Source organism: Delphinapterus leucas, chromosome X, assembly GCF_059928025.1.
Source record: "Delphinapterus leucas isolate spDelLeu-1000000601 "Yukka" chromosome X, BTC_Dleu_Yukka2, whole genome shotgun sequence".
In the NCBI taxonomy this organism is placed as follows: domain Eukaryota; kingdom Metazoa; phylum Chordata; class Mammalia; order Artiodactyla; family Monodontidae; genus Delphinapterus; species Delphinapterus leucas.
The window spans coordinates 84,957,464-85,075,639 of NC_143150.1; the positions used below are offsets into that span (position 1 = coordinate 84,957,464).

The following is a 118,176-nucleotide window of genomic DNA, read 5'->3' on the forward strand; positions in this document are numbered from 1 at the left end:
TAAATGAAGTGGAGATAGGCAACCTTCCAGAAAAAGAATTCAGAATAATGATACTGAAGATGATCCACAACCTCAGAAAACGAAAAGAGGCAAAGATCGAGAAGATGCAAGAAATATTTAACAAAGACCTAGAAGAATTAAAGAACAAACAAACAGATGAACAATACAATAACTGAAATGAAAACTACACTAGAAGGAATCAATAGCAGAATAACTGAGGCAGAAGATCGGATAAGTGACCTGGAAGACAGAATGGTGGAATTCACTGCTGTGGAACACAATAAAGAAAAAAGAATGAAAAGAAATGAAGACAGACTAAGAGACCTCTGGGACAACATTAAATGCAACAACATTCGCATTATAGGGCTCCCAGAAGGAAAAGAGAGAGAGAAAGGACCTGGGAAAATATTTGAAGAGATTATAGTCGAAAACTTCCCTAACATGGGAAAGGAAATAGCCACCCAAGTCCAGTAAGAGTAGCGAGTCCCATACAGGATAAACCCAAGGAGAAACATGCTGAGATACATAGTAATCAAATTGGCAGAAATTAAAGACAAAGAAAAATTATTGAAAGCAGCAAGGGAAAAATGACAAATAATATACAAGGGAACTTCCATAAGGTTAACAGCTGATTTCTCAGCAGAAACTCTACAAGCCAGAAAGGAGTGGCATGATATACTTAAAGTGATGAAAGAGAAGAACCTACAACCAAGATTACTCTACCTGGCAAGGATCTCATTCAGATTGGATGGAGAAATCAAAAGCTTTACAGACAAGCAAAATCTAAGAGAATTCAGCACCACCAAACCAGCTCTAAAACAAATGCTAAAGGAACTTCTCTAAGTGAGAAACACAAAAGAAGAAAAGGACTTACAAAAACAAACCCAAAACAATTAAGAAAATGGTCATAGGAATATACATATCGATAATTACCTTAAACGTGAATGGTATAAATGCTCCAACCAAAAGACACAGGTTTGCTGAATTGATACAAAAACAAGACCCACATATATACTGTCTACAAGAGATCCACTTCAGACCTAGGGACACATACAGACTGAAAGTGAGGGGATGGAAAAAGATATTCCATGCAAATGGAAATCAAAAGAAAGCTGAAGTAGCTCTGCTCATATCAGAAAAAATAGACTTTAAAATAAAGGATGTTACAAGAGACAAGGAAGGACAGTACATAATGATCAGGGGATCAGTTCAAGAAGAAGATATAACAATTATAAATATATATGCACCCAACATAGGAACACCTCAATACATAAGGCAACTGCTAACACCTCTGAAAGAGGAAATCAACAGTAACACAATTATAGGGGGGAACTTTAACACCTCACTTACACCAATGGACAGATCATCCAAAATGTAAATAAATAAGGAAACAGAAGGTTTAAATGACACAATAGACCAGGTAGATTTAATTGATATTTATAGGACATCCCATCCAAAAACAGCAGATTACACTTTCTTCTCAAGTGTGCACGGAACATTCTCCAGGGTACATAACATCTTGGGTCACAAATCAAGCCTCAGTAAAATTAAGAAAATTGAAATCGTATCAAGCATATTTTCTGACCACAACGTTGTGGGATTAGAAATGAATTACAGGGAAGAAAACGTAAAACACACAAACACATGGGGGCTAAGCAAAACGTTACTAAATAAAAAAGAGATCACTGAAGAAATCAAAGAGGAAATCAAAAAATACCTAGAGACAAACGACAATGAAAATACGACAATCCAAAACCTATGGGATGCAGGAAAAGCTGTTCTAAGAGGGCAGTTTATAGCTATACAAGCCTACCTCAAGAAACAAGAAAAATCTCAAATAAACAATCTAAACTTACACCTAAAGAGACTAGAGAAAGAAGAACAAACAAAACCCAAAGTTAGCAGAAGGAAAGAAACCATAAAGATCAGAGCAGAAATAAATAAAATAGAAACAAAGAAAACAATAGGAAATATCAATAAGACTAAAAGCTGGTTCTTTGACAAGGTCAACAAAACTGATAAACCATTAGCCAGACTCATCAAGACAAAGAGGGAGAGGACTCAAATCAATAAAATAAGAAATGTAAAAGGAGAAGTTACAACAGACACCACAGAAATACAAAGCATCCTTGGAGACTATTAAAAGCAACTCTATGCCAATAAAATGGACAGCATGGAAGAGACGGACAAATTCTTAGAAAGGTATAACCTTCCAAGACTGAACCAGAAAGAAACAGAAAATATGAACAGACCAATCACAAGTAATGAAATTGAAACTGTGATTAAAAATCTTCCAGCAAACAAAATTCCAGGACCAGAAGGCTTCACAGGTGAATTCTATCAAACATTTAGAGAAGAGCTAACACCCATCCTTCTCAAACTCTTCCAAAAAATTGCAGAGGAAGGAACACTCCCAAACTCATTCTATGAGGCCACCATCACCCTGATACCAAAACCAGACAAAGATACTACAAAAAAAAAAAAAATTACAGACCAATATCACTGATGAATATAGATGCAAAATCCTCAACAAATTGCTAGCAACCACAATCCAACAGCACATTATAAGGTTCATACACCATGATCAAGTGGGATTTATCCCAGAGATACAAGGATTTTTCAATATATGCAAATCAATCAATGTGATATACCATATTAACAAATTAAAGAATAAAAACCATATGATCATCTCTATAGATGCAGAAAAAGCTTTTGACAAAATTCAACACCGATATATGATAAAAACTCTCCAGAAAGCGGGTATAGAGGGAACCTACCTCAACATAATAAAGGCCATATATGACAAACCCACAGCAAACACCATTCTCAATGGTGAACAACTGAAAGCATTTCCTCTACTATCAGGAACGAGACAAGGATGTCCACTCTCATCACTTTTATTCCACATAGTTTTGGAAGTCCTAGCCATGGCAATCAGAGAACAAAAAGAAATAAAAGGAATAGAAATTGGAAAAGAAGTAAAAGTGCCATTTTTTGCAGATGACAGGGTACTATACTTATGGAATCCTAAAAATGCCACCAGAAAACTACTAGAGCTAATCAATGAATTTGGTAAAGTAGCAGCATACAACATTAATGCACAGAAATCTCTTGCATTCCTCAACACTAATGATGAAAAATCTGAAAGAGAAATTATGGAAACACTCCAATTTACCATTGTAACAAAAATAATAAAATACCTAGGAATAAATCTACCTAGGGAGACAAAAGACCTGTATGCAGAAAACTATAAGACACTGATGAAAGAAATTAAAGATGATACCAACAGATGGAGAGATATACCATGTTCTTGGATTGGAAGAATCAATATTGTGAAAATGACTATGCTACCCAAAGCAATCTACAGATTCAATGCAATCCCTATCAATTTACCAATGACATTGTTTACAGAATTAGAACAAATAATATTAAAATTTGTATGGAAACACAAAAGACCCCGAATAGCAAAAGCAGTCTTGAGGGAAAAAAACGGAACTGGAGGAATCAGACTCCCTGACTTTGGAGTATACTACAAAGCTACAGTAATCAAGACAACATGGTACTGATAGAAAAACAGAAACATAGATCAACGGAACAAGATAGAAAGCCCAGAGATAAGTCCACGCACCTATGGTCATCTAATCTATGACAACGGAGGCAAAGATATACAATGGAGAAAAGACAGTCTCTTCAATAAGTGGTGCTGGGAAAACTGGACCACTACATGTAAAAAATGGAATTAGAACACTCCCTAACACTGTACACAAAAAGAAAGTCAAAATGTATTTGAGACCTAAATGTAAGACCGTACACTCTAAAACTCTTAGAGGAAAACATAGGAAGAACACTCCTTGACATAAAGCACAGCAAGATCTTTTTTGATCCACTTCCTAGAGTAATGGAAATAAAAAAACAAAAATGAACAAATGGGACCTAATGAAACTTCAAAACTTTTGCACATCAAAGGATACTATAAACAAGACAAAAAGACAACACTCAGAATGGGAGGAAATATTTGCAAATGAATCAAAGGACAAAGGATTAATCTCCAAAATACATATACAGCTCATGCAGCTCAATATTAAAGAAACAAACAACCCAATCCAAAAATGGGCAGAAGACCTAAATAGATATTTCTCCAGAGAAGACATACAGATGGCCAAGAAGCACATGAAAAGCTGCTCAACATCACTAATTATTAGAGAAATGCAAATCAAAACTACAATGAGATATCACTTCACACCAGTTAGAATGGGCTTCATCAAAAAATGTACAAACAACAAATGCTGGAGAGGGTGCAGAGAAAAGGGAACCCACTTGTACTGTTGATGGGAATGTAATTTGATACAGCCACTGTTGAGAAAAGTATGGAGGATCCTTAAAAAACTAAAAATAGAATTACCATATGATCCAGCAATCCAACTACTGGGCATATACCCAGAGTAAACCATAATTCAAAAAGACACATGCACCCCAATGTTCATTGCAGCACTATTTACAATAGCCAGGTCGTGGAAGCAACCTAAATGCCCATCGACAGACGAATGGATAAAGAAGATGTGGTACGTATATACAATCGAATATTACTCAGCCATAAAAGGAAGGAAATTGAGTCATTTTTTGGGACATGGATGGATCTACAGACTCTCATACAGAGTGAAGTAAGTCTGAAAGAGAAAAAAAATATCGTGTATTAACACATATATGTGGAACCTAGAAGAATAGTACAGATTAGCCGGTTTGCAGGGCGGACTTTGAGACACAGATGTAGAGAACAGATGTATGGACACCAAGCGGGGAAAACCGCAGTGAGGTAGGGATGGTGGTGTGCTGAATTGGGCGATTGGGTTTGACACGTATACACTGATGTGTATAAATTTGATGACTAATAAGAACCTGCAATATAAAACAAACAAACAAACAAACAAAACAACTAATACTAAACTTTCTTTGAGTTATTTGTATGGAAATATGTTAATATAAATGTTTCAGACATTGCATGAAATTTCTAAAGATCTTATATGTTCTGGTATAATGTTATAAATCATAATTCCAGTTATTACTTTAAAATGTATATCTCAGAAATAACTAAATTTCCTTGTCAATTGCATTATTATGAACTTTCATCAAATATTTAACCGTGGTCATTTTTAAGTCTTTTGTCATTTACAGACAGTTCTGGGTGTACTCTGATGCTTTTGCAAATATGTTCCTATAAAAGGGTTTCATCTTCAAGGAATTCATGGAAAAGACTCTGACAAGTACAGTTTCTGGTAACCCACTATACTGCTGAACTGAATGAAGAAGCATTTTCAGAACTCTAATGGAAAACTGATGAACTCTTAAAAGTGCTAACAAAAGATCAAGAGGAAAATAAAATGATTAATTTTTAACAGGACTGAGTGAACTGATGTGGACGATTATAATTTTTGCGACTTTATGTTTGAATAAAAGAAAAAGAAATCCCACAAGGACTCAGAGGCAAAAAATATACAAATCAATTTTCACTGCAAAGTAAAGGAGCTGTTATAGTGGAGGATTACTGGACTGAATGTCAATATTATGACATATTATGAGTGTGTTTCGTGTTTGGTAATTGCAATCATTGTTGCTTTTTTTGTGGTCATCCATTTACAATGCTTGGTGTCAGTCTATTTATCTCTTGTAAAAATAAAATACAGTGTGTGTGTGTGAAAAAAAAGTGAGTGGCATTATATGGGGAAAGAATCTTATAAAGAGTGAATATATGTATATGTATAACTGATTCACTTTTGCTGTACACCTGAAACTAACACAAGATTGTAAATCAACTATATTCCAATAAACTTTTTTAAAAGTGAAAAAAAAAGAACAAGAGAAGTCTCCTGAAAGAACAAATAATGAAACAAAGCTCACCAGTCTACTAGATCTTGAGTTTAAAAAAGAGGTGATAAAAATGTAAACTGAATTTAGAAATATTATTGATAGAAATGTAGATCACTATAACAAGGAACTAGAAACTGTAAAGATGAGATAATCAAAAATAGTCAATTCAAGTGCCAAGATAAAAACCAGTCTAGAAGCAATGAATAGCAGACTAAATGGCACAGAAGAATGAACAAGTGAGCTGGAAGATAAAATAATGGAAATCACCCAATCATAACAGCATAAAGAAAAGAAAATTTAATGAGAACTGTTTAAGGGATCTTTGGGATAACATCAAGCATACCAACATTTTCCTTATAAGGGTCCCAAAAGGAGAATAGAGAGAGAAGGGAGTCAAAAATGTCTTTGATGAAATCATGGCTGAAAACTTCCCAAACCTGAAGAAGGAAACAGATATCCAGGTACAGGAAGCAAAGAGGGTCCCAAGGAAGATTAACCCAAACAGACTCACACCAAGACATATCATATTAAAAATGTGAAAAGTAAAAGATAAAGAGAATTCTAAAGACAGCAAGAGAAAAACAAAAAGCCAGGTACCACTACAAGGGAACCCCCATAAGGCTATCAGCTGATTTCTCTCCAGAAACTTTGCAGGCCAGAAGGGAGTGACATGATATATTCAAAGTCCTGAATGGGAAAAACCTGCAACCAAGGATACTCTACCCAGCAAGATTATCATTTAGAATAGAAAGATAAAGAATTTCTCAGACTAGCAAACACTAAACCTACCCTAAAAGAAACATTGAATGGTCTTCTTTAAATAGAAAAGAAGCAGGAATCTATAGAAAAGGGAAATCACAATAGGAAAGGTAAATATACAAAAGGATCGAAGATCATTTAAATAAGCCAGTACATATATTAATAAAAAATTATAAAAGTGATTATAGCTACAATTAACAGCAAAAGGATAAGCATGAAGATGTAAAATAGAATATCAAAATCACAAAATGGGGGTAGGGGGGTATAAGAATGTAGCTCTTTTAGAATGTGTTTGAACTTCAATGACTATCAGCTTAAAGGAAGAGTTTTAGTTATGGATCAATGTGCTTGAACTCCATGGTAACCACAAATCAAAAACATACAATAGATTCACAAATACCAAAGAGAAAGGAATTCAAGCACACTACAAAAGAAAATCATCAAACCACAAAGGGAAAAACAAAAAGAAAAAATGAAGAAAGAAGAACTGCAACAACAACCTGAAAACAAGAATTAAAATGGCAATAAATACATAGCTATCAATAATTACTTTAAATGTCAATGGACTAAATGCTCCAATCAAAAGACATAGAGTGCTAGGTTGGATAAAAACTTAAGAACCTACAGTATGATGCCTACAGGAAACTCACTTCAGGGCGAAAGACACACACAGACTGAAAGTGAGGGGGATGGAAAAAGATATTTCATGCAAATGGACACAACAAGAAAGCAGGGATGATGATACTCATATCAGGCAAAATTGACTTTAAAACAAAGGCCATAAAGAAAGACAAAGACTGGCATTATATAATAATAAAGGGATCGATAAAAAAAGAAGATATTAGAAATATTAACATATACATGCCCAATATAGGAATATCTAAATACATAAAACAAATACTAACAGACCTAAAGGGAGAAATTGACAATAATACAATAACAGTAGGAGACTTTAACACTCAATTGACATCAATGGATAAATCATCCAGACAGAAAATCAATAAGGCAGAAAAGATCCTAAATGACACAATAGAGCAGTTGGACTTGACTGATACCTACAGGACACTACATCCAAAAATAGCAGAATAAGCATTCTTTTCAAGCATGCATGGAATGTTCTCTAGGATAGACCACATACTAGGTCACAAAACAAGTCTCAACAAATTTAAGAGGATAGAAATTATTTCAAGCATCTTTTCTGACCACAATAGTATGAAACCAGAAATCAACTATAGAAAGAAAATGGGAAAAGAATGAACGCATGGAGAGTAAACAGCATGCTACTAAAAAACCAGAGTCACTGATGAAATCAAAGAATTCAGAAAATACTTGAAGGCAAATGAAAATGAAAACATAACCTTACAAAATCTATGGGATGTAGCAAAAGCATTTCTAAGAGGGAACTTCATAGCAATACAGGCCTTCCACAAGAAACAAGAAAAATCTCAACTAAACAGCTTAATCTACCTCCTAAAAGAATTAGAAAGAGAAAAACAAACAAAACCCATAGTTAGCAGAAGGAAGGAAATAATAAAGGTCAGAAAGGTAATTAATAAAATAGAGATTAAAAATAGGAAAGATCAAAAAAAATAGGAAAGATCAATATACCAAAAGCTTTTTTGTTTTTTAAAGGTACACAAAATTCAAAAACCTCTAGCCAGGCTCACCAAGAAGAAAAGAGATAGAACCCAAATAAACAAAATAAGAAATAAAAGAGGAGCAATACCAAGTGATACCACAGAAATACAAAATCTCATAAGAGAATACTATGAACAATTCTATGTCAAGAAACTGGACAACCTAGAAGAAAATGTCAAGTTTCTAGAAACATATAGCCTCCCAAAACTAAGTCAAGGAGAGACAGATAATTTGAACAGACTAATCACTCAAAGTGAAACAGAATCTGTAATTTTAAAAACTTGCTGCAAAATAAGTCTTCAGCTTCATTGGGGAATTCTACCAAATATACAAAAAAGAACTTATACATATCCTTCTCCAACTCTTCCAAAAAATTGAAGAGAAGTGATGACTCCCAAATTCACTCTATGAAGTTGCCATCACCCTGATACCAAAACAAGACAAAGACATTACAAAAAAAAAAAGACCAACATCTTTGATGAATATAGATGTAAAAATCCTCTGCAAAATATTAGCAAACTAAATTCAACAGTGCATAAAAAGGATCATACACCATGATCAAATTAGATTCATTCCAGGGTCACAAGGATGGTTCAACATATGAAACCAATCAACGTGATACACACCATCAACGAAAGGAAAGACAAAAACCACATGATCATCAATAGATGCAGTAAAAGCATTCAACAAAATTCAACATCCATTCATGATAAAAATTCTCACCAAAGTGGGTATAGAGGGAACATATCTCTACATAATAAAATCCATTTACAACAAACCCAGAGACAATTAATATTCAATTGTGAAAAGCTGAAAGCCTTCCCCCCAAATCAGGAACTAGACAAGGATGCTCACTCTCACCACTTTTATTCAACATAATATTGGAAATCCTAGCCACAAGAATCAGACAAGAAAAAGAAATAGAAGTTATTCAAACTTTAAAGATAGGGTAAAACTCTCTCTATTTGCAGATGACATGATACTGTATATAGAGAGCCCTAAAGACTCCACACAGAAACTATATCAGAAGTAATAAATTAATTCAGCATGGTAGCAGGATAAAAGATTAACATACAGAAATCTGTTGCATTTTTCACTAATAATGAAATAGAAAGAGAAAATTAAAAAACAACCAGTTTAAAATCATGTCAAAAAAATACCTAGGAACTTAGCCAAGGAGGTGAAAGACCTATACACTGAAAATTATATAACATTGATAAAGAAATTGAAGATGATTCAAAGAAATGGAAAGATATCCCATGCTTTTAGATTAGTAAAATTAATATTGTTAAAATGACCATACCACCCAAAGCAATCTACAGATTTAATGCAATTCTTATCAAAAGACCCATGACATTTTTCACAGAACTAAAATAATTAGTCCTAAAATTTATATGGAACCACAAAAGATCCTGAATTGCCAAAGTAATCCTGAGGAAGAAGAACAAAGCTGGAGGCATATGCCTTCCATACTTCAGAGTATACTATAAAGTTACATTAATTAAAACAGAGTGGTATTGGCACAAAAACAATAGGATGTAATGGAGAAAAGATAGTCTTTTCAGCATGTCGTGTTGGGAAAGATGGACAGCAACATGTAACTCAGTGAAATTAGAATACTCATTACACCATATACAAAAATAAATTCAAAATGGTTTAAAGACTTAAATATAAAATACGAAACCATAAAATTCCTAGAAGGGAACATAGGTAAATCATTCTCTGACATAATTCATAGCAATATTTTCTTGTTAAAAAAATTTTTTGTAGCAATATTTTCTTAGATCAGTCTCCCAAGGCAAAAGAAACAAAAGCAAAAATAAACAAATTGGACCTAGTTGAACTTAAAAACTTTTTGACAGTAAAGGAAACCATCAAAAAATGAAGACAACCTACTGAAGGGGAGAAAGTATTTGCAAATGATGTGACTGACAAGGGGTTAATAGCCAAAATATACAAACAGCTTATACAACTCAATATTTAAAAAACCCAATCAAAAAATGGGCAGAAGTCCTGAATAAACATTTCTCCAAAGAAGACATACAGATGGCCAAAAGGCACATGAAAATATGTTCAACTTTGCTAATTATTAGAGAAATGCAAATCAAAACTGCAATGAGGTATCACTCCACACCAATCAGAATGGCCATCATCAAAAATCTACAAATAATAAATGCTGGAGAGGGTGTGGAGAGAAGGGAACCATCCTACACTGTTGGTGGGAATGTAAACTGGTGCAGTCACTATGGAAAACAGTATGGAGATTCCTCAAAAAACTAAACATACAGTTACCTTATGAACCAGCAATCTCACTCCTGGTTATATATTAGGAAAAAATGAAAACTCTAATTCAGAAAGACACATTCATCCCCCAATGTTCATAGCAACACTATTTACAATAGCTAAGACATGGAAACAACACAAGTGCCCAACAGATTATTCACTTAAGAAGATGTGGTAGATATATACATCAGAATATTACTCAGCCATAAAAAAATGAAATATTGCCATGTGCAGGAACATATATGGACCTAGAGAATATTATCCTTAGTGAAGTAAGTCAGACAGAGAAAGACAAATACTATATGATATTACTTATATAAGGAATCTAAAAATAATACAAATGAATCTATATACAAAAGAGAAGCAGACCCACAGGCATAGAAAACAATCTTATGGTTACCAAAGGCGAGGGGGAGAGAGGGACAAATTAGGAGTATGGGATTAACAGACACAAGCTGTGAATGAATACTATACATAAAATAGATAAGTAACAAGGATTTACTGTATAGCACAGGAATTTATATTCATTATCTTGTAATAACCTATAATGGAATATAATATGAAAAAACACTGGATCATTTTGCTTTACACGTGAAATTAGCAAAACATTGTAAATCGACTATACTTCAGTTTTTTAAAAAGTCCATGTTCACTGAAGCCTTTCCTTGTGTAAAATAATGTCATTTTCCTCTGGCTGTTTTATAGGTTTTTAACATACCTTTGGTTTTAAGACTTGGTTTTCTTGGAAGTTATGCTGTTCACTGAGCTTCTCATACATACAGAAATTTTTTACTCACAGAATTTAGGAAGCTTTTGTTTATGACTTCTTCAAATATATTTTCTACCCCAGTCTGTTTCTCCTCCATTTTTTGGAACTCAAATTACACATATATCAGTATCTTTGGTAATGCTCAATAGCTCTCTCAGTCTCTGTTTATTTTTCCCCTAACTTTTTTCCTTTATATATTTCTGATTGGTTAGTTTCTATCAATCTAACTTCAATTTCACCAATTTTTTCCTTTGAAATTGCCATTCTGTTATTAAACTCATCCAATTCTTTTTTATTTTAGATAGTGCACTTTCAATTCTAAAATTTACATTTGCTTCTTTCTTACAGTTTCTACTTCTCTTCTGAGATTTGTTTTTCATTCATTTATTTCAAGTGTGTTTTTCTGTACCTCATGGAATATAGTTATAATAGCTACTTTAATGTTATGCCTCATAATTCCAATATCTGGGTCTCTTCTTGTTTGACATCTGATGATTTTGTTTTTCATTTTGAATGGGGCATATTTTCTTGTTCTTTAATACTAAGTAATTTTTTTGTTTATCCTGGACATTGAAAATGTTTTGTGTAGACTCTGTTCTTTTATAATCCTCTGGAAAATGTTGATCCTTTTCTTTTAGTAGGCAATCAATTTGGTTAGATTCTGCCCATCAGTTCTGTCTTACCTTTTCTGGGCTGTAGTTAAAATCTCAGTTTAGTTCTCAAAGCCTTAATTTGCTGATTTGGATATGTGTGTGCATGTGTGGTTCAGGGTTTAGGCTGATAATTTTGTGATTCAAATCTCAGCTCATTTCTCAAAGCCTTTGATTTGCTTGTGAGGTTAACTCCTGCATGTGTGGTTAACTCCTGCATGTGCATTTTCCAGTAAGTGTTGTGTGGTTTTATTCACAGATATGGAATACTTTCTCTGTCTCTTTTCCTCCTGAGATTCCTCACTTGCACTGCATCTTACCCATGCTCCCTTGTGAGGTCCTTTGGCCAGAAAGATGGCAGGGTTTCCATCAGAGTTTCAGCTACCTGTGCTTCTCCAATCCACAAGTGGGACAGAATCACCTTGCAAGGCTGAGAAAGAAAAAAAAACCTGGATAACTTACCCTCTTTCTCATGTTATCACTCTTTTCCACCATTTGCCTCCTTTTTGGCTACTTCTCAGAGTCCTCAAGTAGGATTTTTCTTTTTAAAATTTTTTCCAGTGTTTATAGGTGTCATTAATGGGGGGTATGGTTTGTAAGGGAGCTTACATTCCCATTGCAGAATTGAGTCTCCCAAGAGCACTGTATTTTAAATCTCATTCTATGTCTTAATTTATGTTCAACATTATGTTGATAATTATCCAGGTGCATCTTTTCATAGAATTTTAGGTTTTATTGTGAAAGACATAAAAAGTAACCTGAACACGTGGACAGATATACCATATTTATGAATAGGATTATTTAGCACTATAAAAATTTCAGTGTCTCCCAAATTTATCTATAAATTGATTGACAGTTCAGATAAAATTACAGCAAGAATTTTGTACATTAATGTACAGATTATAACATAACAAACACTTGCTAAGCCATTATCCATACCTATCATATCCTAACATTTTATAAAGTTGTTTCCAGAGGTGATATTCAAAATATAACAATCTGTATGGCATAGACACCAACTAATGAGAAAAATCCCTGACTACCAGTTTCTATGAGCTCAATCTAGCTACCAAGCCCTGCTAGATTTTTATATTTTTAATAATAAAATATTTTAGATAGAGGTAAATATGCTTTTGTACCTGTTTCCAAGTCCCATAACTTCTTCCCTCCCTGTGCAGATTTTTATACTATTACTGTATATGTATGTATCCATAAAATGTATAGCATAGTTTCACATGTACATAAATGGTATGATACTGAAGATATTAGTAGGTAAATATCCATTTTGATACATATTTTAACTGTTGTGTAGTATCTCATTGAACGACTGTGCTACAATTTGCTTATCAAAATCGCCTATTACTTTGTTTTAAATTTGGGGGAGCCTTCTGATTCTGTTCTATTACAAATAATGTTGCAATAAACATTCATTTCATGTATCATTAGGAACATGTTTCTCTTGGATACTACCTAATAGTGGAATTTTGGGTTATAGGTTATATTTATATTTAATTTTACAAGATAATATAGTTGGACAAATGTATACCACCACAAATACTGAATGGGATTGCCTATATTCTGATACTCTCCCCAACACCATGTATTATCAATCTTCATTTTTAAAAGATATATTTTTTAGCTTTTACTAATTTAATAGACAAAGTGGTATTTTATTTTATGGTAATTTTCATTTCCCTAATTAATGCTTATTGATTTTCATTCAGGCCAGTCTCAAACTCAGTTTATTTCTTTTTAGTAGAAATTATTTTGAGGTTCCTTATTGTAGCCAACATACCCTCATACTCTATACTTTTCTAACTTCTGCCCTCTGTTGCAGTTTCTACCCATAACAACTTGGTACCAATTTCTGTATAGGCATGCTTTTGCCTGTAAATAATAGAAAATTCAACTCCAAACTGACTTTAAAAGGGGGGCGTTGTATTATATATTAGGAAAGTTCAGGGATAGCACTGGATTTAGGCATGGCTTAATGTAAAAACAAAAATTGGCAATGAAAGAAAAAATGAAATAAGGGGAGGAGAGAGGGAAACAGTGGAAGAAGACATGAAGAAGAAGAAGAAGAGGTGACTTCCTCACATGGCCCACTGAACTGAGATGCCAGGCAGCACCGTTTGTCACTAGGAAGTCTGGTCTGAAGTGCCAGGTGCGAGGCTTTTACGGTGCACACTATGAACAAGTGAAACTAAGCGAAGCATGAAGGAAAAGGGGGAAAACGTCTATATTTGCACAGCTACCATAAACACAGCTTGATCAGCTCAATATTCTGCATAAATCTAATAGAAACCACAGGTTTTCTGGCTGTATCTGTTTCATAAAGACAAGAGTTCATACCAAGTTTCCGTGGCAAAGATTTTCAAGGAACAATGAGATAAAACTGCTGGTTTTCAGGGATATTTCCAGCTTTGGACCTCAGTGATAAAAATGAGAAGATAGAAGTGGATAATCTACCAGAAGATGCTACTAAGAAAATTGGTGAACCCCTGAGAAGAAGGCTAAATTAATTTTGATTTATTCTCTTGATTCATGCTGAACTTTGCTAATACTACCTAACACATGAGGAAGCTGTGAGCTTAATCTTTGCCATAGTCAGAAAGTGTAAGACCCTGTAGCAGCCAGCATTCAGGTCTGAAAGACTAACAGAAGTCAGCAGAATCTGCAAGGGGCCATGGGGAGGACTGTGTAGAAGCAGTGAAAAGTGGATGTCTGGTTACAGATAAAGCAAGTCCTCATTCCACAATTTTCTCTTCTTCCACTGAGGTAAAGCTGTCATAATTTGTTTCATAAGAACACTTGGAGGAGTAGTATGAAATTTCTGGTAATGTGCTCTATTAAGAGATAGTCTTTTAGACAGAGTGAAGAGTCAAGATGGTGGAATAGGAGGCCAAGGAATTTGTCGCTCCTCACAGGTACATCAAGAATACATCTACAAATAGAACAATTCTCTCAGAGCACCGGCTGAACATTAGTGGAAGACTTCGGACACCTAAAAGAACAAGAAACATCCTCTCGCAACCAGGTAGGATGAAAGAAAGAAAAAAGAAAAGAGGAATCAAAAAAGAGACCAGCAACCCTGGCAGGAAGCTGAAGGTGAGAGGAGGTCCCAGCACTCAGAAAATCTCCCTCACGGTGGAGAAATCAGCTGGGACAGAAAAGAATCTTCAGGGATCAAAGGAGAATATAACGGACGGTCTGTGGAAGGCAGGACAAAGTAAGAACTGTGTGCATGGTCTGAACTGCAGCTCTGCACATCCCAGCCTCAGTTGCGAGTTTCCTGTTGTGGAGGGGGGTTGGGTGCTGGAAAGTGGGATTTGGAACATGGACCCAGGAAGGAGACAGCTGTTGGCTGTGAAACGACAGCCTGATGGGATAGGAGTAAGGAGCTCCACAACCTGGAAAATTTGCAGAAAAACCTCAGGACCCCGTAGAAGAAAGGCATCACTGTTGAGTGGCAAACAAGGGGTGGGGTCACTATTACAACCCCTTTCCCCACTTGCTGGCTACTTTGGCCTCTGCAGGCATTGGGAGGGGCAACCACCTGAGCAGGCTTACCTGCCCCTCAAGCCAAGGTCTCCTCCACATCCTCCGCCCATGTAGGCCACAGGGTCCTGAGTGCCGCCCAACCTAAAGCCTCCTTGGGAAACAGCCCTTGGCACCCTGCCTGAGACAGGAATCCGCCGATGCTGGCTGGTGCTGAGTGCTAAATTGTGGGGTTAAAAGAGCAGATCCAGGGAGAGGACCACTGTTGGCTGCATGGATACAACAGAGGGGATGGGAGTGAGAAGCTCCAGGACCAGGAATGTCCCTATAAGAAGCATTGTCTGCCTAGAAAATGAGGTGCCATTGTTGAGTGGCACACAAGGGGAGGGACTGCCAAAAGCCCCACACACCAGCCCCTCCAACCAGAGCAAGCTTGCCCCAGTCAGTTGCAAATTCCTGCCTGTCCCTGCTGCCACAGGCAATTTTAGAACACCCCAGTTGTGGTTGCCTTACCACTCCCCAGACTGAGGGGGTAAGTGGACCCCAATTAGCTGCTGCTTTCTGTCTCTCTTGCCTGGGTGGGGAACAGATGTCTGAGGGCAGTGCTGACAAAGAGTTGGGGCCAAAATCAAAGCTGAGCCCCACGGGCACTGCGACTGAGGAGGAGGAATCTTTCCATGCAGCTGCATAGGTCTCAAACTATTTTATTTTATTTTATCTTCTTCTTTCTTTCTTTCTTCTTTCCACTTTTTATTCTGAGCCGTGTGGATGACAGGCTCATGGTGCTCCAGCCAGGAGTCAGGGCTGTGCCTCTGAGGTGGGAGAGTCAAGTTCAGGACATAGGTCCACAAGAGACCTCCAAGCTCCATGTAATATCAAATGGCAAAAATTTCCCAGAAATCTCCATCTCAACGCCAAGACACAGCTTCACTCAATGACCAGAAAGCTCCAGTGCTGGACACCCTATGCCAAACAACTAGCAAGACAGGAAAACAGCCCCATCCATTAGCAGAGATGCTGCCTAAAGTCATAATAAAGTCAAAGACACCCCAAAACACACCACCAGATGTGGAACTATTGACCAGAAAGACAAGATCTAGCCTCATCGACAAGAGCACAGGCACTAGTCCCCTACACCACGAAGCCTACACAACACACTGAACCAACCTTAGCCCCTGGGGGCAGACACGAAAAACAATGGGAACTACAAACCTGCAGCCTGAGAAATGGAGACCACAAACACAGTAAGTTAAGCAAAATGAGAAGACAAACAAACACACAGCAGATGAAGGAGCAAGGTAAACACCCACCAGACCTAACAAATGAAGAGGAAATAGGCAGTCAAACTGAAAAAGAATTCAGAAAAATGATAGTAAAGATGATCCAAAATCTTGGAAATAGAATGGAAAAAATACAAGAAACGTTTAACAAGGACCTAGAAGAACTAAAGAGCAAAGAAACAGTGAGGAACAACACAAAAAATGAAATTAAAAATTCTCTAGAAGGGATCAATGGGAGAATAACTGAGAAGAATGGATAAGTGACCTGGAAGATAAAACAGTGAAAATAACTAACAAAGAGCAGAAAAAAGAAAAAAAATGAAAAGAATTGAGGACAGTCTCAGAGACTTCTGGGACAACATTAAACGCACCAACATTTGAATTATAGGGGTCCCAGAAGAAGAAGTGAAAAAGAAAGGGACGGAGAAAATATGTGAAGAGATTATAGTTGAAAACTTCCCTAATATGGGAAAGGAAATAGTTAATCAAGTCCAGGAAGCACAGAGAGTCCCATACAGGATAAATCCAAGGAGAAATATGCCAAGACATATATTAATCAAACTGTCAAAAATTAAATACAAAGAAAACATATTAAAAGCAGCAAGGGAAAAACAACAAATAACACACAAGGGAATCTCCATAAGGTTAACAGCTGATCTTTCAGCAGAAACTCTGCAAGTCAGAAGGGACTGGCAGGGCATATTGAAAGTGATGAAGGAGAAAAACCTGCAACCAAGATTACTCTACCCAGCAAGGATCTCATTCAGATTTGAGGGAGAAATTAAAACCTTTACAGACAAGCAAAACATGAGAGAGTTCAGCACCACTAAACCAGCTTTACAACAAATGCTAAAGGTACTTCTCTAGGCAAGAAACACAAGAGAAGGAAAAGACCTACAATAAAGGAACTCTAAACAATTAAGAAAATGGGAATAAGAATATACCTATCATTAATTACCTTAAATGTAAATGGACTAAATGCTCCCACCAAAGGACACAGATTGGCTGAATGGATACAAAAACAGGACCCATATATATGCTGTCTACAAGAGACCCACTGAAGACCTAGAGACACATACAGACTGAAAGTAAGGGAATGGAAAAAGATATTTCATGCAAGTGGAAACCAAAAGAAAGCTGGAGTAGCAATTCTCATATCAGACAAAATAGACTTTAAAATAAAGACTATTAGAAGAGACAAAGAAGGACACTACATAATGATCAAGGGATCAATCCAAGAGGAAGATATAACAATTGTAAATATTTATGGACCCAACATAGGAGCACCTCAATACATAAGGAAAATGCTAACAGCCATAAAAGGGGAAATCAACAGTAACACAATGATAGCAGGGGAGTTTAACACCCTCCTTTCACCAAATGACAGATCATCCAAAATGAAAATAAATAAGGAAACACAAGCTTTAAATGATACATTAAACAAGATGGACTTAATTGATATTTATAGGACATTCCATCCAAAAACAACAGAATACATGTTCTTCTCAAGTGCTCATGGAACATTCTCCAGGATAGATCATATCTTGGGTCACAAATCAAGCCATGGTAAATTTAAGAAAATTTAAATTTTATCAAGTATCTTTTCTCAACACAATGCTATAAGACTAGATATCAATTTCGGGGAAAAATCTGAAAAAATACAAACACATGGAGGCTAAACAATACACTACTTAATAACCAAGATATCACTGAAGAAACCAAAGAGGAAATCAAAGAAAACTAGAAACAAATGGCATTGAAAACACAACAACCCAAAACCTATGGGAAGCAGTAAAAGCAATTCTAAGAAGGAAATTTATAGCAATACAATCCTACCTCAAGAAACAAGAAAAGTCTCAGATAAACAGCTTAAACTTACACCTAGAGCAACTAGAGAAAGGAGAAAAAACAAAACCCAAAGTTAGCAGAAGGAAAGAAATCATAAGGATCAGAGCAGAAATAAATGAAATAGAAACGAAGGAACAATAGCAAAGACTAATAAAACTAAAAGCTGGTTCTTTGAGAAGATAAAAAAAAATTCAAAAACCTTTAGCCAGATTCATCAAGAAAAAAGGGAGAGGACTCAAATCAATAAAATTAGAAATGAAAAAGGAGAAGTTACAACTGACACCACAGAAATACAGAGGATCGTAAGAGACTACTACAAGCAACTATATGCCCAAAAGTGGACAACCTGGAAGAAATGGACAAATTCTTAGAAAGGTACAACCTTCCAAGTCTGAATCAGGAAGAAATAGAAAATATGAACAGCCCAATCACAAGTACTGAAATGGAAACTGTGATTAAAAATATTCCAACAAACAAAAGTCCAGGACCAGATGGCTTCACAGTTGAAGTCTATCAGACATTTATAGAAGAGTTAACACCTATTCTTCTGAAACTCTTCCCAAAAAATTGCAGTGGAAGGAACACTCCCAAGCTCATTCTACAAGGCTACCATCACCCAGATACCAAAACCAGACAAAGATACCACACACAAAAGATTACAGGCCAATATCACTGATGAACATAGATGTAAAAATCCTCAACAAAATACTAGCAGTGTGAATCCAACAATATATTAAAAGCATCAGACAACTTGATCAAGTGGGATTTATCCCAGGATGCAAGGATTTTTCAATATCCAAAAATCAATCTGTGTGATACACCACATCAACAAATTGACTAAAAACCATATGATCATCTCAATAGATACAGAACATATTTTTGACAAAATTCACCACCATTTATGATAAAAACTCTCCAGAAAGTGGACATAGAGGGAAAATCCTCACCAAAATAAAGGCAATATGTGACAAACCTACAGGTAACATCACACTCAAGGTTGAAAAGCTGAAAGCATTCCCTCTAAGATCAGGAACAAGACAAAGATGCCCACTCTAACCAATTTTATTAAACATAGCTTTGGAAGTCCTAGCCATGATAATCAGAGAAGAAAAAGAAATAAGAGGAATACAAATAGGAAAAGAAGAAATTAAACTGTCACTGTTTTCAGATGACATGATGCTACACAGAAAATCCTAAAGACCTTACCAGAAAACTACTAGAGCTCATCAATGAATTCAGTAAAGTTGCAGGTTACAAAATTAATATACAGAAAACTTTGCATTTCTACAGACTAACAACGAAAGATCAGAAAGAGAAATTAAAGAAACAATCACATTTACTATTGCGTCAAAAAGAATAAAATACCTAGGAATAAACTTAACTAAGGAGACAAAAGACCTGTACTCCTAAAACTATAAGATGCTCATGAAAGAAATCAAACATGATACAAACAGATGGAAAGATATACCTTGCTCTTAGATTGGAAGAATCAATATTGTGAAAATGACTCTACTACACAAGGCAATCTACAGATTCAATGCAATTGTTAGCAAATTACCAATGGCATCTTGCACAGAATTAGAACAAAAGAATCATAAAATTTGTATGGAGACACAAAAGACCCCGAATAACCAAAGCAATCTTGACAAAGAAAAACAGAGCTGGAGGAATCTGGCTCCCTGACTTCAGACATTACTACAGAGCTACAGTCATCAAAACAGTATGGGACTGGAACAAAATAATAAATATAGATGAATGGAACAGGATAGAAAGCCCAGAAGTAAACCCATGCAGGTACAGTCAATTTATCTATGACAAAGGAGGCAAGACTGTGCGATGGAGAAAAGGAAGTCTCTTCAGTAAATTGTGCTGGGAAAACTGGACAGCTACATGTAAAAAAATGAAATTAAAACATTCTTTGACACCATACAGAAAATAAACTCAAAATGGATGAAAGATCTAAATGTAAGACTGGATACTATAAAACTCTTGGAGGAAAACATAGGCAGAACACACTTTCACATAAATTGCAGCAAGACCTTTTTTTCATCCACCTCCTAGATTAAAAACAAAAATAAACAAGTGGGACCTAATTAAACTTGAAAGCTTCTGCACAGCAAAGGATACCATAAACAAGACAAAAGAACAACCCTCATAATGGGAGAAAATATTTGCAAATGAAGCAACTGACAAAGGATTAATCTACAAAATATACAAACAGCTCATGAAGCTCAATATCAAAAATCAAACAACCCAATCAAAAAAATGGGGAGAAGACCGAAATAGACATTTCTCCAAAGAGGACATACAAATGGGAAACAAACACGTGAAAAGATGCTCAGCGTCAGTAATTATTAGAGAAATGCAAATCAAAACTACAATGGAGTATCACCTCACACCAGTCAGAATGACCATCATCAAAAATTCTACAAACAATAAATGCTGGAGAGGTTGTGGAGAAGAGGGAACCCTCTTGCACTGTTGGTGGTAATGGATTGGGATAGAGGTTCCTTAAAAAACTAAAAATAGAGTTACCATATGATCCAGCAATCCCACTCTTGTGCATATATTTGGGGAAACCTCTAATTCAAAAAGATACATGCACCCCAATGTTCATAGCAGCACTATTTACAGTAGCGAGGATATGGAATCAACTTAAATGTCCATCAACAGAGGAATGGGTAAAGAAGATGTGGTACATATATATATATATATATATACGATGGAATATTACTCAGCCATAAAAAGGAATGAAATTGGGTTATTTGTAGAGATGTGCATGGAACTAGAGACTGTCATACAGAGTGAAGTAAGTCAGAAAGAGAAAAACAAATATTGTATATTAATGCATATATGCAGAATCTAGAAAAATGGTACAGATGATCTTATTTGTAAAGCAGAAATAGAGACACAGACGTAGAGAACAAACATATGGATACCAAGGGGAACGGGAGGTGGGATGAATTGGGAGATTGGGATTGACATATATACACTTTTGATACTATGTATAAAATAGATAACTAATGAGAACCTACTGTATAGCACAGGGAACTCTACTCAATGCACAGTAGTGACCTAAGTGGGAAGGAAATCCAGAAAACAGGGGATATATGTATATGTATAGCTTATTCACTTTGCTATATAGTAGAAACTAACACAACATTGTAAAGCAAGTATACTCCAATAATTTTTTTTTAAAAAGAAGAGATAATGGGGCTTCCCTTGTGGTGCAGTGGTTGAGAGTCCGCCTGCCGATGCAGGGGACACGGGTTCGTGCCCCGGTCCAGGAAGATCCCACATGCCGAAGAGTAGCTAGGCCCGTGAGCCATGGCCGCTGAGCCTGCATGTCCGGAGCCTGTGCTCCACAACAGGAGAGGCCACTACAGTGAGAGGCCCGTGTACAGCAAAAAAAAAAAAAAAAAAGACGTAATGTAATATTTCATTCAGATGTCTATTCTGTGAAACAGGACATGAGTTCTGGGGTGTCAGAGATGAAACAGATCTGCATGATGGGGCCCCAAGGAGCTCACAATCTAGCATGTAGGAAAGAGAGTAAACAGTAAACCAGTAAACAGAGAGCTCTTACCCAGTTTATTAAGTGCTCTGACAGAGCCATGCAAAAGAGCAAGGAGGAAGGAAAGACTAACTAAGCTTGGGGTGATTTCAGATGGTTTCTTGGAAAAAGCAGCATTTGTACCAGTATTTATAGGAAGGCAGGCCTTTTATTGGCAGGCATGGGGTGTGGGAGAGGGGAACAAAGACATTCCAGGTAGAGGAAGAGTTTGAGCAAAGGTATGGCATTGGCAGGAGGCAGAACATGAGTCATCCACTGTGACTGAGGCCTGTGAGGCTGTCAGAGACTGACTGTGGAGGGCCTTGAATGATAGGCTAAGGAGCTTGGATTTAAACCTGCAGGCCAAGGGAACCCTTGGTGGCTATAGATATGGTCATCTTGGCATTTGAAACATGACTCTGAGGGCCTCTGTGCAAGTAGAACAGATGGGAAGCAGGTGCATGACACCGTCCCATGTGCCCCTATGCTCAGCAGAGGCTTCTCAGAGCCTGAAGTCCTACAAGAACTACTCCTTCTTCCCTTCTCTTCTTCCAATGTTCTACTCCTCCCACAGGACACACCCAGCTCAAATACACCCTATCTGGAAGCTTTCACTGCCTTCCAGTAGGTGATTTCCTCTGTGAGGCCCATCAGTATCCTGCTCTGGGATTCTTCAGTGACATGTTGTATTCTTATGCATCCCAGCCAGATGGAGAAATCTTCAAGGACAGGTTGTGAATCTCATCCAGTTTTGCATCTCCAGTGCATAGTATGGGTTTTGGCACATGGAAAACCACTGGGGAACTCTTCACCAGTGAATTAGAGAAAGAGAAAGTACATGAAGAGAAAGAAGAAATGGGAGAAGGGGAGGAGAATACTTGGAGAGAGGGAGGGAAGGGGGCAGAGAGATAGGGTGTTGGTATGGTCAAGGGAAATAAGAGGAAGAGTGTAGAGGAGAGCACAGGGCCAATGTGGGTTCTTTCTTCTTCCCATCAGTAGCACCAAGTATCAGACCTGCCACAGTGAGTGTCAGGCTTTGGAATCAACCAGATGTGGGTTCATATTCTGGTTCTATCACTTAGTGACCATGTGCCTTTAGACAAGACACGTCACCTCTTGGGCATTAATTTCATCAACTGTGGAATGATGATAATACTAGTTCTTCCTACATGGGTGTTTTAGAACTTAAGAATAGAGTCTGTCATACAGAGTGAAGCAAGTCAGAAAGAGAAAAACAAATACCATATGCTAACACATATATATGGAATCTAAAAAACAAACAGAAAAAAGTTTCTGAAGAACCTGGGGCAGGACAGGAATAAAGACGCAGACGTAGAGAATGGACTTGAGGACATGGGGGGGGGGAAGGGGAAGCTGAGACCAAGTGAGAGACTGGCATGTACATATATACACTACCAAATATAAAATAGGTAGCTAGTGGGAAGCAGCTGCATAGCACAGGGAGATCAGCTCTGTGCTTTGTGACCACCTAGAGGGGTGAGATAGGGAGGGTGGGAAGGAGATGAAAGAGGGAGGGGATATATGTATACTTATAGCTGATTCACTTTGTTATACAGCAGAAACTAACACAAAAGTGTAAAGCAATTATACTCCAATAAAGTTTAAAAAAATAGATGTGAGTTCTTTGAGGGCAGGGATCCAACATCTAACAAGGGCTGTGGCACAACTGTGTGCTCAACAAATAATTACTGACTGAAGGAGTAAGTGATTGCCCTAGAAGAACTGTTTTCCACACTGGGGAGAAGTGCTCCATTCCACAAGAGACAGAGGCTAAGCACTTGTGTACCAGTGTACCAGTAAAGGAGAAACACAGTCCCAGTAAAAATTTTCAGCTAAGTTGATATACATTAAAAGCATCAATATAGTGATCAGGGGATAAATAAAAACTTTTGGTAGACTTTCTTATATTTACTGATTTTATTCTGAATTACATATGATGCAGGGGATACCCTAACTTTTAGCGTTTAGAGACTCTAAATGTCTTAATTTGGTCCTACTTAAGCAATAGAAATTAACATGATCTAGTCCCCTACCCCAGAGCAGCTCCTGGGGAGAGAGACCCAGACACACAACACACTACAACAACACACTATGTAACTAAGGTTGGCATAGAGGGGTCTGTAGGAAGCATTGGTGTGGGAGCCCAGAGAAACACAGTCCTCCTAGGGGCAACAGAGGAATCAAATAGGAATGGGGATACAGTGTGGGGGATAGAGAAATCAAATGGAGAATAGAAAAGAATGATTGCTGAATAAGAGGTAGTAAGCAGAAAAGAGATCACATTGGGGAGGAAGGAAAGCTGGAAGTAGGGAGTGAGGGAGGAGGCTGACAGGCAGGGAAGGAGACCCCTCTGGAGGCGGAAAGAGGCAGGATCACTTCCGGCTGGGGAGGGGGAGCAGATAGGCTCAGACCTAAAGAGAGGCTTGGAGAGAGCGGACGCCTTCTGGACGGGAGAGGTGAGCTAAAGTGCCCTGCTTTACTGAAGACCTTGTGGGGGACTCCAGGCTAGGGTTTGACGTGCTTGACTCCACACATCCCTAGGGTTTGAAGGAAACCTGCTAGAGGTTCAGGAGCTAACCGCATAGAAGTGGTCGGATTTAGAGGTGTCTGGACTCGGTTTGCAAGGGAGAAAGGAGAGGGCAGAATCCCCTTTGGGCAACGGAAAGAGATATCTGGACTCAGTTCGGGCTGCAGGAAGGAGGGATGCTGACCCGGTTGGGACTGCAGAAAAGAGAGATGGAGAAATAGTTCCGGCCATAGAAAGAATGGAACACGATCCAATTAGGTAGGGAGATAGGCGATGGGAGGCTTCGTTTAAACTGGAGAGAGGTCGCAGGACCTGGCTTGGGCCACAGAAAGTAGAGATTGGGAGCTAGAAAAAGCAAGGGGCAGAATCCTTATTATACATCTGAAATGACCTGGCTCAGAGGGGAGAAAAGAGGGGCTAGGACCCGGTTGATACCGGTTTGAAAAGAAAGGGACAGAACCTGGTAGCGTTTGGGAAGGATTACACAAAAGCCTAATACCATAGGATTTGTGGGTGGGGTAACCATGTTGCAGTAAGGGCGGGATGGTCACTTGCAGACGTGGAAGTAGGGGTGCGGTGTTGCGGAAGGGGCAGTGCAGGCACTTACTGCAGAGCATAGGGAGGGGGCATATAAAGAGAAGAGGAGGTGCGGAGGAGTACAGCAGAGCGGAGGGAGGGGGCATTACAGAAAAGGACAGTGCGCTGCGTGGGTATACTGCAGAGGAGAGGTGTATGGTGTTGGGGAAGGCGCAGAACGAAGAGGTGCTGCAGAGCGGAGGGAGAGGGACCGGTGTTGGGGGAAGGGTTGGAATGAGACGAGATACAGTTAGAAAGAGTGGGTCAGGAGTGGCGTCAAGATGTTCTGCTGCTTTGCTGGCAGAGGGCTTATGTGGGATTGAGGTGGTCAGGCTGTCCAGTCCACCAAAGCACATGCGCGCTGAGCGCCTGCGGTTGCCCTCACGCCTCTGGTTGATGTGCATGCGCACTACCGAGTTGCGGTAAGGGTGTTTGTAGGGTAAAGGGGCGGGATCGAGAGCAGGCTTGCGGTTTCTTGGAGGCAAAAGGAGCTAGGATTTGGAAGCCAGATGGTCTGGGTTTCTAGGTATGAGAACCCAGTAGTTGAAGGGTTTGGGGCCCAAGGTTTGATCAGAACCCCCTCCTTCAGGATTGGCAGGAGACCTGATGAATGTCCACCTCCCTCTTATTCTTTCCTGACTCAGGCCCCTTCTCGGCTTTCCAGAAAAATGGATAGTAGAAATGACTCCGATTATAAGACGACCCCATTCCAGGTGAGGCCCTTCTGCATTCTTGGCAGGCCATCTGCCCTATTCTGAGTTCATTTAAGGCTGTTGACCCCCTACCACTCTGTAGTTGCATAATTTCCTGCCTAACCTGTTTCAGTCCTCCCCTGAATGGTGGAGGAGGAGGTGAAGAAAACCTGCCTATTTCTTGCTCCCTTCCTCTTCCTTCACCCTCCCCTTCAATCAGTCACCATTCAGAGGAGGGGGAGGTTTTGTAGAAAGGGTGGGTTGTAGGGAGGCCAGATGGCTCAGCACGTTATAATCTTAAGTGTGTAGGGCCCTCTGGGAGCCTGGGCTTCACTTCCCTCCAGATGTACAGGCTGAGGCAACAGAAGAAGATAGTGTCTTGCTGATGCATACCCTCTTGTCATCAACCAAGGACCTACTGGCTATTGACCCACCAGTTGCCAACCGGCCTAAGAAAAGCAAGACCAAGAAGGCCCCTATTAAGGCTATCACTAAGACAGTACGCACTGCCCCTCCAGTTCCATCTGCCAATGTGATTACCACCAACAAGCCTAAAATAACTTTTCTGGCTTTAAACCTGCCAATCATCCCCCAGATCAACCAGGCTTCAGCTACCACTGAGGTAGTCAATACTCAGGCTTCTTCATTCACCGCTCAGCCTAAGAAAGCCAACAAGACAGAGTTACTGCTAAGGCAGCCCGAGGCTCCCAATTTCCAACTGGCAGTGAGAGTGTTACTACACAGATCAAGTTACCCTTGTAGGCCCTAAATGTGCCAGTCATCCCACAGACTATCCAGGCTCCGATTGCCACTGAGTCAGCCAATTCTCAAGCCTTGTTAGCCTCCATCAAGCCTAAGAAAGCTCCCAAGGCTAAGAAGGCTAACAATAAGGCCATAGCTAGTGCCACTGAGATCTCACTGGCTCCATCCACCACCTACTCAGCTACCATCCAAGGCCAAATTACCTCCATCCGAACTAAGAAAACCTCCAAAGCCAAGAAAGCAACTGTTAAGGACACAAATACTGACACTGAACTCCTAGAGACCCCAGATGCCACTGAGACAGCTACCAGGCAGATTGAGGCCTCAGCAGCAGCTATCTGGCCCAAAAAATCCAAAGTCAAGAAGGCTGCCTATAAGGGCCCAAATTCTGCCTGTGAGATCTCTGAGGCCCCACCTGCCAGTCAAATGGTCACAAAACAAGCCCTAGCAGCCACCCTCCGGGTCAAGAGGTTGCCACTAAAGCCCGGACAACTGAAAGCCAGACTCAAATTGACAAAGGGGCCCAGGCCAAGATGACTACCCCTCAGATCAATATAAGTGCCCTTGAGACTCAGGTTGTTGCTGCTGTCCAGGCCCTGGCAGATGACTACCTGGCTCAGTTGAGTCTGGAGCCCACAACCAGGACCCGGGGCAAGAGGAACCGAAAGGTGAGATCTCTGACATCACCGTCCTTAACTCTGTACTTCTTTTCCATTCCTATCTGCCTGGTTTGTTCACTTGTTCTTTTAAGTTTACTGAGCCAGTCCCTGCATTCACATAGGCTGTGAGAGATGCTGAGAGGAATGTGATATAGTTCCTGCTGCTTTGCAGTTCAAAGATTGGTGGGGATATAAGACATCCATACACTTAGCTACAAACTGGATATAATTCAACTTGTATTTATCAATACATAGTAGTTAGCATGGACCAGGCTTTGTGTTGGGTATAGTCACACAGGTTATGCTTTTATGTTTTAAAGTAACTCTTACCAGCTAGGTCCCAGTGTTACAGATAAGAAAACCAAGTCCCAGAGAGGTGAAGTGACTTGTTGAAGGGGTACAGCTAGTAGAGCCAGTGGTGGCCAAAAGAAGAGGAAGAACCAGACCCTGCCCTTGGGTTGCTTCTGTCTTGGCAGGGAAATGAAACTCCTGCCTGGAAGACAGTGAAAGACAAATCTAGAACTCAGTGTGGCTAATGGTAAGGTCAGGACTCCTACAGGGAGGGTTTAGGCGACTTTCAGGAATAGGCAGGGTGAGGAGACAGAGCCATCTCTTTCACCTGGTGATTTTGGACCTTTCTGCTTTCTGATGATGCAGTCCAAGCATCTGAATGGGGATGAGAGAGGTGGTGGTAATTATAGGTGGATTCCATGGTGCCAGAGGCCTCCGCTATCCCGAGATGTGGCCATTTTGCAAGAAAGGGTAAGAATCCAATGCTGCCCAGTCTCTTCTCTTCTTCACCTGCCCTCTTCTCTGTCATTCTTCCAAGTTTTATGAAAACATATTGAGATCTCCCCATGTATTCCTCTTCTCCCAGGCAAATAAGTTGGTGAAATACCTGTTGGTTAAGGACCAGACAAAGATCCCCATCAAGCGCTCAGGTAGAGTCATCCCAATCCTCCTCCCTGAGCTCTCCTTTCTACTCCCCTCTCCTCCCTGCCCTGGGGGTAACAATTTAGTTTTATGGCCTCTTCATTCTCTCATCTATCCTCCTCTGCCCTTTTCACACTCTGTCATGGCTGGCATCTCCCATTAACACAGTTCAGGACTCAGACTACACTAACCCCATAGGGCTGGCAAAAGGGCTGCAGCTCTGTGGCCCCTTCTCAGCCCAGCTGCTCCCACCTCTCCCTTCCTGCAGACATGCTGAAGGATGTCATCCAAGAATATGATGAATATTTCCCAGAGATCATTGAACGAGCAAGCTATGCTCTGGAGAAGGTGAAGGGACATCCTCTGTGGGATGGGCACAATGGGGAAGTCTTGAATGGAACAAAGGTGTACACGTCCCTTTGCGGGGGACCACAGAGGCTCCCTAATCCAGCCCCATCACTGTGCAAATGAGCAGACGATGGCCTAGGGAGGGTCGTAGACTAGCCTCGGGTCACACAGCAAGTACAGCTAGGACCCAAGCCACCCAGCTTAGTCCTGGCTTCTGTCTACTGCTGGACATGTCCTGTAGTGTATTTCAGTTGCTCACCTCTCCCTTCCATCCCCCATTATCTGTCTCCCTAGAGTCCCATTAAGCATAAAGACTATTTTGATAACAATAGTACATTTGTTACCTGTTTGCTGTGTTAGTTAAGTGCTTTACATGAATTATTTCACTGCCTAGGCTGAATTTTGTGACCTCACAGGCTATTCTTTTACTTGGCAGATGTTTCGAGTCAATCTGAAGGAAATTGATAAACAAAGTAGCTTGTATATTCTCATCAGCATTCAGGAATCCTCTGCAGGCATCCTGGGAACGTAAGCTGGGAAAGGGCTGGGATGGGAGGGAGGCTTCTGCTTTTGTCCATGGTACTACTCCATCCCTGTCCTCTCCCCACATCCCCTAGGAAGTCAGGAAAGACAGAGCCTAAAAACCCCTTTTCCATATCCCACATGTAGTTGGAGCCCTACACATAGTAGTCGTGCCTGTTTATGATTGAATGGAGGTTGTAGGTCCTCCTGGACCTACAGGAATGACCTGGAGGCAGGTCATTCCTACTGTCAAGTTTTCTGTATCTCCAGAAGCTTCCCTGTTGTTGCTTGTCTCTTCCTATTGACCTTGGTAGAGTGGTTCCCAAGGGAGGGCTTCCTGGTATGAGTGAATCATGAGGGTTGAAGGGCAGGAGCATCAGTGGGGCCATGCCTAGAATTCTTTTGGAGCTGAGGGGTCTGGAAGAGAAAGAAGGGACTTATATTGGCTGGGTATCCGGGTTGTAGTGGGTTGACAAATACAAGTACAATTCTATCCTCTCAGCAACCTGGGGAGAGGAAAATGTGATTTTCCCATTTTATGAATAAGAGAGTCTAAGTGCCTTGCCCAGGGTCACATAGAGCTTGAAGCATAGACTGGGCAGAATTCTCTCATATCTGAAGAATCTGGGAGAAGCTAACCTAGTAGGCTGGCTGGTGTGTATTTTTTTGCAGATGGCTGCTGGATGTAAACCTTCTCTCTGTCCCATTATTTCCCTAGGACCAAGGACACACCCAAACTAGATCTTCTCATGGTGATTCTGAGTGTCATTTTTATGAATGGCAACAAGGCCAATAAGGGTGAGTTGCTGGGCTGGCAGCTGAATGGGGGGTCATGGTCGGAATTCCACATGTTCATTTTCTATCCCTGTTTCCTTTTGCCTCCCCTTGCAGCTGTCATCTGGGAGTTGCTGCCCAAGTTGGGGCTGCACCCTGGGTATGATTGGGCTCTGTCAGCAGTTGCTGTCCGTGTTGTCCTTTGGCAAGAGAGGATGGTCCCAGGATTGCATCAGCCTGGTGGTCTGGTGGAGGGGGCAGGGTTGCTGGACTGGGTAGAGGGTCCAGGGTTCTGACCTGGGTAGATGGGGAAATGGTCCTGAACTCTCTGCTTCCCCTTTCTCCTATGTTCTTTCTCTGTTCTAAGCTGATATATAAGATAGACCTTCAGGGCATCCCTGATAAAGAACCATCTGGCCTCAACTGCCTGCTTCTAGTGACCATGTGTTCACTACTTTCCTGAGTTCATTGAGATGGTCTTATGTACTAGAGAGGTCTCTTCCATGTTGGGAAATGCCTCTGCCCCCATGTGGGAAGTTCTGATCTTGGTTCATGGGTTGTTTTTCCCATTGTTAGGGTAAGGCACTCACTCTTTGGGGAGGTGAGGAAGCTCATCACAGACGAGTTTGTGAAGCAGAAGTAAGTGGTGTTTTGGGGCTTTGTCAGGCCATGAAGTGTTCTGAGTGTGCCGATCTGGTCCAGAAAGTGCTCGATTGCCCTTTTCTTACACTACCTTTAGAGGTATGGGCATCCTGTTCCCTAGAACTGAGTCCATGGTGGACCATACCAGGGCTGGGCCAGACCAAACACAAGGCCCTTGCTGTGGGGTGTGCTCAGAGCAGAATGCCCAAAGAATGGCTCCTCTGTTTACAACACACCCGATAGAAACTTGGGTTTACTCCTCACAGGTGGCAGGATACTTTGGCCTCCCTGTGACACCATGCCCTATACACGCGTCCCCTGCCACACCAAGTGACTACTTTGCACAGGGCCAATGGGAAATGGCTCAGTATTGGAGGTCAAGACCATGAACTGTGTTTTGGAGTGAGTCTAGGGAAGGAGGGCCTTGGAAATCCTTCTCCAGGAGCTGAGTTTAGTTTTTCTTTGGAGGAGGTTGCCACCTGGTCCCAAGTGGTTAGACAACAGGTTTGCTTGGTTAGAAGCAAGTTTCATTTCCTTTCTTCAAGGTATCTGGAATACAAGAGGGTCCCCAACAGCAGACCACCTGAATATGAGTTCTTCTGGGGCTTGTGCTCCTACCATGAGACTAGCAAGATGAAAGTTCTCAAGTTTGCATGCAAGGTAATAGGAGAGCTGCCCTGACTTGGCATATTAAGGGTACAGGATGTCTCTGGCTGGGGTAGGCAGTGTACAGGGATGGGCAGGTATAGGGAAGTCTGCAGTTCATATATAAGCACATGGAACTTCATTTATGTCCCAGAATGCTGCTTGACATAAAGTTTACATTGTTTCATTCATGTTCATACTTCGTATTAGTCTCCTCAACTGCCATAACAAAATACTATAGACTGGGTGGCTTAAACAACAGAAAATTATTTTATCATAGTCCTGAAGGCTGGAAGTCCTAGATCAAGGTCCAGCAGTGTTAGTTTCTAGTGAAGCCTCTCCTCCTGGCTTGCAGATGAATACCTTCTTGCTGTGTTCATGGTGGTGAGAGAGAGTCTCTTCTTATAAGGACACTAATCCTATTGGATCAAGGACCCACCATTATGACCTCATTAAACTTTACTTCCATAAAGGCCTACCTCCAAATATAGTCACATTCGAGGTTGGTACTTCAAAATATGAATTTTGGGGGGACACAAACATTCAATCCACAACATACTCTCTTATCGTTTCCCATATTACAGATGAAGACACTTAGGCTCAGTGAGATTAAGTAGCTTGTCCAAGGTCACACAGCACCTAAGTTATCGAACTGAAATTGGATCTCAGGACTGACCCATGATAGAGTCCCAACAACTAAGACTTTTTTTTAAATGCTACTATTAGTTTTATACAAAGCCCATGGTAGGTATTTAATACATAATTACAAATGTTATTTTTCTTATAATGATTGTAATTCTCATTTTAGGTGCAGAAGAAAGACCCCAAGGACTGGGCCGTGCAGTACCAGGAGGCAGTGGAGATGGAAGTCCAAGCTGCAGCTGTGGCTGTAGCTGAGGCTGAGGCCAGGGCTGAGGCAAGAGCCCAAATGGGGATTGGAGAGGAAGCTGTGGCTGGGCCCTGGAATTGGGATGACATGGATATCGACTGCCTAACAAGGGAAGAGTTAGGTAATGATGCTCAGGCCTGGGGCAGATTTTCACTTGAAATTGAGGCCAGAGCCCAAGAAAATGCAAATGCCAGCACCAACATTGACTTCAGCAGAGGAGCTAGCACCAGGGCTAGCTATAGCGATGGTGCTAGTATTAGCTTCAGTGGTGTCCCCAGCCCCAGTAATGTCTTTGGTGATAGGGCTGGCATTAGCTTTGGTGGAACATGCAGCACCAGTGCCAGCTTCAGCAGCGTAGCCAGCATTTGCTTTGGTGGCACACCCAGCACTTGCTCCACTTCCAGTGGTGGAGCCAGCATTAGCTTTGGTGGTGCAGCCAGCACCAGCTCTAGTTTCAGCAGTGAAGCCAGCATTAGCTTTGGTGGCACACCTTGCACCAGTACCAACTTCAGTGGTGGGGTCAGCTCTAGTTTCAGTGGCCCACTCAACACCAGTACAAGTTTCAGTGGTGGAGCCAGCTCTGGTTTTGGAGGCATACTCAGTACCCCTGCTGGCTTCAGTGATGCACTCAGTATGAGCACCAGCTTTGGCAGTACACTCGGCACCAGTGCAGTCTTTAGTGGTGCACTTAGCACCAGCACTGGCTTTGGTGGCACACTCAGCACTAGTGTCTACTTTGGTGGCTCTCCCAGTTCCAGTGCCAGATTTGGTGGCAAACTCAGTACCAGTATCTGCTTTGGTGGCTTTCCTAGCACCAGCACTGGTTTTGATGGTGTACTCAGTACCAGTGTCTCCTTTGGTAGCTCTTTCAGCAATAGCACTGAATTTGGTGGTACACTAAGCACCAGCTTCTGCTTTGGTGATTCTCCCAGCACTAGTGCCAGCTTTGGTGGTACACTCAGCACCAGTCTTGGCTTAGGTGGTGCACTCAACACCAGTGCTGGTTTTAGCAGTGCTGTCAGCATTAGCATTGCCTTCAACAGTGCACCCAGCGCCAACTCTGGCTTTGGCAGTGTGTTCAGCACCAGTACTGACTTCAGTGGGGCACCTAACACCACTACTGACTTTGGCAGTGCTCCCAGTACCAGCATTGGCTTTGGTGGAGCCCCCAGCACCAGATTCTGCTTTGACAGTGTGTCTAACACCAACCTATGTTTTGGTGGCCCTCCTAGTACAAGCACCTGCTTTAGTGGTCCTACGAGTGCCAGTTTTGGTGATGGACTCAGCACCAGTGCTGGTTTCAGCTTTTGTGACAGGTTAAGCACCAGCATAGGATTTGGTGGTGGACTGAGCACCAACTCTGGCTTTGGTGGTGGACTGATCTCCAGTGATATCTTTGGTGGTAGGCTGGGCACCAATGCTGGTTTTGGCAGCACACTTGGCACCAGTGCTGACTTTAGTAGTGGCCTCAGCATCAGTGATGGCTTTGGCGGTGGGCCTAATACCAGCTTCGATGGAAGACTGAGCACCATCATTGGCTTTGGCAGTGGTTCCAACACCAGCACTGGCTTTACTGGTGAACCCCACACCAGCACCGGCTTTATTGGTGGACCCACTTCCATTGTTGGCTTTGGCAGTGGACTGAGCACCGATGCTGGCTTCAACGGTGGACCAAGCAGTAGTGCTGGCTATGGCAGTGGACTGAGCAATGCTGCTGGCTTTAGTGGTGGAGCCACCAGCCTTGGTGCCTGTAGCTTCTCCTATGGCTAGTGAGGTTTCAGGTAATTACAACATTTCCACAGCCAAGGCCAATGGGGATGGGTATAAGAGCTGGGAGATGTTATAAGAAACCCCAAGGTGGGAGGGCAGGGTGGGGAGATGAGCACAATGAAGGAAGTATGAGAAAATAGTATATTTGGTGCTAAAATGTGTTTCTGTTTGGTGTTTTGTTTTCAGATTTATATCGCATGTTTACAGATACCGCTAATGAATTGCAGCAGTCCTTCCCATGGAGCCAAGGTACATCCTTGGAATCTTTGTCCACACAGCAATCTAAGCAGATATTACCAATCAGCTGAGGGTGACATACTATGAAAAAATCTGTTTGCCAATCCTGCTTTGTTGTTTGCTTTCTGTGTCTTGTCATATTTGATATGAGTGACATTAAATTTGAAAAATGAATTGCGGTTTGTTCTGTCTTTTAATGTGCCTAAGTTGTTGTGAGTGACATTTTGGGCTCATATAAGAGCTAGAGATCAGCATAGCTCTTTGGGGAAGGTGGGCTCCAGCTTTAGGCTAAAAGGCAAGTATGACTTCAGTGGGGTAGAGATGTGGGGAAAGCATAGCAGGCAAGGGGATAATACCTTAAGTCAAGATCTAGAAGGGGAAAGCCTGGAACAGAAGGCAAAGGGAGAGGGTTCTGGAGAGTAAGTATAGATTCATTTTGAGATATTTGTGTAAGAATGGGAGGGACGTAACTAAAGGTGGACATGGGAACAAGGGAGGACTTTTTTGGGATAGGAGAGAGACCTGAGCATGTTGCATAGACAGTGGGGGCAAAAGCCAATAGAGAAGGACAGGATATAGATATGGAATAGTCAGGAACTGACTGAATCAACCCATCCTTGGGGAGGTGGGATGGATAGAATACCAGAGAATAGAGGGTGACCCTGACTTTGAACAGGATTTAAGGTGGCTCTAGAAGGAGATAAATGTAGATTTGCTTCAAGCAGTGATCCCAATAAAAAAAGCGATGTGGATCATACAAGGTTTGTGTCTTGCTGGTGGTTGTGATGGAAGGACAAACAAAGTCAGGGGGTGTATGAGTCTGTCTCTTCGCAAGTGGGTTGCTGCTATCTGCCCACAGTAGCTGCATGGAGACTGGCTGAAGAGATAGAATGTAGGATGCAAGCTGGCCAGGTATGGAAGAACAGTGAAGAGGAAGAGGACTGGTGGATTGGGAGATAATGGAGGAATCAAAGGACTATACTCTTGATACAGTACAAGAACAAATATTGTTCATTCAAGAAATACTACATACATGCCTGCTGTGTGGGAGGCATGCTGCTGTGGGAGGCATCCACCCTGTGGATGACACAGAGAGTTTTAAGGACCAGGGGGCCAGTGGTTAGATAGTGGGATGCTTGTATTTAAGAAGTCAGACTGGAGAGAAGTCTAGATGATGCCAACCAAGCAGTGAGTGGCTGAAGGGAAGATGCTCACTGAAGTTGAGGGGGCAGGACACTAGGAGACCAGGGTATTGTCTGAATCATTTATATGGACAGTGAAATAACTCAGGATGGCAACAAGAGTTGGAGAAGGAAGGAGAACTGTGGTCTGAGTGCAGATTCTTCTTTGAATGTAGGGATGAAGGTGTCATGTTCCCAGCCATGTTGCCCACGAAGAAACAAGGCCATAAGCACTCACATGAACCTATCTCCACCCTCACATTTGGAGGTACTACTCCAAAGTCCTTCTTTCCAGGAAGTTCTCACCCAGTCCATACCCCGACAGCACCAGAGCCATTTCATAGGGTCAGGATCTTAAGAGGATCTTGTGGGAAAAGGCTCACAATGACCTCCTTTCCCCTTTTGTAGGCAGTAAGAGAAGTCTTTATTGATCAGGGAATAGGAATTAAGAAGGAAAAAGTTTCATCCTGACCTAGACAGCACCTTGGTTGTAGCTAGAAATCAAGACCTGTTTTGGAGCTGATGAGGGTTTCTTCACTGGAAGCAGGTCTCTTTCAGTGAGGCCAACTCCAGAGTGTTCTCAGTGTAAGAGAATAGCAACAATAGCAGCTCCTAAACGTGAAAGATAGCGAGGACAGAGGCAGTTTTATGTCTTAGAAAGGGCTCAGTAGTGGGCAGGGACAGTGTCCAGGGCTTCCTCAGGTTCCCGGCTGACGTCCACATTCTGAGAGGAGAGAACCCAGTATTAGCAGGAAGCATCCAGCAGTGTGGAGCCCCCACCCCTCCCTGCCTCTTGTCCTCACTGCCAGGCTCCCCTATTTCAGCCAAGCCTGGATCCTGACCCTCTTCTCAGGCAAGCCTGGGGGAACCTCAGCCAGAGGCCTTTTAGGCAGGGTTGCTCTAGCTGTGCGTGTCTATGGTGCCTCGGGTCTGGGCTGTGGTTCCTGCATTTTTGGGTGCTGGTTATTCTACCTGTTGGTGGAAACACCCAAGCTCTGTGGGACTGGGGCTGCCTTTCTGCAGGGGAGGGTGCTTTCACCATGTGCCAGCTTAGGACACAGAGTCCCTCACCTACCTCAGGCTTCTCCCGATGTGTGTTTACAGCCTCCACGTTCAGGTAGATGGACTCCACTTTGCAGCCTCAGAAAAGAACAACCCGTTCATCCATAAGCCACCCGGGTAAGCACAGGTCTTTCCTGAGGTGTCATTCCCTCCTCCACCCGTCACCACCCACACCCCCAGCTCCATGCTGTGTGCAGACTGTGACTGCCCTTTAGGGAGAGGAATTTAGACCACTTGTGTGATGTCAGGGGAAGACACTAGGCCTAAGATACAGGAATGGGGCATCCTCCCAGCTCTTCCCCTAATAGTCTCAGACTTCTCTGAGCCTCCCTTGCCCAGTTGTCAATGGGAATGAGAGATGACAGGAGATGATTTTTGCACCCCTCCCCAGCTCTTGTCTGTGAGACAGAAACCTAATAATAACAATGGAGCTCTGTGGATCCTCCCAGCTGTGTTAGGTGCTAAAGTGGTGGAAGAGTCCTGGTGTCTCTGCCTTGGGGCGACCAGTCCCAGGTAAAATTTATTTCCAGAACTATGCGGTTATGGCAACATCAGAGGTGTGGAAGGTCACAAGGGAGTTCTAGGAAGCCTGAAGAAAGAGGAAGGTGGTATCATTGGGGCCTGGAGCGGGCAGAGGAGGCCCAATGCCTATGGAAGCCCCCTTAGCTCCAACCCTGTGGATTGAACACTAATCCAGGTTTCAGTACACCATCTGCCCTGTTCATACTCCAGAATAGATTTGAGTCTGTCTCTTCATCGCTCATGAACATTCCAGAGCTCACTAATGCCCCCAAAGAGAGTCTCAACTGCCCGGGCTGGTCTTTGAACCCTCTCTTCAAATCTGGCCCCAACATACACTTATTCATCTGGTCCCTTTTGGGGACCCCGTCTTCTACAGCTTTGTGCTGTATGATTGGTGCTCTGGTAGAGACAGAGAAAGCTGGGGCCAGGTCCCAGATTTAGAGGCCACCTCAGTCCTTCCCCATTCTCATCTTGCTATCACCAGCCCTGCCTCTACCAAGACATCCAACTACCCACCCAGGAAATCTCTCTCAGGACTCTTCTGGGAAAATGCTAGGCACTGCAGGCACGATCATGGTGTCTATGTGCTTTTCCCCAGATGAAGGTAGGGGACTCACCATAAGCCACAGGTGTAAGTTTGAGCACTGTGTGCAGAGGGCACCTGAGATAAGGCAGCTCATCTAGAAAGGAGGAGAGAGCAGCCCTCAGAGACAGGGTGCTGGGGAAGGCACCACCTCCCCAGACCTCCAGGCTTGCAGCACTCTCCCTTTCCACCCCCTTCCCCATGGTTGTCTTCACCTGGGCCCTGCTCCCCCACAGTCTTCAGAGACAGTGCTGAGAGCAGGGTGGGGAAGGAGGAAGAGAGCAGAGAGGCAGCCTCAGGAGCAGGGAGGAAGGAGGGCCCTGGAGATCGCAGACAGACCCTGGGTCCCCCAGACGCTGAGGATGGTCACCTCGGAGGTGGCCGACATCCTCACCCACAGGGCAAACATAAGACCAAGGCAGGCCTCCCTCCCGGCCCCAACCTCAGCCCTTCCATGGGCTCCCCCACCACAGAGGCCCACAACAGGTCTCAGCAAGTGTTTTCTGAGGCCCTACTATGCGCCGGGGCCGTGGCTGAGGTGTACGTGCACCTTGGCAGCTCCCGCAGCTTTCTCCCCAGCCCAGGCCTGTGCCCTCTGACTCCTGGGACACTTGTTGATGGACAAGCATTCACCAATTCACTTGTTTCCAGTTACTGAGGATTATGTATAAAGTTGTTCTGAATATTCGCATGCAATTACTCGTATGGCCTTGATGACATTCAGACAGCCCTGATGGGAGGTGATGATCAGGCCCATTCCATGGATGAGGACACTGAGGTTCTGAGAGGGAAGGCACTTGCCCTACATCCCACAACCAGGAAGTGGCAGCGCTGGGACTCGAGCCCAGGATGCTTTGAGGCCAAATGTGTGCTCTTCCCACTGCAGTCTGCTGCCACTGCCTTCGAGGGACTCACAGTGTTGTGGGGTGACACCCCCACCTCACTCCTCTCTGCAGACATCCACCCTCCTGACCACCCAGGCAACCTATACGGCTCCCCATCTCCCTTCATTGAGCCAGAGCTCCACCCGTCACGGCCTCCCTGCCCCTGAGGTTCACTGTAGGCTTTTAAGGCCTGCCACTGACCACTCAGCCTCCTGACACATAAGATTTGGCAATTTCCTGGGCAACCAGTCTACTCCTCCTCCTTGCCTTTGTCACCATCATCTTCAGGTGCTGGGCCCAGTGCTTTTGGTGCACTATCTCATTCCATCCTCACTGATACTCTGCAGGAGTTACTGTTCCTCACTGCACACATGACAAAATAGATTCAGAGAAAGGAAGCGACTTGCCTGAGGTCTCTGACCCAGCTCTGCCACTGCCTGCACAAGTGACCTCAGCCCTGTCTTTTCTCTTTCTGGTCCCCAAAGTTCCTATCTCTCATAGCACAGGATTGGACCCAGCTCTGAGGTCTTATGGGTCTGAGTTCTCAGTCACACCATCTCTCTGGGTCTCAGTTTCCTCACCTGAGTGATAGGGGCAAGAGCATGTGCCCAGTCCTGCCTGGCCCAGCTCTTAAGACAGCTGTGAGAAGATGGCATGGCCTGTGCATGAAAGTGGGTAGTAAGTGGGTAAAGCAGTGTGCAAATGGGAGATGCATGTGCTTCCCATGCACCTCACATATGTCTGAAGTGAGAGGCCTCTGGAATGCACCTGAGATTGGTACCTCTCCCTGCCCCACTGAGCCCTGTGATCTTGGGCAATTCCTTCATCCCTCAGAGCTTCCATTTCCTCTTCTGCACAGTTGGGGTTACAAGGCCGGCCTCACAGTCTCAAAAATAGTACTGAGCAGTAGAGATGTGGACAGTATCAGAAATCTAGTAGCACCACCCCAACCCCTGTCATCTTTTTTCCATTGAAGAGATTGAGGACCAAGCAGAGGAAATTACTTGTCCAATGTCAAGTTTTCAAGTCCCAGGGGTTCCAATTCTAGATGACTCCATATTACAAGTGCCCTTTGCTTGGAAGCTAGCGTCATAGAAAAGATCCAAGTCTGCAGGATATTGTACACTTCAAATATGACTTTGCATTGTCCTCACACTCCCTCCCTCCAGTATCCTGGAGATGTCAATGCTTCAGCATCCATGTCAGAAATGGACTCTCCCACCTGAAGGTGACACAACAGTCTCTTGCCAGGCCAGCTGCCTTAGTTTGCTTTTCAGTATTTGTAGTCAGTGTAGATACTCTGTAAATTAAAATATCTAGATGTTTTTTATAAAAAGAAATTATCATTTAAAATTTTTAAATGAAAACATCAATATCTTGGGGAAATCATCCCTATAGCAAAGACAGAAACCTATAATCAAAATCAAGAGACCACAAGAGGTCCCATTCCACCTGAGAACAGCATGCCTCAGACAAATACTGGCTCATCTTTTTCAGGTTGAGGCAGACTGTTAAGGTTGGCTTTGAAAATGTTATCTCAGAGTAACACTGATATTAATAATAGCAGCTAACACTTATATGGCCCATACTTTGTGTCATGAACTGTTCTAAGTTCTTTATGTTAAATATGTTCATTTATTTAAACTTCATCATTATTCTCCCCATTTTACAGATAAGGAAACTGAGAACAGAGAGGTTAAAGTATTTTGCCAAAAGTATTATGTGACAGAGCAAGAACTTGAACACATGCACCCTTGCTCTAGATCCCGTGCTCTTAACTATTAAGATATAAACCACCAACTTCTGGTGTCAGAGTCTCAACTCACATGCAGCTCCCATGCCAGGAACAGAGAGAACCGTGGTACCTGAGCTCTTGTCCAGGAAGTAGGCCAGGAGGCACCGCATGACAGCCTGGTGGCAGATCACCAATACATTTTCCTGCCGTTCTAGCTCCATTATAACTGGCTCCAGACGCTGGACCAGGTCCTCATAGGACTGAAAGGGAGAGAAACACTTGGGTAAGAAGAGGAGATGAGGCACATTTGCCCAGAGGAGAAGAACTCTACACTAGGAATCAGGAAAACTTGGCTGTGGCGCCAGTTCCGTTGTTGGTCCAGCAGTATGACCTTAGGCAACTCACTTCCTTCTTAGGGCCTTAGTTTCTCATCTATTAAATGGGGCAACCAATATAGTGGAGTAGATAACAATAATAAAATTTCCACGAAAATTCCCTAGAAAATCTGGATAAAATAAATGTCTGCACTGCTGATCTTTCAAGAAAATGAAGGAAACATTATGAATATATGGTTCCAAAATGAAGAAAAACTGGAAAAAAAGAGTGATAAATGGATATAGAAGCCACAACTCCCATGAGGGCATTTGCCAATGACAGTATCCAAGAGCCTTGAGCTTTTAAAACCTTATAGAAACATGAGACAAGGCCTTAGGTGTGTACGAGATGGGGATTTGGGACTGAGACTCTCACAAAAATCTGAGACCTTCAAAGGACTACATCCTCAGAAAAACTATAAACTAAAAAATATATCCACAGGCAAAGGGAAACAGTAAGAAAATATATCTGTCTCTGCCTGACTCTTGGTGGAAAAAATTAGGAAAAGCCTCCTGTAAGAATGTATAACCACAAGCCTATCCTCAGGTGGATTTGTGGTTGAGAATTATACTACCTATGTGTTTTAGAAAATGCTAAGCTGAGAGTTTAATAAAAAGTGATTTCAAGTCATTAGCTCCCAAGAGTGTCTGGAAGAAGCAAATGGAAATTCTCTCTGGATTCTCTCAACTCAGACTGCATGGGATTCCCATAGATAAATTTTCATCAAACTGAAGCTCACATAACATGCAAGGAAAATAAGCTATCATGAGTAAAAATAAGCAGAAACAACAAGAACCGTAACAACTTAAGATAAAGGATCCACAATATAAAATGAATATGCTTGAGATTTTGAAAGAAATGAAAGATTGAATCAAAAATGTAAGGAAGAAATAAGATGCTATGGAATATATGATCTAGATTTGAAAAAGAACTAAGTAGAATTTCTATAAGTGAAAGATATAGTCATTAAAATGGAAAACTCAATGGATACAGTAAACAGCAGATTAGATACAATTCAAGAAATACTGTTCTGGAAGATAGAGCTGAAGAAATTACTCAGAATGTAGCAAAGAGATTGAAAATAAGAAGAAGTTAGGAGGCATAAAGGATAGAGACAGGACTAACACACATCCAATTGCATTTCAAGGAGATAATAGAGAAAATATGAGAGAGGAATATTTAAAGATATAATGTCTGGGAATTTTCTAGAATCGATGAAGAATCCTAGTCCTCAGATTCAGGAAGTCCAATTAACCCCAAGCAAGATAAATGAAAAGAAATTAATATTTAGACATATCAGAGTGGAACTTAAAAGCCATAGAGACCCAAAGACCCTAAATGCAGCCAGAGAGAAAAGAAATGACAATTAGACTTTCAGGAGACTTCTTAACCATGTTAGAAGCCAGAAGACAGTGGGGACAATATCTCCAAAGTGCCGAGAGAAAACTGTCATCCTAGAGTTTTATACCTTGCCAAAATACCATCTAGGATTAAGAGCCACACCTCCTTAAAGACATTTTTAGACAAAAAGAAAGGTGAGTCTACTACCAACAGATCCTCCTAAAGAAACTTCTAAAGGAAGATAGACATTGAACCCAGAAGGAAAACTTCAGCTGTAAGGAGAAAGAATGATCAAGGGAATGATCAAGGGAATTGGATATATGTGGTTAAATCTAAATAAACACTGACTGTATACAATATTATTTTTTAGCGAATAAGAATTATATTTTAATTGGATAAGTGATTTTACCCCTTTTCAACTATATAAGATCCATCTAGGAGACAGTATGGAGGTTCCTTAAAAACTAAAAATAGAATTATCATCTGATCCAGCAATCCCACTCGTAGGCATATATCCAGAGAAAACCAAAATTTGAAAAGATATATGCACCTAATGTTCACTGCAGCACAATTTATAATAGTCAAGACATGGAAGCAAGCTAAATGTCCATCAACAGATGAATGGATAAAGAAGATGTGGTATATATATATATATATATATAAAATGAACTATTACTCAGCCATAAAAAAGAATGAAATAATGTCACTTGCAGTAACATGGATACTTCACTTCACTTATCATATTAAGTGAAGTAAGTCAGAGAAAGACAAGTATCATACGATATCACATATATGTGGAATCTCATTTTTAAAAAATGATACAAATTAACTTATTTACAAAACAGAAACAGACTTACAGATATCAAAAACAAACTTATGGTTACCAAAGGGGAAAATTGGGGGGGGGATAAATTAGGAGCTTGGAATTAACAGACACACACTACTATATATAAGATAGATAACCAACAAGGGCCAACTGTATAGCACAGGGAACTCTACTCAAAATTATGTGATAACCTTTATGAGAAAAGAATCTGAAAAAGAATGAATATATGTATATGTATAACTGAATCACTTTGCTGTACACCTGAAAGTAACACAACATTGTAAATCAACTATAATCCAACAAAATTTTTAAAAAAGAAAAAAATCCATCTATGTGGGTACAAAGTTTATTAAGTGGAAGTAGCTCTATTTTGTCTAGCATTTATAATAATTCTACTCTGGTAATATTGATTTAACTTAAAAAATATAATATGTTGGTATGATAGGAACAAATAGTGATATAGTCTGATAGATTGTTGTAAATTGAAGTGCTTCAGTAAGCATTAATTCAATCAACATCTACTTAGTAAGTTGTGCTTACAATAATAAATTTATTAATAACAATAATAAGTCATCTGGGGGATAAGACACAAGTTTGAAGTAAAATATAAAACAACAATTAACATGTAAGTTAAGAGAGGGAGTGACCAGAGTTGTAACATTTTTATATTGTTTTAGGGGGTGGGTGGAGATATTGATTTTTAGATTTTGTCAATCACACATATTAAAATGTTAAGAGTAACACTAAAAGAAAGGAAAGAGATTGTATAAGTCAAATATAGATGTAAAAACTCTATCAATTCTAAAGAAGGGAGGAAAAGAGAAAAGATAAACTAAGCCTAGAGAGCTCAAAATAAGAGAATAGAAAGAAGTTCAAATAAATCAGTAATTACAATAAAAGTAAGTGTACTAAATTTACAATTCAAAAGACATACATTTTCAATTTTTATTAAAACCAATAAAAGTCAACTATACACTGTCTATAAGAAACAAAACAAAAATACACAGAGAAGTTGAAAGTAAATGACGAAAGTAAAAGATGAACTAGGCAAATACTGACCAGAAGAAATCTTATATAGCTATATTAATATCATATAAAATACACTTTTAGGCAGAAAGCATTATTAGGGGGAAAGAGGTTTGCTCACTATGTAATAATAAAATATACAATTCACTAAGGAGATATAATTGCTTTAAATTTGTATGCCTCTAACAACATAACCTCAAAATATATAAAGGAAAATGAGGGCAAAGTCGGACTGACTTCATAATGTCATTTTTGAGGATGAAAATACACATGTGAAAGTGCTTTGTAACACAGGATATCTATTGTTTTTTCTCTGATATCCTGCTTTCTGATCATTGTTCCCTGGAATCTATCAAAAATGGAGTATGACTAATAAATATTCTAACATGTGGAACTGGCTAAATGGAGACTGGGTTGAAAACAACGAGGATTTATCTCACATGGGAATAGGGAACTGATAGTCTGGTTCATGTGGTGGCAAAGAAGTTGGATAAACCATTAGCCATTGTCCCTTGGGACTCCAACCCACAGTCCAGAGAGGCTGGAGCTTTAGGCAACTTAGCAATAAAATGTCAGGAAATTAGAGTATATTGAACTATTTCAAATACCTTTAGTGTAAGGATATCAAATACAAAGTTTAGGACAAAGTGAGTCCTCCTGAAAGAAGACAGGAAAATAATCAGGCAGATGTGTAGCTTTTAAAAAAAGAGGAATCTGTTGCCTATAGCTAAGAATGAGACAGCAAAGGGCCAGATAATCATATGCCTTGCGGGATGGAAGATGCTGCAAAATTTGCTTTACCCTGTTTTTAAAGCTGTCTAGGAAAATATGGAATCCTGGTAGTTGGAATAGAGATACTGGGGAGGAGTCCTAAGAGTCTGGCCACCCCTCCAAACCTTACCTCTCCCTTGGGATAGCGGTAGCGATATTTATCTTGGTCTCGTAGTGCAAATTCTTCAGGGTAGTGTTCTTGGATTTCTTCGTAGGTCATCTCCTCACAGACACCCTGAGAAAAATTATTTGGGGACAAAAGTATTCACAAGTTGAAATCCCCACAATCTTTACCATAGTTCTGAAGCCAATGATTGTGGAACGTTAGCACACAAGCACCTGGGTTTCTGTGAACACAGCTCTAGGTCTGCGTCTGTTGTCTGAATGTATGTGTGTATGTATGCACAAGGTGTGTAGCTGTGTGGATGTGAGAACGAGTGCATGTGTATAGGTGTGTTCAGGCTGAGTGTATGGTGGGTATCTGGTGTTTCTCTATGGTTGTCTCAAAAGGTTTATAGGTGTACATTGTATATATGAGTGTGTACTTTTATAAATTTGTGGGGATTTGTGACTGTGTTTATCTGTGTGTGTGCAGCATGATTATGGTGTGTATTTGTGGTATGTTTAAGGTTCTATGCTGTTGGTTGTGTTTTTGTCTCAGCATATGTATAGTGTATTGGTGTGAGTGTGTGTGTATGAAGACAGTTTGATCATCTAAGAATCTGACTGCATGGGTGTCTCTGTGGTCTGTCCCTCCATGTGGGTCTCAGTGTGTCTGTGGTATGTGTATCTGTGAGTGTGTATGTCCCTGATTATATGTGTGAGTATCTGTGTACCTATGTCTAAGGTCTGCATTAATCTGTGGTAATATGATTGAGGTTATGTGTCTGTACTGTTTATATGTCCCTGGTATGCCTCTATGTGTCTATGCGATGTAGATATATGCAGACTGCATGTGTGTCTATGGTGAGTGTGATATGTATCTCTAAGTGTGTCTGTCTGTAAGTGTGCATGTGTGTGCATGAATGGTGCAAATATGATTGGTAAATGCATCTGAGAGGGAACCTGTGTTTGACTATTGGGTCCATGTGTCTGTGAAGTGCATGTCTGTGAGTGTAAACATACCTATGGTGGATGTCTGTGACTGTGTAGGCAGGCACATGTGTGTGCGCACATCCACAGCAGTGCTTTCTTGTGTTATAGCATTTCCCATCCCTCCTGCCCACACCTCTGCTCCAGGACCTCTGGCAGATAAAGAAACAGGTATCCACAGACTTCTCAGAAGGCAAGAATTAGTAAATTCCTAACAGTTTCAGAGTGGTCCTTGGGGAGATACACTCTCCACACCCAAAGGAATCAAGGGCTCAGAGAATGAGTTCCCACTGAGAAATCCACAGAAGTGAGGTGGCTGCTGGTAGAGGTGGGAAGTGATGTTGGGTTTGTAAGATTTCCTTCTGGTTGTGTAGATTCCAAGTAGACCTTCCTGTAGGGGAGCAATGTGCTCTGGTTGTTGTCTTTTGAGCCATCAACCAAGCTTCCTTTAGGGTTTAGGTTCACCCCTGCCCCAGCCTACAAGAAGACAGGCAGTGTCAAACCTGCAACTGACACTGTCCATAGGAGAAAGTGCACCCTGTATATACACAAGGTCCTTCCAGATTGGCTTTGACTTTCTATTCTGAGGCATGCTGGGAGCCTGTTGCCTGTGGAAGTGGCCACTGACTTTATTGACAAGGAAAATTGCTTAACTTCTCTGAATTTTATTTTCCTCATCTGCAAAATAAGGATAATTATAACTACCTCACAACAGTAGTTTGAATATTAGAGATAATATATGTAAAAGAGACTAGTACAGAATGTACAAGGCACATTTTAAAAACTCAATCAATAGAATATATTATTATATTAATTAATATTATTTAGATTATACAGTAATTTAAATATATTAATTTAATCTAATGTTATTGATTAATATATCTAATTATTAATATATTACTGAATGGAAAAGAAACCAGAAAATTAGACATCATTCTAAATTCTTCCTTCTTCCTTACCCATCCCCTCATAGCTAATTCCTGAGATTCTTCCTCTTAAATTTCTCTCAGATATATTCCTTTTTCTTCCCTCTCCATCTGCACTGCTATGACCTTAGTAGGTCTACACACACACACACACACACACACACACACACACACACACACAATTCCCTCTTTCCTTATTCTGCTTTCTCTGCATGACATACTATTCCTGATCCTCTCTCTCTGGCTCACTGTTACTCACCCCTTAGGCTTTAGCTAGGCATCACTTCCTCTAGGCAGATCATGGCTGGGTCGGATACCTTGCCCCAACATCTGTGTGCCCACATTCTAACCCATCAGAGCCTGTATCATGCACACTATTTTGCATTCCTCTGTCTACTCTGTTTTTTTCTGAAAACCCAGTGAAGACAGGGACCAATCTCTGTCTCCAGCACTACTCCAGAGCCTGAAATGGAGTAGGTATCCAATAAATGTTTACACCACATGTGGGCCAGAAACAAACAATAACTGAACAATTATGATGAACTGTTTCTTGCATGTATTTTATAACAAATATATGTGATATGTATAACAATGTTGTATATCCCTTTTCTAAATATGTGTGCCTCTGTACATCTACAGTTAAGCATATATGTATTATGTATACACAAACATACTTCTCTGTATTTATCTAGCAGGCAATCAGGTTAACCTACCTACACTCAAGTTATCCACATCTGTAGTGAAGCTTTTACTTTAGTGTCTAACCTGAGGTCAGTGTACCTATAGTGCAGGTGAGACGATGGAGAGGAAACACCTTCTCAAGAAGCTCATGGAAAAACCTGACTCTAATGAGAGACTGCCATGTCACGAGGGTCATATGAAATATTTACCAAATTTTTCTTCTTCATTTCATCTCCAATATACATATGGGCCATCACACCCTCACCTCTTGCCTAGACAAATGCAGCCATCTCCATACCGGTATGCATTCTCATTCTGGCCTTCTTCTCACCTAGTCTCCACACATGACCAGAGTGGTCTTTTTTTAAGAAAATGTGAATCACATTCAGGCCACTCCTCCTTGACTTAGACCACATCAATGGCTTCCCATTTTTAGGGCAGCATCCAAATCCCTCAACATGGGCTATAAAGCCCTATAAGCTGTCTTCATTTCCAACCTCATCTCCCTTCTCTCCAGACCTCACACTCATTGTCCCAGACTCTCTGCTATTTTTCCTCAGTTCCCTAAACATGCCATGCTCTCTTCTTACCTCTGGGCTTTCACATGAACTGTTCCCTATTTCTCAAATTAAAATTATCCCTCACCCCAGTCCATTTTGCCTGCTTCTTGTCTCATCTCCAGCTTCCTCTAGGAAGCTTTCCTTCTAAATCTTCCACCACTGTCTTGTCAAGAGTACCCTCACCTTCTGAGACTCTATAGTCCCTTGTACTTCCCCTCTCACAAACTTTTGTCACATGCAAAGCAATGTCTTATTCACGGCCGGCCTTTGGGCTCCATGAGAGTAAATACCTTGTCTGTTCTGGCCTTCACTGGATCCCCAAGACACAGAACAGTGTTTAGCACAAGAAATGTTTGTTGAATTAATTAGGTTTCCCATATGAGCCAGAGTAGAGGCAATCCAGGGGATAAGCCTAGAGTCAAGCCTCACCATCCACCGGGAAATCCATCCCCCTCCATCTCACCGCATCAATCTCATTCAGGGCCTTCCACTGCTCATAAGGAACACCCAGGGCTTCAGCTGTCTGGATAGTCCTCTTCATGTGGCTGGTCCACACCTTCAGGGAGCTGATGCCCTGGGACTGAATGAAGTTGGCCAGGACATAGGCATACTGGGGAGTAGGGGTGCAAAGAAGGAGAGCAGGGGAGAAAGAGAGATGAAAGAAGACAGGGTGACCATGAGAAGAATTTCAGATCTGCCACAAATAATGGAGTGACGATGAACAAGCAAAAGTAGAGTTTAAACATTCCCAATTTATAAAAAGTCATACTCTTGCCCGTGTGACTAAGAACCAAGGGAATAGAGAAGAATATGTGTATTTATGTGTGTATATGTGCATATGTGTGCATGTGCATTCACTGATGTTTGCTCACAGAACCTCCTACTTGATTGTTCATTTATTCAAACAGCCCACCTCTAACATTTGTGGAGCCTGGGAGAAAAGTACAAATGGAAGCACTCCACTCATAGTCTACTTCCCTCCTTTTCCCATTTCTGCTCCATCTTGCACTCCTAGGTGCCTTGAGTACACGTTTATGGATAATCCAGTCACAGGAACAAGTTCTGTCCACACCATATCTCCACCAATCTCCATAACACACAAACAGTAACCCCTTGGCCACCCCTTTGCCTAGGGGTGAACACTTCTGTGACATGGCCTTTTCTCAGGTGAACAGACTCTGGGATGTGCCCATGTAGGTAATGGAAGCAGACTCTGGGCAGGAAATTCTAGTGTTTGGGGTACTCTGAGTGTGGTCTGGAAGTGTATGGGGGTGGGATGTGGGGTACATTTATCTTTGACCCTGTGAATTCTCATTGTTTGAGCAGGGGACCTGGTACCCAGGTTCTAAGGGCATTTAAACATTTACTGAGTGTGTGTGGCCATGTGCTGCATACTGGGGTGTCCTGTTATTAAGACATGGTCAGTCCAGTAAGGGAAATAGTGACAGCACCAAAAGGAACCACTTAGGTTTGTGGGAGCCCAGATGAGCAAGTGGTTCACTATTCTTCTGCATATAGGCATGTTATTCATCACAGATGGTGTGTGAGGAACATCTGCACAAATGTACAGATACAGGCACACATTTTTATGTACAAATATAGGCATTGTGTACACACATTCTAATTATGGATTATGAGTCAGCAGTCAGTGTGCTCTGGTGGAAGGAGTGCTGACTGGGAGACAGGCGATGGGGGTTATGCCCGTGTGGCCTGGGACGTGTCCCTGGCCGTCTCTGGCCTCATATCTCCTGCCTATAAAATGCAAACAGCGTTAGCTCACTCAGCCTGGTCTCTGTGAGTGTCACATTGGATAGTGGATGGGGAGCACCCAGAGCGCTCCCTGGCACATAGTAAGTGAGAGCTACTGTGATTGGTGGTGGGTGACAGTTGATGGGAAACTGCTTTGTAAACAATGCATGGTGCACTGTGCCCTTTAGCATGAAGTTTGGGGCCAGGCGTGTGCATGTACATGTGCACACTTGTGTTCAAGGAGGTATGTTGGGTGGAGATGGCCACGTGTCCAAACTGGGTGCTAAATTGTGCAGGCAAAGCCACAGACAGCCCTAACCAAGAGACCCCTGGCTGTAGGTGGTGCCACGGGCTAGGGTGGCTCTTCCAGTGGTCTCTGACTCAGCGAGAGAGGCGAGAGTCAGAGGTCAGAGTCTACCTCGAGGGGAGGCTACCAGTCTGAAAGTAACAGAAAATGATCCAGGAGGACCAGGCCTTCCGGTGTGATGCCTTGCCTGTGATACTGCCAGCTCTGCAGTGGGGGAGGCTGAGGAGCAAGCATGAAGGCCTGGTTTTCAGTCCTGGCTCTGTCCTTTACTGGCTGTGTGACCAGGGGCCACTCTCTGTTCCTGTGTGGGCCTCAGCCTCCACATCCATAAATCAGTGACAGTAATGGCCACTGCACAGAGCTGCTATGAAGATTAAATGAGGCCACACATGCGGAAGCAGATGGTGCCGTGAATGTGCAGAGGTGTCCAATAAGAGAGGAAACTCCCTCCCTCCTGCACCTCATTTCCCACTTGTTCCACCCCAAGCCATCCTCCCAGCAAGAACAATAACTGTGTTAACAAGCCCAGGGTCAGGGCCAAATATGGGAAAATGTGTCTCTTTAATTGGCCAGCACCCATAATGTGCAGCTCACTATTCTCAGCTACAAAGAGACTCCCACCGTGAGGGTCAGAGATGGGCCAGAACTGGGGGGGATGGAGCCCAGGTGACCTGACTAGGAGGGCAGGAAAGGACAGGGGAGGGCTTCCTGGACCAGCTCATGGAGCAGGAGATGGGTCCTGGAAGGGGTGGAGCAGGGAGGGCAGAAAAGAAGCGGTAACTGGTGGGGGACAAGTGCTGACCCTGTGATAACCTGTAGTGGGGGTTTGGGGGAGTAGAATCAGCCCTGAGTAATGGAGGAGAAGACGGATTCAAAGGTGGGGCACTTTAAGGCAGGTATCTGTGCAAATGATGGTCACCAGCTGACAGAGGGGACAGAGGAGGACAGCCTTGGTGGGGAAACTGCACAAGCAGAAGCACAGTGTTGTGAGAAAGATGAGGGGACCAGTCAGGCAGGAGAGAGGGTGCTTATTGTAATGGGGCTGGAGGAGCAGCCAGATCTGGGAAGGCCTGGAGGACCAGGACCAAGCCATTGGACTTGCAGATGCTGTTGGCACTTGGGAGCCATTCAGTGGGTCAAAACTGAGTGGCTGATGGGGTGGAAGAGCAAGAGTGACCAGAACCTGCTTTTATCCTGCCACTGAGTACCCCCATCCTCAGGACCCAGGCAGCAGCCACCCCACCAACCCACAACCCACCTGGACCATATCAGCCAACACCTCTGAGTGCATGGGGCCATCCCTACCTGCTTGCCCCGAGCTGAGAGGCCAGAGTCACCTCCGATGCGGCCTCTGAGGTTGAGTTCACTCTCACCGTGCCGGCATAGGTAGATGGAGCGGGGTGTGACGTGGATGTTCATGAGATAGTAGACTGTGCGGCTCTGGATGTGGTCCTGCACTCGGTTCACCATGTAGCGTGTGCCCACGTCGAAGATCTTGATGTAGGACAGGTGGCTGGGCCAGCCCAAGCAGGAGCAAGGGCAGCTCAGGGGCTGATGGTGGAGAGGCTGATCCCAAGAGAAAGCCCCAACCACACACCCTGCCTTCAAGCTTCCTCCATAACCCAGCTCTCACCTACCTTTCCTCTGACAAGGTGCTATGCCTTGCCCTGGTCTGGGTACCTGTTCTAGAGACTTGGTTCCTGGTCACTCTGAGGAGCTCACTGCCTGCTACCATCTCCTTTTCTCTCCTTTCCTCAATCTCAGTTTGAGCCAGACTGTCTTTTTACTTTCACTCCTCACACTTCAGGCACCTAGCGTTCTCTCTTTTGTGGTTCACACTGCTGACATACTCAGAGAGAAACAGTAATCCTCTGTGTCCCTGACTGTCTCCAACATCTCACAGGCCACTTGCATTTGCTGACCATTTTGTGTGTATGTATGCACCTGGCAGGGGTGGGGGCTTCAAAGTGTGTAAATCCTCATAACCATCCTAGGAAGCAGAGATTATTATCTCTGATAGGTGAGGAAACTGAAACACAGAGAGAGGAATTGATTTGCCTAATGTCAAACTCTCCAACCATCTCATCTATGACTCTCAGAACTTAAGTAGAAAATATCTGACGTAGCCTTGTTGCCTTGTTTCTAGTACTAGGTCCTGAGTGGCTCTAGGAGAACTTCCAAATTCTGTAGCTTAGTCTGACATTCTACATGCCTTCATACACTGGTCCTGCTTTGCCTCACCTCAGTGTTCCATGTCTATGCTCATAACTTCTCTGTTTCATTCTAGCCTTAATGCTTTTGCTGAAATATTCTCTGTACTTCTCTACTTTTATTCAGATTTAACTAGGCCATCGCAAGGTACTGTTCTCTTTCCTTGAAAATATGTTATTTGCCTGATTTCCAAAGTTGAGCTCCTATGCATCCATCCTTCAAGAACCAGTACATTCACTCTCTTTAGAAAGTTTTCTTTGAGCCCAGGATCATATGAAGTCATTTAAAGGTACTTCACATCAAAAGTCTTATAGTAGCTAATGCTTACCCCCATTATGTGTAATTTAAAATAAAAATTATAAGCTATATTATAACATGAAGAAGGTCTACTGAGTTCTGGTTATATTTTTTTCTGTTTTGACTACCTTGATGCTGTTTTTGAAATACAAACTATTAAAAGCTTTCAAGATTTTCTTTTCTTATTTTTGGTGGACTCTACCTTGCTGGTGCCCTAAACGCATGTCTAGTCCACCTACTGGGTAAACATGTTCTTCCAGACCTTTTCCTCCCAGTTGGACTGGGTCCCCTCTTCTGTGTTCCCCCACCCCACTTGCTTTACCATCACCACAATTCTGGTCAACTGCATACTCATTGTCTTCCTTAACCAACTGGGCATTCTATCAGAACAGAGATAGATAGACCTTCCCTCTTTGGGTTCCTAGGGCACAGCTTAGGAGTGGGCCTTGATGCATGGATTGTAAATGTCTGTTGATGGAAAAACGATTAGATAAAGCCAACTTTCAGAATCAGTTGTCCTCAGACCCAAACTGATTCATCAAACACCGAGTACCTGCAGCAGTCTAGGCCAAAGGCTAGGGGCTTTCTCAATGCTGTTCTTTCATTTTAGCTCCCCTCCTTCAAACTTCTTTCACCATATGCTACTATTCATACAGTGCCTTTGTGGAAATTTGAAAAAGTTTCCCCTACTCCAGTACACGTCTTGGTGAGAAAAGCAAGTGTACCCGTGACCTGGCACAGTGAACAATATTCACAATTGTACACAAGGTCCTGCCCCTTGACCTGAGTGTCTAAGCCTCATGCGACACTTTTATGATATAGGGATGTGGGAGGAGGATAACCATGATGGAAGTTTGAAGACAAGAATTTGAGTATATATTCTGCTACTCACTCATTGTGTGGCCTCAGGTAAGCCCTTGCCCTGCTGTGGGTCTGTTTCCCCATCTAAGAAGCGAGGCAGTAACAATGCTCACCTCTGGGGACTTTGGTTGGACAAAGTTGGAAGGACGCTCTTTAAACTTCTTTGGGTGGTGATGACTGTTAGAAGCCTCTTTATACTTCTTACTTGGGGCCCAAAGGGTCTGAGTGACCAGGGTCTCTTCTCATCACAATCCATTTTGAAAGAAAGTGAGGTTCTGGGTATACCCTACGTCTAAAACTCACATCTTCCCTGTACTGCCAGCTAACACCTCTCCAATCTTTAGTTGGTATTGTGAATGAAAGTTTCATATTTTTAATGTATCTTCCCATATGTCAAAGCACTATGGAAGCTATCTGAGGATAGAACCTACCTCTCTTGCCCTTATTTACACCCCCGATGTACACCATAGCCCAAAGAATCCAAATACTTACTGGTTGAAGGTGCATGCGTGTTGTGAAAACAGACATGATTAAGAGACAGAATATGTAGTTAGAATCCTAGCTCTACCCCCTGACTTGTGGTGGAAGCTTGAGCAAGTGGTTTCAGCTCTCTAAGATGCAATCTCTTCTTCTTGAAAATTTATGATCATAAGACCTATTTCAGCCTCCTTAACAGGGATGCCGAGGGGGTTCAATGAAACAAAACAGGTGAACATGTTTGGAAGCTGAAATATCATCCATGTGTGAAGAATACTTTTGAAAACATAATAGCAACAACCACAGAAGAGAGGCATTTCTCCCCCCCTGAGATCAGGGTCCTAATATGTCCACATTGTTCAGGAAAACACTACTTCAAGCCCCTTATGATGAACACCTTACACAACAAGGAATCACCACCTCATGGATAATTAGAGCTGGGAGGGCCCTTGAAGACAAATCAAGTACAGTTTCCTGATGTTACAAATAAAGTTGAGGCCCAGAGAAGGAAGGCATTCCTCCAGGTCCTACAGGACATCAAAACCGGTCTAAGGATCCTGACCTTTACTTTGGGGTTCTGGGTTCTTACCTGTCTAGTTCATCATCCAAGGGTTGGTAGTTGACCTCATAGCACTCAATTCTCTTTAGAAAGTCTTCCAGAACCTTTTCATGGTCACAGTCTATGTAATCAGGGCTGCCAAGTTTCACTTGCTGGAAGAAGGGAGAAAGATGGAAGAACCATGGGAGACAGAGAATCCGACAGTGCCCTTGGGAAGAACCCTTAGAGATCACTGAGTACAACATTCCTCATCATAAAGATGAGGAAGTTGAGACTTGGAGAAAGGTTCTTGCCCAAGTTTACAAAATCAGTCAGTTGAAGAGAATCTGTACTGTGTTAACACCTCATTCCTTATCCCTGTGTGCTCAAACAAGGTCTGTTACATTATATTCAGTTCACACACTGTTTAAGAGAAACATTTATAAGTGGCCTGGAAATTGTGGGTGAGAAACGGTTGAAGAAAAGGAACAGGAGATCTTGGCTGGGGATCATAATGGCTTACATGTATTGAGTGTTTACTGGGATAACATGGCATATATTGGCTTTAGATTTCTGAGGGGCTGGCAACTCCTAATCCCTTAATATATCTACCTTCTCTACCCACATTCACCATCTCAGTGAATGTCACTATCATCTACTCAAGTCACCTGAGCCTAAAATGAATCTGGGAGTCATCCTAGATGTGTCTCTTTCTATCATCCCCCACCTCTAAGAAGGTACCAAATCTTCCCCCCTGTATCTTCTAAATATCTCTCCAGCTGGCCTCCATTCTCTTTCCTGGATGCTCACTCTAGCTTTGTGACTGGTTACTCTGTCTATAGCCTAGTTACTTTCCCATACTAGCAGCCAGAAGGATATTTCTAACATGCACATCTGAATATGGAATTCCTCTGCTTGAAACCCTTCACCATTTCCTCACATCTTTTAGGACAAAGTATGAAATATTTTAGCAGGTGACTCATGGCTTGTTATGATTGGGCCCCAAATGATTTCTTCATCCTCCTCTCCCATTGCCCCTCTAGACCTCCACACACTTTGCTTTAGACAACCTAAGCTATTTCTAGTTCCCCATAGATGCCATACTTAGTATATGCTATCCCCCTATTTTCCATTCTTTACTTGCCAAATTCCTATGCATTCTTCAAGATGAAGGTCAGCTATTACCTTCATTGAGAAGCCTTCCCATGCAAGGTTAGGTCCTCAACACTGTGCTGCCACAGCCTACTTTGTTTCTTCATCTCAGCACTGATCTCACAGAATTATGTCTATAAAATTGTCAGTCTCCCTCACTAGACTGTGAGCTCAAGGGCCAGGCGCTCCCCTATCTATTTTTGTCTCTAGTACCCAGAATGGTTCAACCCAGGTGTATGTATTCAATTTATGTTTAGTCAACAAATGGATGGATAGGTGGATGGATGAAAAGGAAAGAGAGTACTTGGACATATTCTATGCCTCAAGAGGCAAAATTAGGACCAATGAGTGGAAATTACAGGGAGGCAGATTTCAGATTGATTGGACTGCACTTAATGAAGGCAATGAGCTTCCACACCTGGAGGTACAAGGAGAAAATCTACACAAACAATTAGCTAAGATTTCAAGTTTCTGATGAAGTGTTGAAGGAGGTGACCTTTAAGGTCACCTCTGTCCCCAAGATACAGTAATTTAATGAAATAGGGAACAATAAAATGTAGTGAGTGAACTAAATCTAGACCACATGCCTAGAAACTGTAGAAAAGAGCAGTGATAGCTCTGATATGAATTGTGGGTCAGAAAAAAGAGCTTTCAAGGCAGACATCCAAGCTTGAGGTCCAGTCCCAGTTCTACCTCTTCCTGGCTGTATGAACACTTGACAACTTACCTCTCCTCTTGGAACCTTAGTTTCCTCTCCAATACTTAAAGGAATTTCACAGAATCATTGTATGCCAGGATGATCAGGGAATACTTCCCATAGGAAGTGGGAGGAGAAGCTCAGGGAAGACACCTCCTTTAACTGCACAGAGGTATTTCTAGGTATGAGCCAAATCTGAGACAAAATAAGAAGGAAAGGTGACTGGTGCTCCTTACCCTGATGTTTTCTGCAATGACGTCAGGGTCATTACAAATGGACTCGATGAAAAAGACCTGTAAAAGAAACAGAAGAAAGATTTCCAGCAAGGAATTATGTTTGGTAGGAGTCAAACATAGCTTGACCCCTTCTCAATGGCTCTGAGTCATCTTTAGAGGTATCTCTGACAACATAATTTCATACAGTGGTGCTTTCAGGATTCTGAGTTTTATGAGTCAGATTGGCCCTGAATTGTAGTGGTTCTCTCTCCTCCTTCCTCATACCCACCCCCACAGTGTCAGCTTGTCAGCAATTATCTTCCATTGCCTAATGTGGCACCTCTTCTTTCCTGTTCTGTTCTGTTTTGATGCTTCTAACTGTGACCTGGAAAATCCTACAACTAAATTAAAATGCTGACCCTATGGTAGCTGATTTGGCATCTCTTCCTCCCCTGGTTTGCCTTTCTTTGGTGTTTGTTAAATGAGTAGGCTCTAGATAAGAGTTAGAGAGTTACTCTACCTTGTAACCATGTTCTTTAGCAAACTGCAGAATCAGTGACCGTCGTTCTCTGGTAGTGTTGGTGGCATCAAAAACCTAGAGGCACACGATGAGATTGGTTTGCTCTGAATCTGGCTCTGATAGAATGCCTACTTTTTGACCATCCCTGTGCTAAGTAGAGGGCTTCCAGAAGGAGATAAAACTTGAACAGGGTTTTGAAGGATTTGGAAATGGCTTATATCAATTTCTCAAGCACTCATTGAGCCCTCACTGCCTGCCCAGAAATGTAGCAGACTCTGTAGACATAATAAAGCAAGAGGAAAATGGTGGGGGTTTATTAGAGTTATTTTACAGGTAAAGTAGCTGAGGCTTAGAGGAAGTGTTTGCCTTAACCAATGTCACAGAGAGACAAACTGTCACAAACTCTGACAAAGCAGAGTTGGAACCGATTCTCTCAACTCCTAGGTGAAGCTTCTTCCTTCCCTATCACTTTGGAGCTCTTTGAAGCCCTTTTAGAATTTGCAACTCCCAAAGGTCTATGAGATTAAATTGATTAAATGTTTAGTTAAATCTCTAGAACTTAAAAATGTTTGTATTGCAGTCAAATTCTAGTGTAGTCCTGCTGAATTCTTGGGGATGGAGTGGTAGTGTATACTGGTTAAGAGTGTAGATTCTGGGGACTTCCCTGGTGGTCCAGTGGTAAAGAATCAGCCTTCCAAAACAGGGGATGCAGGTTCGATCCCTGGTCAGGGAACTAAGATCCCACATGCCGCGGGGCAACTAAGCCCATGTGTCACAACTACTGAGCTCGCGTGCCTCAACTAGAGAGACTGCGTGCCACAAACTACAGAGCCCACAATCTCTGGAACCCACGTGCCACAACTACAAAGCCCATGCACCCTGGAGCCTGTGCGCCACAACTAGAGAAGAGAAAACCCGCACGCCACAATGAGAGAGCCTGTGCAGTGCAGTGAATAGCCCATGCACCGCAATGAAAGATCCCACGTGGTGCAACAAAAGATCCTGCAAGCCTCAACGAAGATCCCATGTGCCACAACTAAGACCTGACACAGCCAATAAATAAATAAATAAATAAATAAATAAATAAAATTTTTTAAAACAAGAAAGAAAAAAGGAGTGTAGATTCTGGAACTATACAACCTGTATTCCAGTTCTGGCCTGCCGCCTTGGTAAAATATTTAATTATTTAATCTCTCTGCACGACATTCTTCTGGGCTATAAAATGGAGTATAATAACAATACCTATCTCATGGGGGAGGGTGGAAATTAAATAAATATGTGCAAAGTGCTTAGAACAATGTTTAGAACATAGTAAATGCTCAATATATATTAGCTCTTCTCCAACCCAGCAGAAACCTAAGAAAAAATGCAAATTTCTTTACCGCAACGTGACCTTCCTCACAGCTGAGATAGTTATGGACATCTTTCAGGGCTGCTATGGCACATTGCCTGAAAAAGATGAAGAAAGAAAGAGAAACAACCATTATACCCAAAATGGGCTCCTCTCTATTTTTCTGAATTATCTTTTGCACTATCTCTTAGATGTCCTACATTAAATTATTCATCTGTTGAATATCTACAACGGGTGTCCTATATTCTAGGTACAAGCACAGAGAGGTCACACAGTTGAAAATGGCTCTGTGTAGACATTTTAGGTGCAGGTATAAAGTAACATCCCAGGAAAAGTTGACGAATGACAGAGCCATAATATTAAGGGTTCCAAACCTTGAACTAATAGCGCTCAAGCTGAATTGGTTCTTGAACCCAAGAAGAGCCTGAATATATGGTCTGTGAAGGAGAAGGCATTCCTGGCATATGTAACAGGGCAAGCACAGGTAATAACGTGGAAATGTATTTATGCTTTTGGCAAAAATCTGGTTAGTGATTACTCTTTGCTGAGTTCTATTAAGAGGATATGGATCAATAAATGAGACCCAGGCTCTGTTCTGGAAGTGCTCAGAGTCTTGTAGAGGAGAGACAACTTGAGGTTGAATGGATGAGACTGGAGTGGGCCAAGCTACTGAGACTCTTATTTTAAATTCTAGGCTAAGTTTCCACTCTCTCTTGTCAGAAGTAGGAAACTGTTAAAAGTTCTTAAGCAGGGGATGGATATGACCAGAAATAAGCTTTGGTTAAGATAGTAGAAGGGCTGTCCTAACCACCCTTTGAGACTCTAGGTGGACTCCTTGCTAACCCAAGTTGCTCTGCCCTACTCCCCCATCATTTGAACAAAAGTCTCCCTCAGCCAGGGGGCAGCACATGTCTTTAATATATTAGGTACTCACTTCCTGATAAGTAGGGCCTCCATGTTGTCTGGGAGAAAGAATTCGTAGTTCTTGTAGCTCACTGCCTCTCGTCGATACTGGCCTAAATTAAACACTGAAAGCAGGAGCCCTGGTGAAGAGGTTGGGAAGATCCCAGTGGCAAAATAATGTCCTTTCTTGGAGGTAGCTCAGAGGTAAAAGAAGGTATAGTTTGTAGCTATATAATATTTTTACAAAGCTTCAAATTATGGCTACCAGCTCATTTACTCCTTACAACAACCCTGAAAAGTAGGAATCATCATTCCCATTTATAAATGAGGAAATCAAGGGAGTAACTCTCATAGCTAATAAGTGGAGAGATGGGATTCAAACCCAGGACTGTTTGGTTCCAAAGCTGGTGATCTTTCCACTATTCCATTTAATCATAAACTCCAAACCTTTTAATGCCCATAGTATTACTATATATTATTACTGTGTTCTGTACATTACTGCATTGGAAAGATAAAGAAATTGGGACCCAGGGAGTAAAATCAGTCATCAAGGGTCAAACATTGAGTCAGCTGGGGACATAACTAGACTGGGCCTCCTGAATCCTAGTCCAATGTTATTACATTTTCTGTATCAAGACAGAGAGTCTAGATTTATTGCCTTCTTTAGGCCACACTTTCTCATTTGTAATGGTGAAAAATCAGAGAGGAGGGAAGGAAAGGGGGAAAGAGGGGAAAATAGGCAAAGAGGTAATGTAATATTTTCTTCATTCATCCAATAAATAGTTTCTCATGCCTACTTTGTGAATCAGGACATGAGTTCTGGGGTGTCAGAGATGAAACAGATCTGCATGATGAGGCCCCAAGGAGCTCACAATCTAGCATGTAGGAAAGAGAGTAAACAGTAAATCAGTAAACAGAGAGCTCTCACCCAGTGTGTTAAGTGCTCTAACAGAGCCATGCAAAAGAGCAAGGAGGAAGGAAAGACTAATTAAGCTTGGGGTGATCTCAGATGGTTTCTTGGAAAAAGCAGCATTTGTACCAGTCTTTATAGGAAGGCAGGTCTTTTATTGGCAGGCATGGGGTATGGGAGAGGGGAACAAAGACATTTCAGGTAGAGGAAGAGTTTGAGCAAAGGTATGGCATTGGCAGGAGGCAGAACATGAGACATCCACTGTAACTGAGGCCTGTGAGGCTGTCAGAGACTGACTGTGGAGGGCCTTGAATGATAGGCTAAGGAGCTTGGATTTAAACCTGCAGGCCAAGGGAACCCTTGGTGGCTATAGATATGGTCATCTTGGCATTTGAAACATGACTCTGAGGGCCTCTGTGCAAGTGGAGCAGGTGGGAAGCAGGTGCATTAGAGCAGAGACCCATCTGACACTGTCCCATGTGCCTCTATGCTCAGCAGAGGCTCATCAGAGCCTGCAGTCCTACAAGAACTACTCCTTCTTCCCTTCTCTTCTTCCAATGTTCTACTCCTCCCACAGGACACACCCAGCTCAAATACACCCTATCTGGAAGCTTTCACTGCCTTCCAGTAGGTGATTTCCTCTGTGAGGCCCATCAGTATCCTGCTCTGGGATTCTTCAGTGACATGTTGTATTCTTATGCATCCCAGCCAGATGGAGAAATCTTCAAGGACAGGTTGTGAATCTCATCCAGTTTTGCATCTCCAGTGCATAGTATGGGTTTTGGCACATGGAAAACCACTGGGGAACTCTTCACCAGTGAATTAGAGAAAGAGGAAGTACATGAAGAGAAAGAAGAAATGGGAGAAGGGGAGGAGAATACTTGGAGAGAGGGAGGGAAGGGGGCAGAGAGATAGGGTGTTGGTATGGTCAAGGGAAATAAGAGGAAGAGTGTAGAGGAGAGCACAGGGCCAATGTGGGTTCTTTCTTCTTCCCATCAGTAGCACCAAGTATCAGACCTGCCACAGTGAGTGTCAGGCTTTGGAATCAACCAGATGTGGGTTCATATTCTGGTTCCATCACTTAGTGACCATGTGCCTTTAGACAAGACACATCACCTCTTGGGCATTAATTTCATCAACTGTGGAATGATGATAATACTAGTTCTTCCTACATGGGTGTTTTAGAACTTAAGAATAGAGTCTGTCATACAGAGTGAAGCAAGTCAGAAAGAGAAAAACAAATACCATATGCTAACACATATATATGGAATCTAAAAAACAAACAGAAAAAAGGTTCTGAAGAACCTAGGGGCAGGACAGGAATAAAGACGCAGACGTAGAGAATGGACTTGAGGACATGGGGAGGGGGAAGGGGAAGCTGAGACCAAGTGAGAGACTGGCATGTACATATATACACTACCAAATATAAAATAGGTAGCTAGTGGGAAGCAGCTGCATAGCACAGGGAGATCAGCTCTGTGCTTTGTGACCACCTAGAGGGGTGAGATAGGGAGGGTGGGAAGGAGATGAAAGAGGGAGGGGATATGGGGATATATGTATACTTATAGCTGATTCACTTTGTTATACAGCAGAAACTAACACAACATTGTAAAGCAATTATACTCCAATAAAGTTTAAAAAATAGATGTGAGTTCTTTGAGGGCAGGGATCCAACATCCAACAAGGGCCTTGGCACAACTGTGTGCTCAGCAAATAATTACTGACTGAGTGAGCAAGTGATTGCCCAAGAAGAACTGTTTTCCACACTGGGGAGCAGTGCTCCTTTCCACAAGAGACAGAGGCTAAGCACTTGTGTACCAGTGTACTAGTAAAGGAGAAACACAGTCCCAGTAATAATTTTCAGCTAAGTTGATATATGTTAAAAGCATCAATAGTCATTGGGGGATAAATAAAAACTTTTGGTAGACTTTCTTGTATTTACTGATTTTATTCTGAATTACGTATGATGTAGGGGGCACCCTAACTTTTAGCATTTAGAGACTCTAAATGTCTTAATTTGGTCCTACTTAAGCAATAGAAATTAACATGATCTAGTCCCCTACCCCAGAGCAGCTCCTGGGGAGAGAGACCCAGACACACAACACACTACAACAACACACTATGTAACTAAGGTTGGCATAGAGGGGTCTGTAGGAAGCATTGGTGTGGGAGCCCAGAGAAACATAGTCCTCCTAGGGGCAACAGAGGAATCAAATAGGAATGGGGATACAGTGCGGGGGATAGAGAAATCAAATGGAGAATAGAAAAGAATGATTGCTGAATAAGAGGTAGTAAGCAGAAAAGAGATCACATTGGGGAGAAAGGAAAGCTGGAAGTAGGGAGTGAGGGAGGAGGCTGACAGGCAGGGAAGGAGACCCTTCTGGAGGCGGAAAGAGGCAGGATCACTTCCGGCTGGGGAGGGGGAGCAGATAGGCTCAGACCTAAGGAGAAGCTTGGAGAGAGTGGACGCCTTCTGGACAGGAGAGGTGAGCTAAAGTGCCCTGCTTTACTGAAGACCTTGTGGGGGACTCCAGGCTGGGGCTTTGAGGTGCTTGACTCCACACACCCCTAAAATTTAAAGAAAACCTTAAGGTTGTGAAGAAATGGTAATGCTAATAAGAATCGCATTTTTGGTGTAGAAGTAATAATAAAGGTGATAAAAGTAGCATGTTACTCATAGGGTTTTTTTGAGGTCTTACAAAAATAGTGCTCCTTGAAAACAGATATTTAATCTTTGTAGTTTTCTTATGCTTAGCAGCTATCACGGGATTGGGCACAGATTACGTACTTAAGAAACTGTAAAAATTTATGAGGTCAGTGGTGGTGGTGGTGGTGGTGGTGGTGGTGGTGGTGGTGGTGGTGATATAGTAGTAGTAGTAGTAGTAGCAGTAGTAGTAGTAGCAGTTGTAGTAGAGGAGCAGCAGCAGCAGTAATAGTATTAGTCCTAATACTGTTAATAATGTTTTGAGACATTCCTTTACTCGTGGTTTTGCCCTTTTGAGGTCAGCTACCTTACTGTATTTTCCATAATTGGCCTATAGAGGGCTGTAGAACAAAGGCTTTCAGGGACATACCTTTAGTTGGTGTTCCTATCCAGTTGAGATACCGGGTGAGCTTCGTGGAGATGTAGGTCTTTCCTCGAGCTGGTAAACCCACCATTATCACCATCGTGGGGGAATTTGTAAACTGGGGTATGGATGCTGGAAGACAAACAGAGCCTCAAATCTTATCCCCAGGTTCACATGATATTCTGGTATCAACTCAGAGCTGTAGAATTGGAATGAGCATCTCGCCCACAATTAGAACAAGGAAAACAAAAACTGGAAAATTGCAAATTGTCCTCTATTGAATTCATGAGCAAACTGAGATTGCAATGCTAAAAGCTAACCCAAAATCTGTAGACATAGGCATCTACAGGGAACAACAGGGCCCAGGTACTTGCTTATCTTTTGCAGATACTACTGAATAATATGTAAAGTCATAAGAAGATAACAGCTAAAATTTGTTAATGAATTGCTAAAAGTTGGTTGTGTGTTAGTGTGAGAATGTGAAACCCCTGGGGGCTGTAGACATAGGTGGTTTTGAATCCTCTTGCAGACTTTCCCCCTAAGAAGTCCACCAGGTGCTGGCAGGGAAGAATAAGAATCCGGAGAAAGATATCCTATAGTTTTGGTTTGGGGAGGGAAACAGAACAGCATCCATTGCTGAAATTGTGCCCAAAGCATTCTGCCTTTATACACTGCAGAACAAAGGCCTTAACCTTCACAGGGAAAGGTAATAAAACTGTAGTCTGAGCGCACTGGTGGAAATTCACTGCAGCTAGCAGAGAGGAATACCCAACACCACTAAAACTCTGCCCAGACCAATCTACTCTATCTCCCCTAGGGAAAACAAGCCTTGCTCTGCAGAAGGAATGGCAATAGGAACTGAGGGCACAGGTGGAAACTCACCACCACAGGTGAAGGAGAAAATTTGAAAAAATGCTATAACCCAGGAGGGATAGGAATATGTCCTAAGCTCACAGTTATATTTAGAGGAGGGGCAGGAACATTTGGGAAAGTCACACCTCTATGACTCAGGATAAGCCTGCCTAAGACTGAGACTTAATCAAAATAGCATAGTATGTCCCTAGTCCCCTATTCTCCACTACAAGGCTAAAATAAATCAAGTAAAATAATAGCAGACTTTATTTTTAAAGAATGCAAGAGGTAAGTTGCCTCCAGAGAGCAGCACAAGGGAAGAATCAAGGAAAGAAAAAAACATAGTCTGAAGAGACAAAAAAATCATCAGGACAAGACCCAGTTATGACACATTTTGGAATTTCCAACAGACAACTTAAAATAGCTGTGATTAATATGTTAAATACTTTTCTATATTGGAAAAGTTAGACAACATGCAAGATCAGATAAGATAGCAGCAAGGGATAAAATGTATAAGAAAGAATCATATGTAAATACAAGAGAAAAAACACATTAACAGATCTGAAGAATGCCTTCAGTGTGCTTATTAGTGAACCAGACACAGCTGAGGAATAAGTGAAATTGAAGCTAGAACAATAGAAATTACACAAACTGAAATGCAGAGTAAAAATAAAGGGTAAAAAAAGAAAACAGAACAAAATATCCAAGAGCTTTGGGACACTATCAAGTTAGAATACTAGAAGGAGAAGAGAGAGAGAATGGAGAAAAAATATTTGAATAAATAATTGCTGAAATTTTTCATAATTAGCAATTGATATAAACCCCAGATCCAAGTATCTCAGAGAACACAAAGCAGGGTAAATAAAATTTGTAAAAGAGTCACATCACACCCAGACATATCAAATTCAAACTGCAGAAAAACAGGCAAAATAAAATACTGAAGGCAGTCAGGGAAAAAGGGTGGAGGGAACACCTTACTTACAGAAGAACAAGAACACAAGACCTCGTACCAGAGTCACATAAGCCAAAAATAGTGGAATGAAACCTTTAACATACTGAAAGTAAAAACCCTGCCAATCCAAATCTAAATTCAGCAAAAATGTCCCTGAAAAATAAAGGCAACCTCCTTCCCACCCTCCCTCCCTCCTTTCTTTCTTTCTTTCCTTCTTTCTTTCTTTCCTTCTTTCTTTCTTCCCTTCTTTCTTTCTACTTCTACTAATTATTTCTTTCTACATTTTCTCCCTTTTATTCTGAGCAGTGTGGATGAAAGGCTCTTGGTGCTGCAGCCAGGAGTCAGTGCTGTGCTTCTGAGGTGAGAGAGCCAGCTTCAGGACACTGGTCCACAAGAGACCTCCCAGCTCCACGTAATATCAAACAGTGAAAATCACACAGAGATCTCCATCTCAACACCAACACACAGCTACACTCAACAACCAGCAAGCTACAGTACTGGACACGCTATGCCAAACAACAAGCAAGACAGGAACACAACCCCACCAATCAATAGAGACGCTGCCTAAAATCATAATAAGTCCACAGACACCCCAAAACACGCCACCAGATGTGGAACTGCTCACCAGAAAGCCACGATCCAGCCTCATCCACCAGAACACGGGCACTAGTCCCCTCCACCAGGAAGCCTACACAACCCACTGAACCAAACTTAGCCACTGGGGACAGAAACCAAAAACAACGGGAACTAGGAACCTGCAGCCTGCAAAAAGGAGACCCCAAACACAGTAAGATAAGCAAAATGAGAAGACAGAAATACACACAGCAGATGAAGGACAAAGATAAAAACCCACGAGACCTAACAAATGAAGAGGAAATAGGCAGTCTACCTGAAAAAGAATTCAGAATAATGATAGTAAACATGATCCAATATCTTGAAAATAGATTAGAGAAAATGCAAGAAACATTTAACAAGTACCTAGAAGAACTAAAGATGAAACAAACAATGATGAACAACACAATAAATGAAACTAAAAATACTCTAGATGGGATCAATAGCAGAATAACTGAGGCAGAAGAACGGATAAGTGACCTGGAGGATAAAATAGTGGAAATAACTACTGCAGAGCAGAGGAAAGAACTGAGGACAGTCTCAGAGACCTCTGGGACAAAATTAAATGCACCAACATTCAAATTATAGGGGTTCCAGAAGAAGAAGAGTAAAAGAAAGTGACTGAGAAAATATTTGAAGAGATTATAGATGAAAACTTCCCTAATATGGGAAAGGAAATAGTTAATCAAGTCTGGGAAGAACAGAGAGTCCCATACAGGATAAATCCAAGGACAAATACGCCAAGAAACATATTAATCAAACTGTCAAAAATTAAATACAAAGAAAACATATTAAAAGCAGCAAGGGAAAAACAACAAATAACACACAGGGGAATCCCCATAAGGTTAACAGCTGATCGTTCAGCAGAAACTCCGCAAGCCAGAAGGGAGTGGCAGGACATATTTACAGTGATGAAGGAGGAAAACCTGCAACTAAGATTACTCTACCCAGCAAGGATCTCATTCATATTTGATGGAGAAATTAAAACCTTTACAGACAAGCAAAAGCTGAGAGAGTTCAGCACCACCAAACCAGCTTTACAACAACTGCTAAAGGAACTTCTCTAGGCAAGCAACACAAGAGAAGGAAAAGACCTACAATAACGAACTCAAAACAGTTAAGAAAATGGGAATAGGAACATACATTTCGATAATTACCTTAAATGTAAATGGACGAAATGCTCCCACCAAAAGACACAGATTGGCTGAATGGATACAAAAACAGGACCCATATATATGCTGTCTACAAGAGACCCACTTCAGACCTAGAGACACATACAGACTGAAAGTAAGGGGATGGGAAAAGATATACCATGCAAATGCAAACCAAAAGAAATCTGGAGTAGCATTTCTCATATCAGACAAAATAGACTTTAAAATAAAGACAATTAGAAGACACAAAGGAGGACACTACATAATGATCAAGGGATCCATCCAAGAAGAAAATATAACAATTGTAAATATTTATGCACCCAACATAAGAGCACCTCAATACATAAGGCAAATACTAACAGCCATAAAAGGGGCAACTGACAGTAACACATTCACAGTAGGGGACTTTAACACCCCACTTTCACCCATGGACAGATCATCCAAAATGAAAATAAGTAAGGAAACACAAGATTTAAATGATACATTAAACAAGATGGACTTAATTGATAATTATAGGACACTCCATCCAAAAACAACAGAATACACATTTTTCTCAAGTGCTCATGGAACATTCTCCAGGATAGATCATATCTTGGGTCACAAATCTAGCCTTGGTAAATTTAAGAAAATTGAAATTGTATCAAGTATCTTTTCCGACCACAACGCTATGAGACTAGATATCAATTACAGGAAAAGATCTGTAAAAAATACAAACACATGGAGGCTAAACAATAAACTACTTAATAACGAAGTGATCACTGAAGAAATCAAAGAGGAAATCAAAAAATACCTAGAAACAAATGACAATGGAGACACGACAACCCAAAACCTATGGGATGCAGCAAAAGCAGTTCTAAGAGGGAAGTTTATAGCAATAAAAAGCTACCTTAAGAAACAGGAAACATCTTGAATAAACAACCTAACCTTGTACCTAAAGCAGCTAGAGAAAGAACAACAAAAAAACCCTCAAACTTAGAAGAAGGAAAGAAATCATAAAAATCAGATCAGAAATAAATGAAAAAGAAATGAAGGAAATGATAGCAAAGATCAATAAAACTAAAAGCTGGTTCTTTGAGAAGATAAACAAAATTGATAAGTCATTAGCCAGACTCTTCAAGAATAAAAGGAAGAAGACTCAACTCAATAGAATTAGAAATGAAAAAGGAGAAGTAAAAACTGACACTGCAAAAATACAAAAGATCATGAGACATTACTACAAGCAACTCTATGCCAATAAAATGGACACGCTGGAAGAAATGGACAAATTCTTCGAAATGGACACCCTGCCAAGACTGAACCAGGAAGAAATGGAAAATATGAACAGACCAATCACAAGCACTGAAATTGAAACTGTGATTAAAAATCTTCCAAAAAAAAAATCTTCCAACAAACAAAAGCCCAGGACCAGGTGGCTTCACAGGCGAATTCTATCAAACATTTAGAGAACAGATAACACCTACTCTTCTTAAACACTTCCAAAATATAGCAGAGAGAGGAACACTCCCAAACTCATCCTACGAGGCCACCATCACCTTGATACCAAAACCAGACAAGGATGCCACAAAGACGGAAAACTACAGGCCAATATCACTGATGAACATAGATGCAAAAATCCTCAACAAAATACTAGCAAACAGAATCCAACAGCACATTAAAACGATCATACACCATGATCAAGTGGGGTTTATTCCAGGAATGCAAGGATTCTTCAATATACACAAATCAATCAATGTGATAAACCATATTAACAAATTGAAGGAGAAAAACCATATGATCATCTCAATAGATGCAGAGAAAGCTTTTGACAAAATTCAACACCCATTTATGATAAAAACCCTGCAGAAAGTAGGCATAGAGGGAACTTTCCTCAACATAATAAAGGCCATATATGACAAACCCACAGCCAACATCATCCTCAACGGTGAAAACCTGAAAGCATTTCCACTAAGATCAGGAACAAGACAAGGTTGCCCACTCTAACCACTCTTATTCATCATAGTTTTGGAAGTTTTAGCCACAGCAATCAGAGAAGAAAAGGAAATAAAAGGAATCCAAATCAGAAAAGAAGAAGTAAAGCTGTCATTGTTTGCAGATGACATGATTCTATACATAGAGAATCCTAAAGATGCTACCAGAAAACTACTAGAGCTAATCAATGAATTTGGTAAAGTAAGAGGATACAAAATTAATGCACAGAAATCTCTGGTATTTCTATCCACTAATGATGAAAAATCTGAAAGTGAAATCAAGAAAACACTCCCATTTACCATTGCAACAAAAAGAATAAAATATCTAGGATTAAACCTACCTAAGGAGAAAAAAGACCTGTATGCAGAAAACTATAAGACACTGATGAAAGAAATTAAAGATGATACAAATAGATGGAGAGATATTCGATATTCTTGGATTGGAAGAATCAACATTGTGAGAATGACTCTACTACCCAAAGCAATCTATAGATTCAATGCAATCCCTATCAAACTACCACTGGCATTTTTCACAGAACTAGAACAAAAAATTTCACAATTTGTATGGAGACACAAAAGACCCCGAATAGCCAAAGCAATCTTGAGAACAAAAAAAGGAGCTGGAGGAATCAAGCTCCTTGTCTTCAGACTATACTACAAAGCTACAGTAGTCAAGACAGTATGGTACTGGCACAGAAACAGAAAGATAGACCAATGTGACAGGATAGAAAGCCCAGAGGCAAACCCACGCACATATGGTCACCTTATCTTTGATAAAGGAGGCAGGAATGTACAGTGGAGAAAGGACAGCCTCTTCAATAAGTGGTGCTGGGAAAACTGGACAGCTACATGTATGAGATTAGATCACTCCCTAACACCATACACAAAAATAAGCTCAAAATGGATTAAAGACGTAAATATAAGGCCAGAAACTATCAAACTCTTAGAGGAAAATATAGGCAGAACACTCTATGACATAAATCACAGCAAGATCCTTTTTGACCCACCTCCTAGAGAAATGGAAATAAAAACAAAAATACACAAATGGGACCTAATGAAACTTCAAAGCTTTTGCACAGCAAAGGAAACCATAAACAAGACCAAAAGACAACCCTCAGAATGGGAGAAAATATTTGCAAATGAAGCAACTGACAAAGGATTAATCTCCAAAATTTATAAGCAGCTCATGCAGCTCAATAAAAAAAAATCATACAACCCAATACGAAAATGGGTAGAAGAACTAAATAGACATTCCTCCAAAGAATATATACAGACTGCCAACAAACACATGAAAGAATGTTCAACATCATTAATCATTAGAGAAATGCAAATCAAAACTACAATGAGATATCATCTCACACCAGTCAGAATGGCCATCATCAAAAAATCTAGAAACAGGGCTTCCCTGGTGGCACAGTGGTTGAGGGTCCGCCTGCCGATGCAGGGGACGCGGGTTCGTGACCCGGTCCGGGAAGATCCCACATGCCGTGGAGTGGCTGGCTGGGCCCATGAGCCATGGCCGCTGAACCCGCGCGTCTGGAGCCTGTGCTTCGCAATGGGAGAGGCCACAACAGTGAGAGGCCCGCGTACCACACACACACACACAAAAATCTAGAAACAATAAATGCTGGAGAGGGTGTGGAGAAAAGGGAACACTCTTGCACTGCTGGTGGGAATGTGAATTGATACAGCCACTATGGAGAACTGTATGGAGGTTCCTTAAAAACCTACAAATAGTACTACCATATATCCCACTCCTGGGCATATACCCTGAGGGAACCATAATTCAAAAAGTGTCATGTACCAAAATGTTCATTGCAGCTCTATTTACAATAGCCCAGAGATGGAAACAACCTAAGTGTCCATCATCGGATGAATGGATAAAGAAGATGTGGTGCATATATACAATGGAATATTACTCAGCCATAAAAAGAAATGAAATTGAGCTATTTGTAATGAGGTGAATAGACCTAGAGTCTGTCATACAGAGTGAAGTAAGTCAGAAAGAGAAAGACCAATACCGTATGCTAACACGTATATATGGAATTTAAGAAAAAGAAAATGTCATGAAGAATCTAGGGGTAAAACAGGCATAAAGACGCAGACCTACTAGAGAATGGACTTGAGGATATGGGGAGGGGGATGTGTAAATTGTGACAAAGCAAGAGAGAGGCATGGACATATATACACTACCAAACATAAGGTAGATAGCTAGTGGGAAGCAGCCGCATAGCACAGGGAGGTCAGCTCGGTTCTTTGTGACTGCCTGGAGGAGTGGGATAGGGAGGGTGAGAGGGAGGGAGACGCAAGAGGGAAGGGATATGGGAATATATGTATATGTATAACTGATTCACTTTGTTATAAAGCAGAAACTAACACACCATTGTAAAGCAATCATAGTCAAATAAAGATGTAAAAAAACTCTAAATAAAAAAAATAAAGGCAAAATAGACTTTTTTTCAAACAAAAATGGGAAATTCATCAACAGCAGATGTGTCTTATAAGAAATATTAAAGGACATTATTTACACAGAAGGGATATGATATAGGTCAGAAATTGGATCTACATAATTTAAGTGAGAGCATTGGGAAAGGAATACGTGAAGGCAAAATATATCTTTTTATTTTCCATATTCTTAATTGTTCTAAAAATTAACTGACTGATGTGGAGAAAAGGGAACCCTCGTACGCTGTTGTTAGGATTGTAAACTGGTTCAGCCACTACGAAAACAGTGAGGGTTTCCTCAAAAAGTTAAAGCTAGAACTACCATATGATCCAGCAATTCCACTTTTTTGTATTTATCTGAAGAAAACAAAAATCACTAATCACAAAAGATATATGTACTCCCCTGTTCATTGAAGCATTATTTACAATAGCCAAGATATGGAAGCAATCTAAGTGTCCATCAATAGATGAATGGATAAAGAAGATCTGTTATATATATATATATATATAATTTATATAATATGTATACACACACAGTGGAATATTATTCAGCCATAAAAAATGAAATCTTTGCCTTTGCGACCTCATGGATGGATCTACATGGTATTATGTGAAGTGAAATAAGTCAGACAGAGAAAGACAAATACCATATGTTCTCACTTATATGCAAAATCCAAAAAATCAAACAAAAAATGAAAACAGACCCATAGATGCAGAGAAAAAATGGATGGTTGTCAGAGGGGAGGTGGGGGGTGAATAAATAAAGAGGATTGAGAGGTACAAACCTCCAGTTATAAAATAAATAAGCCACAGGGATGTAATATGCAGCATAAGGAATATGGTTGATAATATTGTAATAATAATAACTTTGTATGGGGACAGATGGTTACTAGACTTACCATGGTGATCATTTCATAATATATGCAAATGTTAAGTCATTATGTAGTAAACCTGAAACATAATATTGTATCTCAACTATATTTCCAATTAAAACAACCCAACTGTTTAAAGCAATAATAGTAACAATGTATTGGGTGTTTATAGCAAATGTAAAAATTAAATGATTACAATGGTGACACAAGGGAAGGGAGTAAGATTGGGAATATTCCTTTGTAAGGTATTTGGACTACATGCAAAACAATATAGTGTTATTTGAAGATGAACCCAATTATTTTAAACTGTACATTGTAAACCCTAGGGAACCACTAAATTTTTTTTAAAGATATATAAATTATAAGTAAATAGAGGAGATAAAATGGGATCATAAAAATACTCAAATAAAATAAGAAAAGTCAAAAGAGAGAGAAAGAGAACAAAGAACAAATGCAATGAATAGAAAAACAGCAAGATGGTAGATTTTAATCCAACTGTATTAATAATCACTTTGAATGTGAATTTTCTAAACACACCAGTTAAAAGACAGAGATTGTCAGAGTGGACAAAAAAGCAAGAATCAACTAGAAGCCATCTACAAAACACATGCAGCTGGGTCCAGTTCTGGGACCTTCTTTTATCTCTCACTAACTAACTCGAATATAAAACCTTGATAGAATTCATGAACACCTATTTAAAAACTGAAAAGTAAACATAGGCAGATGGATTGGGAAAAGATCAGAGTTTGAAATACTACCTAAATGGTTGAATTCAACATTATTTTTTTCCCTCCAGAATCCTAAGCCTGAATTGGACATGATATGAAACCCAGAGGTGAGCATTGTTTAACAGCCAGAGGGCAATACAGGAGACGCCTTGATGTTATGGCCTAAGGAGTGGAAAAGAGAACTCCTAAATGTGAGAATGTGAGAAATTCCCAGGATTTTATTTACTCTACTTCTGTTTTGGTCCCACAGTGGGAGTAGTGACAGCAAAAGTAGTCCAGAAGCAAGAGTGGTCCATAAAGGGAACTGCCAGTAATCAAAAATCTCAGGGATAAGGTCCTTTCTCTAGGTGGAGCCATGGCATCAAGGGGACAAAACTAAACTTCATACTAATTTTTCCTCTCTCTCTCCTGCAACTTGTTTCTGGGAGTGATACTACCAAGAAAGTGGGTGGTTTCTGAACAGAGGACAGAAAATGGGAGCCTAGAGAAATGGAAAGTACTGAAAAACTATGGGAGAGGGAACAGTTTAGAAAAGAAATTACGAAAAGTGATTTTGAACTGCTGGGCTCACGTTTGATCTGTGAGTGCTTTGATGTGACCCTAATTAGCCTACCAAAGATTTGGAAAGTGAATCATCCCAAGTTCCACACTGACCACTAGGTGGTGCACACACCGTACTGGTCTAAACAGTACTACGAAAGTTTCAAAAATGTTCAAAAAATTGGAACCCCAATACACAGAAGGGTAAAACAAAAACATCAACCTCCATAGGATAAAAATAATACTCTTGGTCTTAAATGATATTTACAATGTCCACAATACAAACTAAAATCAATCAAGATACAAATAACTATGAAATCTCAACTCACATGAAAAAAGACCATCAACAGACATGAATCATGAGATGACACAGACGATGGAATTGTCTAAAATTATCTATTATAAAAATTCTTGAATGAGAGACCAGATCAAGATGGCAGGGCAGTAGAATATGAATCTCACCTCCTCCCACAAATACATCAAAAATATACCTTCATGTGGAAAGATTCTCACAGAATATCTACCGAACGCTGGCAGACTCAGACCTCAGACTCCTGAAAGGGCAAGAAAATCTCCATGTAACAGGGTAGGACAAAAGAAGAAAGAGGAAAAGAAAGAGGGAAAGAAATTGGGGCAGGACCTGCACACCTGGGAGAGAGCTGTGAAAGGCGAAAAGGTCCCACACCCTGGGAAGTCCCCTTACCTGCAGGGAAATCAGCCAGGACAGAGGGAGAGCTTCAGAGCCTTGGAGGAGAGTGCAGCAGCTAGTTTGAAGCAGCCAGAACAGAGAGAAACCTGCACAGACGGTATCAGAGCTACCTTGTCACATTATCCCGGGGTGCAGAGACAACAGAGGGAACACTGCCCAGTGAGAACCCAAAGAGGTATGAGCCAGGCAGAATTGGATGGTTCAACTGCAGGGATTCATTGATCTGCATTCACTAGTGCCTTCAACTACTCTCTAGGATATTTTCCATGATATCTTTCCTTTTCATGAAATGGGCCAGAAAATGTATGCTGTGGAGAACCAAAAGAAGTGGTGAAGAACAAGGGGTGTCACTGAACCTGGTAATGAGAACTCAGTGAACTGCTGGTCTGTTCCTCTCCCTCCAGAAAGCTGTACCTTAGAATTGTGTGAAACCACCTGTTCATACTTCAGGGTTCTTCCATAAAAAAAGATTGGTTATGGGGGTTGGAGACAAGATGGTGGAGTAGAAGGACTTGAGCTCACCACCTCTCACAGAAACACCAAAATCACAACTAACTGCTGAACAACCATTAACAAAAAAGATAGGAACCTACCAAAAAAGATATTCTACATCCAAAGACAAAGTAGAAGCCACAAAAAGATGGTAGGAGAGGCACATTTGCAATGCAGTCAAATCCCATACCCACCAGGTGGGTGACCCACAAACTGGAACAAAACTATATTGCAGAGCTTCTCCCACAGGAATGAGAGTTCTGAACCCTGCATCAAGCTTACAAGTCTGGGGGTCTGGCATTGGGAGGAGGAGCCCCCAGAGCATTTAGCTGTGAAGGCCAGTGGGGTTTGATCACAAGAACTCCACAGGACTGGTGGAAACAGAAACTATACTCTTACAGGGTGCACACTAGTTCTCATGTGCCCCAGGACCCAGGGAAAAGCAGTGACTTCAGAGAGGAGCCTGGTTCAGACCTACATGCTGGTCTTTGAAGGTCTCCTGGGGAGTTACGGGATGGCTGAAGCTCACTGTGGGAACAAGGACAGTGGAGGCAGAGACTCTGGGGAGTATTCATTGGCATGAGCTCTCCTGGAAGCTGCCATTTTCGCAGCAAGACCTGGCTCTACCCAACATCCTGTAGGCTACAGAGCTGGGAGGCCTCAGGCCAAACAACCAACAGGGCAGTAACACAGCTCCACCCATGAGCAGACAGGCTGCCTAAAGTCTTCCTGAGCCTACAGCCACCTCTAAACACACCACTTGCCACAGCCCTGTCCACCTGAGGGACAAGATCCAGCCCCAACCAACAGTGGTCAGGCACTAGTCCCTCCCACCAGGAAGCCTGCACAAGCCTCTAGACAAGCCTCACCCAGCAGGACACAGACGCCAGAAGCAAAAGAAATGACAATCCTGCAGCCTGCAGAACAGAGACCACAAACACAGAAAATTAGACAAAATGAGACAGCAGAGGAATATGTTCCTGATGAAAGAACAAGATAAAACCCCAGGGACTTCTGGGAAGATGGCGGAAGAGTAAGACGCGGAGATCACCTTCCTCCCCACAGATACACCAGAAATACATCTACACGTGGAACAACTCCTACAGAGCACCTACTGAACACTGGCAGAAGACCTCAGACCTCCCAAAAGGCAAGAAACCCCCCATGTACCTGGGTAGGACAAAAGAAAAAAGAATAAACAGAGACAAAAGGATAGGGACGGGTCCTGCACCAGCGGGAGGGAGCTGTGAAGGAGGAAAAGTGTCCACACACTAGGAAGCTCCTTTGCGGGCAGAGACTGCGGGTGGTGGAGGGGGGAGCTACGGAGCCACGGAGGAGAGCACAGCAACAGGGGTGCGGAAGGTAAAGCGGAGAGATTCCAGCACAGAGGATCAGGGCCGACCGGCACTCACCAGCCGAGAGGTTTGTCTGCTCACCCGCCGGGGCGGGCGGGGCTGGGAGCTGAGGCTCGGGCTTCGGTCGGAGCGCAGGGAGAGGACTGGTGTTGGCAGCGTGAACACAGCCTGCAGGGCGTTAGTGCACCGCGGCTAGCCGGGAGGGAGTCCGGGGAAAAGTCTGGACATGCCGAAGAGGCAAGAGACTTTTTCTTCCCTCTTTATTTCCTGGTGTGCACGGAGAGGGGATTAAAAACGCTGCTTAAAGGAGCTCCAGAGACGGGCGCAACCCGCGGCTAAAAGTGCGGACCCCAGAGACAGACATGAGACGCTAAGGCCGCTGCTGCCACCAACAAGAAGCCTGTGTGCGAACACAGGTCACTATCCACAACCCCCTTCCGGGGAGCCTGTGCAGCCCACCACTGCCAGGTTCCTGGGATCCAGGGACAGCTCCCCCGGGAGAACGCACGGCACGCCTCAGGCTGGCGCAACGTTACTCCAGCCTCTGCCCTGCACTCGGTGCCCCTCCCTACCCCCAGCCTGAGTGAGCCAGAGTCCCAGAAACAGCTCCTCCTTTAACCCCGTCCTGTCTGAGCAAACAGACGCCCTCTGGCGACCTACACGCAGAGGCGGGGCCAAATCCAAAGCTGACCCCTGTGAGCTGTGAGAACAAAGAAGAGAAAGGGAAATCTCTCCCAGCAGCCACAGAAGCAGCAGATTAAAGCTCCACAATCAACTTGATGTACCTGCATCTGTGGAATACATGAATAGACAACGAATCATCCCAAATTAAGGAGGTGGACTTTGAGAGCAAGATTTATTATTCTTTCCCCTTTTCCTTTTTTTGTGTGTATGTGTATGCTTCTGTGTGAGATTTTGTCTGTATACCTTTGCTTCCACCATTTGTCCGAGGGTTCTATCTGTCCTGTTTTTTTTCTTAATAGTTACTTTTTATTTTAATAACCTTATTTTATTTTACTTTATCTTCGTTCTTTCTTTCCTTCCTTCCCTCCTTTGGACCACGAATCATCCCAAATTGAGGAGGTGGACTTTGAGAGCAAGATTTATGATTTTTTCCTCTTTTTCTGAGTGTGTATGTGTATGCTTCTGTGTGAGATTTTGTCTGTATAGCTTTGCTTCCACCATTTGTTCCGGGTTCTATCCATCCATTTTTTTGTTTTTTTTTCCTCTTAATAATTATTTTTTTACTTTAATAACTTCATTATATTTTATCTTACTTTATTTTACTTTGACTTCTTTCTTTTTTTCCTCCCTTCCCTCCTTCCTTCCTTGCTCCCTCCCTCCCTCCCTCCTTTCTTTCTTTATTTCTACTTCTACTAATTCTTTCTTTCTACATTTTCTCCCTTTTCTTCTGAGCCGTGTGGATGAAAGGCTCTTGGTGCTGCAGCCAGGAGTTAGTGCTGTGCCTCTGAGGTGGGAGAGCCAACTTCAGGACACTGGTCCACAAGAGGCCTCCCAGCTGCACATAATATCAAACGGTGAAAATCTCCCAGAGATCTCCATCTCAACACCAGGACCCAGCTTCACTCAACGACCAGCAAGCTACAGTGCTGGACATCCTATGCCAAACAACTAGCAAGACAGGAACACAACCCCACCCATTAGCAGAGAGGCTGCCCCAAATCATAATAAGTCTACAGACACCCCAAAACACACCAGCAGACGTGGACCTGCCCACCAGAAAGACAAGATCCAACCACATCCACCAGAACACAGGCACTAGTCCCCTCCACCAGGAAGCCTACACAACCCACTGAACCAACTTTAGCCACTGGGGACAGACACCAAAAACAACAGGAACTACGAACCTTCAGCCTGCAAAAAGGAGACCCCAAACACAGTAAGATAAGCAAAATGAGAAGACAGAAAAACACAGCAGATGAAGGAGCAAGATAAAAACCCACCAGACCTAACAAATGAAGAGGAAATAGGCAGTCTACCTGAAAAAGAATTCAGAATAATGATAGTAAAGATGATCTGAAATCTTGGAAATAGAATAGAGAAAATACAAGAAACGTTGAAAAGGACCTAAAAGAACTAAAGAGCAAACAAACAATGATGAACAACAAAATAAATGAAACTAAAAATACTCTAGATGGGATCAATAGCAGAATAACAGAGGCAGAAGAACGGATAAGTGACCTGGAAGATAAAATAGTGGAAATAACTAATGCAGAGCAGAATAAAGAAAAAAGAATGAAAAGAACTGAGGACAGCCTCAGAGACCTCTGGGACAACATTAAACGCACCAACATTCGAATTATAGGGGTTCCAGGAGAAGAAGAGAAAAAGAAAGGGACTGAGAAAATATTTGAAGAGATTATAGTTGAAAACTTCCCTAATATGGGAAAGGAAATAGTTAATCAAGTCCAGGAAGCACAGAGAGTCCCATACAGGATAAATCCAAGGAGAAATACGCCAAGACACATATTAATCAAAATGTCAAAAATTAAATACAAAGAAAACATATTAAAAGCAGCAAGGGAAAAACAACAAATAACACACAAGGGAATCCCCATAAGGTTAACAACTGATCTTTCAGCAGAAACTCTGCAATCCAGAAGGGGCTGGCAGGACATATTTAAAGTGATGAAGGAGAAAAATCTGCAACCAAGATTACTCTACCCAGCAAGGGTCTCATTCAGATCTGATGGAGAAATTAAAACCTTTACAGACAAGCAAAAACTGAGAGAGTTCAGCACCACCAAACCAGCTCTACAACAACTGCTAAAGGAACTGCTCTAGGCAAGAAACACAAGAGAAGGAAAAGACCTACAATAACGAACCCAAAACAATTAAGAAAATGGGAATGGGAACATACATATCGATAATTACCTTAAATGTAAATGGACGAAATGCTCCCACCAAAAGACACAGATTGGCTGAATGGATACAAAAACAAGACGCATATATTTGCTGTCTACAAGAGACCCACTTCAGACCTAGAGACACATACAGACTGAAAATAAGGGGATGGAAAAAGGTATTTCATGCAAATGGAAACCAAAAGAAAGCTGGAGTAGCAATTCTCATATCCAACAAAATACACTTTAAAATAAAGACTATTAGAAGAGTCAAAGAAGGACACTACATAATGATCAAGGGATTGATCCAAGAAGAAGGTATAACAATTGTAAATATTTATGCACCCAACATAGGAGCACCTCAAGACATAAGGCAAATACTAACAGCCATAAAGGGGAAATCGATAGTAACACATTCATAGTAGGGGACTTTAACACCCCACTTTCACCAATGGACAGATCATCCAAAATGAAAATAAATAAGGAAACACAAGCTTTATATGATACATTAAACAAGATGGACTTAATTGATATTTATAGGACATTCCATCCAAAAACAACAGAATACACATTTTTCTCAAGTGCTCATGGAACATTCTCCAGGATAGATCATATCTTGGGTCACAAATCAAGCCTTGGTAAATTTAAGAAAATTGAAATTGTATCAAGTATCTTTTCCGACCACAACGCCATGAGACTAGATATCAATTACAGGAAAAGATCTGTAAAAAATACAAACACGTGGAGCCTAAACAATACACTACTTAATAACGAAGTGATCACTGAAGAAATCAAAGAGGAAATCAAAAAATACCTAGAAACAATTGACAATGCAGACACGATGACTCAAAATCTATGGGATGCAGCAAAAGCAGTTCTAAGAGGGAAGTTTATAGCAATACAATCCTAACTTAAGAAACAGGAAATATCTCGAATAAGCAACCTAACCTTGCACCGCAAGCAATTAGAGAAAGAAGAACAAAAAAACCCCAAAGTTAGCAGAAGGAAAGAAATCATAAAAATCAGATCAGAAATAAATGAAAAAGAAATGAAGGAAACAAGAGCAAAGATCAATAAAACTAAAAGCTGGTTCTTTGAGAAGATAAACAAAATAGATAAACCATTAGCCAGACTCATCAAGAAAAAAATGGAGAAGACTGAAATCAATAGAATTAGAAATGAAAAAGGAGAAGTAACAACTGACACTCCAGAAATACAAAAGATCATGAGAGAGTACTACAAGCAACTGTATGCCAATAAAATGGACAACCTGGAAGAAATGGACAAATTCTTAGAAATGCACAACCTGCCAAGACTGAACCAGGAAGAAATAGAAAATATGAACAGACCAATCACAAGCACTGAAATTGAAACTGTGATTAAAAATCTTCCAACAAACGAAAGCCCAGGACCAGATGGCTTCACAGGCGAATTCTATCAAACATTTAGAGACGAATTAATGCCTATCCTTCTGAAACTATTCCAAAAAATTGCAGAAGAAAGAACACTCCCAAAATCATTCTTTGAAGCCACCATTACTCTGATAATAAAACCAGAAAAAAATACCACAGGAAAGAAAATTACAGGCCAATGTCACTGATGAACACTGACACAAAATTTCTCAACAAATTACTAGCAAACAAAATCCAACAACACATTAAAAGGATCACACACCATGATCAAGTGAGATTTATCCAATGGATGTAAGGATTTTTCAATATCTGCAACTCAATCAGTGTGATACATGACATCAGCAAATTGAAGAATAAAAACCATATGATCACCTCAATAGATGCAAAAAAATCTTTTGACAAAATTCAACAACAATTTATGATAAAAATTCTCCAGAAATTGGGCATAGAGGGAACCTACCTCAACATAATAAAGGCCATATATGACAAACTTTCAGCTAACATCATACTCAACAGTGAAAATCTGAAAGCATTTCCTTTAAGATCAGGAACAAGACAAGGATGTCCACTCTCACCACATTTATTCAACATAATTTTGGAAGTCCTAGCCATGGCTATCAGAGAAGAAAAAGAAATAAAAGGAATCCAAACTGGACAAGAAGTAAAACTGTCACTGTTTGCAGACATAATACTATACATAGAAAATCCTAAAGATGCTACCTGAAAACTACTAGAGCTCATTGATGAACCCGGTAAAGTTGCAGGATATGAAATAAATATACAAAAATCTGTTGCATTTCTGTACACTAACAGCAAAAGATCAGAAAGGGAAATTGAGGAAACAATCCCATTTACCGTTGCATCAGAAATAATAAAATACCTAGGAATAAACCTACCTAAAGAGGCAAAATACCTGTACTCTGAAAATATGGAGAGTAAAAGGAACTAGATTGACTAAAATAATTGCAAGATAAGAACAATTTTGGAGGAAACTTCCTACTTGATTTTAAGATTTATTATAAAGGTACAGTGTAGTATGGGCAAAGGATAGACATATAGATCAAAAGAATGAAATAGAGAAACCAGAAATAGATCCACTCAAATACAGTTAAGTTTTTCTGCCATGCAGAAGCTTTTTAGTTTGATTTAGTCCCACTTGTCTATTTTTGGTTTTGTCGCTAGTGCTTTTTGTGTCATATCCAAGAAATCACTGCCTAGACTAATGTCATGAAGCTTTCTCCTTAAGTTTTCTTCTAAGAGTTGTACAGTTTCAGGTCTTATATTTAAATATTTAATGAATTTTGACTTGATTTTTGTGTATGTTGTAAGATAAGGGTCCAATTTCATTCTTTTCCATGTGGATATCCAGTTTCCCCACTACCATTTGTTTAAGAGACTATCCTTGAAATCAGGATCATCAAGAAATTATCTTCAATCCCATGTTCATTGAAGCATTATTCACAATAGCCAAGATATAGAAATAACCTAAATAACCATCAACTGATGAATGCATTAAGAAAATATGGTATATACATATAATTGAATATTATTCATCCTTAAAAAATAAGGAAATCCTGTCATATGTGACAACGTGGATGAACCTGGAGTACATTATGTTAAGTGAAATAAGCCGGTTCCAGAAGTTCAAATACTGCATGATTACACTTATATGAGATATCTAAAATAGTCAAACTCAGAAGCAGAGAGTAGAATAGTTGTTGCCAGGAAATGAGGAGTTGCTATTCAATGAGTATAGAGTTTGAGTCATACAAGGTGAATAGTTCTAGAGATCTACTGTAATTGTGCCTATAATTAATAATACTTTATTATGCACTTAAAACATTGTTAAGAGGGTAGATCTCATGTTGTGTTCCTGCCACAATATAAAAAAGCAACTACCAATTGTCTAATTTTTGTGTAATATCAAAGAAAAATACAATTATCTAAAACTAAAGGCTATGAGCATATTGCTGTTTTCCCAAGCTACTGTATAGGAGGACCAATTTTCTTCATATATTTCAACCAAGATAACACATTGCAACAGACTGAATGCAGAAGGTATGAAAATACATCTATCTTCTATTAAGCCAGACATAAAAGAGATTTGCAAATTCATAAAACAATTTTTCTTTACCTTCCACGAGGGGAAATAAAGTTATTTTTATGAAAAATGTGCTATTTATGTTATCATGTAGTAGGTTTATTATTTTCATGTTTAAGTGGGTTAATAAATATATATTATAAAGAAAAAATAATATACCATGAAATCATTAATTTTAAAAAAGCAAGAGTAGCTGTTACTATCCAGTTAATTAGACTTCAGTGCACAGAAAATTACTACATACAAAAGGGAATTACATAATGATAAAAGATCAATCCCTTAGGAATATATAATAATCCAAAGTGTATGCACACCAGACAACAGAGACTCAAAATAAATGAAGCAAAAATTAAAAGGAGAAATAAGACAAATGCACAAGTATATCTGAGGACTCCAACATACACTCTCAGGAATTAATAGAATCATTAGACAGAAAATCAGCAACAATATAGAAGAATTAAACAGCACAATAAATCAGCAGTATCTAATTGACATTTATAAAGCACTACACCCAGAAAAACAGGATAAATATTTTGTTCTAGTGCCCATGGTACATTTCCATGTCCTGGGCCATTAAATAATACTCAGTAAATCAAAAGTGATTGACATTAAACATAGTGTATTCTCTGATCCTAATTGAATCAAAGTAAAAATCAACAGAAGAAGGAAGACAGCAAAGTCTCTAAACACTTGGAAATTAAAGAACATACTTCTAAATAATCCATGAATGAAAAAAGAAGTCTCAAAAGAAATTTTGAAAATACACATAGAACTGATTTAAAGTTAAAAAACAACTTCTCAAAATATGAGGGGTGCAGCTAAAGCAGTACTGATAGGGGTATTTATAGCACCAAAATGCTTACATTGGAAAAAGGAAAAGTCTCAAATCAGTAATCTAAATTATCACTTTAAAAAAGCTAGAAAAATAAGAGCAAAATAAACAAAAGCAAGCAAAAGGAAAGAAATATTAGATAAGAGCAGAAATCAATGAAAACAGAAAAACAATAGAGAAAATGAATAAAATAAAAAGTTGATTCCTAAAAAAGATCAATGAAATGGATCAACCTTTAGCAAGACTGAAAAATATAAAAAGAGAGGACACAAATGGCCATTATCAGAAATAAAATAGGTTATATCACTACATATCCTGCAGTCATTTAAAAGCTAATAAGGGAATACTACAAACAATTTTACTCTTATAAATTTGACTACTTAGAATATATAGACCAATTCCTTGAAAACCATAACCTCCCACAACTCAACCAAGATGAAATAAGCAATCTGAATAGTCCTGTAATCATTAAAGTAATTGAATTAAAAATAAAATCTCCAGAAATAGAAATCTCTATGCTCAGATGTATTCATGTGAGAAATCTACCACACATTTAGAGAAGAATTAACACAAATTTTACACAATAACTTCAAGAAAACAAAAAGAGAAGGGAGGATTCCCAGCTAATTTTATGAGGCCAGAATTACACTGATACCAAAAGAAGATGAATAGAGTACCCAAAAAACCCCTATAGGTCAATATCTCTCATGAACTTAAATATAAAAATCATCAAGAAAATGTTCGCAAATGGAATCCAACATTGCATAAAAAGAATTATATGCAATAACTAAGTGGGATTCAGTCCAAGTATGCAAGGCTAGATGAACATTCAAAAAAATCAATTAATGTAACCCACAATATTGATAAGCTAAAGAAGAAAAATATGACAATGCATGTAGAAAAAACACTTCATATATTAAACATTAATTAGTGATAAAAATTATTGGCAAGTTACAAATAGAAGTGGATTACTTAAACTTGATAAGGAACCTTTACAACAAAAACCTATTGTCATTATTACCCTTAAAAGTGAAAGACTTGGACTTCCCAGGTGTCACAGTGGTTAAGAATCCACCTGCCAATGCAGGGGACATGGGTTCGATCCCTGGTCTGGGAAGAACCCACATGTCACGGAGCAACTAAGCCCGTGTGTCACAACTACTGAGCCTGCACTCTAGAGCCCACAAGCCACAACTACTGAGCCCTCGTGCCACAACTACTGAAGCCTGAGTGCAGAGCCTGTGCTCCACAAGAAGAGAAGCCACTGAAATGAGAAGCCTGTGCACCACAACAAAGAGTATACCCTGCTCTCTGCAACTAGAGAAAGCCTGCATGCAGCAATGAAGACCCAATGCAGCCAAAAATAAATAAAATAAAATAAGTACATTTTTAAAAAGTAAAAGACAATACTTTCCCCCTAAGATCAGAACCAATGTAAAGATGTTCACTCTCTCTACTCTTTTGACATAGTACTGGAAGTTCTAACCACTGCAATAAGGCAGTAAAAGGAAATAAAAGGCATACAGTTTAGAAAAGAATAAATAAATTATTTCCTATTTGTAGATGTCATGATTATCTATATAGAAATTTCCCAAAAGTATAAAAGTTCTTAGAACTAACAAGTGAGTTCGGCAAGAATGAAGGAACAAGATCAACACAAAAAAATCAATTGTGAGACTTTTACTTCCATCATTAGGAGTTCTGTGAACCCACTCCCCAATGAAAAAAGCAAAAGTGGCAAATATTATTTTAAAAAATAACCTTTTAAAGTCTCTGAAAATTATTCTAATGGGATACAGCACACGAAGCATTTATTCAAAAAAAACAACCAAAATTCAGTAAGAACAGTGAGAATCTGTGGCATTTTTGCCATGATCCTCACTCCTGACCCCCAAGTTTAGTTTAATGGAACCTCCACTCCAGGTGTGTGTGTGTAGCCAAAAAGATGGGGCTCCCTTCCCCCTAAGAGAGTTCACCCAATCAAATGATATGGTACCTCAGTGGGAGAGGCAGACAGTCAGCACCTCACATCCCTTCCAGCTCCAAGTTGCAGAAGCAAATGTAGCTCAGAGGTGGGAGATGCCCTTCCCTCATCCAGTCCCTACCCATAGGATGAAGGTTATACCCCAGGTGCTGTAGGCTGAGAATACTGGGTTCCTGATCACCCTCACTCCAACTTGCTTAGAGGCCAGAAGTACTACACCAGGATAGGCAAACAGAGAAGACCAGAGGACACTGTCCCACCCAGCACCCACAGCAGTGGATCAGAAGGTTTGCCCATGGAGAGAAGCAGTCCATAAGACAAGAGCCTAAGGGTGCTCTTGAAAACAATAGGTCCACTTAATTAAGAGCAACAAGCTAAACCGTAGACCAGCTAGTTCACCAGAGAGAACCAGAGAAAGAGCCAATTAAGAAAAGCCCTCCTCAGGTCAGAGCTAACCTCAAAGACTACTTTTGCCAGAGTTTAATTAGATAACACTGCTGAGCAATGTACGCCTGGGGGCAATATAAAAAGTAATAGCAATCAGCTAATAATTAGTGGATCCCAGAGTGTAATACCAGATGAGACTGACAGCTTAGTAGAGTAATCAGGGAAAGAGATAGTGAAAGTGAGCCCCAAGTCTATGCCCTCCAAGAAGTAACACCAAAGGCTTCACACTGCAGAGAAATAGAATTCACTAAAATAGCCTAACCAAGTCACAAAGCAAAGAGTTATATTACAGTAAGGAAATGACATAAGAAGTTATTTCAAACCCATAGAAAAAATGAACAGAATCAGACAGTAAATATAAAAAAAAACTTTACAAGTATATATGTGCTCTCCTTAATTTTCTCAGCTTCTTTAAAACATAAAATTATATAAAACAACAATTATAACAATATATTGTTGGGGTTTTAGCATGTAAAGAGATGATATGTATGAAATAATAGCACAAAAAAGAAAATGGAATAGAGATACATAGTGGTAACATTTCTATATCTTATTGGAATTAAGTTAGTAAAAATCTAAAGTAGATTCTAATAGTTAAGATGTATATGGAAAGCCCTAGAGCAACCACTAAGGAAATATCTCAAAAATATACAGTGAAAAAATTAATAAAGGAATTAAATATTAAACTAGATAATATTAACTTAATGCAAAAGAAAGGAGGAATAGAAGGAAAAAGACATAGTCTATATAGAAAATTTAAAAGTGGCACATTTAAATCCAACTACATCAATAATAACATTAAATGTTAATGGATCAAGCAATCCAATCAAAAGGTGGAAAATGTCCAACTGGATTAAAAACAAGATCCAACTATATGATGCCTACAGAAAATACATTTTAGATTCAAAGACACAGATAGATGAAAAGTAAAAGAATGTAAAAAAATATATGCAAAGACCAATCAGAATAAAGTTGGAGTGGAGTGGCTATACTAAGATCAGATGAAAGAGATGCTAAAAAACATTGCTAGAGATATATAATGACAAAAGGGTCAATCCATAAGGAATATATTATAATTATATCTAAGAAGAGGGCCCCACAATACATGGAGCAAAAACTGACAGAATTGAAGCAAGCAATAGACAATTTGATAACAATATTTGGAGACATTAATATGGAACTTTCAATAATGGATAGGACAACTACACAGAAGATAAACAGAGAAACAGAAGACTTGAACAACACTGTACACAAACCAGTCCTAACAGACAACTATAAAACACTCCACCTCTAAACAGCAGAATATACATTCTTCCCAAGTGCACATCAAACATTCTCTAGGATACATCATAGTCTAAGTCATCAAATAAGCTATAGTAAACTTAAAAGTATTGAAATAATATAAAGTTTGTTCTCCAGTCATAATGGAGTGAAATTAGAAATTAACATCAGAGAGAACTTTGGGAAATTCACAAGTATGTGAACCATAAGAAGGGATATTATAATTTGATACAGAATAGAAAAGTATTAAAGAAAATTAACAAACCCCAAACTGGTTCTTTGAAAGGATTAACAAACTCAACTAGACTGACTGAGAAAAATAGAGAGAAAACTCAAATGAATAAATTCAGGAATGGGGAGGAGCTGCAAGATGGTGGAAGAGTAAGACGTGGAGATCACCTTCTTCCCCACAAATACATCAGAAATACATCTACATGTGGAACAACTCCTACAGAACACCTACTGAAAGCTGGCAGGAGACCTCAGACCTCCCAAAAGGCAAGAAACTCCCCACGTACCTGGGCAGGGCAAAAGAAAAAAGAAAAAACAGAGAGAAAAGAATAGGGACAGGACCTGCACCAGTAGGAGGGAGCTGTGAAGGAGGAAAGGTTTCCACACACTAGGAAGCCACTTCGCAGGCAGAGACTGCGGGTGGCAGAGGGAGGAAGCTTTGGAGCCATGGAGGAGAGTGCAGTAACAGGGGTGCAGAGGGCAAAGTGGAGAGATTCCTGCACAGAGGATTGGTGCCGAACAGCACTCACCAACCCGAAAGGCTTGTCTGCTCACCCACTAGGACGGGTGGGGGCTGGGAGCTGAGACTCCGGCTTCGGTCAGATCCCAGGGAGAGGACTGGGGTTGGCTGCGTGAACACAGCCTGAAGGGGGCTAGTGCACCACGGCTAGCCAGAAGGGAGTCCTGGAAAAGGACTGGAACTGCCGAAGAGGCAAGAGACTTTTTCTTGCCTGTTTGTTTCCTGGTGCACGAGAACAGGGGATTAAGAGCACCACTTAAAGGAGCTCCAGAGATGGGCGTGAGCCGAAGCTACCAGCGCAGACCCCAGAGACGGGCATGAGACGCTAAGGCTGCTGCTGCAGCCACCAAGAAGCCTGTATGCAAGCACAGGTCACTATCCACAACTCCCCTCCCGGGAGCCTGTGCAGCCCGCCACTGCCAGGATCCCATGATCCAGGAAAAACTTCCCCGGGGGAACACACAACGTGCCTCAGGCTGCTGCAACATCACGCCAGCCTCTAACGCTGCAGGCTTACCCCACACTCCATACCCCTCCAACACCCCCGGCCTGAGTGAGCCAGAGCCGCCTAATCACCTGATCCTTTAACCGCGTCCTGTCTGAGCAAAGAACAGACGCTCTCAGATGACCTACACGCAGAGGCAGGGCCAAATCCAAGCTGAATCCCAGGAGCTGTGCGAACAAAGAAGACAAAGAGAAATCTCTCCCAGCAGCCTCAGGAGAAGCGGATTAAATCTCCAAAGTCAACTTGATGTACCCTGCATCTGTGGAATACCTGAATAGACAACAAATCATCCCAAATTGAGGAGGTGGAGTTTGGGAGCAACTATATATATTTTTTCCTTTTTTCTGTTTTTCTAAGTGTATAGGTGTATGCTTCTGTGTGTGATTTTGTCTGTATAGCTTTGCTTTTACCATTTGTCCTAGGGTTCTGTCTGTCCGTTTTTGTTTGTTTGTTTTTGTTTGGTTTTTTTTTAGTATAGTTTTCAGCACTTGTTATCATTGGTGTATTTGTTTTTTGGTTTACTTGTTCTCTTCTTTCTTTCATTTTTTTTTAATTCTTAAAAAAATTTAATAATTTTTTTTTGTTTTTTATTTTATTTTATCTTATTTTATTTTATCTTTTTCTTTCTTTCTTTCTTTCTCCCTTTTATTCTGAGCCATGTGGATGAAAAGCTCTTGTTGCTACAGCCAGGGGTCAGGGCTGTGCGTCTCAGGGGGGAAAGACAAGTTCAGGACATTGGTCCAACAGAGACCTCCCAGCTCCATGTAATATCAAACAGCGAAAATCTCCCAGAGATCTCCATCTCGACGCCAAGACCCAGCTCCACTCAACAACCAGCAAGCTACAGTGCTGGACACCCTATGCCAAAAAACTAGCAAGACAGGAACACAATCCCACCCATTAGTAGAGAGGCTGCCTGAAATCATAATAAGATCACAGACACCCCAAAACACACCACCAGACGTGGACCTGCCCAGGAGAAAGACAAGATCCAGCCTCATCCACCAGAACACAGGCACTAGTCCCCTCCACCAGGAAGTCTACACAACCCACTGAACCAAACGTAGACACTGGGGGCACCACCAAAAACAACGGGAACTACGAACCTGCAGCCTGTGAAAAGGAGACCCCAAGCACAGAAAGTTAAGCAAAATGAGAAGACAAAGAAACACACAGCAGATGAAGGAGCAAGGTAAACACCCAACAGACCTAACAAATGTAGAGGAAATAGGCAGTCTACCTGCAAAAGAATTCAGAATAATGATAGTAAAGATGATCTGAAATCTTGGAAATAGAATAGAGAAAATACAAGAAACGTTGAAAAGGACCTAAAAGAACTAAAGAGCAAACAAACAATGATGAACAACAAAATAAATGAAATTTAACATTCTCTAGAAGGGATCAGTAGCAGAATAACTGAGGCAGAAGAATGGATAAGTGACCTGGAAGATAAAATAGTGGAAATAACTATTGCAAGCAGAAAAAAGACAAAAGAATGAAAAGAACTGAGGATAGTCTCAGAGACTTCTGGGGCAATATTAAATCCACCAACATGCGAATTATAGGGGTCCCAGAAGAAGAAGAGAAAAAGAAAGGGACTGAGAAAATATTTGAAGAGATTACAGTTGAAAACTTCCCTAATATGGGTAAGGAAATAGTTAATCAACTTAAGGAAGAACAGAGAGTCCCATACAGGATAAATCCGAGGACAAACATGCCAAGACACATATTAATTAAACTATCAAAAGTTAAATACAAAGAAAAAATATTAAAAGCAGCAAGGGAAAAACAAAAAATAACATAAAGGGAGTCCCCACAAGGTTAAAAGCTGATCTATCAGCAGAAACTCTGCAAGCCAGAAGGCACTGGAAGGACATATTTAAAGTGATGAAAGGGAAAAACCTACAACCAAGATTACTCTATCCAGCAAGGATCTCATTTATGTTTGAAAGAGAAATTAAAACACTTACAGACAAGCAAAAGCTAAGAGAATTCAACACCACCAAAACAGCTTTACAAAATATGCTAAAGGAACTTCTATAGGCAGGAAGCACAAGAGAAGGAAAAGACCTACAATAACAAAATCAAAACAATTAAGAAAATGGTAATAGGAACATACATATCGATAATTACCTTAAATTTAAATGGATTAAGTGCTCCAATCAAAAGACATACGCTAGATGAATGGATACAAAAACAAGACGTGTACATATGCTGTCTACAAGAGATCCACTTCAGACCTAGAGACACATACAGACTGAAAGTGAGGGGATGGAAAAAGATATTCCATGCAAATGGAAATCAAAAGAAAGCTGGAGTAGCAATTCTCATATTAGACAAAATAGACTTTAAAACAAAGACTATTACAAGAGACAAAGGACACTACATAATGAGCAAGGGATCAATCCAAGAAGAAGATATAACAATTGTAAATATTTATGCACCCAAAATAACAGAACCTCAAGACATAAGGCAAATACTAACAGCCATAAAAGGGGAAATTGACAGTAACATAATCATACTAGGGGATTTTAACACCCCACTTTCACCAATGGACAGATCATTCAAAATGAAAATAAATAAGGAAACATAAGATTTAAATGATACATTAAACAAGATGGACTTAATTGATATCTATAGGACATTCCATCCAAAAACAACATAATACACTTTCTTCTCAAGTGCTCATGGAACATTCTCCAGGATAGATCATATCTTGGGTCACAGGTCAAGCCATGGTAAATTTAAGAGAATTGAAAGTATATATTCTGAGCCCACTGCTATGAGACTAGATATCAATTACAGGAAAAAATCTGTAAAAAATACAAACACATGGAGGCTAAACAATACCCTACTTAATAACCAAGAGATCACTGAAGAAATCAAAGAGGAAATCAAAAAATACCTAGAAACAAATGACAATGAAAACACGATGATGCAAAAACTATGGGATCCAGCAAAAGCAGTTCTAAGAGGGAATTTTATGGCAATACAATCCTACCTTAAGAAACAAGAAACGTCTCAAATAAACAACCTAACCTTACAGTTACAGCAATTAGAGAAAGAAGAACAAAAAGACCCCAAAGTTAGCAGAAGGAAAGAAATCAAAAAGATGTGATCAGAAATAAATGAAAAAGAAATGAAGGAAACGATAGCAAAGATCAATAAACTAAAAGCTTATTCTTTGAGAAGATAAAGTTGATAAACCATTAGCCAGACACATCAAGAAGAAAAGGGAGGAAACTCAAATCAATAGAATTACAAATGAAAGAGGAGAAGTAACAGCTGACACTGCAGAAATACAAAGGATCATGAGAGATTACTACAAGCAACTATATGCTGATAAAATGGACAACCTGGAAGAAATGGACAAATTCTTAGAAATGCACAACCTTCTGAGACTGAAGCAGGAAGAAGTAGAAAGTATGACCAGACCAATCACAAGCACTGAAATTGAAACTGTGATTAAAAATCTTCCAACAAAAGCCCAGGACCAGACGGCTTCACAGTCAAATTCTATCAAACGTTTGGAGAAAAGCTAACACCTATCCTTCTGAAACACTTCCAAAGTATAGCAAAGGGAGGAACACTCCCAAATTGATTCTACAAGGCCACCATCACCCTGATACCAAAACCAGACAAAGATCTCACAGAAAAGAAAACTACAGACCAACATCACTGATGAACATAGATGCAAAAATCCTCAATGAAATACGAGGAGACGGAGTCCAACAGCACATTAAAAGGATCATACACCATGATCAAGTGGAGTTTATCCCAGGAATGTAAGGATTCTTCAGTAGCCGCAAATCAAACAATGTGATACACTATATTAACAAACTGAAGAATTAAAACCATATGATCATCTCAATAGATGCAGAGAAAGCTTTCGACAAAATTCAACACCCATTTATGATAAAAACCCTCCAGAGAGTAGGCATAGAGGGAACTTTCCTCAACATAATAAAGACCATATATGACAAACCCACAGCCAACATCGTCCTCAATGGTGAAAAACTGAAAACATTTCCACTAAGGTCAGGAACAAGACAAGGTTGCCCACTCTCAGCACTATTATTCAACATAGTTTTGGAAGTTTTAGCCACAGCAATCAGAGAAGAAAAAGAAATAAAAGGAATCCAAATTGGAAAAGAAGAAGTAAAGCTGTCACTGTTTGCAGATGACATGGTAATATACATAGAGAATCGTAAAGATGCTACCAGAAAACTACTAGAGCTAATCAAGGAATCTGGTAAAGTACCAGGATACAAGATTAATGCACCCAAATCTCTTGCATTCCTATACACTAATGATGAAAAATCTGAAAGTGAAATCAAGAAAACACTCCCATTTACCATTGCAACAAAAAGAATAAAATATCTAGGAATAAAACCTACCTAAGGACACAGAAGACCTGTATGCAGAAAACTATAAGACACTGATGAAAGAAATTAAAGATGATACATAAATGGTGAGATATACCATGTTCTTTGATTGGACGAATCAACATTGTGAAAATGACTCTACTACCCAAAGCAATCTACAGATTCAATGCAATCCCTATCAAACTACCACTGGCATTTTTCACAGAACTAGAACAAAAAATTTCACAATTTGTATGGAAACACAAAAGACCCCGAATAGCCAAAGCAATCTTCAGAAAGAAAAACGGAGCTGGAGAATTCAGGTTCCCAGACTTCAGACTATACTACAAAGCTATAGTAATCAAGAGAGTATGGTACTGGCACAAAAACAGAAATATTCATCAATGGAACAGTTTAGAAAGCCCAGAGGTAAACCCACACACATATTGTCACCTTATCTCTGATAAAGGAGGCAAAAATATACAATGAAGAAAAGACAGCCTCTTCAATATGTGGTTCTGGGAAAACTGGACAGCTACATATAAAAGAATGAAATTAGAACACTCCCTAACACCATACACAAAAATAAACTCCAAATGGATTAAAGACCTACATGTAAGGCCAGACATTCTCACACTCTAAAGGAAAACATAGGCAGAACACTCTATGACATAAATCACAGCAAGATCCTTTTTGACCGACCTCCTAGAGAAATGGAATTAAAAACAAAAAATGACTGGGACCAAATGAAACTTCAAAGCTGTTGCACAGCATAGGAAACCATAAACAAGACGAAAATACAACCTTCAGAATGGGAGAAAATATTTGCAATGAAGCAACTGACAAAGGATTAATCTCCAAAATTTACAAGCAGTTCATGCAGCTCAATATCGAAAAACAAACAGGGCTTTCCTGGTGGTGCAGTGGTTGAGAGTCTCCCTGCCAATTCAAGGACATGGGTTCATGCCCCAGTCTGGGAAGATCCCACATGCCATGGAGCGGCTTGGCCCGTGAGCCATGGCCACGGAGCCTGCGTGTCTGGAGCCTGTGCTCTGCAACAGGAGAGGCCACAACAATGAGAGGCCCACATACCACAAAAACAAACAAACAAAGAAACAAAACAAGCAAAAAAAAACCCAATCCAAAAATGGGCAGAAGACCTAAGTAGATAGTTCTCCAAAGAAGATACACAGATTGCCAACAAACACATGAAAGAATTCTCAACATCATTAATCATTAGAGAAATGCAAATCAAAACTACAATGAGATATCATCTCACACCGGTCAGAATGGCCATCATCAAAAAATCTAGAAACAATAAATGCTGGAGAGGGCGTGGAGAAAAGGGAACCCTCATACACTGTTGGTGGGAATGTAAATTGATACAGCCACTATGGAGAACAGTATGGAGGTTACTTAAAAAACTAAAAATAGAACTACCGTACAAACCAGCAATCTCATTACTGGGCATATACCCTGAAAAAAACATAATTCAAAAGAGTCATGTACCACAATGTTCATTGAAACTCTATTTTCAATAACCAGGATATGGAAGCAACCCAAGTGTCCATCAACAGATGAATGAATAAAGAAGATGTGGCACATATATACAATGGAATATTACTCAGCCATAAAAAGGAACGAAATTGAGTTATTTGTGGTGAGGTTGATGGACCTAGAGTCTGTCATACAGAGTCAAGTAAGTCTGAAAGAGAAAAACAAATACCGTATGCTAACACATATATATGGAATCTAAAAAAAAAAACATGGTCATGAAGAACCTAGGGGCAAGATGGGAATAAAGATGCAGACCTACTAGAAAATGGACTTGAGGACACAGGGAGAGGGAAGGGTAAGTTGGGCCAAAGTGAGAGAGTGGTAGTTTGTATGTGAACATATATACATTTCCAAATGTAAAATAGATAGCTAGTGGGAAGCAGTCACATAGTCAGGGAGATCAGCTCCGTATTTTGTGACTAGCTGAAGGGTGGGATAGGGAGGGTGGGAAGGAGGGAGACACAAGAGGGAAGAGATATAGGGATATATGTATAGCTGATTCACTTATTTATAAAGCAGAAACTAACGCACCATTGTAAAGCAATTATACTCCAATAAAAACGTTAAAATAAATAAATAAATTCAGGAATGAAAGAGGGGTATTACTACTGACTTTATGGAAATAAAAATAATTATAATGGAGTTCTATGAGCAACTGTATGCCAACACAATAGCTGACTTAGACAAAATGGACAAATTATTAAAGCAATACAAACTCCCAAAACTGACTCAAGAAGACATCTAATTGATCTATAACAAGTAAAGAGATTGAATAAGTAACCAAAATAACTTGCCACAAGGAAAAGTCCAGGGTTCGATGGTTTTACTGGAGAATTCTACCAAGCATTTAAAGAATTAACACCAATTCTTCAAAAGCTGTTTCATAAAATAGGAGGGAATATTTCCTAACTCATTTCTTGAGTATTTCTGTGATACCAAAGGTAAACAAAGTTATCAGAGAGAAATAAAATTATAGCCCAATATTTTATGAATATAGATGCAAAAATCTTCAGCAAGATATTAGCAAATTAAATCCAGAAAAATATAAAAGATTATACACTGTCACCAAGTTAGCTTTATTGTAGGAATGCAGTGTTAATTAGACCTCTGAAAATCAAGTAGTGTAATACACCACATCACTAGAATAAAGGACCAAAACCACATGATCATCTCAGTGCACATAGAAAAGGCAATTGAAAAATTAAACACTCCTTCATAATAAAACCACACAACAAACTAAGAATACAAGAGAATTTCCTCAGTCAGATAACGGACATCTATGAAAAACTCATGGCTAATATTGCACTTACTGGTGAAAGATTGTATGTTAATCCACTAAAATCAGAAACAAAAGAAGGATGTCTATTATCACTTCATCTTTTCAACATTGTACTAGAGGTTCTAGTGAGGGTAATTAGGCAAGAAAAAGAAATAAAAGGCCTCCAGATTGTGGAGGGAGACACAAGAGGGAGGAGATATGGGGATAGTTGTATATGTAAAGATGTTAAATAAATAAATAAATTAAATTAAAAGGAAAAGAAATTAAACTATCTTTCTTTGCAGATGACATGATCTTACATGTAGAAAATTCCAAGAAATCCACTAAAAATCTACTAGTACTAATAAATGAGTTCAGCAATGTTGCAGGATACATGATCAATATATAAAAAATTATATTTCCATAAAGAAGCAAGAACAAGCAAAATGAAATTAATAAAAACAATTCAATTTACAATAGCATCAAAAATACTTAGGAATACTTAAAAGCAATGCAAAACGTATACTCTGAAAACTTACACTGTTGAAATTAAAGAGGACCTAAATAAATGGAACAACAACTCATGTTCATGGACCTAAGACTTAATAATGTTAAGGTGTCAGTATTCTCTAATTGGTCTACAGATTCAACACAGCCCTATCAAAATCTCAGCTGACTTCTTTGCAGAAATTGACAAGTTGATCCTAAAGTTCACATGGAAATTCAAGGGGCCTAGAAGAGCCAAAATCATCCTGAAAAAGAAGAACAAAGTTGGAGGACTCACATTTCCCAATTTCAAAACTTAATTTAAAAAAACTATAGTAATAAAGACAGTGTTGTACTGGCATAAGGATATATATATATATCCTTATATATATATAAACCTTATATATATATAAACCATTGAAACAGGACTGAAAACCCAGACATAAACTCTGTAACTTATGGTCAACTGATTTTCATCAAGGCTGCCAAAACAAGTCAGTTGTAGAAAGAAGTCGTTTCAACAAATGGTGCTGGAACAACTGAATACCCACATGCAGAGAATGCAGTTGGACTCCTACCTCACATCATATGCAAAAATTAACTCAAAATGAGTCAAAGACCTAAATGTAAGAGCTAAAACTATAAAAGTCTTAGAAGAAGAAAACCTAGGCATAAATTTTTGTGACCTTGGACTAGACAATGGCTTCAGGGACATGACACCTAACACAAACAACAATAGAAAAAATAAGTAAATTGGACTTCATTAAAATTAAGAACTTTTGTGCTTCAAAAGACACTCTCAAGAAAGTGAAAGATAGCTCACAGAATGGGAATAAATATTTGCAAACCATATATTTGACAAGAGTCTAGTTACCAGAATACAAAAAGGAAAAATCAACCCAAATAAAAAGACAAATAACCCAGTTTAAAAACGAGCAAAGAATCTGAATAGACTTTTCTCCAAAGAAGATATACAAATGGCCAATAAGTACATGAAAAGATGCTCAACATCATTAGGCATTAATAAAATGCAAATGGGACTCACAGTGATATATCATTTCATACACACTTAGGATGGCTATAATTTAAAAAATGTTAGTGAGGATATAGAGAAATTAGAATGCTCATATGTTGCTTTTGGGAATGTAAAATGTGAAGCCACTTTGAAAACCAGTTTAGCAGTTCCTCAAAACATTATAGATAGAATTACCAGAGGACTCAGCATTTCCACTCCTAGGTATATATTCAAGAGAAATGAAAACATATGTGCACAAAAAAACTTGTGAAAGAATGTTCATGACAGCATTACTCATAATAGCCAAAAACAGAAACAAACCAAATTTCCATCAATTCATGAATGGGTAAACAAAATGTGGTGTATCTATATAATGCAATATTATTCAGCTATATAAAGGAATGAAGTATCTACACATGCTACAACATAGGTTAACTTTGAAAATGTTATGCTCAATGGAAGAAGCCAGATACAAAATGCCCCATATTATATGATTCCATTAATGTGAAATGTCCAGAATAGGCAAAACTATGGAAACAATAAGTAGATTTTAGTGGCTGCCAGTGGCTGAGGGGAGAGGGGAATCTGGAACGACACTAAAGGGTATGGGGTTTCTTTGGGGGGTGATGAAATGTTCTGGAATTAGTAATGATGGTATACAACCATGCAAATATACTAAAAACCAATAAGTTGTACACTTTAAAATGGTGAGTTTTATGGTATGTGAATTACATCTCTATCAAAAACATTTTTCTTATACCAATCAGAATGGCCATCATTAAAAAGTCTACACATAATAAATGCTGGAGAGGATATGGAGAAAAAGGAAACCTCCTATACTGTTGGTGGGAATGTAAATTGGTGCAACTACTGTGGAGAACAGTATGGAGGTTCTTTACAAAGTTAAAAATAGAGTTACCATATGATCCTGTAATCCCACTCTTGGGCATATATCCAGAGAAAAATCTAATTTGAAAATATACATGCATTCCAATGCTCATAGCAACACTATTTACAACAGCCAAGACATGGAAGCAACCCAAATGTCCATCAGCAGATGAATGAATAAAGAAGATGTGGTACATATATACAATCGAATATTACTCTGCCATAGAAAAGAATGAAATAATGCCATTTGCAGCAACATGGATAAACTTAGAGATTATCACGTTAAGTGAAGTAAGTCAGACAGAGAAAGACAAATATCATATGATATCACTTATAAGTGGAATCTTAAAAATGATACAAATGAATTATTTACAAAACAGAAATAGACACACAAACATAGAAAACAAACATGGTTACCAAAGGGGATAGCAGGGGTGAGGGGGAGAGATAAATTAGGAGTTTGGGATTAACATATACAAACATATATAAAATAGATAAACAACAAGGGCCTACTGTATAGCACAGGGAACTATATTCAATATCTTGTAATAACCTATAATGGAAAATAATCTGAAAAAGAATACATATATACATACGCTGAATCACTTTGCTGTACAGTTGAAACTAAAACTAACACAACATTGTAAATTAACTTACTTCAATAAAAATGGTTAAAACCATTTTTAAAAAGTGAAAGAAAGATATACCAGGCAAATATAAAGCTAAATAAAGCAAATATATATACATATATATTAACATCAGGAAAAAAATTGTAGGACAAAATGATACTAGATTACCAGAAATAATTTCCTTACACATTGATAAATATTCAATATACCAGAAATATATAGCAATTCTAAATTTGGAACTATTTACAAAGCTTCAAAATTGACATAGGTCAGGGGAAGATGGAGGAAGAGTAAGACGCAGAGATTACCTTCCTCCCAACAGATACACCAGAAATAAATCTACACGTAGAACAACTCCTACAGAACACCTACTGCATAGTGGCAGAAGACCTCAGACCTCCCAAAAGGCAAAAAGCTCCCCACGTACCTGGGTAGGGCAAAAGAAAAAACAGAGACAAAAGAATAGGGACGGGACCGGCACCAGTGGGAGGGAGCTGTGAAGGAGGAAATGTTTCCACACACTAGGAAGCCCCTTCGTGGGCAGAGACTGCAGGTGGTGGAGGGGGGAGCTTCGAGCCCGCGGAGGAGAGCACAGCAACAGGGGTGCGGAGGGCAAAGCGGGGAGATTCCCGCACAGAGGATCAGTGCTGACCGGCACTCACCAGCGAGAGGCTTGTCTGCTCACCAGCCGGGGCGGGCGGGGCTGCGAGCTGAGGCTCGGGCTTTGGTCGGAGAGGGAGCTTTGGCAGGGAGAGGACTGGGGTTGGCTGCGTGAACACAGCCTGAAGGGGTTAGTGCACCACGGCTAGCCGGGAGGGAGTCCGGGAAAAGGTCTGGAGCTGCCAAAGAGACAAGAGACTTTTTCTTCCCTCTTTGTTTCCTGGTGCGTGAGGAGAGGGGATTAAAAGCGCTGCTTAAAGGAACTCCAGAGACGGGCGCAACCCGCGGCTAAAAGCACGGACCCCAGAGACGGGCGGGAGACACTAAGGCTGATGCTGCCGCCACCAAGGGGCCTCTGTGCGAGCACAGGTTACTATCCACACCCCTCTTCCGGGGAGCCTGTGCAGCCTGCAACTGCCAGGTTCCTGGGATCCAGGGACAACTTCCCCGGGAGAACGCACGGCGGGCCTCAGGCTGGTGCAACGTCATGCCGGCCTCTGCTGCCGCAGGCTTGCCCTGCACTCCGCGCCCCTCGCTCCCCCTAGCCTGAGTGAGCCAGAGCCCCCGAATCAGAGGCTCCTTTAACCCCGTCCTGTCTGAGCAAAAAACAGACGCCCTCCAGCGACCTAAACGCAGAGCCAGGGCCAAATCCAAAGCTGAGCCCCTGGGAGCTGTGAGAACAAAGAAGAGAAAGGGAAATCTCTCCCAGCAGCCTCAGAAGCAGCGGATTAAAGCTCCACAATCAACTTGATGTACCCTGCATCTGTGGAATACCTGAATAGACAATGAATCATCCCAAATTGAGGAGGTGGACTTTGAGAGCAAGATCTATGATTTTTTCCCCTTTTACTCTTTTTGTGAGTGTGTATGCTTCTGTGTGAGATTTTGTCTGTATAGCTTTGCTTCCACCATTTGCCCTAGGGTTCTATCTGTCGGTTTTTTGGGGGTTTTTTTAATGTTTTTTCTTAATAATTAATTTTAATAACTTTATTATATTTTACTTTACCTTCTTTCTTTCTTTCTTTCTTTCTTTCCTTCCTTTCCTCATGTAGACAACGAAACATCCCAAATTGACGAGGTGGACTTTGAGAGCAATATTTATGATTTTTTCCCCTTTTCCTCTTTTTGTGAGTGTGTATGTGTATACTCCTGTGTGAGATTTTGTCTGTATAGCTTTGCTTCCGCCATTTGTCCTAAGGTTCTATCTGTCCGTTTTCTTTTTAATTTTTTTTAATAATTATTTTTAATTTAATAACTTTATTATATTATATTTTATTTTACTTTATCTTCTTTCTTTCTTTTTTCCTTACTTCCCTACTTCTTTCCTTCCATCCTTCCTCCCACTGTCCCTCCCTCCCTCCCTCCCTCCTTTCTTTCTTTCTTTCCTTCTTTCTTTCTCTCCTTCTTTTCTTCTTTCTTTCATTCTTTCTTCCTTCCTTCCTTCCTTCCTTCCTTCCTACCTTCCTTCCTTCCTTGCTTCCTTCCTTTCTTTCTTTCTTTCTTTCCTTCTTTCTTCCTACTTCTACTAATTCTTTCTCTCTACTTTTTCTCCCTTTTATTCTGAGCCTTGTGGATGAAAGGCTCTTGGTACTGCAGCCAGGGGTCAGTGTTGTGCCTCTGAGGTGGGAGAGCCAACTTCAGAACACTGGTCCACAAGAGACATCCCAGCTCCACATAATATCAAACAGCAAAAATCTCCCAGAGAGCTCCATCTCAACGCCAGCACCCAACTTCACTCAACGACCAGCAAGCTACAGTGCTGGACACTCTATGCCAAACAAGTAGAAAGACAGGAACACACCCCACCCAGTACCAGAGAGGCTGCCTAAAATCATAAGTCCACAGACACCCCAAAATACACCACCAGACGTGAACCTGCCCACCAGAGAGACAAGATACAGTCTCATCCACCAGAACACAGGCACTAGTACCCTCCACCAGGAAGCCTACACAAAACACTGAACCAACCTTAGCCACTGGGGACAGACATCAAAAACAACGGAAACTACGAACCTGCAGCCTGCAAAAAGGAGACCCCAAACACAGTAAGATAAGCAAAATGAGAAGACAGAAAAACACACAGCAGATGAAGGAGCAAGATAAAAATGCACCAGACCTAACAAATGAAGAGGAAATAGGCAGTCTACCTGAAAAAGAATTCAGAATAATGATAGTAAAGATGATCCAAAATCTTGGAAATAGAATAGACAAAATGCAAGAAACATTTAACAAGGACCTAGAAGAAATAAAGATGAAACAAACAATGATGAACAACAGAATAAATGAAATGAAAAATACTCTAGATGGGATCAATAGCAGAATAACTGAGGCAGAAGAATGGATAAGTGACCTGGAAGATAAAATAGTGGAAATAGCTACTGCAGAGCAGAATAAAGAAAAAAGAATGAAAAGAACTGAGGACAGCCTCAGAGACCTCTGGGACAACATTAAATGCACCAACATTCGAATTATAGGGGTTCCAGAAGAAGAAGAGAAAAAGAAAGGGACTGAGGAAATATTTGGAGAGATTATAGTTGAAAACTTCCCTAATATGGAAAAGGAAATAGTTAACCAAGTCCAGGAAGCACAGAGAGTCCCATACAGGACATATCCAAGGAGAAATATGCCAAGACATGTATTAATCAAACTGTCAAAAAATAAATACAAAGAAAGCATATTAAAAGCAGCAAGGGAAAAACAACAAATAACACACAAGGGAATCCCCATAAGGTTAACAGCTGATCGCTCAGCAGAAACTCTGCAAGCCAGAAGGGAGTGGCAAGACATACTGAAAGTGATGAAGGAGAAAAACCTGCAACCAAGATTACTCTACCCAGCAAGGATCTCATTCAGATTTGATGGAGAAATTAAAACCTTTACAGACAAGCAAAACATGAGAGAGTTCAGCACCACTAAACCAACTTTACAACAAACGCTAAAGGAACTTCTCTAGGCAAGAAACACAAGAGACGGAAAAGACCTACAATAATGAACCGAAAACAATTTAGGAAATGGGAATAGGAACATGCATATCGATAATTACCTTAAATGTAAATGGACGAAATGCTCCCACCAGAAGACATAGATTGGCTGAATGGATACAAAAACAAGACCCATATATATGCTGTCTACAAGAGACCCACTGAAGGCCTAGAGACACATACAGACTGAAAGTAAGGGGATGGAAAAAGATATTCCATGCAAATGGAAACCAAAAGAAAGCTGGAGTAGCAATTCTCATATCAGACAAAATACTTTAAAGTAAAGACTATTAGAAGAGACAAAGAACGACACTACATAATAATCAAGGGATCGATCCAAGAAGAAGATATAACAATTGTAAATATGTATGCACCCAACATAGGAGCACCTCAAGACATAAGGAAAATACTAACAGCCATAAAAGGGGAAATCGACAGTAACACATTCATAGTAGGGGACTTTAACACCCCACTTTCACCAATGGACAGATCATCCAAAATGAAAATAAATAAGGAAACACAAGCTTTATATGATACATTAAACAAGATGGACTTAATTGATATTTATAGGACATTCCATCCAAAAACAACAGAATACACATTTTTCTCAAGTGCTCATGGAACATTCTCCAGGATAGATCATATCTTGGGTCACAAATCAAGCCTTGGTAAATTTAAGAAAATTGAAATTGTATCAAGTATCTTTTCCGACCACAACGCCATGAGACTAGATATCAATTACAGGAAAAGATCTGTAAAAAATACAAACACATGGAAGCTAAACAATACACCACTTAATAACGAAGTGATCACTGAAGAAATCAAAGAGGAAATCAAAAAATACCTAGAAACAAATGACAATGCAGACACGACGACCCAAAACCTATGGGATGCATCAAAAGCAGTTCTAAGAGGGCTTCCCTGGTGGCGCAGTGGTTGAGAGTCCACCTGCCGATGCAGGGGAATACGGGTTCGTGCCCTCGTCTGGGAAGATCCCACATGCCGCAGAGCGGCTAGACCCGTGAGCCATGGCCGCTGAGCTTGCGCGTCCAGAGCCTGTGCTGTGCAACAGCAGAGGCCACAGCAGTAAGAGGCCTGCGTACTGCAAAAAAAAAAAAAAAAAACAGTTCTAGGAGGGAAGTTTATAGCAATACAAGCCCACCTTAAGAAATAGGAAACATCTCGAATAAACAACCTAACCTTGCACCTAAAGCAATTAGAGAAAGAAGAATAAAAAAAAACCCCAAAGTTAGCAGAAGGAAAGAAATCATAAAAATCAGATCAGAAATAAATGAAAAAGAAATGAAGGAAACAATAGCAAAGATCAATAAAACTAAAAGCTGGTTCTTTGAGAAGATAAACAAAATAGATAAACCATTAGCCAGACTCATCAAGAAAAAAAGGAAGAAGACTCAAAACAATAGAATTAGAAATGAAAAAGGAGAAGTAACAACTGACACTGCAGAAATACAAAAGATCATGAGAGGTTACTACAAGCAACTCTATGCCAATAAAATGGACAACCTGGAAGAAATGGACAAATTCTTAGAAATGCACAACCTGCCAAGACTGAATCCGGAAGAAATAGAAAATATGAACAGACCAATCACAAGCACTGAAATTGAAACTGTGATTAAAAATCTTCCAACAAACGAAAGCCCAGGACCAGATGGCTTCAAGGCGAATTCTATCAAACATTTAGAGAAGAGCTAACACCTATCCTTCTCAAACTCTTCCAAAATGTAGCAGAGGGAGGAACACTCGCAAATTCCTTCTACGAGGTCACCATCACCTTGATACCAAAACCAGACAAGGATGTCACAAAGAAAGAAAACTACAGGCCAATATCACTGATGAACATAGATGCAAAAATCCTCAACAAACTAGCAAACAGAATCCAACAGCACATTAAAAGGATCATACACCATGATCAAGTGGGGTTTATTCCAGGACTGCAAGGATTCTTCAATATACGCAAATCAATCAATGTGATAAACCATATTAACAAATTGAAGGAGAAAAACCATAGGATCATCTCAATAGATACAGAGAAAGCTTTTGACAAAATTCAACACCCATTTATGATAAAAACCCTTCAGAAAGTAGGCACAGAGGGAACTTTCCTCAACATAATAAAGGCCATATATGACAAACCCACAGCCAACATCATCCTCAATGGTGAAAACCTGAAAGCATTTCCACTAAGATCAGGAACAAGACAAGGTTGCCCACTCTCACCACTCTTATTCAACATAGTTTTAGAAGTTTTAGCCACAGCAATCAGAGAAGAAAAGGAAATAAAAGGAATCCAAATTGGAAAAGAAGATGTAAAGCTGTCACTGTTTGCAGATGACATGATACTATACATAGAGAATCCTAAAGATGCTACCAGAAAACTACTAGAGCTAATCAATGAATTTGGTAGAGTAGCAGGATACAAAATGAATGCACAGAAATCTCTGGCATTCCTATACACTAATGATGAAAAATCTGAAAGGGAAATCAAGAAAACACTCCCATTTACCATTGCAACAAAAAGAATAAAATATCTAGGAATAAACCTACCTAAGGAGACAAAAGACCTGTATGCAGAAAATTATAAGACACTGATGAAAGAAATTAAAGATGATACAAATAGATGGAGAGATATACCATGTTCTTGGATTGGAAGAATCAACCTTGTGAAAATGACTCTGCTACCGAAAGCAATCTATAGATTCAATGCAATCCCTATCAAACTACCACTGGCATTTTTCACAGAACTAGAACAAAAAATTTCACAATTTGTATGGAAACACAAAAGATCCCAAATAGCCAACGCAATCTTGAGAACTAAAAACAGAGGTGGAGGAATCAGGCTCCCTGACTTCAGACTATACTACAAAGCTACAGTAATCAAGACAGTATGGTACTGGCACAAAAACAGAAAGATAGATCAGTGGAACAGGATAGAAAGCCCAGAGATAAACCTATGCACATATGGTCACCTTTTCTTTGATAAAGGAGGAAGGAATGTACAGTGGAGAAAGGACAGCCTCTTCAATAAATGGTGCTGGGAAAACTGGACAGGTACATGTAAAAGTATGAGATTAGATCACTCCCTAACACCATACACAAAAATAAGTTCAAAATGGATTAAAGACCTAAATGTAAGGCCAGACACTATCAAACTCTTAGAGGAAAACATAGGCAGAACACTCTATGACATAAATCACAGCAAGATCCTTTTTGACCCACCTCCTAGAGAAATGGAAATAAAAACAAAAATAAACAAATGGGACCTAATGAAACTTCAAAGCTTTTGCACAGCAAAGGAAACCATAAACAAAACCAAAAGACAACTCTCAGAATGGGAGAAAATATTTGCAAATGAAGCAACTGACAAAGGATTAATTTCCAAAATTTACAAGCAGTTCATGCAGCTCAATAACAAAAAAACATACAACCCAGTCCAAAAATGGGCAGAAGACCTAAATAGACATTTCTCCAAAGAAGATATACAGACTGCCAACAAACTCATGAAAGAATGCTCAACATCACTAATCATTAGAGAAATGCAAATCAAAACTACAATGAGATATCATCTCACACCAGTCAGAATGGCTATCATCAAAAAATCTAGAAACAATAAATGCTGGAGAAGGTGTGGAGAAAAGGGAACACTCTTGCACTGCTGGTGGGAATGTGAATTGGTACAGCCACTATGGAGAACAGTATGGAGGTTCCTTAAAACACTACAAATAGAACTACCATATGACCCAGCAATCCCACTACTGGGCATATACCCTGAGAAAACCATAATTCAAAAAGAGTTATGTACCAAAATGTTCATTTCAGCTCTATTTACAATAGCCTGGAGATGGAAACAACCTAAGTGCCCATCATCGGATGATTGGATAAAGAACATGTGGCACATATATACAATGGAATATTACTCAGCCATAAAAAGAAACGAAATTGAGCTATTTGTAATGAGGTGGATAGACCTAGAGTCTGTCATACGGAGTCAAGTAAGTCAGAAAGAAAAAGACAAATACCGTATGCTAACACATATATATGGAATTTGAGAAAAAGAAAATGTCATGAAGAACCTAGGGGTAAGACAGGGATAAAGATACAGACCTACTGGAGAACGGATTTGAGGATATGGGGAGGGGGGAGGGTGAGCTGTGACAGGGCGAGAGAGAGGCATGGACATTTATACACTAACAAACTTAATGTAGATAGCTAGTGGGAAGCACGGTGCTTTGTGACTGCCTGGAGGGCTGGGATAGGGAGGGTGGGAGGGAGGGAGACGCAAGAGTGAAGAGATATGGGAACATATTTATATGTATAACTGATTCACTTGTTATAAAGCAGAAACTAACACACCATTGTGAAGCAATTATACCCCAATAAAGATTTTTTTAAAAATTGACATAGTTACAAGGAGACGTTAACAAATTTTCCATATCAACAAGCAGACAACATTCTGGAAGAATATAGAGCATTTGAGCCAGATTAACAAAGATGACTTAATTGAAGTATATAGTACTCTGAACCCAGTTGTAAAATGTGCATTTTTTTCAAGTTCTCATGGAATTTTTACCAAAGCTTATCACACGTTTGTCCATAAAGCAAATCTCGATAGATTTCAAACAATTGAAATCATACAAAGTTTGTTCTCTAAGGAGAATGGAATTAAATTGGAAATGGCAAGGGCACTGATCTGTCAAGACAGAAGCTGGCCCAAGGGCTTGGCACCAATTGGTAGAGGCCTCCTTCTGTGTTAGGCATTAACCCTTTAGTTGCTAGATGATAATCTGTAGGTCTTAGCAGTCCTGGGAAAGGGACTGAGGTGGCCAGGGCTACTGGGTAAGTGATGGAGAAACTAAGAAAGCCTGGAGCAGTGCGTATTTACCAAATGGTCTGGAAATAGTTTTAAAATTCATATGTCCATACAATTGTGCATCTGTGGAATATCAGCCCTGTTTAGTAGGCCAATTATACAATCAGATGCTTATATTCAAAAGGAAGAAAGTCTGAAAATTAATAAGCTGTGCATCCAACTCCAGAAATTAAAAAAAGAACAACAGAATAAATCCAAGTAAAGTGAAAAGAAAAGAATAATGATAAGGAAAATAGCTAAATAAAAAGTAAAGGACATCAGAGAAAGAATCAGAAAGCCAAAAGTTGACTATTTTAAAAAACTTATAAAAGTGACAAACTTTTGGCAAGATTGATCAAGAGGAAGAAAGAGAAGGTAAAATAAACAAGGATAAGAGGATATAAATGCAACAGAGATTTTTAAAAATATGGAGATAAGAAGTTTATGCAAATAAATTTGAAAAATGACATGAAATAGAAAAATTCCTAGAAAACCGTAATTTAACAACACTGACAAGAAGAAATAGCAAACTGGAATGATTCTATAGCTATTTAAAAGGCTGTATCCATTAAAATTTTTCTTACAAAGAAGACATCAAGCCCGGATATTTTTACCTGAAAGTTGTGCTAAATATTTAAAGAACGAATAGTTCCTTGGACAAACTCTGTGAGAAAATAGAATGAAAGGAAATAGTTCCCACTTCATTTTATGACACAAAAGTCAAACAGGGACCTGGAACTATGAGAATGGAAAATGTACAGGTCACTCTCATTCATAAACAAAATGCCAAATTCCTGAACAAAATATTAATGAACTAAATCCAGCAGTTTTTATTTATCCTAGGATTGCAAGATAAGTTACAAACAAGAAAAACCTCTAATGTAATTCACATTAACAGATTAAAATAGAAAATCAACCTGTCATCTCAGTGGATACAGAAGGCATGTTTATAAAATTCAACATTTACTCATCTTTAAAATATCCTAATATATAAGTAGGACTACATAAAATTAAAAACTTCTGTATAGCAGAGGAAACAACAAAATGAAAGCCAACCTGTGGAATGGTAGAAAATGTTTGCAAACCTTATATCTGCTAAAGAGTTAATATCCAAAATATATAGGGAAATACTACAACCCAACAGCCAAAAAACCAAATACCTACTTTAAAAATGGGCAAGAGTCTGAATAGATATTTCTATAAGGAAGACATACAGATGGACAACAGGTGTATGAAAAGATGTTCAACATCATCAATTATCAAGGAAATGCAAATCAAAACCACAGTGAGATATCATCTTACACTAGTTAGGATGGCTATCCTAAAAAAATGAAATACAACTGTTGACAAGGATGTGGAAATAAAGGGAAACCTCATACATTGTTGGTGGGAATGTTAATCGGTGTTGCTATGGAAAGCAGTATGGTGAATCCTCCAAATGTTAAAAAGAGAACTACTATGTGATCCAGCAATCTCCTTTCTGAGTATATATCCAAAGAAATTGAAATCAGGATCTCAGAGAGATACCTACACTCTCATATTCACAGCAGCATTATTCACAATGGTCAAGATATGGAAGTAACCTAAGTGCCCACTGGTGAATGAATGGATAAAGGAAATGTACATATACATGCATATATGTAATGGAATATTATTCAGGCTTTAAAAAGAAAGAAATCCTGCCATTTGCAACACCATGGATGAAACTGGAGAATATTATACTAAGTGATGTAAACCAAGAACAGTATGAAAAATGCTGCTTGATACCACATATGTTTAGGATCTAAAAATGTCAAACTCATAAAAGCAAAAAATAGAATGGTGGTTGCTAAGGGCTAGGATGGGGCAGGGGAAATGAGAAGGTATTAGTCAAATGGTACAAAGTTTTGTTTGTGCAAGAAAAGTACATCTTAGAAATCTACTGTACAGCATAGTGCCTATAGTTAATAATATTGTACACATTAAAAATTGCTAAGAAGGTAAATTTTTTGTTAAATAATTATTATTGGCTAATAATAATAGTAAATAAAGTAGATAGGAGTAAAAAAAAGTCCTATTGGCAAACTAAGAACAAACTGGAACTTTCTTAACCTGTTAATGGTATCTACAAAAAAAATGATAGCAAACTTACTCAATGGTGAAACTTTAAAAGCATTACCTTTAAAATTAGGTTCAACATAAACATGCACAATACTAACATTTCTATTCGACGTTGGTGCACATGTATCAAAGGTAGGAGGTCCTAGCAGTGCAGTAATATAAGAAAAGAGATTTTAAAAAATAAGGATTGGAAGGGAAAAAAGAAAACTGTCATTTACATATAAATTATCAAAATTAATAAGAAAGTTTATCAGGTTTGCTAGTTGCAAATGCAATATATGAAAAAGCCACAATTATATTTGTACTCATTAGCAATAAATTGGTATAAAATGTAATTTTCTAAAAAGGTATACAATAGCAACAAAAATAAGCAAAAAATGTCTTATACTGATGTATAAGCCCTTTTAACTTATAAAACTTCACTAAAATAACATCGAAAAAGTCTAAATAGAGAGGCACACCATGTTTACAGAAGACTCGATATCACAAAATGTTAATTCTCCTTAAATTGATATACAGACTGACTGTAATTCCAATCAAAATCCCAAAAGGTGTGTGTGTGTGTGTGTGTGTGTGTGTGTGTGTGTGTGTAACTTGAAAAAGTGATTCCAAAATTTATGGGGACAAAAATCCTCATTGCATAATTGTTCATAACCCAAAACGAAACTACCTAAAGGTACATCAATAGTAAGATGGATAAGTAAATCATGGGATATTCACAAAATGTAATATTACACAGCAAGGAGAATAAACAAACTACAACTGCATGCAACAATATTATACATGGCACAAAAAAACATAACACTGAATGCGAAAAACCAAGTCACAGATGAATATACACAGCTGTTCAAGCACTTTACACACGTTAATGCATTTAATCCTCAAAACCGTCATTAAGTGATTGTGTGCATCCCCTCCCCCACTGCCCACTGTGGGGGTGGGCAGGTCTTCTAGAGAGAATGCTCCAAGCAGGAGGTAATTCAGATCTTTCTGGGGTAAATAGCCTAGCCTCCTCAGCAAGGGAGGTGAGGCAGACATTGCCCAGGGCACTATCTAAGTTTATTATATCTGCGGTCTGACATAATTCAGTCAATCACTGATGAGTTACTGTCTTGTATACACAGAGCCCCATGCTTGGCTATGGTGAGTGGTAGAGTGGAAGTAGCACAGAGCGACCATTTACTGAGTATCTGCTATGTGCCAGGCTTCGGGCTTGATGCTGGGGATATGATGGGCAAAAAGACCACACACCCACCTTCTTGTTTAAATAATAATAATAAGAAGAAGAAGATTTATTGAGTATTTACTATGCACCGGACATTCTTCTAAGCATTTTATATGCTTTAGTTCTCTAATCTTCACAACACTATTACTAACTTCTTTTGACAGGTGAGGAAATGGAAGGACAGGTAAGTTAAGAGAATTGTCCAAGGTCACAGAGGCAAGAGGTGGCAGAGCTGGGACTCAAAGCTAGGCAGTCTGAATCACTGAATCACCTCAACAACATGGGGAAGTAGGTATTAATTCTGTCTTCCAGCTGAGGAAAGACGGGCTCAGAAATAAAGTGAGCACATATTTATTTTGCACCCTCTATATGACAAACACTATAATAGGTGATTTATATCTATTATTTCTCCAACCTGAAAGACAGAGTTCCCAGGAATATAAGGGTCCTAACAATGGAGGACCCAGGTATGCAGAGACTGGCTTGCCTGCTTGCCAGCTAAACCCAACAGCCCCTTAGAAAGGATAGAGTGGCTTGGTGAGTGAGGGTGGGGTGTAATTCTCAGTCTCATCCAGGCTCCTAGATCACCAGATGAGAGATTGAAACTGCTGGTGGAGAGGAGGAGGAAGAAGAACAGGAGGTTGGTTTTTACCCGTCTCCCTCTATCCACACCCTCCATTCTACATAGTATATTTAACATCCTACATCTTCCTGGATCCTCCCCTCACTAGCCCTGAGCCTGGACCTCCTCTAGCATTAGCACAGTGGAAGCTTGGTCAGTTGGTCCTTGAGATGTCTGGGTCCCACACTCCACAGCTGTCTTATCTCTGCACACCTTATGGCTCCTCAGGCCAAAATTCTTGGGCTGGCAGCACCTTGATCCACAACTGTAAACTGTTATCTATTGGAAATGGTATAGTCTACTTAAAAGATATATTTTACAGGTTTTGTTTGCTTCCCCTTTGAACCTGCTTTCTTAAATTTTCAAAGTGAACATTACACCAGCAGGCTTTCCCTGAATGTCTTCTCCCTCAACTCCCCAGAGCAGCAAAAGTGTCCATATGTGCCAAGAAGGCAATGCAGGAGACAGGACACCCAGCCTTTCCCAACCCAGTCAGAGGCTTATTAGAAGAGGCCTGAGAAAGGGGAGGAGCAAAACCGACCAATGATACGGTACTGCTGTGTACCCATCACCTGTCCTCTGAGAAACAATGCCAGGAACCATCACCTTATTTCACCCAAGCACTATCAGACAGTACTAATTTCCAGACACTTCACTGATGTCACCAAAATAAAACATTTAGGCTAACATTGAACTAGAAACATCAAATTTCCAACAAGAAGTATTCCAAACAAGCTCTGGTTAAGAAAGAAAAAAATTCCTAGTCAAAACTCCCTCTGATTATGATGGTCTTTATATAATCCTCATTCTTTCTCTGTCTTCATCTCTCTCTTTCTATCTTTCTTTCTCTACCTTTTTGACATTAGCCTCTTGTTATCTATCCTACAGCTATTTCATCCAGCTGCTCATCTATTCCAACTTTCAGGTTGGGGTGGGGGTGGTTGGGGGGAATGTCCTTTGTTCTTCTACATCCACTCTACCACCACCACCTTGAAGCCCACGGAAGCAAACCCCACTTACAGCCCCTCCTGCGTTGCAGCCTGCTGTTGCCACCGTTGTGTGGAATCCAGATCTTCTGCAATCTGGTTTGGGTGAGTTCTCCCATCTCTCGAGACATCCTAGGCGTTGCAGCTAATGACACCACTGTCCTCAAGGTACCGGGCCTCACTTTGTCTTATTAGCTGTCTCTTCTGTTGCTGTGGTCACAGCAGGTGGTGGACAGAGTTGGGACAGGGAGGTGTGCTGGGGTTCTGAGCTCTCTAGCAGCCTGTCTCCAGCCCCTCTCCTGTCTCCTAGTCATTGCCTGCCTTGTCTGCCTCTGCTCCTGTATGTACCAGTGGGGGCTTGGGTGCAGAGGAGAGGTTGGACAGAGGTCAGCAGAGGCCTCTGAACTCCAAGGGCTGTGTACATAAGAGATAAGTTGGAGCCCAGCAAGGAAGGCAGCCAGCAAGACAGCCCACGTCTGGCCAGTCACTTCCCTCCAATGAAGACAGGACTAGTAGAGTATGCAAATAAAAGACCGAAGATCATGTGCTTATATCCTGTGTGGGGTGGGGAGGCAAAGGTGATGCAGGCAGATCTCAGCAGCTTTCATAGCTTCAAAATAAAAAAACAGGCCCAAGTAGAATGTCAAATTCCAACCCAGAAACAGAGATCCACATCAGAAATGCAAGATTCCCAAGTACAAATACACAAGCACAAAGTCCCTACTGAAAAACGCAATGTTTTGAGCTAGCAATCTTAGGTCTGAACTGGAAGTGGAAGGTTTACTGCCTCAATGCTCTTCCCCGCAAATGGCATTGCAACCCTTGTCTTCCCTGAATTCTGCTACCTTTCCTACTGAAGGGCCTCTCTCTCCTAAAATGTGCTACCCAGGACACTCTTGGAGAGATGGGCACTATCTGATCATCTTTATGCTCTCTCCAGCCAAAGCTAAATAAATCAGAGTGAATCGGACACCTTGGGAAGAGAAGTGAATGCAGCCATTGCTAGGGGGAGAGATGATAAGCACTGTTCACGTGACTGCCAACTGCCATCAGGTCCCCTAGGGAGAAAGGCATTGTGATCTGACCCAGAACCATACTAAAGTTCTTCATGCCAAGTCATGGGGATGGAGGCTTAGGGGGGGAGGCTGCAGCAGGCAGAGTGTGGTGAGTTGGGAGCAATGGCCTCAAAGTAGGACAAGTCCATAGGCCAGAGCCATCCTACCCAGATGTCTCTGCTTTACCCTCCCCCATCCCCCTGGTTGTTTTGAAGCTTTTATGTGTAGTACTCATCTAACAGCATCGCTTACCTGGAAGGCGTCCAAGTGTGCTCTTACTTCATTCTTTTGCAACCTTCCCACCCCTTGATGAGCCTCCAGTGATTGGCTACAAGAAAGCTCAATTTCTTCCACTGAGCTGGGCAACACTGGGGCAATCTCATGGGGATAGCAATCTCCAATCCCTGACCTCCAATGCTCTCAGCTCCACTTTGCCTTTTAAGAAGTTCCCTAAAATACATTCTCAGAATCCTAGTCTACATAAGGGTTAGATTCCCTCCATTTGTTGTGTATAAATCATACCAAACTTTCAATACATTTCAAAGCCTGCCCTTCTAAATGAATCTACTGAGGCAGTGGATAACAGTGGTTAAAAGCAATGGGCTCTGGAGTCACACTACTGGAGTGGAATCCCACCTCTGCCCCTTGCTATGACACGCTGGGTAGAAGACTTAATTTTTCAGTGCCGTGGTGTTTTCATCTCATAAGAGTACCTACTCCCTTAGGGTTGTTGAAGATTCAATGTGTTAACACATATAAAGTAACCTGGAAAATGTTCATTATATATTACCTAACACTCTGATTCCCTTTGTGAAGTAAAAGGTCAGTTGCCTCCTTGGCTAATATGCAACTTCTGGTGTAATGCTGAGCATTCAGGAAACACTCAGTAAAGGAAACTTACAAAATTATGACAAAGGGTTAACATTTATAATAAATAAAGAGCTCATGCCAATCAGTTAGAAAGATGAATTCACTTTTACTTTTTTGGTTTTGTGATACAGAGGTCCCCTAGAAATCATTGCATCCAACCCTCTCAGGTAAGAAGATGGAAGCCTAGAGAGGGAAGTATTTTCCTAAGATCCTATAGTAAATTAAGTCACCAAGTTAGAAATAGAACACTGGGGATCTGATTTCTCCAGTCCAGGGTTTTTCTTTGGTTAACTGATCAATCAAGCTTGATTTAAGAATGTGGTCTTCTAGATTAGCTCAGAACATTTAGAGTCTTAGAACTAGAGTTTGGAAGACATGCAACTCTCTTAATCGTAATAAGTCTCCTAACTGGTATCACTCTGCTAAGGCTAGTAATCTGAATAATAACCCTTTACATGTATGTTTTCCATGGCCCACAAAGAAACATATTCCTCATCATAGTTGCTCCTTCCAAACATTCTCACTAGCCTCACAGGGAAACTGAGGTCTAGGGAGGGGAAGTGGCTTGTCCGAGGTAATCAATCCAGTCACATGAACCCCTCTTCTATGTTTACAGTTTTGTCCTCATGACCCTGCCAAGAGGCAGAAAGATAAATTTAGCAGCAGGAAATCTGAGATAGGAGCTTAGCGGGCTTTTGACAAGGTCTGAAAGGGTAAACTTAGGATCCAGGCTTGAAAACCCAACTTAAAACTACCTGGAACTGAGTGTGTGTGTGTGTGTGTGTGCGCGCGTGTGCGTGTGTGTGTGTTTTAACCACTGTTATCAATTCTGATCCCCAGAAGTAGGAAAACTAAACAAGCTTTATGGGAAGGCCTCAGCCCTGGCTCTTCTCAATCAAACGTGTCTCTCCAGTCATGTCTCTCTTTAGACCCCTGTGGTTAAATTGTGCCAGCTGACTCACTAGGCCCCCAAACTTACTGTGTACTTTTTTGCCTCTGGGCCTTTGCTCAGCCTGGAATGCCTTCTCTTCCCTTCCATTCTCAGTGAAATCTGACTCACTCTTCAAGGCCAGGCTCAATGCTCACCTCCTCTGAGAAGCCTTGGCTTTGGTTCCCACATTGCCTATATGCTTCTGTTTATCTGAGCAAGTATCCACCTTTTACCGGTCTACTTTCCTACTAGACTGTGAGCTCCTTAAGGATGGGGACTGGATCTCAGTTATCTGTGATCTGTTTCCAGGCGTCCAGCTCAGGCCCTGGCACAGAGGAGACTTGCTCAATCTACATCTTTCTGCCCTAGACAAGATGAACATGTGTACAAATAATCCCCATTCAACAAAGGTAAATTTTATAAAAGAGAGCTATCCAGGGAACTGGGTGGGGGAACTAACTTGGTCTGAAGGTAGAAGGTGGTAGTAGGATCTAGAAAGTTTCTCAACCCTGAACGGGGCAGAACAGAAAGAACAAAAGAATGAAGTCCCCCCCCAGAAAAAAGTTCCAATTAACTGGTTACAGAAAAAATTGTTCACTCAGTATCAGAGACTCACTCAAGACCAAGAGCTGAGTCACAAATTCTAATTTGGGGTTAACTCTATGGAGGAAAAGCATAAAGTATGACTACCTGAGGCCCACAGATCCTGACCATCCTCCCAAAGTATGGAGTGTATGGGAGAATCTCATTAAAAGCAGTATCAAGACAGTACTGATGGGTATCAAAATCACAAATGGGGTCTTCTTATTGGTAATTCTTCGAGTGTGTGGGTGTGAATGCATTTGTGTTAGGGTGAGGAGGGGAGATTGCATGCTTACAGGTCAGGTGCCTATATGTGAATATCAGGCCTTCTGTGGCAGCAGCCTAGGATCCACTTCCTTCTTGGCCACTGCCCTGGCCCACCATCCCCCCACTACTTTCAGCCCCATGCCTGGGGCCCAAGGTTTGCTCTATCCTAGTCCTAGGAGTAGCCCTCCACAGACCATAGTCACTCAGGGAGAAGAGCAGCTGGAGGGTTATGTGTGGTATTGCCTGTGGAGGCTACAGAAAAAGTAGGATCACTAAGACAGAGCACGGAAGTCCTGAAATATTTCAGAAGAGCTTTAGTTCCTGTCATCCCACTCCTCTTCACCTTGTGACAGTCCTCTGAGGGAAATAGGAGGGACTTCAATTTCCATTTTGGTGAGGAGGCTATTGAAGCCCAGAGAAGCTAAAAGACTTGTTCAAAGTGTCACAGCAAACCTGCCCTACTTTATACAGCAGTTGGGAGGTAAGAGATACAATCTCTATCACCCAGTTCATTCAAAACTGGACTAGACCATGTTAAAGAGACTTCTAAAGTGCTAGGGAACTGCCCTTTGGGCCAGTGTTCCACAAAGACAGGTCAGAATGGATGATAGATAATGAAATATAGAAATCATGTTATCCCCAACTTTCCATACACTTTAGTGAACAGTTTGAGTGTCCACCTATTCCAAGAAAACTTTCCAGAGAGCCTAAAGAATGTATTTGGGTTTGTGTTAACTCCTATCTATTTTTCCTTCTGTTTCACCTACCTGTTCTCCTAGAGGTTTTTTCTTCCATCGCTAGTTATCCAATACACGACACACGGCTCTCTTGCATTTAGACCCCCAAAGCAGGTACAGAGAGTGGCATCAAGCAGGGAGCCTGGAGGCACTCGTTGGCTCCCTGGGAAGGCTGGGGATGTACCCTTGGTAAGAGGGGGTGTGTGCCCGCTGTTGAAATATCAGCTGCCAAAGAAGTTCCTGAGTCACCCAGAGCCTTTTCTCTTCAGGCCAACCATGTGTTCGCCTTGCCCCAAAGGTCAGCACTAATATTAACAAGCTACTGCAGAATGGGGAAATGAAAACCAGCAATGTAAACAGGCAAGATCTGGATTTCCTTGGGGCTGGTTCAGATTGGTCTTCAGTGTAAATCAGCACGATCCCCTACTGGAAAGTGATTTGGCAATATGAAGCAAGAGCAATAAAAATGTTCATTTCCTTTGTCCTAATTATTCCACTCTTGGGACTCAATCCTAAGCCAATAACCACCAAAACATGGAAAAGCTTAAAGCACCAACATCTTAATTTTAATTGCAGGGCTATTTTCTGATGGCAACAACTGGAATGTAACCTTTAAGTCCTCCAGGAGGAAAAGCAGCTCTTTGGGTCTTGTTTGCAGGCACTGAGAATGATGGTTTTAAGGCTATGGAATTCTGGGGGAAAAGTAATTATGCCACAATTCTGGGTGAGGAACCTAAGGATGCGAAGTTATGCTTTTCCCTGGACATTGGGCATGTCTATTATTTCTATTTTTATGTTATCAAAAACAAGTCACTAACCTGTTGATGCTCTTGCTATTGCCCTTTATTTGTTCATTCATTCAACAAATATTTATTAACTCCTAATATGTGTTGTGCGCTATATTAGGGGATGGGGCTAACAAGATGAATCAGATATGGTCATTGCTCTCAAGCTGTTGGCAGTCTAGTGACAGAAATAGAAATCAGTGGTAGCTGTGCATTGTAAGCGCTGTGACAGAATGGACCATAGGGTGGTGTGGGGGCCCAGAGGAAAAGATCTAACTGGGGAGGTTAGAAAAAACTTACTCAGGAAAGTATTCCTTGAGCTGATTAAGACAGGGGTTGAATCCTGGCTCTACTGCTTCTGTGATACCGGGGTGAATTCACTGAACCTCTCTTAGCCTCAATGCCCCTTACAGTGTTGCCCTGATAATGAAATGAGATAATGCATATGGAAGAGCCATAGGTTATATTGGAAGACAGTGCTGCTCTGGAACTTGGGTAGCCCACTTAAACTCTCTTGGCCTTGATTTTAATAATCTGAGAAACAGAGCAAAGAGGAAGTACCTGTCAGGCCACATCCTAAGGGATGCTATAAGGCCCAAGACAAATAATGACTGCAGGGTGGGCTTGATACAGCTTCCCCATCTCCCTCCCCCAGCCCAATAAAGCCAGAGGCCCTCTTCTAAATCTTACTCCATTAGAGTGCTTCTTTTTTTCCCTCATTTTCCCCGTGGTTTATTGAAAAGGTTCAATACTCACTATTTTGCAGCCTGCCACCCCCCAATATGTTTTGGGATCTTTCTATATCACTACACATAGAACATTTCATTATTCCCCCCCTTTTTAAAAAAATATTTTATATTGGAGTATAGTTGATATACAATGTTGTGTTAGTTTCAGGTGTATAGCAAAATACATCATATACTGTTTATTCTTTTTCAGATTCTTTTCCCATACAGGTTATTACAGAGTATTGAGTAGAGTTCCCTGTGCTGTATAGTGGGTCCTTGTTGTTTCTCTATTTTATATATTGTAGTGTGTATATATATTAAAAAAGCGAGGTAAATTTGAACATAAAATTAACAATTTTAAAGTGTATGATTAAGTGGTATTTAGTACATTTTGCAAAGATTTCATTTATATGAAATATCAAAAATAGGTAAACCCACAGGAACAGAAAGCAAATTGATGCCATAAAGGTGCTGGTGGTGGAGGGCATAGGGACTAACTGCTTAATGCGTAATGGGTATGTATTTCCCTTTGGGGTGATGTTTTGGAACTAGGTAGAGGTGATGGCTCCTCATTCCTTTTATTATTAGTTTTTTAAATATGGTAAAATATACATAACATAAAAATTAAACATTTTAAATTAAGATTCTTTTGGCACAAAAGCATATAGATCAATGGAACAGAATAGAAAGCCTGGATATAAACCCACACACCTACTTTCAATTAATCTTGGACAAAGGAGGCAAGAACATACAACGGAGAAAAGACAGTC

General features: G+C 40.5%; 2 protein-coding genes and 1 non-coding gene across 3 annotated transcripts; 2 read left to right on the forward strand and 1 right to left on the reverse strand.

Annotated features, from left to right (window-relative positions):
• Positions 1-24,306: 24,306 nt before the first annotated feature.
• LOC111169422 (uncharacterized) lies at positions 24,307-33,903 on the forward strand. Its single transcript, XM_089904481.1, has 10 exons — positions 24,307-25,980; positions 28,038-28,142; positions 28,258-28,321; positions 28,582-28,661; positions 29,098-29,189; positions 29,902-29,981; positions 30,075-30,117; positions 30,534-30,596; positions 31,145-31,259; positions 32,053-33,903. The coding sequence occupies exons 1-10, from the start codon at positions 25,777-25,779 to the stop codon at positions 33,901-33,903; spliced, it is 2,697 nt and encodes an 898-aa protein (XP_089760607.1). The 5' UTR covers positions 24,307-25,776.
• LOC115802241 (small nucleolar RNA SNORA11) lies at positions 30,782-30,910 on the forward strand. Its single transcript, XR_004022661.1, has one exon. It is a non-coding gene; the product is annotated as a small nucleolar RNA SNORA11 (small nucleolar RNA).
• A 1,191-nt stretch (positions 33,904-35,094) lies between the features above and the next one.
• Positions 35,095-111,643, reverse strand: PFKFB1 (6-phosphofructo-2-kinase/fructose-2,6-biphosphatase 1). The gene is made up of 14 exons (XM_022563587.2): positions 111,486-111,643; positions 62,968-63,093; positions 59,015-59,108; positions 58,112-58,178; positions 56,730-56,804; positions 56,231-56,287; positions 54,197-54,318; positions 51,067-51,274; positions 48,169-48,315; positions 44,577-44,681; positions 40,238-40,367; positions 37,523-37,585; positions 36,397-36,461; positions 35,095-36,045 (listed from the first exon to the last, which is right to left on the reverse strand). The coding sequence occupies exons 1-14, from the start codon at positions 111,580-111,582 to the stop codon at positions 35,986-35,988; spliced, it is 1,416 nt and encodes a 471-aa protein (XP_022419295.1). The 5' UTR covers positions 111,583-111,643; the 3' UTR covers positions 35,095-35,985.
• Between the last annotated feature and the right edge of the window lie 6,533 nt (positions 111,644-118,176).

What these genes read in the sequence shown, in the direction of transcription:
- PFKFB1 (XM_022563587.2), bottom strand. Translation starts at nt 111,582, where the DNA reads ATGTCTCGAGAGATGGGAGAACTCACCCAAACCAGATTGCAGAAGATC. An exon ending in GAGGCCCTACTTATCAGGAA is followed by an intron (nt 58,179 to 59,014) that starts GTGAGTACCTAA and finishes CATCTTTTTCAG; the next exon opens with GCAATGTGCCATAGCAGCCC. An exon ending in GTGAGGAAGGTCACGTTGCG is followed by an intron (nt 56,805 to 58,111) that starts GTAAAGAAATTT and finishes GTGTGCCTCTAG; the next exon opens with GTTTTTGATGCCACCAACAC.
- LOC111169422 (XM_089904481.1), top strand. Translation starts at nt 25,777, where the DNA reads ATGGTCTGGGTTTCTAGGTATGAGAACCCAGTAGTTGAAGGGTTTGGG. An exon ending in ATAAGACGACCCCATTCCAG is followed by an intron (nt 25,981 to 28,037) that starts GTGAGGCCCTTC and finishes CTGATGATGCAG; the next exon opens with TCCAAGCATCTGAATGGGGA. An exon ending in TTCTCAAGTTTGCATGCAAG is followed by an intron (nt 31,260 to 32,052) that starts GTAATAGGAGAG and finishes TTCTCATTTTAG; the next exon opens with GTGCAGAAGAAAGACCCCAA.